The sequence below is a fragment of the Xyrauchen texanus genome, chromosome 49 (assembly GCF_025860055.1).
Source record: "Xyrauchen texanus isolate HMW12.3.18 chromosome 49, RBS_HiC_50CHRs, whole genome shotgun sequence".
In the NCBI taxonomy this organism is placed as follows: Eukaryota; Metazoa; Chordata; class Actinopteri; order Cypriniformes; family Catostomidae; genus Xyrauchen; species Xyrauchen texanus.
In genome coordinates, this window is record NC_068324.1 from 15,320,144 (window position 1) to 15,442,039 (window position 121,896).

General features: G+C 38.8%; 3 protein-coding genes across 4 annotated transcripts; 1 reads left to right on the forward strand and 2 right to left on the reverse strand.

Moving 5' to 3' along the window:
- The first annotated feature begins 13,038 nt into the window (after positions 1 to 13,038).
- On the forward strand, positions 13,039 to 25,737 carry LOC127640711 (uncharacterized). 2 transcript variants are annotated; one of them, XM_052123414.1, is made up of 6 exons: positions 13,039 to 13,177; positions 16,017 to 16,497; positions 17,024 to 17,099; positions 18,136 to 18,214; positions 20,262 to 20,397; positions 24,053 to 25,737. In XM_052123414.1, the coding sequence occupies exons 2-6, from the start codon at positions 16,057 to 16,059 to the stop codon at positions 24,467 to 24,469; spliced, it is 1,149 nt and encodes a 382-aa protein (XP_051979374.1). In that variant the 5' UTR covers positions 13,039 to 13,177; positions 16,017 to 16,056; the 3' UTR covers positions 24,470 to 25,737. The 2 variants fall into 2 exon arrangements, with proteins under 2 accessions (XP_051979374.1, XP_051979373.1); XM_052123413.1 differs by having other exon boundaries at positions 13,049 to 13,371.
- Positions 25,738 to 54,248: 28,511 nt separating this feature from the next.
- On the reverse strand, positions 54,249 to 91,632 carry dapk2b (death-associated protein kinase 2b). Its single transcript, XM_052123419.1, has 12 exons — positions 91,528 to 91,632; positions 90,671 to 90,859; positions 72,298 to 72,519; positions 68,736 to 68,874; positions 65,923 to 66,052; positions 65,696 to 65,744; positions 65,567 to 65,593; positions 63,952 to 64,104; positions 63,439 to 63,484; positions 60,426 to 60,515; positions 58,224 to 58,295; positions 54,249 to 57,725 (listed from the first exon to the last, which is right to left on the reverse strand). Exons 2-12 carry the CDS (start codon positions 90,745 to 90,747, stop codon positions 57,600 to 57,602), a joined length of 1,131 nt encoding a protein of 376 aa, XP_051979379.1. The 5' UTR covers positions 90,748 to 90,859; positions 91,528 to 91,632; the 3' UTR covers positions 54,249 to 57,599.
- A 1,515-nt stretch (positions 91,633 to 93,147) lies between these two features.
- Positions 93,148 to 120,993, reverse strand: LOC127640430 (TBC1 domain family member 2B-like). The gene is made up of 13 exons (XM_052123006.1): positions 120,602 to 120,993; positions 118,075 to 118,219; positions 117,002 to 117,167; positions 115,509 to 115,681; positions 114,811 to 115,034; positions 111,061 to 111,453; positions 108,880 to 108,990; positions 108,415 to 108,611; positions 98,391 to 98,885; positions 97,414 to 97,531; positions 96,769 to 96,954; positions 95,153 to 95,274; positions 93,148 to 94,964 (listed from the first exon to the last, which is right to left on the reverse strand). The coding sequence occupies exons 1-13, from the start codon at positions 120,938 to 120,940 to the stop codon at positions 94,769 to 94,771; spliced, it is 2,865 nt and encodes a 954-aa protein (XP_051978966.1). The 5' UTR covers positions 120,941 to 120,993; the 3' UTR covers positions 93,148 to 94,768.
- Positions 120,994 to 121,896: the final 903 nt, after the last annotated feature.

Consider the following 121,896-nt stretch of genomic DNA (forward strand, 5'->3'; position numbering starts at 1 on the left):
TTCCGGGTTCAATACAAATTGTCAGCATTCGTGACAAAATGTCGATGTAAAGCAGTTCAATGGAAAGGAGGAGGCAAGAACTGGCCTGGCGATATAAACAATATTTTAATGATTAACTTAAACAAAAGACAAACACACACATGACGGACATGTCCGTAAAAGATCTCTCTCTCGCACCACCGTCCGCAATCGGCCTTTATCCCTCTCGGAGGCTTAATTAGCCTGATAAGGAACCGGGTGTGTATAATCACGACCCGGCCCAGCCCTCTGCCCTGCCACAGTTGATTACCACATGACTTTATTTTGAAATGTCCCTCCTTTAAAAAAAAGATGCAAGAATCACGGTTACAGCAAGGCACTTGGAAGTGAATATGGCCGTAAATTCGGTCAATTTTTGATTAAAATGTATAGCCACAAGACTTAAACACAGGTTAACATGATTTTAGTGTTATAAAATCTCTTGCTAACCTTTTCTTAGTAAAGTTAGTAAAGTCTTCAATGTTACATTATTATTATTATATTACCTTTATTATTGAAATGTGATTACTTTGAGCTTGCTCTTTCATAGCTCAGGAGACTTAAAGAAATCAAAATGATGGTTTTAGGGTTTTAGTTTATGGCTATAGCATCTACAGTAGATGCTAGTGTACTACAAGTGTATTCTAGTGTACTCAAAATGAACCTTTAGGGGGTGGTAACTTTTTACTCTATGACATGCGCTACACGGATGCATTTCACTGTTGTGCACACTCTCTGTCTCCTGCCTGAACGCCTTTAGATATGCATCCTACCGCCAACGCCAAGTGGCGGATGCCGCGACTGACCCCCCCGGAGAGTTTATGGCCCCCTGCGGCCGGGGTATTACAGGTAAGCCTGTGCATTAATGCGCCCCTGGGCACAGATAAGACAATTATAAGACAATTGTTGTAATACAGCAGAAGTATAGATAAAAACAATGTACAGCATGTATTTATTATTATTTAATATTGAAATAATTTGATTGGGAATGCTTGAGCCTGTATTGAATCCTCTGACATTTGATTGCAAACTTTGTCATCTTGGCAAATCTGAGCACAGTTTGAGGCATTGTTGAGATCTCTACTGAAAGTACAGAGAAGACATGTGAGATTATTGGGGTCTAAAAAGAAAAATCTGAGAAGCAAGTTTACATGTGCTCTACAATTAATCTGATATGTCTACAAAAACAATTGAGATATTCAAGAGATCGCCAATGATTCATCTTTCCAGCAGGAAACTTCACAGCTATTTCAATACAACTAGCTATTCATAAACGTGTAAAACAGGATCTGAAGATCAAAAGCACTGTGTGTAAAGCATGGCCAGCAAAGGCTGAGAGAATCTTGAGGGTTTTGTAAACAAAGCAGGTTCACATCCCTTTCAGAAATGAAGTTTATCTCACTCAGCAGGACGTATGTTTAAAAGAAAACTCCAGTTTGGCTTCTGCGCCACCAAGTCTCAAGGCTATCCCACAGAACTCAGAACTGGAAGTAAGCCAGGAGATTTTTACTGTCTGAAAATTGGGATGAGATCCAAATAAATGAATTACAGTCCTGCTGTGGGCCCCATCAAGTTATGCAAGCCTATGAGAGTAACAGTCCAATAAAAAGTAGTAGAAAACTTATGTAAAGCTCTCATTACTGTTGCTTTGCCCAGTAAGGAGGGGACTTGGAGTTGCTCACCTGGGGCTGAATGGGAGAACGGACTGTACGTTACCCACAATAACCCTCTCCAGTTAAAACAACATACATCATCACGTATTTCTGTTCAAAACACACTTTTTACAAGTTATATGGAAAGTTTTGTTGTTCCAAACCCTTCGGTCACCACTCACTTTCTAGTCAAGTCATTTTTATTTCTATATGGCTTTTCACAAAACACATCGTTTCTAGCAGTTTTACAGGAAATCATGCATTAACAAAAAAACTGTAATATCTATAAAGTCTTAGAGTGATCATTGTGTAGTTTGATTAAATATGATTGTAAATTGTGAATACAAATTTAATAATTAAATAATAGTTGTATTTAGAACCCCTTTGAGCAAGCTGAAGGTGATCTTGCATCTTTTTTCCATACAATGAAAGTGAATGGTGACTGATGCTCCTTTTGTGTTAGGAACAGGAGGCTACTGGAAGAATGTGGTTCCAGGAATGTAGGGTGCCACCTCATACCAATCCATGAGGGCAACTCTGCTTGCTGGCCATGTCAGATAAACCAGTGCAGCTTGGCTCTGATCCGAGCACCGCAAGGACCAGTGTGATATTTCCTGCACTCATCAAATATCTTGTTTCATAACGGCATTCATAAAAAGGACTGTGCTGTTCAGATCAGATTGTTCCATGCTGGGAACTGTTGACCTGTAGAACGTGAAAACTGATTATTCGACCAGAGAAAGACAAAGCAAATGTAAAAATGAATCAAACATTGACAAACCAATATTTGGTTCACAACTAATCTGAATACATGGGGGGACATATCCCCCTTGTAGGGGAAACCAGAGGACCGAGAGGAAACCCACACAAGCACAGGGAGAACATGCAAACACCACACAGAAAGACTTTTACCAGGACCTTCTTGCTGTGAGGCAACAGTGCTAACCACTGAGCCACTATTCTCAGTGCTCAATGATTTTCATCATCTCAGAAATAAATATTGTTAAATATAATTAAAAAAAAAATAAAAAAAATAAAACACAGATTTTGTTCTTTTTGCAAAAATGAGCTCTGCCAACATCAATGGAGTTCTACTCAATGCTTGAGTATTTCTTCCCCCACAATGGTCACCATTATCAGTTCACCAGGGTTTTGAATGGAGCCTTTGGTTTGGGCTGGTGTTCCTATGATTGAATTACAATGAGTGCAGAAGGATTGTGGGTGATCAGCTTGGTGCTGTGCACTGATAGCGTTGTCATCCTTTCTGCAACATGAGATGCAACCAGTCAGGGTGCAGTCAACCATAAACACCTCTAACTGATCTGGCCTCATTTCACTTGACTCTGCATTTCTCACACAAGAGAAACCGCCCTCCCACCAGAGGACAGGCTTGCCACTGCCTTATAATAATGTGGTGCCAATCTTCGGCAATTTAAAAAAAGAAAATTATAAGTAAAAAATTAAAAAAAGACCCTTTACAGGCGTGATTGGTAAAAAGCAGGTGTGCAGGAGAAAAAAATGCAAAGCAACATTTTAATATTATGACTTTTGTCAGGTAAATAACGTATGACTAAATAACGTAATGACCATTAGTGTTCTGGACCTTATATTTTTTCTTCAAAAAGAAAATTACAAATTCATTTTATTTAGATTTATTATACAGGATGGTCAGTCAGCCAATCATTGTCACTAACAAAACACAACAGGGTGATCTGGACCCCAATGTGAAGCGGAGGGGAATTTTGAATCACTATTTTGTTTTTTGTGACAATGACTGCACATTATCCTGCTTTTTACATAGCTACTTACCAAATAAACAAATAAATGTACATAAAATATTAATTTGAGTTGAAATAATCTCATTATGGGAGATGAAAGTGACCAAAAAGTGGTACGCAAGACATGTAGAAAATCACTTGCCTGGGACATTAGCCAATCATACAGTTTAACAGTAAATATTCAAAAATATCAGATAGCAGAATGCTGTGATTGACCAATCAGAATCAAATATCCCAAAACCCTTGTAATAAGCATATCCAGTATAATGATACACTAGCGGCTAGTGACATTTTACATTTTTAAAAAGTGCATGAATGAAATATTTATATTATATTTATAATTCAAAACACTGAGACATCAAGTTTATTTTAAGTGCATAAAACAATAGTATGATTACGGACATGAATGACCATATAATCAACAGCAATGACGTTGCTATGACAAAGCTTTCACCTAAAAACACTGAAACACTTTTAACCCTTACAACTAACTGATAGTCCATCACCTATTTCAAAGCTGAGGTGCAAGAAATTATCTTTTGAACAGCAAGAATATTCTAAAAGAGCAGAATATTTGAAAACAGCAGAGTTCCACCGAGTCACACAACAAACAACTGTGTATTTTGCAGTTGAACTATAGTGTACACTGAGGGCAGGACCCTTAGAGATGTCATCCACTAGATCCATTGATGCTAGGCGTGTCACGATTATTAAATAACTGTCTGATCGCGATTATTTTGGCTCGGCCAAACTCCTGTGAAAATAATTAACAAGTAAAAACCTTGATAGTGAAAGCAAAGCATTGTGGTTTTACTTTAAAGGATTGTGCAATGGAAAATGTTCCTGGTTAATACATGTTGTGTTAATGACACGCAGTGACACAGAGATTTCTGTGGAGTGATAAAATGAAGAAACAAAATCTCAAAGGGTTTGATCATAAGTTATATTTGATTTAAAACATTATAAAAATATATGAGTTCAAAAAACAAGTGTAAATGTAAAATATACCAAAACAAAAGTTGAAAAAAAAAAGAAAATGTAAGTATTTAGAAATATTTTTATATTAAAAAAAAGTATTTTTCATGTCATTCAGAAGTTTTTAAAGCATTAAAAGGAAATCATCCAAAAACACTTGAAAATTTACCAAACATATATCAGCGTTGTGCTGATTTAGAATGAAAAATGTAAAAGATTGAAAAAAGAGAATGATTAGGATGATCAATAAATTAACAATTTACTGCCATTGCCTTGTTAATATGTAATCTATAAAAGTAACCATAGTCCGATTACAAGTATTTTTTTAAATGTAATGTAATCCAATTACAGGTACTTGGTTTTTGTAATCTGATTACATAACCCAGATTACATATAATCTGTTACTACCCAGCACTGCCTATATCTAATATGTATAGATACATGTTTATGAAATGCTAATTTCTTGCAAACAAAATCATTTCTTCTCTTCAAGTGATTTGCAAACGAGAAAGACCACGTGTTAATTACAAACATTTTTTTAAAAACTCCATAAAACAGATGAATGCATCATAATGTAGGGGTCAAACAAATGGTAAGCACACGTATACCGTAGTATATTTGATCCCACAGCACTGTGCATGAATTACTCAACCTGTTTGAAAGTGAACACTGTGAACACATGCACTGCTTTGACTCATGTATAGCCATCTTCATCTGTGCAGTGTGCATAGACTTGGCAAGAGTGCTTACATAATCCTATTAAAATACACCCTCAGTCACATGTAGCATTCAGCCCTGTGGAGAGATATCCTACTGCCGCTAGGGCTATGCTGGCAGCTGTTCAGACATTTACACACACACACACACACACACACACACACACACACACACACACACACACACACACACACACACACACACAAAGCCATTAAATATTCAGCTGTGATTCGCTGCCAGAGTTTCAGTGCCTTGCCTGCATGTGAACTGTCTGTGGAAAAATGAGCTGAGAGCTCTCCCTCTGAGCACTTCACATGTGACTGTGTGCGGAGTCTTTGCCAAGGAGCAGAGCATGAGATAACACTCACACACACACACACACACACACACACACACACACACACACACACACACACACACACATAGTGAAGGGAAAATGAGGTACAAGAGTGGCAGGATGTCCAACCCTATAAAGGGAAAGTTTACACAAAAAGAAATATAAAAAAGAAGAAGCAGTTAATCATATCCCCTGACCATAATAAGGAATATTAGTACCATCTGAGTAATTAAAGCTTGAAGTATTACCAGTTTTCAGCAGGGGGCAGTAAGCAAAACTCCAGATTCCATTCACATGGAACTCTTGCAGGACCCGATTACATTTCTTGCGGCACAGGATTAGATTTACAAATTGAAGGTGGGGAATGGACTATTAGTAGTAGAAATAGTATTACAGTGAATATTACATAACTTTTTAGTAGTGATGTTTTTCTGTCATAATTCTTTTCCTTATAAATATATCTTTAATTTTGACTGCTATTTTATTTTGAAGTGTTCCTTTGCAGATTTGACCAAGGAGCTCTGACGTTATGATGGCAGATTCCCACTCTGGAAAAGCTGGTCGCTACATGACTCCTATGGACAACATTTATGGGCTTTTTTTTTCTCATTTGGAGCTCATTCACTTTTATTATGGAAAAGAACAGCAAGGTTATTCTTAAAAAATTCCCATTATGAGTACAGGGACAAAGTTATATAAGGATTTAAAAGTAAATGATGATTTTCATTTTTGGGTGTACACTCTCTTTAAAGGCTCAGTTCAGGCTTCCTGAAAGGGTACTGGGTATTGCTTTTTGCCGAGAACTTCTGCCCAACAAACATGACTAAAATAACCAAAACTCCAATTGCATTACTGCCACAAACTGACAAGTTTATTTTGGCTGTGTGTACTTGTGAGGGAGCTAATGAGTGAAAATGATGGGCCATCTCACCATAACTAGAAGGAACTGCGACTGTCAGATCAGTAAAAAGTCAGCCATGAAGGATTTGTTTTAGGATCTGAGCTGACTTGAGAAACCACATAATCACCAGGGTACATCTGGCCAACATGGTTTCAAAAGATGCAATTACACCATCTGGAGTGGCACACAAACAAAAGAATACAATATAAAGAAGCATAATCACCAGTTCAGATGCATTGTAGCAACTGGTGATTCAATGGTCAGACCTGTTAAATTATGCAGGCTTCTTTAATATTTAATAAAGGGTCGTTGATGTGCCCTAATGTTGAGGAGTGAAGACAAGAGAACTGAACATGTAAAAGCTTGTTATGCACAGCTGACATAGTTACATAATCAATAAACACAGCACATGGAGTTCCACTACAAACAATGTCTCCTTCTGGAATAATCTTGTTAGATTGGGAATCAGACTTTTGGTGACAACAAAGTTTTTTGGATTGTCATGCTATTTTACCCTCCAAAAAGCAACAAAATCTGTCATGATTTCGAGTTGAATGTGCTTTATGATTGCTTGTAATGTGGGGCACAGGCTGTATCTGCCATCACACACATTTTCACACACTCACACTTGGATCTCTTATATGGTGTAAAAGACATGGAACACAAAGCAGATAGGGCCAGTAAGGATGAGTCATCTCAGCTGTTCATACAGTACTCAGAGGAGCGTTACAGAGATACACACGTCACTCTTAATTAAGTCATCCACACTCACAATCGATGCAGTTTAAACACAATTTCTTCTGCCATAAAGGGACATTATATTTCCTTCAAATGCACAATTGAGATCAATTCAATATTTAATTATCTTTCAAGTTCACATAGAAGTGTTCATTGGGTGTAGCAGCCATTTTCCAACCTCCATCAATTAAATAAATTAAAGGTCACCAACCATACATGATGCACACCAAACCACCTCCACACATGGGTAAATTCCTTTGCATTGCACCATTGTCATTATTATTAAGCAGATTTCTTCATATACAATAATGACAATGAAAAACATACCTAAAGAAAATACGATTTCTTTTCATTACGGTAATGACAATGAGAAACATGCCAGATGAATATTTAATTTCTTCACAGTACCGTAATAACAATAAGAAACATGCCAAACAAGTATGAGATTTCTTAGCATTGCAGTACTGACAATGAAAAACAAGCCAAATGAAAGTGAGATTTCTCCACATTACGGTAATGACAACGAGAAACATGCTAAATGAAAATTTTATTTCTTCACATTGCCGTTATGACAATAAGAAACATGCCAAACAAGTATGAGATTACCTAGCATTACAGTAACGACAATGAAAAACGTGCCAGATGAAAATTTGATTTCTTTGCATTATGGTAATGATAATGATGAGCAACATGCCTAATGGAAATTTGTTTTCTTCAATTTACAGTAATGAAAATGAGTACCACACCTAATGAAAATGGGATGTCTTTGCATTACGGTAATGATACTGAGAAATATGCATAATTCTCCTTTAAATAATGTCACAATGCAAACAATAGGCTTCATTTGCTTTTTGCAAAACAACATTTCTTGTTTTTACTTTCCTGATGTGTGGTGCAATGTGGCCAGAACATGTTCATGACAGCTTTTGTAAGATTTACACACATACCCCTACACAAAGTCACTCTCCCCTTCATAGCGAGGGTAGTGATTTTTTCCTGGCCACCTGTGGGGATGACATTCAGGGTGAAGGCGATGTGGGAACTCAAGATGTTTTTTTTTTATCTCTTTTTTATGAATGAGAGAAAGGGAGTGAGAAATCCAGCATTACCCTGCAACCCTCCATCCTTCTGAATCATTCGGGCCCATCTGACAGTGTTGTAAATCACTGAGCCAATTTTCACCTGTGACTCATCGTATTCCTGCCACAAGGAAGGAGGAAGGCAGAGCATCACTGTCTTGTGTGAATATGCATGGCAGAAACTAATAATAAAAAACATGCTGGAGCATGTGCGAGTGTGTGAGGAACCTTGTATTTGTAGATTGTGGAAGCAGTCTCCCCTGTGAAGGCATATTGAGGTTCAGTAAGTGAAGAATGTCACTGCCGTCTCCAGCTTTGAATGACAGCTCACACTTTTGAATCCTGGTAATGGAATGTGAGAGGTATAAAAGATAAATATGTTTAGGACCATTAAGGTTTTTGCATCATGACAAACTTCATGGCAATAAGCACATTTTGCACCGAAATTCGCATTACCATAATGCATGCAAATGTTTTGCTTTTGAGTTTTTATTCTCAATGATGATTCACATTACTATAATACAGTATTTTTTATTTAAATTCTGCCTAAATTTAAGGCTGAACAACACACTACCATGATGTATAAATACTTCACAATTTGAAAAAAATTACCCCCCCCCACATTAAAGTAATGGGAGTGAGATTTTAGTTGCTTTAGGGTAATAACTGGGGTTGTGTGCTAAATTGCATTATCATTATTTGTATAATTTTTTTTGCAATGTTACATTATTTTCATGCCAATATTGGCAGTTCACCCAAAATGATCACATTGTGCCAGATAAATGACATTGTGAGAATAGGAATCATCTGTGGTGTTTTGCAAGCCTAAATGTTGTGTCATTTGTTTTGACTGTGATGATTGCTCAGCCTAGGTTGTAATGTTCTCATTGTATTACACATTGCAAAGTAGCCAAGTAATTTGAGAAAAGTCCAGTTGTTTGCTCTTCATCCTTTCATGTGATGTTCTGACTACTGAGCATCTGCAGGTTGTTTTGGACACATAAACTGGTTAGGAATGTCCAGACTTGGTCCAAACCACTGATAGTGATAGTGTGAAAAAGAGTGTGAATAAACTGTCCAACAAGACCTTGATAGTGAAGACTGTGTCGACCAGTAGCGTATTGTGTATGTTATCAATCCCATTGTCTCCCACCTATAAGGGAGTGTCACTTCGGCTGTTTTTAGCAGCAGCACGTCTGTATTTGTGACACACCTTCTTTGCAACTGAGAGAGCTTGGAGATATGGTGGTAAAAATATAGTTCCTTGCCTCTCTCTCTAAACTCAAACTGAATCGGCAAAGCAGAGCCACACCTTTGCCATTACGCGCACCTCCCCCTCGCACTGACATAAAACAAAAGTCTCCATCTGCTAAGCAGTCTATGATCTGTACCGTACTATGCCCTTGGGAAACCCCTCAAGAGGGATGGAAGAGCAGTCACATCAAAGTCTTATAAATTGGCTCGAACATGTCCATTACTAGCCGCATTAGGGCTCATTCCCAGAAGACAGTCCACATTTAAAACCAGACCAGTTAGCTTCCATTTGTTAATCCATCAGGGTGGCGTCTTTGGCTCAGTTCAGAGCCCACAATGTTTTGTTTATGTTCTCCTAGCCATTAAACACATGGCATAGACAGAGAGGGAGAGAAATGGAAGAAACATTGCATTTGCATCAATTATAATTTTCAATTGTGCAGAAAGCAGCGACAGAGGATGGGTGGGTTTTTCTCACATGTGCTCACGTTTTCCGGGGAGGAGGACTATGAGTCATTGGCTCCAGGCTGTGGATCTTTGTCTGGAGTCCAAACAGAGATCCCACCCCCAGAGAGAGCGATGCAGGGATTTTGTGTCCTTATTTGCTCTCTCACAACCACAGTCACCAACTTGCTCACAACACTACAACATGAGCATGAAAATGCCAGTGGACGCAGACAACCTGGCATGTCATTCTCTTCGCTTTCATGCTGTCTGAGAGAAGCAAAGTGCACTGATAAATGTGACACACTCTGCTGTGATGGAATAAAGCCACACACTTCACCTGCTGTGGGGCTTTAAGAGAAGGTGCAGCATTCTTAACACAGCAAGTGAAGTACTTTGGAATGTTTTTCCACCCTGCCCCCCTCACCATGGAAACTCCACAGGCTGTGTAAAAACAGTGCAAGCGTAAAGGCATCACGTGTGCAACTCAACATGAAAGAGAACATGGTGGCCTATCACGTTTAGCCTCATTCATTAATTTGACTAGGTCCACATAGGACCAGCTGTACTGTGCACATTGTAGTCAGTCGGGAGCAGGTAAGGATAAGCCTCGGGATGGGGAGAAATAGAGACTGACTGCAGCACACATTGAATGGCTCCTTAGACACATGTATCGCTGGCTTGTGGTACATGCAAATGTTTCCACATTGGTCTATTTGCAGTTGCAAAATTATCAAATCATGCCATCAGTTGAGCTAAAAGTAGGATAAAGGTCCAGTCCACATATTAATTTTATTCATATTTTCATTTAGGACCAATAAGATATTTGCATTGTGAAATTATTTTCATGGCAGTAAGCATATTTTGCCCCAAAATTCTCATTACTATAATGCATGTGTACATATTGCTTTTGAGGTTTTTTTATATTATTCTTCTTAATGATGATTCTCATTACTGCAAACTGCTTTTTTATAGTACTGTAACTCATTGACTTCTTTTAATTTAAAATCAACATAAATTAATGGCTATATGCAAATACAACCATGATATAGGCTATACTTATATTTACAGTATATATATATAGTTACTATATATATTTTAAACACGTCCATATAATATTTTCACAATTGTTTTTATTAAGGAGCATTATTTTGCAACACATTTCCCCCAAAAGTCTGATTACCATAATATATTATGATGTTTTACTGGTCTAATTTTTTAATTCACATCATTTTATATGGTGGTTCTCATTAGATTCTTATGGATCATACTTTTTTTTTTAATTTTATTACAGTAGAAATTTGCTATAATAAAATGCTATTTAATTAAAATAATCATAAATGAGAGGCAGTGCAACAAATACTACTGTGCCATGACTTACAGTATACTTTTTGATTTAAATAATATAACATAAAATATTTTTCTCATTACAGTAAACAGAACTAGTAATATAAATGTGCTTAATTGTCATGAAAATAGTGTCACAAGGCACACACACACACACACACACACACACACACACACACACACACACACACACACACACACACACACACACACACACAAATGTGAACTTATTCTTGGCAGGTTCACATCCATACACAGTTCAATTACTTTTAAAATTACATACACTGGCAGCCAAAGTTTTGGAATAATGTATAGGTTTTGCTCTTATGGAAAGAAATTGGTAGAAATTGGAAAGTGGCATTCAACTGATCACAATCTATAGACAGGACATTAATAACATGAATAACATTACAATTAGAAAACAAATTCAAAACTACTTCAAAGAGTTCTCATTAAAAAATCCTCCATGTGCAGCAATGACAGCTTTACAGATCCTTGACATTCCAGCTGTCAGATTGTCCAGATACTCAGATGACATTTCACCCCACACTTCCTGTAGCACTTGCAATAGATGTGGCTGTAATGTAGGGCACTTCTCACGCACCTTACAGTCTAGCTGATCCCACAAAATCTCAATGGGGTTAAGATCCATAACACTCTTTTCCAATTATCTGTTGTCCAATGTCTGTGTTTCTTTGCCCACTCTAAACTTTTCTTTTAGTTTTTCTGTTCCAAAGTGTCTTTTTCTTTTAAATTCTTCCCATAAGGCCTTCTGAGTCTTCTCTTTACTGTTGTACATGAAACTGGTGTTGAGTGGGTAGAATTCAATGAAGCTGTCAGCGGAGGACAAGTGAGGCGTCTATTTCTCAAACTAGAGACTCTGATGTACTTATCCTCTTGTTTAGCTGTACATCTGGGCCTTCCACATCTCTTTCTGTCCTTGTTAGAGCCAGTTCTCCTTTGTCTTTGAAGACTGTATTGTACATCTTTGTATGAAATCTTCAGTTTTGGTCGATTTCAAGCATTGTATAGCCTTCATTCCTCAAAACAATGATTGACTGATGAGTTTCTAGAGAAAGCTGTTTCTTTTTTTGCCATTTTTGACCTAATATTGACCTTAAGACATGCCAGTCTATTGCATACTGTAAGTGATTTTCTAGGACCAAATTCACAATTTAGCATGATTACTCTAGGATAAGGTGTTTGAGTGATGGCAACTGGAAATGGGCCCTGTCTAGATTTGATCAAAAATAACTTTTTTCAAATAGTGTTGGTGCTGTTTTTTTTCCATCAGTAATGTCCTGACTATACTTTGACTGATACACTATCAGTTGAATGACACTTTGGTGGATTAAAGTACCAATTTCCTTCCAAAACAGCAAAATCTGTACATCATTCCAAACTTTTGGATGCCAGAGCACATATTGCTAAATAGCTATAACATATACTCTGATCAAATATCTTGTATCCCTATAGAATGCACCCGGACCCTATATATGAGGGATGTTCGTCCCAGAAATCTCTTGCGTCATCCCATCAGAGCTAATGAGGCATAAAAAAGTTATAGCGAGAAAAAAAACGCTCAGAGTTGACATTCAGTCCGCCTGTTGGAATGAAACCGATCCGCGTGTCCACGTGCTTTGGCAATTTGCATTTCATTTTAATATGTAAGCGCATCTCCCCTATCAGCCGAGGCTGGCTTCAAGCGCAAAGTCTATTTGTCAGATTCGATCTGGACGCGCAAATCGGAAAGCCCTGCGTTTTTGTGCCCGCCCCTTCAGACACGTTGCCTTGGGAGAAGTAACACGGGGCCACACAACCGCAGGTCTACATAGAAACCACGTACACCTCTCTGTAGAGACTCGGGCGATTCAGTTGTCTGTGGATATACTGCTGAAACAAAGGAAAGTGAGACCTTTCGTCCCATCCGGCTTGAGGTACGACCAGCGTTTTAAATAATAAGGATCGCTACCCAATACGGGTTTGGAAAAGACAGGCGCGTATAGATTAAGAGATATAAAAGGGTTTATATAAGGCTTTATGTGTATGAATGCAAAAGATGTGGAGTAGTGAGAATGCCGCGTGGTGAAGTTATCCATCCATTTGGGAAAAGGTGAAAATACAAACTTAGGTATGTATTACTTATTGTAATCTAAAAAACACATTTGAAGGTTTGCTGATGTGCTGCGTTTATTAAACACCCAATCTAATAGGGTTTACTCATACGGAGCCTGTACAAATAGTTGTCGGATTTTGTTACTTGTTTTACGCAACAAAATAGATTCGATTTCAAAAATAAATTTCATATAAAATATTTGAAAAGGCCAAAATTGCGGTGGTCTTGTCTTTTAAAGAGTGTGATAAGCTGTTAGTCACCATCAACAGGGCCCCACCCTCAATAGTACGACAGGTACATTAATGATATCCAGTACGTCTTTTTATTTATTTATTTTTTATATTAGGGTTAGTAATAATGCAACAGCGCAAAAAAATGTGCATCGCGACCTCCTATATTTGCTGTTATAGACATTCAAAATGTTGCGCTGTTAAAAAATTGTCACGTGCCCGTTGTCTTTGTTTACTCTGGGTGCCAAGCGCAAACAAAATACAAAACTCTCAAAATACACCTTTCAATGATTGCCTTTGTTTTATCATATTACCGGTTACCACAATCTAATAAAGGGCCTTTTCATGCCCGTCCCCAGCTGTCGACAAAACTTGTACTCGATATGAAAGAAGAGTTTGTTCGTTAAAGCACGGTTTCCTTCGGTGCGTTTTGTTTGATTGTGCTCTTGCCAAAATCCGTATTGAGAGAGAGAAGCTTGTCACTGTTACTTCAGTTTGGGTAGGCTGATCTTTATGACCGTTATAGAGCCAGTTAGTCCCGTGCTTGAGTTACACGTTTTGCCCTGCCAATAAAGAGACAATATGTAAAACATGTGTCCAGAACTTTTTGGCTCAGAGGTTCGTTTGTTTGCAATGACACTGAACAGCTGATGTGCGGATAAAACGTTGGTGTTTTGAATGTGCGTCTGAAAATACTTTGCCAGTAGTGATGTATAGTGGTACATAAACTGTATACTAATATATATATATATATATAAGTTCTTATAGTATAAGCAAAATTGCCTTTAATGCATTTAAACTTCATCTAGTTTTTACACACATTTAAAGTGCATCCAGAAAGATGCCACATGTATTTTTTTTAGAAATCCAGATAGTAACATTTAATTATGACAAATGTAAAAAGTGAAAATGCACTTGTTTCTTTATTGAGCTATTTCAACCTGGTCTGACTCTTCATAATTACTTTCAATGATGTAACCTAATGTAATCAGGTTGATTTAATCATGAATAATACGTTTGACTTGAATACCATACGTTTATTTTATCTTCCCACATTAAGCATATTTCTTTTTACAGTGTAGGGGTAGTTTTCTGGCATGTTTGAAACAATATTTATTCACCGACATGTAATTTTTTTTAAAACATACATCATGTACACCCATTTATTGACACTCCTTATGATTTGTGGGTATCCTTTCATCGTTTTGATGTTTATGAGCACGTTCAACAATTCACCCTTACAGAAAGCGCGAAGCCCTTGTTCCTGTGAAACACTTGCTTATAGCAAATAATCACTGCCTCATTAGACGTAACATTTAAAATGCTCCTATAATGCGTTTTGACATATTCCTCATGGCCTTTCTATTATGAATTACTATGAACTGATGGAATTGATAATGCAAGCGGAAACAATACTGGCTCCTAACTGTGTGGCCTTTAATTATTTTCAAACCCCCTCTTTTAAAAGCAAGCCCACAAAATAATCTATAATTTTTGGATTCAACCACCATTCACTATACCTGTGCATTTAAATTGGGAGCAAGCTATTAATAAAGGGCTGCAGCAGGAATGACACTATTAAAATGGCGTATTTCTATGGCCATTGCTTGTGTTCTATGGTGTCACCATGGTTGCGGCATTCTGTTCTCATTGAATAAAAAAAACAGGGCTTTGAATCTGTGTTTTTTTTTGTCACCTGCTTAATTTTCAAAGTGTTTTTCAATTAATTGCAAACAGAACATTAACAAATGCATGTGCTACAAAGCTGCACATCTATGGAACAGAGACCACAGCTGTAAATATAAAAATGTCTTTAATTTCAATTTTGAATAAATATGTTCACTGATAACTATGTCACTATAACATTATGCTTAAACAAGGCTTGTGTAATAAAAATACATTAGTGGATTATTCTTTTTAGGGTTTGATTTGGAGTTTTATTGAAGTATCAATGCTGAGAGAAGAATTAACAAAAGAATGACATTGATGTCAATATATGGTGGTTACTCATGGTTAAGACAGCACGTTGCTTGAAGGCCTAATAAATGGTTTTTGGCAATATTTTTGAAACTGCAGTTAGTCTTTTTATGGCCGCTGTTTATCTTTAGTCTGAGACTCAGTTGGTGGGACTGGAAAGCTGGCTGGTCTGAATGTAAATTCAGTACCCCACAAGATTTTAAAGATGCATGCTTACATTGGCATGTTTTACCACCCATGTCTGCTTTACTATTAATCTCTCAAATGGTTCTGAAATAGTCCAACACCGCAGAGTCAGTTTTTGTATTTAATGTTTCAGCCAAATCAAAACATTTTTCGAGAGAACATTCCTTTTCCATTATCCAATTTCATGCCAGCTCTTGTTGTAATAATGTTCATTGTTAATGTTTATGGAAATTGGAGTTTAAAATGCTCCATCCTGTCTCCTCGCAGGTCAGTGATGGTCAGTGCTGGTTAGAACCTGCTTCCGAAGATGTCAGCTTCAGATTCTGACTATTCTATCGACTGGCTGGCCAGTGATGATGAGGACAACGATAGTGAGTTAGAGCAGGACTGTACCAAAGCAGAGGGGCAAACCACACTGCCCAAAGCTCCCTGCTCAGCGGTCATCCAGGGAGCCCAGACTTGCCAGCCTCTCCCAAAGTGGAATGGAGTTAAAGAGGAGGTGAAGGACAAAGAGAATATGAGCTCTCTGGGATGTTCTCCTAGCTGTGATAGTTCGGACTTATGCAACGACAGTGGGCTTTCTCACTTTGGCCAAGGGGATCGATCCATTTACAGCCGGTGCGCCGACATTCCTAAAGGCAATAAGAGGCATGTGCTCAAGAGAACACGGAGCTCCATGGTGCTGGAGCACAGGGAGAGGCAGCTCACACCCGAGCAAAAGGAGAAAGACAGGCTGTTTGCATGCAAGGTGAGACGTGCCACTTTTGGCGTACGCATATGTAATTTGCTGGTATGCCAATTGAAGGGATGCAGTGTTCTGAAAACCACCCTTATCACCTACACGATCATTCTCCAACCGAGCAGAATACATTAAAAAAAATAACTGCAGCAGAACCACTTACAGGAAGAGCCCTCCTCCATGTGTTCTTTCTAGGTGAAAAGGGAATGAGTCACGCTCATGAGTCAAAAAAATGTACTGTTATTTCCCTACATAGTACAAATTATCATTGAAATTCTATGTCATTGGCACAAATGTGTAAAAGGCTAGATGAGACATTGTTTTGCATCATACTATGCATAATAAAGAAAAAAAGGTTGAGCTCTATAAAGGAATGTCCTAACATGAGATGACGTTTGTATATGGTAAATGACTAAATGTAATGTCAACATCCTGTACTAAAAATATCAAAACTGAAAAATCTCAATGTAAGCTAAACGATGAATAATGAATAGTAAAAAAAACAATGCTGAATGATGTTCTTTGTGTTTCTCAGTGCTTGGAGCTGCATTGTTACATTCACCCACTGTCCTCGATCCTTAATGGCCTACGGTCAGGCAGATACCGAGAACGTGAGTAATCCCCTATTCATTCCTACTAGTTTTCAGTCATCATTCTACTGCAGTTACCCTGAACACAACTATTTATTGTCTTTTGCCAAAAGCTTGCCTAGTTAGATCATATAAGCTGTTAGTTTGAGAGAACAGTCAAGCCAGAGGCACCATGGTAAAAGAAGTGAGATTTGAGACTCAAATGTGTCATGAATATACATTGTTTGACATGAGGCTACCGAATTGACCACAGTCATTTCCTTTTTGTATATGGGCCTGGCTTAGTCATAACTGAAAATGTATGGTTAGAAGACGTTTAAAGCAATGCAAACCGCCCATCTCTAAAAATACACAAGGGCCTTGATTGAAATACCTAAAGTAAAAAAGTTACATGGTATGACTCTGTGCAACAGTAGAAATGTGTATATTCACAGGGTAATATAAATGATCCAACAGCAAGCAACAAATCATAGATTACTCCGCAAACTTGTGTTGCAGATGGGGTCTTCAATTGGAAAAAGCTTTATTTGATATAAGTGTTATGTAGGTTAATACACATTTTACAATATAGAAAATATTTTGGGCTTGATTCTGGACTTGAAATTACAGCAAAAATAAATACATTGTGATATACTGTTAATTTGATATATGATGGGGAGTGTAGGAGTAATTTTATATGTGAAATTTGTAACCATGTTGCTGCAAATATTGCCTCTCTGTAAAATCTGCACCGTTAGGGAGAGGTTACTGTTAAACTGCAACAGATGATACTAAAAATGTTGGACGCTAAAAGAGAACTTTATTGGCTAGCTTAGAACTCCATGTGCTAGAAGACCGATTGTGCACCAGTTGGACCCACTAGTGGATGCTCTGTCTGGGATCACTGTCAAAACGAGGGCTCTGAGCGATCTTTAGCTTGGCCATAGAGACAGTGAGTCTGCCCTCCCATGTGCTTCACAGGAATCCATCTGCCTCACAGACTTGGCACGGCCTGTCAGAGACAATGAGCTGGCACTTCTCATAAATCGGGTTTAAACTGTGTCTTCTTCTTTCACAGGCCTCAGCACTTTCCAAGAGAGTGTGGCCATGGACCGCATCCAGAGGATAATGGGGGTCCTGCAGAATCCCTGCATGGGGTAAGTGTCTTGCTGTTTGTCTTTGCATCGCTCACTGGCTGCTTGAGGGTGGGCTTTAGTCCTCACAGCACTCCAACGCAGATCGATCAGATAGATGTGTCCATTTACTTAATCTACCTCAATTCACTTTCTACTTGAAGTTTCATTGTTGTCTTTTTTAATTTTATCCCTAGTTTTCCCAATTTGGAATCCCCAATTCCCACTACTTAGTAGGTCCTTGTGGTGGCGTGGTTACTCACCTCAATCGGGGTGGCTGAGGACAAGTCTCAAGTTGCCTCCATTTCTGAGACAGTCAATCTGTGCATTTTATCACGTTGCTCACTGTGCATGACACCATGGAGACTCCGCATGTGGAGGCTCATGCTATTCTCCGTGACCCAAGCGCAACTAACCATGCGCCCCATTGAGAGCGAGATCCACTAATCGTGACCACGGGGAGGTTACCCCATGTGACTGTACCCTTCCTAGCAACCAGGCCGATTTGTTTGCTTAGGAGACCTGGCTGGAGTCACTCAGCACGCCCTGTATTCAAACTTGTGACTCCAGGGGTAGTAGTCAGCATCAAGACTTGCTGAGATACCCAGGCCCCTACATTGTTCTTGTTGCTACATTCTGTTAGTTGTTGAGTACTTTGGGAAAATATTGTTTTGGTGCGTGTATATATTTATGCACCTTAGCAGTAAGCCAAGGTTGAGTTCTCTCTCATTGCTCACAAATGACTACTATGCCCTCAAATGTATCTAAGGACACCTTTGTTCTGAGGGAGTTCAGGAAATGTTAAAACACACGGTTTTGCAGCATGATGCTTGATCCAAAGCGGCAGGAGGGATGCTGGCCAAGTAAAGACCTGCCACCACAGGTCTGAAAATGGCTGACCAAGAATAGAATTCAAACCCGGGTTGTTAAAAATGTCCTGTCTTGCTTGAGGTAATAACTTGTCAGATAATTGATTAGTCCTACTCTGTTTAGACAATGTAATGGCTGTGATATCATCTGTGGGAGGAGTCTGTGCTCCTGTTGCATTGAATGACGTAATAATGGGTCAGGCTGGGTTTAGGTGGGTCATTTACTTTTCCTTTTAACAGCTCCTGGCAAGCGGCCAAAATTTGTTCTCATTGTATTGCATTGCACTCACACGTGAGTATTGGACTTCATGAAGTAGTACAGAGTCTAGAACATCTAGACCATTGGTGTACTTTGGCCTGCATCCAGCAGTATTGCAACTTGCACAGCATAAAAATGTAGCTGCCAGTTTGAAACGTGCATCCACTGGCAACATGGTTGATGGGGTTTTGGGTGGGGTCCTAATTCAGGCCATCTGATCAAGGTACTGAGCCAAAACTGCCTCTGCTCAAACCCAAGCTGATGTAGGCAACCAGGCAGACAAACTGGGTGTGTGGCTTTCTCCCCACCAGCAAGCTCAGAATAGGACCCCCTCACTTCATTATACCAGATGGCAAGCCCCCGGCAAAAAAGGCACATCTGAAGAGGGCGTACAAATGTAACATTTATGGAAGTGGGTGTATACATTTAAAATGCTGATAATGAGGCCATAGCAAATAGACTTTGGTCATGTGACTTGCAGTAATATCAGTTAACCACCTGTCAGGGCCGGTGCGAGTCAATGGGCACCATGTGCCTGTGTGAGAGTGTATCTGCATCACTGTTTTTCAGCAAAACTATTTATTTTCCCTGTGACGTGAATGCCAGTGCTGCAGGCTTATAAGTCTATATTTAGAGGCGAGGGAAACGGTTGCACTCTAGGCCACGTGTGGGTACAAACATGTGTGACTCAACACATGAGCTGTTCTCATTTTGAAGAACACGTTTGTGTGTTGCGTATACGTGCATGCATGCATGATGCCGTTTACTTGTGGTTAAGTGCTCTTTCAACTCGCCTACCACCAAACAAGGTTACATACAGACTGGTAGACTTTTCGATCATGTCAGACATGGCACGCACTAAATCTGAAACCGTATGAGCCAATTTTTTTACTGCATTTTTGGGTTGCCTGACTTAAATATTTTTCTTTCTTGTGCCATGCAGGGAGAGATATGTCAACATTATTTTGAAAATGGAGGAAATGTTGAAGAACTGGTTCCCTCACATAAAACCCCAAAGAAGTGACCAAGCAAACACCGCAGACCTGATGGAGGAGATGACCCTGTCTAAGAAACCCAAGGTAATGCTCTCAAGTCAGACAAGGCTCTCTAAGAGCTGTCACGAACATGTGTAAGTTAAGACTGCAGGATAATACAAAAAGAGGGACTAAAATACCCATTATACTGTAATCACTGGACCGAAGAAGAACAGAACAGACAAGAAGGGATTAAAATCTATTTTTACAGTTGTAGAGGTATTAAATGTGCATCTCATGTTCCCTAAGAACAATGACGGAAAAGAACAGGTAATTTTGGAAAAGCTTCGAGAGGATAAAAAAGGCCTGCAAAGACATCTGAATACAAGAACATTTGCAAGCCTTTTTTTTAATATAATTTACAAAAATGTACAGTGATAATCAAAATTCTTGCCAAGATACAGTAGTTTTTACCAAAAAACTGTGGTTACTTGAAATTTGCAATATATATATATATATATATATATATATATATATATATATATATATATATATATATATATATTTCTCCCAATTTGGAGAGCCCAATTCCCAATGTGCTCTAAATCTTCATGCTGGCATAGTGACTCTCCTCAATCCGGGTGGTGGAGGACGAAGCTCAGTAGCTTCCGCATTTGAGACCATCAACCCGCACATCTTATCACATGGCTTGTTGAGCGTGTTATCGCAGAGATGTAGCATCTGTGGAGGCTTTACGCCATCCACAGCGGCATCCACGCACAACTCTACACACACCCCACCGAGAGCGAAACACATATAGCGATTAGAGGTCGACCGATATTGGTTTTTTCAGGCCGATGCCGATCTTTTGAAATCCGGGTCGGCCGATTTATTTTGGCCGATATGTGCTTGTTTTTAACCTCTTATTTGAACCTTTTATTTGCAAGATAATATGTAACACAAATAATTACTTAAGATAGACCAAATTTCTCAACAAATACATTTATTGAACACTTGACACTTAAATTAAAAATGTATAATGTAAAAACATATTATATAAATAATGTATAACAAATATATTAAATAAACAAAGCAGGTGTTACGAACTGCTCCGAGACACGAAGGTTGAGATCCAAATGCAGCTTTAATTAAGGGGCAATCCAGACATGTAATCCAATATTCAGAGCATCCAAGAGAAGCACAGGCATAACTAGGGATGGGTATCGTTAAGGTTTTAATGGTATTACTATCTTACCGATACTGCTTATCGATCCGGTACTTCAACTGTATTCTTAACGGTTCATTTTAAGATAAACGTTATATAGGCACAGTGATTTAATTTCAGGAAGGTCTACTAACATTACTGTTCAGGTGTGGTCTAAAAAGAAATCTAATAAAGTAATCAATTGTAAAATAACACTGCATAGTTTATCATAGATAGATTAATGCTTATTAATGCAGAAGTTATTCATTCAAGAGCTGTAAGTGATTTTCTCTTTGCCTTTTGTTGTTTGATTCGCAGTAATGGCTCAATCGTCACTTGTTTAATAGACAGCTTCCCCTTTAAGACTGAGTTCAGATCTAATAGACTCCTGATGCAGCATATTTTCTCCCAACTATTTCCATAACTACGTCCATTTAAGACATAAACTGTGTTTAAGTGAATCTCCAAGTCGGTCGTTTAGACATATTTTTGTGTATAGTTGATCGTTTAGATGCGCACATGAAACCCAAAGTAGTCTATACTTTGCGCGCCGCCTTGGGAACGGTATCTCTTGCGCTATTTTATTATTAAATGTGTCCCGCAGTTTAGCAACAGTAGCATTTTACAACAATCACCGATCGTGCTGATTCTGACGTTAAGTTTGAGTTTTAGGGAGAAATGTCAGTGCACCGCTGTGAAGGGTAGGAAGTTGTGCTAGACAGAATGCGGCTTATGTATAAATATTCTTTTTATAATCTTTGGAAGGCGAAATATAAAATAAAATCAGACTAATATCACAGACCTAAACCAGGCTACGTTTGAATGTTTAGTTCTGTCACTCATTTAGCTGGGCTGTGTTGTGCTCGCTGTGCGCGAGATCGATCTCTCTCTCTCTCTCTCTCTCTGACTGCAAATAGCTAAATTGCACCACAGACAAATGGATTCATATAATTATTATACATAGAAATGGCTGGCGAGATAAAATAACTTTCTCTTTATAGCAATAATACATGTATTTTCTTAATTTCTCCAGTACTGACAGCAGAACCGGTAACGTCCGAGCTTACCAAAGCCAGTCCTTCAATAGCATATAGCGCGTTGGTATCTTTTTTTATTACATATTTCTCTGCATTGAGTGACAACCCTCTCAAATATAAGACACACAAACAGAACAAATAAAAGTCTCAGATTCACTGTCTGTAATTGCAAAATTCTTGCTTGCTTATTGTGACATGATAGCAACCCTTCTGCTGTGATAATGCCACTTCAACTATATCCAAATATCCAAAGTAGCCGAACGTCATGTCGCGTTTTTTCTCGAAGTTGGCAGTAAAATATCAAAAGTTTTTAATTAAATATAAATAAGTTATACAAATTTAATCCTTACTGTTTTCTCCAAGGAACTTAGCTCCTTCCTTATAGGCACTGGATGAGGTCTGCTCACTCTGCTGGAAAATGACTCTAGGGGCAGCGTGCGTCAAACACGTGTTCCACAACAACACTAGGCTGCCCACAGATGTGCCTGCCTAATAATCGGCTTGATATACTTGGAAATTGGCCGATGCCGATTATGTAAAAAATGCTAAAAATCGGCCGATTAATCGGTCGACCTCTAATAGCGATCACAAGGAGGTTACCCTGTGTGACTCTACCCTCCCTAGTAACCAGGCCAATTTGATTGCTTGGGAGGCCTGGCTGGAGTCACTCAGCATGCCCTGGGATTCAAACTAGCAAACTTCAGGGGTGGTAGCCAGCATCTTTACCACTGAGCTACTCAGGCCCATCTTTCATCAAACTATGGAATAACATAAATGGAATTATGGGAATTATGTTGTGACTACAAAAATCCAAAATAAATAAAGAATATGTTAAATTTTACCATCTTCAAAGTAGCCACCCTTTGCGTAGTATTTGCAGAATAGGTATCACCCTGGGATGCTTTTAAAACGGTATTGAAGTATTTACATCTATGTTGGGCACTTATTGGCCACTTTTCTTTATTTGATCCAAGTCATCCTATTAAAAAATTTTTTTTTTTAGTTTTGTAATATTAATATGGTGGCGCAATTATATTTTTGACTCCAAATATAATTTCAAACATTTAAGCATACGCCTTCAGATCAAAAGGTTTTAAAGATCACGTGAAACATTTCAGTCAAGTGACGGCAGTGTAAATGTATAATGATTTTAAAGACTAATTTTAGCGATTGTTATTTTGGCTGAAACTATGGTCACCATGGTCAATTTTAGAAAGGGTCAAATCATCTTATTGTTGTGATATTGACAAAAAAATTATTAAAACAAAAAAAAAAAAATATATATATATATATATATATATATATATATATTTAAAATAAATGCATTACTGATGCCTTGTCAATGGATAGAGAAGATTTGTGGTCCGAGGTAATGGCCTATCTAGCTTGATGGCCAATTTATTGGTCTGGCTGATATAATTGGCCTGTAGATTGTTTAGCACAAATGTTTAGTCATGTACTTGACTTAAAATTGTAATAGTTACAAATGTAGATAATTTTCTCTTTTCATAATTTACAGTTGACTCCAGCTGCATCTGCCCTGCTCATCGGCATTGCAAACCCTGCCACCACAAGTGCCCCTTCCATGGGTAGCAAGACAATGAGAGTTCGTGACCTCACCCCACCTGGGCCCTACTCTGCAACCAACCTAAAATGGCTCCACACAACACCCATCTGCTCCCCAACGTCCGATCAGGCTCCGGGGACAGTTCGTAATTTTCTAACAGCCAACAGAGACAAAGACGTGACACAGGACAACTCTGTGTCCTCCAGCACAGACTCTCTGTGTAGTAAGACAGACTCTACTCCCAGTCGACCACTTCCAGGCAAGATTAACGCCCCATGCCTTGAGAGACTGCTTAAATCTACAGAGAGCATTATCACCCAAAAAGGTTCAGTGGGCATGGGTGGAATGGCAGCCGGCAGTTGGTCCTAATCCTGCAAAAGGGCTCTGGGAGTTCAGAGCCTTGCTAGTGCATGACTGCCCCCAACTGGTCTGGAGTCACCTGCTTCCTGCCTCCATTCTAGCCTTGCGGAGAGGCACAAAACACAGTGGAGGGAGTTGAGTGTAGCCCAGCACAACCGAGTGACATGTTTGCTTAAGAACTGAAAAGTGTCAGAGTGTGATCTTTGTGTGCGTGGGGTGTATGTCTTCAATTGTTCCCTTCTTTTGACTGCAGAATAAGTTGTAGCAGTGTGTGTGGTGAGGGTGGTTAGAAGGTTCTGGCTCAACTCTGTAACTCTGATAAGGTTTCCTCTAAAGACAAAGCAAGAGGAAAAACCTCCCATTGCATTAAGATCTGATGAGGCAGCATATTGGTATCTGTGAAAAAGCTAATCACTAGAAAAAACAAAGCAGCCAATTTATCAAGAAAGGGAAGGGAAAAGAGAGAGGAATCCATTCTGGGAACACTTAAGATATTCCAGTGTGTTAGTGATCTCTATTGTAGATGTGGTTGAATGTGAATTTATCTATTTAGTTTGCTCTTTAAATCCACTCTGGAGAGTTGATTGATGTGACTGTTACTTCATAGGTTTAAACTTCTTGCTACATTTTTGGTACAACTGTTCTACCTCAATCTGACACCACATCTCCATTAGTGTATGGATGGATCGCAAGAACATAGACTCAGAGCGAGGAAGCCTCATAAAGCGCATAGAGAGAGCCAAACTTGCCTGTCATGCCGAGGTGCTGGGTGCGAGCTGTTCAGGTCGGACTAACACGGGAGGCTTACTCCATGGGAGGAAACTCTGGAGGTTTGACTGGTGCCATTGTAAAGAATGTGAACTGTAAATCTTCGATATTTTTTTTCTCTCCCTTAAGCCTCCTAGTTCAAGGGCATACAGTGCCTGTTAAATCGATGTCAAACTGTGCCTCTTCACTGGTTTTTAAGGGAGAATGAGACCCTCCGGAATACCTGATACCTCTGAAGGATGTACAAAAAAAGGAAAACCAGGAACCTTCAAAACTCCTGCCATTCATTTTCTGCTATCAAGTAAATTATTGAAACCCTTGCAAACTATTTCTGTGGTCATGTGAGACAATGACATTTCTGTTTGCCACAGCTGGATGATATCCAAGAGGGGAAGGTATTAACTGTGTACATATTTGGAAAAACATTGTTAATTTACCCTTACAAAGTGGCCTTTATAGTGAAATATTTTATACTTTCAGAAATAAATGTGGTTATATTGTTTGCTGTATTCCATTTGTCTTAAAGTATTTTAACTGATCACACACAAATAGGAGAATCTCACAATATGTCCAGGTCACATTTCACAACAACATTTTTAAATATTTTTGTTTGACACAAGCTTATTTTTATGACAATTTCTGTTTATTCACATTATTAAAAAATCTTAATTGGGTCAAATATGGCATGAAAATATGACCTGTTCATGACATGTTTTTTCAATGGCTGATGATGATAAATGGAGAGCAGGGTGGCCGATGGGTAACAATAATGGTGATGCAATTTAATATAAAATACAATCTAATGATAGCACACGATATTGCTGAAATTATACAAATGTTTATTTATTTTTTACTCTATTTACTCAAGATTGAAAAAAATTTAGAGGTCCAGAGGCCAGTTGCAGAAACCCTTTAATGAAAATATCTCTGCTCTGTAGGTCCATATAATGCAAGTCAATAGGAACCAAAGCTTTGAAGCTCAAAAAGCATTTAAGGGTTGCATAAAAATAAGCCATACGACTCCAGTGGGTAAATCCATGTCTTCAGAAGCGTTATAAGTGTGGGTGAGAAACCGATCAGTATTTGTCCTTTTATTACTGTAAAACTTCACTTTCAAATAGCCCTCCTAAGCACTCTTCTCTCTTTATGGTTCTTTTGTTTTTGCTGATTTGCATTCTTTGTGCATATCGCCACCTACTGGGCAGGGCAGACAATTTATAGGAAAAAATATATAGGGAAAAACATTTAAATATTGATCTGTTTCTTACCCACACCTATCATATAATTTCTGAAGACATTGATTTAACCACTGGAGTAGTATGGATACTCCTTTAAGGGGTTTCTTGCAACTGCGACTTCTGTTTATCCGCCAAGCATGCAGTTATTGCCCAATAGTACCACTACCAATGCAGATAATATGAAGAGTGCCAATTGCTTTGCTTGGCTGAAAATTCGGTTGATCCCTAAACACAAATATCAGTAGAACCAACAATGGCATATGCTTTGTGTCATGACAGCCGAATGCCATATGCAAGTCCAAGAAAAATATTTTACTATGATTTACTATGACGTAACAAGGAATAACATTACACCTGTCTAATTTGGCAGCCCATCCATGTACATTGTTTTCAGTATTACTTTGATATTGCACCAAAATATGGCTGCTCTTTGTTTCCTGCATTCATTGACATTCTGATATAAAGAAATCTATTCATATATCAAAGCCACCTTAGCCTTCTTGTCAATCTATAAAAACAACCCCCAAACAAGGCCAAACCATGAGGTTGATCTACGTCTGAAATATAGCCAGTGTTAAATCACAACTTGACCTTAAAAACAGAATTTATTATATGTCAAAGAACATTGAATATTACAGGATTGGTCTCGGATGATTACTCACCCTACAGTTTCTGGGAAGGAGGAGGTTGAACGGGGAAACGTAGGCATGCAAATATTGCCCACATCCTCTGGAGAATAAAAAACATGTTTTTCCTGGACTGTGAGTAATTCAGATGTCCTCCCTCCTTGACCCCTCCTTCCATTTCCCTGCTGTACACAAAATGATAGGACACTTATAAAATCAGTCAAGCGTGGTGCAATGGCACTCATTTCTCAATGCAGTTATTGGGAAGAATGTTTGTTTCGGTCTCAAGCCAAGACATTTGTACCAATGTTCTTTGTCGGAATAACAAATCACAATTCTCTTTTGCTAAAAAGTCTAACCCAGAAAAAAAAAAAAATAAAACCTACAGAATATACCTACAAACGTTTATTCGTAAACAAGATAACTTCAACAAATTATGCTTTTCTTTTGGGGGAAAATAAATTACATAAAAAATATGCATGAACCCTTATGTACTGTTGGGGTCAATTTGACCCCTTTTGAAATTTGTGACTTTAAAAAACAAGGTTTCCTTCAACTCAATGGCATGAAATTTGGTGACTTTTCCTACATTTGCTATGTATCTATACACACACACACCAAATAATTGGGCTGGAATCTGGTGGTGTGACAAAAATACTCACACTCTTACTGTTCAGGGTGAATGGGGGAGATGATAAAACTGAGCATTTTTTTTTATTAATTTTATCTTTGTCAAATAAAATCAATAAATCAGCCACAATGCAGAACACACAGACACACAAGAAGGGGTGATACTATAACATCCACAATGTGGAACACATGCTTTCTCTCTCTCACACACACAATCACACAGAGGAATGAATGGTGACATTATAACAAAGAGCATTTTTTATAGAATTTGTCAAATAAAATCAGCCACAATGCAGAACACACACTGAAATGAAGTGGTGATACCACAACACATCCACAATCGAGAATGCACACACACACACACACACACACACACACACACACACACACAACCATAATAAAGACTTGAGTTTGAGACCTTTTCCACTGTGAGAAAGTTTACACTTAGGGGTGGGAGCTGCACCTTCCAGACAAAACACTGCATCATTCTGTTCTGTAAACAAAGACATTTTCCCACAGCTCAGGTATAATTTATAAAAGGATGTGGAAAAATACATCTGACAGGCTCACACCATTTTCACAATCTTCTACCATGTGTGCGTGGATTCATAAACAAGACTATAGTTTATGACGATACCTAGTATCGTTCTTCACTGTTTTATACTGTTTTTGGCCCTTTATTGGTTGATTTTTTATGAATAATTTATATATTGCTGCTCGTTATTGCTGTTCAGTTCACTGAATTTTCATGCTTGAAAAAAACCCCCAAGTTTGCCATTGCAAAAATTATTGTTTGTACACAATACAAATTAGCACTGTTCACTCCTGTATTTGAGTAGAATTGGGATGTTTGAAATAAATTATAGGTAACAAAAATCTTACTCTAAGTCATCTCTTTGTAACATCATGGTAATCATAATGTGGCATCATTGCAAAAATGGACACTTCAAAACACCTAAAAAGAAGAAGAAGAAAAAAAGCTAAACTTTGATCTATCCAAATGCATAACTTATGATTAGATCTAAAACAAATCTGTTTGCTACAACCATTAGGAGTGGACCTCTGCAGCCATATACTGGATATAGTTGTAATTCATGTCATTTTAATAAAAAAAATATTCATGTCGCCTGTGCCTAAATCTGCCACTGCCTCAGTGGACTCAATTGTAACTGTGAAATTTGGTGAGAGGGGAATACAAGGTAAAAAATAAATATCTGAGACTCTTTGACCACATATTTGAGAGGAAGAAAGGTGCTGGAGAATCCCAAAATGCCAAACAGTTTAAGGCTAGCATATACATAATTGTTCCGCATGCCATTATGTCTCACACATAGTTAAGGGCTCAGCCTTAAAAATTATAGTCTCTTGACTGCTTTGTGATACTCTTTTAGCACAGCCATGGAAGGTGCATGTGCCAACAACACGCAAATACACATACTGTAGAAAAACTAGGCTGCCTGTGGATCGCCCACACGTACTGAGCTAATAATGAAATTTGCATCACTATGGTTACAAACATTACCTATTAGTTAGTGAAGGGTATTGCCTTTGGTTATACTGTATGTCCATACAGACATTATTCAATATGCACCTGTTGTATATCAAGACAATTTGAGTCACATCTGTTAATCAAGCGTAGGCAGATCACGTGAGTCAAGCTCGCAATCAGCTGAAGCTCAGCTGATCCTGACCTCAACCAATACAAATCAGGCACTTATCAATGCGGTCCTATTTAAGTCCTTCATTTATTCATTGAATAGCTGCCTTTCCATTGCATGGATGTAAGCTGCATTTAGGCTGTTATTAATTATAAACAACAGAAATGAATTGAGTGTATTGCTTGTTCATTTTTAAAGCAAGCTAGTTCAAGATTTTTCAGATTTTTATAAGGAAGTTGAATTGAAGTACAAATATGTTAACTCACAAGCTTTATGGGGTGTTTTGTGCAGGCTGGGCACAATCTTTCACCAGGATAGTATTATTTCAAGCATTTTAATTAAACAAAAACTGATAAAGGCTACAGAATTTTCCCTGTTTTTGAGGAATTACCATTTGTACACTGGTACAAATCCTGTATACTGGTATCAAATGCTGGACTAAGGGAATGACAGGACTAGGGTCTCAGCGATTAAAATGCATCAAAACTGTGAAAGGCCACTCCTGTTTGTCTGTTAGCCTCTGTGGTATGACACAGTAGTCACATGCTGTCGAGCTCAGATTAACTGTGGGAGGTGGGAAGGTCTGGCATAGCCCAGATGGATTCAGTTTCTGTCACATGAGAGATTTGTTCTTTTTCTCATTTGCTAATCCTCCCAAATTTATGCCCAAACTATAGAAAAAGAGGAAGTCTATTTAAATGAGCGTAAGAGTGACATACAGAAGTGACATTGCTCTCTATTTTAAAATTTCGAGATTTGAATAAATTTAACACAGTAAATTCGTTATTGCAATGTCACTGAACTTCATGCAGTTATTAGGTAACTAACGAGAAGTGCAAGTGTTCTCTGGCAGATTATTAAATCACACTTCTCTTTCACAAAAACAATGAATGGAAGTTATACAGCTAACAATTTATAATTTTAGGAGCAAAGATGGAGTACACTGCAATGTGGTTGCTAGGTTGTTGCTAGCTGGTTACTTACTGGGCCAAGTCAAAAGAGCCCACCTCCAAGTCATTATCATATGCTGGGCCTTAGATATGGCTTGGGTCCCTTCTTAAATGTGTGTCTAGGGGATTTTGTCAAAAGAATTGTCAGTCCAATCACTGATTTTAGGTACAGTTTTATTCATATCAGGGGTTTGTTTAAATCCTGACCCTAACCCTAAGTAGCCCTAAGCTTTCAATGAGGCTCTTTATATGCATATCTGTGTGTGTGGTTGCACCTTTTAAAGATTGTTCTCCATTGGTGGTAGTTGAGATTGAAGAGCTATTATTATTATTCACTTACCCTGATGCCATTCCAGATGTGTATGACTGCCTTTCTTTAGCAGAACACAAATTAAGATTTAAAAAAATAATAAATAAATAAAAATTCTGTAGGTCCTTATAATGAATGTAAAATGAGTGCCATCAGGCTGCTGGCTATTTGACAGTTCAAAAGGCATACTTAGGCAGCATAAAAGTAATCCACATGACTCCAGTCGATCAATTACGGTCTTCTGAAGCAGGTTAGTGTAAGATAATTAGTAAATTGATAATTACAAATTTATTCACTTTATACAAATCGCTTCCTGCCAGCAGTCGATGCATCAGTGACATAAGCGCAATGTATACAACAGAGGAACGAACGTCACGTGAGAGTTTGTTCATTTCAAACAGCAATACAGTGCTGGGTGGAAGCAAATATTTAAAGTTAAAAACCTCTTAATTATCGATTTGTTTCTTACACAAACCTATCGGTTTGTTTCAGAAGACAGTTATTGACTGAAGTAGTGTGGATTACTTTTATGCTGCCTAAATATGCCTTTTGGACTGTCAAATAGCCTGCAGCCTGATGGCACCCATTTTACTTTCATTATAAGGACCTATAGTGCTTCAACATTTTTTCTAAAAATCTTAATTTGTGTTCTGCTGAAGAAAGGCAGTCATACACATTTGGGATGGCATCAGGGTAAGTGAATGAGAAAATTTTCATTTTTGGGTGAACTATTCCTTTAAGTTCCTATTTTGTGCATATACTGTACTAAATGTATATTTCTCTCTTGCACATTTTCTCAACAATCCAACCTGAAACACAAGACCACTGTGATGGCACAAAACAACACCATTACTTCTGAATCTGAGCTTGAAATGACATGACTTCTGAGCCCATGTGCTGATTGGTGAGAAATTTAAGGCATAAAAGACCATTTTACTTGGGTCTTAAATGCCTTGTGTTTGTTATAAGTCTGAGAATAGATTTTCTCTCCCTATTAACAACAGTGCGGCTCATTGGCTCCGGCCACTCATCCATTTCGGTAACTACAGATGCATTATATTTCAGCAGGGGAGACAGAAAAAGCTCTACTCATTCATAAGGATATGTCAAAGTCACCATTTAACACTGACTTAGAACCAAAAATAACATAAAAATGTATACTCATACTACAGAAAGACCACAGGACCTGAAGCTGAGATGAGAGCATTTCATTGTTGGGGTTTATAAGGTTTATGCCACAAGAGGATAAGTTTAAAGCTCATAAATCAATTCACATCAAAGAAAATTATGAAAAGAAAGCGTCTAGGTTACGTATGTAACCTCCATTCCCCGATGGAGGGAACGAGATGTTGTGTCAGAGAAGCGACACTAGGGGTCTCTCTTGAGTGCCGATATTCACCTCTGAACTATGAAAAAAGGCCAATGAGAGTTGGCAACCAGTCTTTGCATGTCCCGCCCCCGGACATACGGGTATTTAAGCGGCGCAAATACGGGAGTTCATTCAGGTTTTTTCTGAGGAGCCGGAAATGGTCCGGCCACAACAGGGGCTCGGCTCAGCGACGTGGCAGGGGAGACACAACGCCTCGTTCCTCCATCGGGAACGGAGGTTACATACGTAACCTAGACGTTCCCCTTCTGTCGCTCTCTCCACGTTGTGTCAGAGAAGCGACACTAGGGGTCCACTTAAAAAGAGCCATGCGCTGAGCCGTGTACGTGATCTGCTGATACAGGAGCGAGCAGGTATTCCTACGTGCAGAAAGACCAACTGTATCAGGCTGCACGTACCCTTCCCCAATGCCCCACTTAAGCCATCAGGATTCCTTATCGTTACCCTGGAGGGAGGAACAAGGTGATGGCCGCCAACATGGGAACGGGCCAGCCTGGCTGGGCCTCTTTTCTCTCTATGTTTCTCGCATAGAGCAACTATGGCCGGGGCCCTTACACGCATTGAGGGAAGGGGGTCTTAGCCCTTATTAGTGCGGAGAAGACCCTGCGGAGGCCACACCTACCCGGGAGGGGAGGAAAATTTTGAGTGGCAAATACATCGCATGGCCTATACTTAGGTCTTATGCGGAAAAGTAGTGTAGTGGTAGATCCAGCCTTGCAGAGGGGGGAAGCATACAGCACGGCAACCGAGGTAGCTGTAACTGCCTAAGGGAAACACGGAGTCAACTCGTGAGGGGACAGAACCGTGGTTTTACACACAGGGGGAGTCCGAACAGGAGGCCTTACCTGTGGGGCACCTATACCAGTACAGGGTAGCTTGCGGTACCCGCAGTGGTTTGGGTCGGCGAGTTCCTCCGCAGAACTGCGACCCACGAGGGCTAGGGAGGAGTCAACCTCCACGATCTGACCGGGTGCAAGCGATTCACCCGGTCAGATCGTGGACGTGCCACCGAGTTCTATGGGCTCGGTACCTGAGAGAACACGGGACGATACTGACTCAACTCGGAGATTGTAGAATCTCGCAAAAGTGTTAGGTGTTGCCCAGCCCGCTGCTCTACAAATGTCTGCTAGGGCAGTGCCCCTAGGCAGTGCCCACGAGGACGCAACACTCCTGGTGGAGTGGGCTCGGACCCGCAAAGGGGGGGGCACGGCCTGGGTGTGATAAGCCAGGGAAATGGCGTCGACAACCCAGTGGGCGAGTCTCTGCTTGGAGACAGCATTCCCTTTCTGCTGTCCCCCAAAGCAGATGAAGAGCTGCTCAGAGCGTCTGGTGCTCTGTGTGCAGTCCAGATAAATACATAAGGCACGTACTGGACACAGCAGTGAAAGGGCTAGGTCTGCCTCCTCCCGGGGCAGCGCTTGCAGGTTCACCACCTGATCCCTGAAGGGTGTGGTAGGAACCTTGGGCACGTAGCCCGGTCGCGGTCTTAGGATCACGAAAGTGTCCGCTGGACCGAACTCCAGGCAAGCGTCGCTAACAGAGAACGCATGCAGGTCCCCGACCCTCTTGATGGAAGCGAGCGCGATCAGCAGGGCGGTCTTGAGAGAGAGGGCCCTGAGTCCAACTGAGTCAAGCGGCTCGAAGGGGGGTCTCCGGAGTCCCATAAGGATGACCGAGAGATCCCAGGAGGGAAACAGGTTAGGCCGGGAGGGAGTCATCCTCCGGGCACCTTTTAGGAACCTGACGATTAAGTCGTGCTTACCAAGAGACTTGCCGTCTACCGTGTCGTGGTGGGCCGCGATAGCGGCAACATACACCTTGAGGGTGGAGGGGGACAGCCTCCTCTCCAGCCTCTAATGAAGAAACACGAGCACTGACCTAACTGCGCACTTCTGCGGGTCTTCGGCCAGTAGGGGGCCACCAGAGTGACTTGCTCCTTGTCCTCCCTGACCTTGCATAGCACCTGTGCAAGAAGGCTCACTGGGGAAAAGCGTACTTGTGCAGCCCCGCGGGCCAGCTGTGCGCCAGAGCATCTGTCCCAAGGGGAGCCTCTGTGAGGGCATACCAGAGCAGACAGTGGGAGGTTTCCTGGGAGGCAAACAGGTCTACCTGGGCCTTGCCGAACCTGTCCCAAATCAGCTGGACCGATTGGGGGTGGAGCCTCCACTCTCCACCGGGCAAGTTTTGCCTTGACAGCGCGTCCGCTATCACATTGAGGTTGCCGGGGATGTGAGTGGCGTGCAGTGACTCCAGTCGCTGCTGACTCCAAAGGAGGAGACGACGGGCGAGCTGTGACATGTGGAGGGAGCGTACTCCGCCTTGGCGGTTTATGTAGGCCACCACCGTGGTGCTGTCTGTCCTGACTAGGACATGCTTGCCACGAATCAACGGAAGAAATTTCTTCAGGGCAAGAAAATGGCCAGCAGCTCTAGGCAGTTGATGTGTCAGCGCAGCGGGCCTCGGTTCCACCGGCCTGCAGCTGCGCGCCCGTTGCACACGGCGCCCCAACCCAATTTGGAGGCGTCGGTTGTAACCAGAATGCGATGGGACAAATGCTGCAAGGGTACTCCTGCCCGTAAAAAGCAGAGGTCTGTCCAGGGTTTGAAGGTTTGGCGGCAGGCGGGGGTAACTTAAGAGTCTGGAGCCAATGCTGAAGCTGTCTCATATGCATCAACCCCAGTGGCGCGGCCGCCGCGGAGGATGCCATATGCCCCAGGAGCCGTTGGAAACATTTCAAAGGGACCATGGTGCCTGGTTCGAAAGAAGCGAGGCATTCCAGCACTGACTGAGCACACTCGTTGGAGAGACGTGCTGTCATTGAGACTGAGTCTAACTCCAAACCGAGAAAAGAGATGCTCTGGACCGGGGTGAGCTTGCTCTTTTCCCAGTTGACCTGAAACCCTAAACGGCCGAGGTGCTCGAGCACCTGGTCTCTGTGTGCGCATAGTAATTCCTGCGAGGAGGCCAAAATGAGCCAGTCTAATTGAGTATGCGTATGCCCGCTCCTCGTAGCGGGGCAAGAGCCGTCTCTGCGACCTTCGTGAAGACGCGAGGGGACAGAGACAGGCCGAAGGGGAGGACCTTGTACTGATACGCCTGGCCGTCGAACGTGAACCGTAGAAAGGGTCAATGTCGAGGGCGAATTGAGACGTGGAAGTACGCGTCCTTCAGGTCTACCACTGCGAACCAATCTAGATGCCAGACGCCAGATAGAATTTGTTTCTGGGTAAGCATTTTGAACGGGAGTTTGGACAAGGTCCAATTGAAAACTCGCAGGTCCAAGATCGGTTGTATGCCGCCGCCTTTCTTGGGTACAACGAAGTAAGGGCTGTAGAAACCCTTCTTCGTTTCGGTTGGAGGGACAGGCTCTATCGCGTCCTTGATTAGAAGGGAGGCGATTTCCTCGCGCAGGGAGTGGGCATGTTCGCCGTGCACTGCGGAGGAACAAACGCCCACGAAGGGGGGCGGAGACCTGGCAAACTGAATTGCGTAACCGAGTCGGATGGTCCGGTGCAGCCACCGTGAAGAGCTGGGCAGTGAAAGCCATGCCTCTAAGCTCCGTGCTAGGGGCACCAAGGGGACAAGTATTTTGGACGTACCCGGCGGGCTTCGCGAGCGTGCAGAACAGGTAACGCGGCGTCGGGAGGCGCTGTGGCGTCCCGAGGCTCTGGTGCTGAGAATAAACTCAAAGCACTTACCTTGTTCCGCGCACCCGGCAGGGGGCGGGTTCGTGACTGAGGAGGAGGTCTGATGCTGGCGTCCTCTGGACTCGTCTGAACCGGCCGGCTGGGGAACAGTCGTGGGGTTGAGGGCGGAAGCACCGCATCCTGGGCGCCGAGACTGTTGAGGCCTGAAAGCAAAGTGCCGTGAGAACGGCATTTGCGGGCCATGTGACCCAGAGGTAAAGGAAATAGCTCTTTTATTGAGAATTTGGGTACCGCAGCCCCGCCAGGGGTGCGGCAAATGAAAAAACAAAAGATTCTCCTCCCGGCCCTCCACCGGGGGACGGAGCGGTCTTACCACCTCCGGAGCTAACTTCTCGTCCTCTGGGTCCGCTGTCTCAGGGACGCTTGGGAGCCTTCCGGGTCCTTGAAGGGGTCCATGAGGCAGGGGGCGTACGCTTCCTGCGGTTTGCTCGACGCCGGGGCTGAGAGCTGGGCCCAGGTTGGGGCGGAGCAGAAGGTCTTCTGGCCGCGGGAGGACGCCCTCGGCGAGCAGGTGGGGCCTGGGCCGTGGCGGCAAGCTTGCGGCGCGGCATGATGTGCGAAATGGCCTCCGTCTGCTTCTTCACCAGGGAGAACTGCTGGGCAAAGTCCTCAATGGTGTCGCCGAAGAGGCCGAACTGGGAGACAGGGGCGTTGAGGAAGCGAGTCTTGTCAGCTTCACGCATCTCAACCAAGTCCAGCCATTGCTGACGTTCCTGGACCACCAGAGTGGCCATCGCCTGCCCGAGTGCCTGCGCTGTGACCTTCGGCGCTCTCAGGGCGAGGTCGGTCGCTGAGCGCAGTTCCTGCAGCGTGTCGGGATCAGGGCCACCCCCGTGCATGTTGCGAAGTGCCTTGGCTTGGTGGACCTGCAGGAGAGCCATGGCATGCAGGGCGGAAGCGGCGCGTCCGGTAGTGCTGTAGGCCTTCGCGGTGAGCGAGGATGTTGCTCTACAGGACCGGGAAGGGAGTACAGGGCGGCCCCGCCAGGTGGTAGTGCTTCCGGGACATAAGTGGAGCGCAACAGCTCTATCCACCTGGGGGATCTTGGTGTTCCTCGTGGCGCGCTCCGCCGTCGAGGGTGGCGAGGGCGGATGAGCAGGTGGCGGTGCGACGAGTGGAGAGGGGTGCTCTCCACGAAGATGTCAGCTCATCATGCACCTCCGGGAAGAAAGGAACCGGGGAGGCTGTGAGCAGCGCCCCACGCCCAAGAACCAATCGTCCAGCCGTGATGGCTGTGGGGAGGATGGAGGGTTCCAATCCAGGCCCACGCTGTTGGCTGCCCGGGAAAGCATATCGGACATCTGTGCGTCGGCCTCCTCCTGGGTGTGCAAGCCCGAAGGCGGCAGCCCAGAGGAGCCCTCAGCATCAGAGCCCACGCCCTCCGATGTCGCGGCGAACTCATCTGCTTCCATCGCAAGAGCGACGCGGGGGGCGGCTGGAGTGGCTTGCATACGGTTGTAAGCAAGCCTCGACCGCAACGTTGTCATGGTCATGTTCTAGCAATGAGAACATGAACCATCCACAAACGCAGCCTCAGTGTGATCACTGCCCAGACACACGAGACAACGCCTGTGGCCGGCGGAAGCGGAGAGTACTCTACCGCATCCAGGAACAACACAGGGGCAGAAAGGCATCTTTATAAAGACGCGTCCTTAAAAGGACGTTCAACGCCGCTGTGTTTTTGGCTCTTTTAGATGAAATTACTCTTTTAAATAAAATCACTCTTTTATGAATGAAAGAACTCGTGAGAGATCTTTCTTATCTGCAACTGTCGATGCGCTCAGGGGCAGGAAGTGCACAGCCGTGCAAACAGGAGAAAGCCGCTGTTGTGCGCCGTAGAATCCAACAGCATGCAGCAGAGGATAGCAGGAACTCGGTGTGTAGAACGCAGCAGTCTGCAAACACGACCATCGGCTCCGAAGACATTTTCTGAATGAACTCCCGTATTTGCGCCGCTTAAATACCCGTATGTCCGGGGGCGGGACATGCAAATACTGGTTGCCAACTCTCATTGGCCTTTTTTCATAGTTCAGAGGTGAATATCGGCGCTCAAGAGAGACCCCTAGTGTCGCTTCTCTGACACAACTTGGAGAGAGCGACAGAAGGGGAACAGGAGGGATGTGGTGGAAAACAATAAATCTGATTATTGGCAGTGAAAGTGACTTCAATCTGAAAGAAATTCAATCAGTAACTTGTGAAACTCAATTCAGTTCCATTTCATGCTTTGAGACAAATTACATAAAAGCCAAGACTATAAGAAAGGAAAATAGAGGGCCCATTTATTTTTTCTGAACCTCAGCCTTTATTTGCATAATATTGCCTACTTGTTCTCTTATGTATGTGGGCTGAGAGGCATTGTGCCAACGGAGTTAGACAATTGCTAATTAACTTGTTAAGTAATTCAACAGGTAATTCATCCCCACCACAGAGATAATGATCTCATTTGTCACAAAAGACCCTTAAATAACTGAACGATCAGCTTCTTTTCAGAGAAACAAAAATAACCCTCATGGTTGTAATGTTCACAACTTTCCGTAATAACATTTTATCTGCTCCCTTTTTACGGTCATATAATTCCTCTACTGTAAGCTGCACAGTGGTACCCAAAGCTTAAACACCTAAACAAGGCAAAATGGCTGCAGTTGCATGGTCTTTAAAAAGAAAATAAGCTTTCATTTCGAAGTCTTTTCTGTAGGTTTAAACTAAAAAAAAAAAAAAAAAAAAAAAAGTTTGAAGGTTACAGATTGATTTTTTAACATTTGGAGTCTTATGTAAGTAATTTTGGGGATATTTGACCGCCCATCAGTTAAAAAGGTCACATCAACCAGAGTCAGAACAGGCTGAAGGTCTGTGACAAGTTTGTTGGATATGCTTGAAAGCTCTAGGAGCAGTTACAGTCTGAAATGTTGGTCTTGATTTAGGGATTTTTTAAAAATATTGTCTGTAGAATAGCAGTATGTTGACTTTATTGAGATAAATCAATGAGGCAAATTTAAAGTGGTCAGAATAAAAGAGCCAATTGTATATTAAATGAAAATGTGTAAATGTTTATTTAGTCTATGAATTCCTTGTTTATGTTAGTTTTAGTATAATATTAAATACAGCAACATTTTCAAAGAGGTTTTGTAGTCAGACCTCAGTTTCAGCGGTGTCACCTATACCATCCGACGAGTGCATTGTCATCGAACTTTACAAATGGTCATGACACGTCACCGTTCATGCGAATAAGCCGTTTCCATCACTTTAATGCACATTTAAACTAATGCGATACTCTAGAAAATCCACCTCCTACATTTACATTTACATTTATGCATTTCGCAGACGCTTTTATCCAAAGCGACTTACAGTGCAATTATTACAGGGACAAAACCCCCGGAGCAACCTGGAGTTAAATGTCTTGCTCAAGGACACAATGGTGGTGGCTGTGGGGATCGAACCAGCAACCTTCTGATTAATAGTTATGTGCTTTAGCCCACTACACCACCACCACTCTAGCACATTACATTTTATGTGTTCAGTAAAATATGTCACAATGCAAACCACCTTAATGTAGGCTTAATTTTCTTTTTGTAAAATATAATTTCATATTTTTTGTGTGTTGATTTGGAGTTAAATATGACCAGCACATTTTCTAGACAGGTTTAGTGAGAATCACCCAAATTAAGTTCCACATTTAAGTTTGGAAGGAGCTTGTTCATCTATGCATGCCAATCATATCCCAAGTACATACTGTACACTGTAAGCAACTGCTTCCCTCACCTTGGTAACAATTTATTCAGTCTCGCACTGGAGCCCTTCCACTATGGACAGCCAAATATATTTACCTTAATAGACATCAGGACTATTTACCAGTGAACTCATGAATTATTGGGAATTATTTAAACGCTCTCATCATTTATTCTCCCTTACACCATCCCAGATGTGTATGACATTTTGTTTCATCTGCTGAACTGAAATTAAGATTTTTAGAATCCTTTTGATCCATACAATGCAAGTGAATGGGTGCCAAATTTCTGAAGCTCCAAAAATCGAATAAAGGCAGCATTAAAATAATCCATAAGACTCCAGTAGTTAAATCAATGTCCTCATAAGTTTTTTGATAAGTTTTGGTGAGAAGTCCTTTTTTACTATAAATCTCCACTTTAACTTTCACTTTTACATTATTCTTCTTATGTTTTTGGTGATTTACATTCTTCATTCATATCGCCCCCTACTCGGCAGGGAGAAGAATTTCAAGCAAAGGACTTAAATATTGATCAGTTCCTTGTCCACTCTTATCATATCTTTTCCGAAGATATGGATTTAACACTGGAGTCATATGGATTACTTTTTTATACTGCCTTTATGTGCTATTTGGAGCATAACAAATTTGGCACCCCTTCACTTGCATTATGAGGACCTACAGAGATAAAAATCTTCTTCTACAAATCTTAATTTGTGTTCTGCAGAAGAAAGTCATACATATCTGGCATGGCATGAGGGTGAGTGAATGATAAGGGGATTTTCATTTTGGGTGAACTATTCCTTTAAGGTTAGTATTAGTATGTTTTTTTTAAGAATATGATTTTTTTTTTTTTCAATATCAGGTAAAGGTGCTTTTTGCATGCCTGATGAATGTGTTAAAAAAACCGAACGTCACTTGAGACCAATTAAACATACCACACAACCAACAAATCCTGCCCATTGACATCAGCACATCCCATTTCGGTTGTTCAGGTCTTCAGCAAGGGCACGAAGACACAAAGCAATCTCCCAAAACAAGCTTCTTTGAGGACAGGACTGGGTCAAGAAGGATGACTCAGTTTCTACCAATTTAGATCTTCTCCCTCATGGGAATATCCTAATTGGACTGACGTTGTGTGTTTGCAGGGCTGACACTCTTAGAGAAAAAAACAACTGTGTTCGTGGTACTGATTATTTCCCAACGGAGCTGATTATCAAGGGGTTAACTATAGTTATCACGTAACAAAAACATATGTCAGCCATTAGAAAGTATAATCATGTTATAATTCCCTTTTTTTTTTAATAAAGCAAAGTGCTTCTATTAATTCTTTCAGACAGCAATGTGTGTTATTTAAATTGACCTTTTAGTTGTGGAACTACTGTTCTAGGCAAATTAAGTTCTGGTTCAGCATTATCAACATAATTCCTATGAGTAGATTTGTATCTATATGTAAACAGCTCCTTTCTGGTATCCTTGCATCTGTCCTGTGAAAGTTAATGGGATTAACCAACTTAACATGACAAGTGTTGAAAACTTGGATATAACTTTGCACAGACAAGGCTAGTAAGCAATTTTATCACACAAGTCTTGTGTTAACATGTATAAAGTCTAGTGGCTATACTTTCGAAACAGTGTGTATTTGTAATGTTTATTCCACTGTTCTGTTTCATCCAATAGACCCAGTGCATTACTGTAAAGTTTACAGTGTAAACACAATTTGTGCTTGTTTTTACAAAATGGGGGACAAGTCACAGGGTTCCCAAGGTCATTTCAGAGAATTTTAAACTTGTGATGTCCAAGATGTCATGCACATATTTGTAATGCTTGGGTGTCACTGGATACAAGGGGTAGGAACTTTAGATCCTTTATTCACAATCACTGGAGTAGAGCAAACATAACTATACAATTCAAACATCACGATTCAGACATTACTAAAGAGTATATATACACTTAGGATTAAACAAGGGAATGACACACAGGTGGGGATAATGGAGTAATCAGGGCAGTGACTTATGGGAAATGTAGTGAGGGAGAGAACTTCAAAATAAGAGTCCTTGAATAAGGTAAAATATCAACAGACTCCCAATAAAGTATTAAATCAAAGATTAATCTCTCATCAAAACACTCATGTTTTGTTTAGTCATAAACTGACAAAATTAAGTTAGTTTATATAATTGCAAAGGTGAAAAGTCTGGAGTGGGAACATGTGTAACATTTAAGTGCACATTTGTTCTTACTAAGCCCAAGGCCGACGAAGATCATTCTGATCGAAACGTTGTTGTGATTTTTTTAATTAATAAAAGGGATTCATTAAACAGTGTGCAGATCCACTTCAGTTTTATTTCAATGATTTTTGCCTTGATCTAGGACCTGTTGCAGAAGTGTTAGATGTGCGTGCATTCCCCCCTCCCCCTTTAAGATTTGAGGTCATCAAAACCAGTAAAGGTTTGGAGTAACTTCCAAAATGGCCACCTAACAGTGGTAGCCAGGTCTGGACTGATAATCTGGCATACTGGCCATTTTCCCAGTGGGCCGATGCACTTTGGGGCCAGTCAGGGGCGGAATGGCCATCGGGAGAATCGAGCGGGTCGGTGGGTCGGGAAACCTGCCAAATGGGCCGCGATAAGCTAAAATGAGCCGCAGCGAACACGCCCCTAGCCCCCCCCAGATGCCACATCAAATCCCGGGCCGATTTATCTTCCCAATCCAGCCCTGGTAGTAGCACAGGAATGAAACATTTCATTGGCTCCTAATAAAAAGTAAAATAAGAATAAAATGCATTTCTTCTGCAACCATTTTTGGTAAATTTTTGTATTTTTTATATATCAAAATAAAACAGTAAGTGGGCTTATACTGTATGGTACGTAGGCTTAATAGGGTCACATCCCCTATTTCCATCACAAGTGCCTGGAAAGGTGATGAAAAAGGGTGGGATCCCTGGAGTCAAAATAATTTTCAGTGGAAATGCATGCCACAGATGTTGAGACAGCTTAACTTGCATTGAACCCGGAAATTGTGATTCATTATGAACCTAGAAAATGCTTGGACAAAAAGACAATAAATATATCAGGAGATGAATTGGAACAGAATTGGAATGAGAGTTCACATGACTCACTTTTGAAAGTGAACATTATCCACTTCTTTATAGGCTGTGTTATAATGTTTTCACCACTCTGGTCCAAGATTCAGCCATGACTTCAACCCAGATAAAGGCAAAAGGCATAATGGCCCCCACAGATATCAAATGCCTTAGATATTCTTTCCGGCCCATTTCTGCCAGAGCAAAAACACCAAATTAATGTTATTGGGAAACCAATGAATCACCTTTTGGCTGGGTCAATAATGTAATCTTATCTTATATGGAGAAAAAAGGGACAAGTCTCCGGGGGTGGGTATAGTTTTATCAATAAAACCGATTTGTATTGTTTTTATTATGCAGTAGCAAGAGGTAGCTTTTTTGGGGGACTTGTTTTGTTCAGCCTGATCTCACAGTGAAATCGGAAAGAGTAGATAGAATATTCTTTCATCAAAATCGGTATATGTTGACTGAAATACTGTTCCCAGTGACAGGGCATATGGGCACGTGTGAGGTCCATTTATGTCCAGGAGAGATTGCCAAAAGCTAGTAGTGAAGCAAGTTGTTTCGAGCTTTACAGGATATTATACAATGAAGAGAAAACCCAAACCTTAACCATTAGTGGAGTAAATAAGTAATGTTAGAGGTAAAAGTGAAACCTCCGAATCATGCTCATCATTGATTATTCAAACGTGGTTCCTGTGTGTCTTTGAACCCTAGTCTCCCACGAAGCTGATGCAATGTGCCGTCAATCACGCCAGGTGGAAAAGTAAACACATTGGTATTCTGCATGTCAGCATACAGTCACCAATCATAGGGTACCGAAACTATCAGAAACATCATGCTGACTTCACGTGTGATCATGTTGTTTTTAGTTTTTGTTTTTTTTCAGCTTTCGAACCTGCTCATATTCAGACTGATCTCACAGTGAAATCAGAAACAGAAATAGGTTGAGTTGTTTTTAGCAAAAATTGGTCTGTGCCAGGATATCAGTTTTGGATTTGAAACTTAATTTTTATATTCAATCTGTCGTTTCAATTTTTAGTTTAGTTTTCGTTAGTTTTCACAATGTTCTTGTTAGTTTTAGTTTAGTTTTCTTTGTGTTTCAGTATAGTTAGTTTTTATTTTAGTTTTAATATTTTATGACTGCCAAATCTAAAGCATTTACTGATATCATTTAAAATGTCTAACGCCATAAAATTTCTCAGGGCAGTCTTGTGTTACCTCTATCTAGTGCCATTAGGGCTGGACGGTTTTTCCGATTAATTCGAATTTGCATTTTGACACGATCGTTTATTATATATTTGTAAATCGAGAAATAGAGATTTTACTGAAAATATAGTTCATATGTTAGATGTATATAGTAAATCCACCAAATTCTGAATAAGGAAGAGAAAAATAATTCATAGCACTTGTCTTAATGACGCTCCCGATCTGTTTCAAACATCCACCGCTCCTTTTCCCATGATGATTCAGATAGATTGTTAATTATTGCTTTGTTCTGTGATGTGTACTGCATCTATAGCCAACATTTGGCAAGCAAATATTTTGACAAACTTTGCCAGCTGAAATCAGCTCTCAGGTGGAAGCAACCAATGAGCCAAATGTCTGAGACCGAACGCGAAATAATAAAACAAAATCTTGGGTAGGCTTAGCCCTCTATTGTCATTCGGCCTATGCAGCTTACTGAAATGTAATCTGGGACGTTTACCATTCCAAATGAAGGACCTCACAATGCTATCAAATTGCTTGAAATAAAGAGAGGGGGACCTCTATAGGGAGAGACTGTAGCAGGTAGTTGATATTTGGAATACAGTTCAGTTTAATAACATTAACCTTCCCAATCATCGATAAATGTAATGAAGCCCACCTGCACACATCGCTCAAAAACCTTTTTATTAAAGGGTCAGTCTCTAATTAAATCACACAAATTTGCTGGGAATAAAATACCCATACACTTAATGCCCTGTTTGGGCCACAGAAAGGCACCTGGCAGAAAAGCCATTATTGGGGAGTAAGCTGTCAGAGCCAAAGCTTCTGATTTAGACCAATTAACTTTGAAAAGGAATGAATAATTCTGTGGAGGCAAGGCATACTGTAGATCTAGAAGGGTCAGAGACGAATAATAAAATATAATCTGCGTGAAGCAAAAGCTTATGCGCCACACCTCCCGCCATCATACCCCTGGAAAATCATCCTCCTTTCTTATCGTGACTGCTAATGTTTCCAGGGCAAGACAGAACCATGGTGAAAGAGGGCAACCCTGCCGAGGTTAATCGATAGAGTAAAATCTCCTCCCAATATTATATCTTTAGGGGTGCCAGCGGCTTGCAACGTCCCTTCAAGATCTATAAAACAGCCCTGATCATCAGTGTTAGGTGTGGAAATATTAGCCAAAATCAGACTTTGCCCCTGAATTTCTGCTAAAACAATAATGATTTCCTATTTTATATTTAATCTGTTCTAGACATTTTAATTGTAGATACTTACTTATCAATGTAATGACTCCTTTGCTCTTACATGAGCCAGCACTAAAGAAAACATGTCCACCCCATATCTTCCCTAATTTTTCAGCTTCCTGTGGGGAAAGATGTGTTTCTTGAAGAAACACTATCATATTTCTTATGTTTAAGAAGAGAAATAACTTTCCTTCTTTTTATGGGGCGCCCCAACCCATTCACATTACATGTGTAGAGAAACAATCCACTCATACTAACATTTGACATTTTGACATATTAGAAAAAATAGATTGTGTTTCAAAAATAAAATTATAAAGAACACATTCCACATTAATGCAACAATCAAACCCCCGAACTTCCCCACAAACCAAACAAACAGAAAAAAAAAAACGTGCGTATTTACCCAGCGCACGACAGCGCCATCCCTCTAAACTAAAACAGTCCATGTACGACTACGAGAGCCCCTGTAACAACTTTGCCATCGGATTGCTCAAGTCCGGTGTTTCTATACAAATTTTGTAAAACAGAATTACACAACAGAATATAATTGTGACAGGGCAGAGGGTGAGGCCGGGTCGTGATTATGCACACTAGTCCCTTATCAGGCTAATTAAGTCTCCGAGAGGGATAAAGGCCGACTGCGGATGGTGGTGCGACAGAGAGAGATCGTTTACGGCAGCTGACCGTCATGTGTGTGTTTGAGTCTTTCGTTTAAGTTTTTCATTAAACTATTATTTATATTTTCAAGCTGGTTCTCATCTCCTCCTTTCCCTTAAATCCCTTTACACTGGTGAAGAAACCTGGGATGGAGGAGGCGGCGAAGCAGTATCTTCTCTCTATTCTCTCTCTCCACCCCCTGTGTCTTATGTTCCCTCCCCTCCCCTCGTGTGACATGGTGGAGGGCGGTGCCGGGTCGTGATTATACACACCCGGTCCCTTATCAGGCTAAATAAGTCTCAGAGAGGGATAAAGGCCAACTGCGGATGGTGGTGCAACAGAGAGAGATCGTTTATGGTCAGCTGATGGTGGTGGTGGCGTAGTGGCTAAAGCACAGGCCTGTTAATCAGAAGGTCACAGGTTCTAACCCCATGTCCTTGAGCAAGGCACTTAACTCCAGGTTGTTCCGGGGGGATTGTCCCTGTAATAATTGCACTGTAAGTCGCTTTGGATAAAAGCGTCTGCCAAATGCATAAATGTAAATGTATGTGTGTTTGTGTCTGACCGTCACGTGCGTTTAAGTTTTTCATTAAACTATTATTTATATTGTCAAGCCGGTTCTCACCTCCTCCTTTCCCTTAAATCCCTTTACAATAATCTATAAAACAAACTCCATCCAATTAGGCAGAATAAACACAAAGAACATGTAGATTCATCCACATAACTGTCCTGAAGGTGTGTTCCTCCACAAAACAAACTCCAGCCTCTAACGGAACCAGCATACACAAAAAAACAAAAAAACAAAACAATTACTTATAAATATATAAAATAAAAACCGCTAGGAGGAACAAGCACAAAAAGAAACAAAAAAGGCACTCAGCTTCTTTGGACGAATGTTCAGTGAGTCAGGCTGCAACATAAGAACCACAAATAACTTACTCAGTCATGACTTTATGAAGGACATTGCTTGCTGGGTACATGTACTTTACAACCATCCTTAGTATCTATTCTAAATTTGGCCAGGAACATCAGTGCAAAAGCGGCCTTCTGTTGATGTAAGAGTTTCTTATAAACCTTGAATCGATCACGTTTCTCTCTTTTCAAATTCACAAAGTCTGGGAACAAGAAAATGCTGTGGTTCTTCCAATAAAGCCTTCCTTTACTCCTCACCTTGCGTAACACAAGATCTTTATCAGATGATCTCAGAAACCAAAATTGATCGGGGCCTGTCTCCCTCAGCAGATCGCCGAGCAGGAACCCTGTGAACTCACTCAATTTCCAGCTTATGGCCTGTTATGTCAAGCAGATTCAGAAAGAGCCCATCCAGGAATTCCACCATATTTTGACCCTCTGCTCCTTCAGGAATTCCAACAATTCGGACATTATTCCGCCGGTTACGATTTTCCATATCCTCCAACTTTTTCCAGATGCGCTCCAGATCCGCCTTGATCATTAGCGGATTAGCAGCCAATTCATCCTCTGATGACTCCAGATACTTAATCCTTTTCTCGATATCCGCCACTCTTGTAACATCTCAGTGAATTTCGTCTCCATGCCATTGATCAATAAACGTTTTACAGCAAGCTCCTCCAAGTCAGCAATGACCTTCGTATTGCCGATATGTTGCAGAATCTATTTCACCTCTCCGGCCAAATCGACTCCCTGCCTCGAGGCCTCCGGAGGGTCATCAGCTTGAGCATGGAAGTGTATTTTGAAATTGCAGAGCCCGAGGATTTTGAATTCTTTGACATATAGTCTTCCTAGAACCATTATGGATCAGGGTGTATTGAATCAAACTGGTTTATTAAACTAGCAAAACTTGGCCACACTCCAAACCATGTGACCAGAAAGACAAATTAAGCAATTTCCTCTCCCTGGACCATGTGTTGAGTAGATGTTGTTTATGAACCTTGAGGAGGTTAGGCTACAACAGCAGAAGACCACATCGGGCACATTATTAAGAGCATAATGTTCCTAATAATGTGCTCAGAGTGGATAAATATATTTTTTAATTGTATACTGATATCAGCAGATAGACACAAGAGATGCAAATATGCCCAAGAGTACAGCTGAGCGTCTATGTGAATATAGGTGGAGGATCAGCGATGAGCCCATGAGATATCAACAATACTTACAAAGAGAATATAAATATAAGATGAAAGAGGGACAAAGATGTACAAGATTTTACTGAGAGGGAGAAGAGATACACTCATGCAAAATGGAGTGCAAGTCAAAATCAGATACATTGTGATACAAATGTAAAATAAATTTGGAAACTTCATCCAACCCTGAATTTGCACCACTTCTGTAGAATGACACATATACTGTATTTATTAGAATTTTTGTTCTTACTTTTTTGAATTCTCCATAAAAATGTGTATATCCTGATATTATATATCAACCAAAAATGTAAAGGATATCACATTATACATTTTTACACATGTAATACCGATCTCTAGTCTAATCCCTTGAACAAGCCAGAACAAAGCAAACTGATCCCAGACTTGACAAAAAGAGGAACATTTACCCCTACCAATGTGTGACACATTAACAGGTAGGGAACGTAACGACCTGAACAGACACATCCATTAAGCATCAATTCTAAGAACAGGGGACACACAGTCCTAAATGAATAATGGAGAGGGCCCTCCAGAAACTCATCTGGTCACAGTCATCTGATCAGAGCCTGGCCAAAAGATCACAGTCTAAAGGATGTCATACATGATTAAAGATGATCAGCTCGTCATCTTCAGACTAGAGGTTGACCGATAGTGGGTTTTGCCAATACCGATAACTAAGGTGGGAAAACGGATCGATAGCTGATTAATCGGCCGCTAGTTTTTAAAATATATCATCTGAATAAAACCTTTACACTCAATGTACAATAGTGCTGAAATTTAGGATTACTTTCCATGGCAATACTTTAATAAATTTCTCCCACACCTGGTACCTTCTTCAAAGCCTTTGCCATCTGAAATTAATGAAAATAGTAACAGGTCAAATGTGTTTGTTGTTCAGTACAGTAACATAAAACACTGCCTTACAAAGCCAAATAATGATAAATAACAATATTTATTATTTTATTGTCATTTTAAATCTATAAATGATGCACACGAAAGGGATTGAAAAAAATCAACTCAAGCCTTGTCTTTTTAAAGTTAATTTTAGAATGGCATAGTCTATATTATACATCCATGCACCCTCACATGAACACATTGTATTATATAACAATGTGCCCTCACATCAAATTTAATTCAGATGTACATATTTTACCATGCTCTTAAGTTTTTTTGTACATAACTACATAATGAAATTAGGAAGTTTAGACAGAAGTACATTTTTTAAAACAAATTTTATAGTCAAAAACTTATAAGGGAAAATGATCAAACTGTTCCTATGCTTGTGCATTCACACAATGAACTGTGCTTGCGCTTTGTCTTCTGAAGCAAAGAATGACCGAGCAAAAACAAAAACATATGAAAGGTTGCCATTAATGATTGATTAATAACTGATATGTAACTTATAAATAACTTAGAAATAAAATCTCTTCGGGGCGCTCATTTTTATAATCTGACTGGAACAAATTTGATGCACCTCTATCCTGAAAAAATATAAAAATAATCGACGGAAATGCACAGATTCATAAGTGATTTTTTTTTATTCATAACAGCGTATTAAGAATAAAGGTAAGTTTCCATCCTTGAATTTGGAACATTGTTCTAACCATTCGATCAGAATCAGCTTTATTGCCAGATATGCTTAAAGGAATTTGTCTTGGTGACAGGAGCTTCCAGTGCACAACCATAAAACAACAAGATTCAAATTATAAAACTGAAGAGAAAATAAAGTATATATAGAATACACAATAAGATTATATATATATATATATATATATATATATATATATATATATATATATATATATATATATATATATATATATATATATATATATATCAATTGTCACACATTATACATACATTTCTGCATATATATCTAAGCTGGGGTCAGAGTGCAGGGTCAGCCATGATACAGCGCCCCTGGAGCAGATAGGGTTAAGGGCCCAGATACTGGTCAGTAACCCAGAGCCTTAACCGCTGAGCCACCACTGCCCCCTAGAATATATATATATATATAACTGATATATGTATGTGTATATATATATGTATGTGTGGTGCAAATACAAATCTGTTATATACAGATGCAAGGGAATGTAATGGCAGAAGAGGTGTGGTATGTTGGATAAATATAAATAGACAAAGCTGTGTATTGCACATAATTATTGCTCAATGGGGCAGTTTTAACTGTTCATGAAATGGATAGCCTGTGGAAAAACGGTTCTTGTGCCTGACGGTTCTGATGCTCAGAGCTCTGTAGCGTCGGCCAGAAGCCAACAGTTCAAAAAGGTAGTGGGCTGGGTGAGTGGGGTCCAGAGTAATTTTTCCAGACTTTTTCCTCACTCTGGAAGTGTACAGTGCTTGAAGGGAGGGCATATAATAATAATAATAATAGACACATAATAATAATTTTGATTTTCAATAATGTTCTTTCGTCATTGTAAAGCAAATTTCATATGAGTTGAGTGGAGGAGTCAAGTGCCACATCGCCCATATGACAAGATTTGGAGAAAGCATCACAGAGGGGAGATTTTACGAGTTTGCCACATAAAAAAGCGGGAGGTGTTCACAATAAACATTGAAAACATGTATTTGGAAGAGAGAAAAAAGCTTACAGTTTCTTTGATTGCAGAAAGTAATAAAAGGACTCGTTTAGGTCGAAGTGTTTGCTTGGTGAATTTATATTTGTTTATTAACTGGGGTCTCTGATATTCGTAAACGATAAGGTCATATTTAGGTAATGTATTTTCACAAATGTGGACACTTTTTAAATATATCTTGTTGCTTAGTACTCTCAAAAACATTATAGGTGAACAAAAACGTATGTGAAAAACACTTTGGTGTGACGTCACTTCATAGACTTCAATGTATGAGTCATGTGAAACCCTTAACGTGTATAAATATCACTCACTGTTGTACATTAATCATTGCTCTTCACAATCACAAAAGTTATGGTTTCAAAACGGCTAATTTCTCCGAAAGTTGAGGGGTTTGGATCCCTAAAATATATATTTTCTTTTTCTTTATGCATTTATTTATTTAGTGGAATTTCATAATTTTCGACGACACACTAGTTCACAAGCACAGTGGTTGGGAAACACTGCTCTACACCAAACCTTAAACACAGTAGGGAGTCATTGGTCCCTAATACCTAAAGCCTACCCCTAAACATTAGGATACTAGGGAATCACATTTTGGCACAACACCGATAACAAAGGATTAAGGAAAAGGGTTTAGCATTTGTCTGATCTTGCTGTTGGAATATCCATGCTATCCAAATGTAACAATTGTTCACTAGCACACAGCCTACGCCCAGATGGCACTCTGATGCTCCAAAAGAAAGAATGCTCAGGCCCATTTTTTAAATCTAGATCACACATGTATTTCCTAGAGACCCCATTTGCATATGAGCTGCTTCCCAAGTTATTTTTTTACATACCCTCTATTCCATTAGATGTCAATGTTGTCTGAATACATAGCCTGCCAAACAAATAGTAATAATCCCAATTTCTTAAAAATTACAAATTCCAACAGTTCATCATAAATCACAATAATACACTTTCCTGGATTGCATACTGCAAGTGTCAACTACATCTGTGAAATCTTAATGAGCACCTTGAACATTTTCTCTGTGGGCGAGTCTTTAGTCTAAAGAGACAAAAATAATACCCATTACTAGCACAATTTAAACATAAATGGTCGCTTTAGTGCCTTTAACTTTTAACCATTTTCCCATTTAAAATGACCTGTATGATTATACTGAAGCGGGAGTGATGATGAGGAAGTTGCAAAGCTCGGTGAAAAGTTTTGAGTCTACCGTTTGGAAAAATGCTTGTCTCCTGACCTGCAGAAGTTCAGTTCTGACTAGGTAAATATACTGGCCAAATATACTATCATGAATGATTACATATCCAAACACTAGGTGGCACTCTTATTACAGTTATCATGCTGATGTAATTTTGCTGGCGTTTATGATAGTGACTCACTGTATCTAATCTCATCATGAATATAAATCTGACACTTTTACTCACAGAGCTAAAATAAACCAAATATATGAACATATTTAACTACATCAAATGCACAAATCAAATACATGAACATGTTTGAAAATGATGTGCATGTACACATGCATAGTCAGTTTATGGTTTACTCTGCTTCAAATGAATGCTTCCATTTGAAAATGTGTGTTCTTAAAAGCTTCCTAACTTGGACACAAATAGGGAGTTTACCGTACAAGGCTCCCTTCATGTAATTAGAGTGTGTTTGCTTAAGGTAACATAAATGATTGGTGAAACTGTTACAAGCTATTCTGTAAATAATACATCTTGCATATGTTTAGGACTATAGCCTTCTCTAAAGACAATATTTGTTAACTGTTCTGCAGAAGCAATGAATATACAGTATGCAAGTGATCCACCCACAGTTTGATCTTAGGGCTATATTCCAGTCAATGTAATGAATCTTTTCTGTTTCATCATGAATCAGCTAGAGCTCAGTTACACCTATAAATGCTGATCTGAGTTTAATAGTTTAATAGAGGTTTGTATGGTGACTCAGTGTTTAAGAACAGGGTTACTAAACAGAAGGTCATGGGTTCAAACCCCAGCACCTCCAAGATGCCACTGTTGGGCCCTTGAACAAGACCATTGACCCTATCTTCTCTAGGAGTGTTGTATCATGATTGACCCTGCGCTCTGAACCCAGCTAAGCTGGTATATGTGCAATTGTATAATGTGTGACCAAAAAAAAAAAAGGCTTCATTTAGAAGGGTACGGGGATCTGAGGTAGGCCTACGTTTTAATGTGTGGTATTGTTAAATGAGGAACATTAGCAAGTTGCCTAAATTGTAGTAAATCCATAGGAATCTGATCAGCAAAAGGCTAGAAGGCAGGCAGTCTATGGGAAAATAACAACTTTGAGCAATTACACCAAATCATACTGAAGATAGACTTCAGTGGAATACTTCTGTGAATTTGTGAACCAATTCTTATCATTGTTGAAATATCTGAGTAAAAAATTATAATTAATATAAACCCCACAAATGACAGCACAACAGTGTCTGAAATTAACCTTAAGTTGCAATATTGGCTCACTGGATTTGATAATTTGAGGGGCTACCATTTTAAACAAACAGTAAACTTTCTCATCCGGATATGTCAAATACATCGAACCAGTGTAGGCTAATCAATTAACTAAAACAAATTCTTAAGATAGTTTTTAACTCTTACACACCGATGTATATTATAGCATGTTTCTAGGCATTGCTAGCATATAAATTGCTAACATGTTCTAGCATAGCAAGGCTTGCAAGCAAGTTGTTAGTCATTGTTAGCATGTAAATAGGTTTTGCTAGCATGTAGATAGACATTGTTAGCATGTTTTAACATTTTGCTAGGCATTGCTAGCTTGTTGCTAGAGTGTTGTAAGGCATTACTTACATGTTTTAGTATGTAGCTAGCTGTCATTTGCATGTTGTTAGGCATTGCTAGCATGATTTGGAGTGTTGCTAGGTGTTTTTAACATGTTGCTATGCATTTTTAGTATTTTCTATATTGTTGGTAGACATTGTTAGCATGTTGTTAGACGTTGCTAGCATGTTAAGTGTTACAAGCATGTTCTAGCTAGTTGCTTGCATGTATTATCTGGTTGTCAGGGTGTTCTATCTACTTGCAAGGCATTGCTAACATGTTAGTTGCTAGCATGTATTAGCTGGTTGCTTGGGTGTTCTCATCCGGATATGTCAAATACATCGAACCAGTGTAGGCTAATCAATTAACTAAAACAAATTCTTAAGATAGTTTTTAACTCTTACACACTGATGTATATTATAGCATGTTTCGGAGTGGTGGTGGCGTAGTGGCTAAAGCACAGGAGCTATTAATCACCTGTTAATCAGATGGTCGCTGGTTCTAACCCCACAGCCACCACCATTGTGTCCTTGAGCAAGGCACTTAACTCCAGGTTGTTCCAGGGGGATTGTCCCTGTAATAATTGCACTGTAAGTCGCTTTGGATAAAAGCGTCTGCCAGATGCATAAATGTAAATGTTCTGACTAGTTTCTAGGTATCGGTAGCATGTATTAGCTGTTTACTTCAGTGTTTTGTCTAGTTGCCAGGGATTACTTGCATGTTTTAGCTCCTTGGTAGGGTTATCTGGCTAGTTGCAACATATAGTTGAAACAACAAGAAGTAAATCAACATCAAACCACATTTTACGCCATAATATGAAACTAGGACTATAATAATAATAATAATAATAATAACTATATTAGATAGGCTACAAATAAAAAGCAGAATTCATAACAAGCACATTTTCTGCCTCCACAGTTAAAATTTTGGGGGCATTTTTGATGGGATTTTTACCCCAAGTCCCCCTTAATTTCTGACCCTGAAAGATTTGTAACCATGTTGAATTTCAACACCCCTCCATTCTAAATGCTTGGTTTGCGGTCAGGCATTAGGTTTATTTAGGATGTGTCTAAGTAAGTTTTATTGATACTGTGGCAACTACATTTCTGAATTACAGGCTATTATTTTTTCAAGAACACAGTCATTGCATTCAAAGAAACAAATGAGAAACCACCCCAATAATGTGAGTCATTGTTGGTGTTAGTGACATCATGACCTTTAAAACTCCTGCTTTGGTTTCATGGAATACTTTTACAAGGGCTATTTGGAATGGCTAACTTCGTTACAAAAGAAAATAAGTGCTTGAATAGAAGGGTTAATTACCAGGACAAATTGGATGGGATAAGCAAGGATTACTGAAATATGTAGGGCAATGGGCTGGAAAAGAACAAACTACCATGCAAAATACCATGGGCAGCATTGGCAAGTCAGTTAATTAACAAAGGCGTGAAATGCTACAATGCTAGGATGTTGTGGATGGCTGCCATGGCTTTTCAATACAGTTGCTAAGGTGTTCTGTGTGGAGTTGTAGCGCATTTGCTATGTGGTTTTAGTGTATTTGCTAATGGTGTTCTGGATGGTTGCTTATTGTCCCACAAACAGAGGGTAAAGAATCATGGGCTGAATTTTAATACTTAGTATGTTTGAGTATGAGCAATTGTAAAAGTGATGCTTAAAAATATTTTAAATAGATAGCTTTATTTGTTCAGTTTTTATTGACTAAATGTCAAGAGGTTTCTGAGGGCAACAACTGGCAGCCTGATTTAGACAGGGTTAGACACCTCTGGTTCACCTCTTTCACCTTTCACAGAGCCAGCAGACTACATACATCTCTAATGAGACTGTTAGAGACCTAGAGACAGGTCAAATGTTCCTAGAAATTGTATTCAGCTTAATCAAGCCCAAACAACACTGCTGTTGTGACACCATCTGGGCAGGGTTGCAAAAATCTTATTCAGCTGACTGACACAGATCTTTTCACAGACATATTGTGAATGACGCAGGAGCAACCCAGTTACGACTTTCTACTGTATGTACAATTGGCCCTGAAACGTATTTAAGCCACTCAATATAAAATACACAATACTGTATATCAATGTCATTGCATTAAATACAAAACATGAAACCTGACATCTGAAAACAATGTTAGATCCTTTCTCAGAACTATCTTCAGTGAAATATCAGTGAAAGTTTGCAGTCAGTTTCACTCAAGATCACACAGGTGTCCTATGAAAAAAACAATCAATCGCAATGACATTAAAAAAGTGTGGTGTATGTTTCCAAAACTATATTGGGTCATTGCACTTCTAAATAATCTAAAGAAATCAAGTTTACCTGAATAATAAAGCATACCTTTTTAAATGCCAATTCCCTGACCTTATTAGTGGACCATAAACAACCAAACAAGCAGCTAAATAAATATATTAATCATTTATTTATTTTACTATTTGTACACAAGGGGATTTTTTTTAATCGTTTCTTTAGAAAGTATAAAAACTTTCCAAAGTATAAAATAAACACGACATGATAGAGGATTAGTTTTGTGCTTGAGGCACATATTATGAATATTTTCCACTTATAGGACAATCTGGCATATTTATACTTGTAAACAATACTGTGTAGTCCCCTAACACCAACTCTTCACCTTCATTCGTGAGAGAAAACTGATTCTATAGAAAGTGATGTAAACAATATAGGTGGACGTAAACATGCACTGAACAATCATGTTTATACAAAAAAGACAAAAACATATGTTTGATTGCATGTACTGTATGTAACGTTCAAGTATGCACTGCATAACCAGACAGGTTTAATACCTATTAATTTGAGGGTCTTTCAATAAAGAACACTGATTTCCTAATTTCTCTACTTGTCCTGACAAATTCCAGCCCTCACAGGATATTACAGAGATTTATAACTCTACATTCCTAGGAACAATAGCATCTATGACGTGTTATCCTGATGGTGACATCTGTAGAGCACAGGGCATTTAGTGTAGCCTATGATCAGCTTTCTTACAAACACTCAAGCAATTTAGATAACATTGATGTGAAAGGCACTAAAATACAAACAATTGACATATCAGTTACTGTAATCAAGTAACTGTACTGTTACTGTACATAACTTCAGCGCCACTAGCAAAACCAAATGGAATTGAAAAAATAATGACTCTCCCCTCGCCTGCCATTGAACGGAGGGAGTGGAATACAAAAAGAGAAACCTATTTCACTATATCGTTATTACTAAACTGTCTAATGCTGAATTTAATGCAGAACATTTAATAAAGAGGATTAAGGAACAATTAAAATGTATCCAACATGTGACATGAGGTAGCATTATTACTGCCCTATCTCCATAAACTTCTGCCTTACTACTGCCCTCATCTCGGCATACATTTTTTATGTCAAAATGAACAACATCTGATACAGAACATTTTATGTACGTAGACAGGTTTGAACATCACCACCACTACAGTCTAAAGAGCAAATATTACGATTCATTGTCATTGACCTACATTTTAAGACACTTAAGAGAAAATACATTGAGTTTCTCTAAACTGGATTGACAAATCAAGTCTATTTTGACTTCCCAGATGCAGTATTTAAGACCCCGTTTACACCTGATATAAAGATGCATTTCCTGTGATCTGATCACAAGCGGTCGGCATTAAATACAGGTGTAAACGGGTGCAAAACATTTTGTGATTTGTGAATTTTTGCAGTTTGTTATCATGCACTTAAACACTGACATAGTGATTGATATCATCATGAAATCAGAGACACTGCCCTCGAAATCTGAATACAAGTGGTCACAGGAGATGAGTTTGAGTGACCAGGTGTAAACAGCGATCGGCATAACTAACTTATATAATCACAATAATAATAATAATAATAATAAAAGGATAATATCATATATAGAATAAAAATTAAGCTGCTGGCTATATTAGTCACGTATCAGTAGCACAGCTTTACAAAGACAAATGACATTTTAAGAAGTTCCAATATGTGTAATGGCACACTTTAAGACATCAGCGACTGGTCAGGACTGAAAACTGTACAAGCTCAAGGCAAAGTGTGAAATTATACTGTGATACATATTTTAACATTGCAGTTACAGTAATCTCTTTCCCATCCCATTACGTACTTTAATACATTTACATATGGCTTTAAACATGTAAATATCTTTTTCTTTCTATGTTTGCCATAATTGCACTTGTTACATCATGTGTACAGATGCGGTGACCCATGCATAATAATTGCATCTTTATGAAGCCACATACGCATTACTGATGCCTCAATGGCCTTTCAAAAAACAAAACAAAATGTGTGCATTAGAAAAAGGCACACATAACACTGGTTCACCACGAAACCAGCATGCGCCTGTGATGCTCATATTGCGATAAGTAGGCAGAGCAACGCGGAGTTTCAGGAAGTGCTGCTCCTTTTTCTGGTTCTGGGTCTTCTCAGCATTACTTCTTCCTCTTTATCGCTCTCACATTCTCTCTCAAACATTGCCACCGTGCTTCCTACATAGCCCATCTTGGGTTTATCCTGCAACCCACAATAAAGATATACAGATGTTGATGCATTCCAGCAATGCAGTGAAATGGGAGTGAACGGATACCAACATGTCTCTCTCAGCCGAAAAGAAAGTTCTCAGTAGGCTTCACTAGGAATCAACATTCTCTCAGATGTTTGTCCTAAAATTTATGTGGATTAATAAATAGACACAATTGAAACAATTGCTGATATACAGCAAGTATATTGCCAGTTCTGCCTCATATTGGATACTTAGTTCATATTTGAGGCATATTTGGGAAATTGGCTGTTACATTTAATGGAAACGCAACTCCATTGTTTACTGTAAATGGAATATGTGATCACTTGACCTCGCTTGGGTAAGATCTCAGAGGCACTCTCGTAATATAACAGGCAGTCCTCTTTGTTGACATTGCTTGGCCCCTTGCAGAGTATATAGATAGACAGACAATTACCTTTAATGGAAACCATTAACCGAGGCTGGACAGAGTATTGAGTGGGGCCCATTACCTGTTGCTTGGAATGACCTTTCTTCATCATGCGTGTTAAGTGGTTGCAAAGGGTCACGATTCTGAAAGTAAGCTTTTGGAGAGCAGAGAGAAAATTCAGTTTCAAGTTCACTTTTTGGCATAGGGAACAGTAAAATAATTCAATATTTGTGTTATTCTAGAAAACTGCCATTTGTAAATTTCTTGTTTTCTTTTTCTTTTTTGAAAAGGTTACAAATGATCTTTCTAGAAATTATATTTTCCCACCTCAGGCCAAATGTATCAGGGCATTACATTAATGGTTGACAAGTATAGGTTTTTCAGTGGATGATTCCTAAACTATTACTCACAACCCTTAATATGTGGTTAGAGCCTTGCAAAGTATCAGTATTTATCTTCACTAACCCTATAGCACAACATTACTTCAATACCTTCACAGTAGGTTTGAAATTTATAGAATTTGGATACAATAACTGAGTAAATTATTGTAGAATAGGCAGTTTTGGTGTGCCTTGTAATAAATCACACATTATAATTGAAAATGAAAATTAATACTAATAATCTTTGACATTTCTTTATACAAACTTGTATTGCATGAACCATGTTTCATTATATTCTTTAGGTCAAAACTATTTTTATGGAATCAGTTGAGTCAGTAATTTTATTTCATAATATCACTTAACACGAATCATCATTTTAGAAAAAAAAATCATATACACAAGTCATGATTTTATACACATCTATGACACATCTACACATATACACATCTATGATATTAAAAGCACCTGCATAATATTGTGTAGGTCCCCCTCGTTCCGCCAAAGCAGCACCAACACGCATTTCAAAATAGCATTTGCTAATCTTCTCACCACAATTGTACAGTGCAGTTATCTGAGTTACCGTAGACTTTGTCAGTTTGAAACAGTCTGGCCATTCTTTGTTGACCTCTTTCATCAACAAAGCATTTCCATCTACAGAACTGCCACTCACCTGATGTTTTTTGTTTTTGGCACCATTCTGAGTAAATTCTAGAGACTGTTGTGTGTGAAAATCCCAGGAGATCAACAGTTACTGAAATACTCAAACCAACCCATCTGTCACCAACAATAAAAAATTTTCCCCCATTCTGATGGTTGATGTGAACATTAACTGAAGCTCCTGACCCGTATCTGAATGATTTTATGCACTGCACTGCTGCCACAAGATTGGCTGATTAGATAATCTTATGGATGATTGTTAGTGCCAGACAGGCTGGGTTGAGTACCATGTTTTGCTTGTGTATGTGGTTTTTGTAAATGATGATCTCCTGGGATTTTCACACACAACAGTCTCTAGAGTTTACTCAGAATGGTGCCAAAAACAAAAAACATCCAGTGAGCAGATGTTCTGCAGATGGAAATGCCTTTTTGATTAGGGAGGTCAACAGAGAATGGCCAGACTGGTTCGAATAGACAATGTCTATGGTAACTCAGATAACCGCACTGTATTGTGGTGAGAAGAATAGCAAATGCTATTCTGAGATGCGGGTCGGTGCTGCTTTGGTGGCACTAGAGGGACCTACCCAATATTAGGCAGGTGGTTTTAATGTTGTGGCTGATCGGTGTATAATGAAAGCATGATATTTCAATTTCAATGAAAGCAAAAATTAGGTATAATTGTTTTACATTTATTCTATATAACCCATTAAAATGTAATGGCTAAGAACACATAAAATGTAATTTTAAGATTTACATCATTATAATTTTAATTCAACAAATTGAATTGAGTATTCATTTGATTTTGTTCCTCATTTTGTAAGTCATTTTGGGTAAAATGCTAAATGACTAAATGTAAATGAGTTGTCTTTAACAAAATAAAATGAAAAATATACTGTATATATATATTTTTTTATCTAAACTAAATTACATAATTCAATTGGATGTGATTTTGTTATGAAATTGAAATGCATAAATCTTAAAAAATAGGCAGTTTTTGAGTGATTGTGGGCATGCAAATTTCCTGATATTTAGATATAAGGCATGAATAAAAAATAACATGAATACTTTGTGACAAACTAAACATAACAGATGTAAAATAATTAGACTATGTTATCATTTATACAGTAGTTAGTATAAAAGTATCCTATTAATTCAGTAGTAAGTCATGGAGACCCTCATAGTACACATATGGCACCTGAGAATGACCCATTTAGCAACTGATGGTATAGCAGTGTTTACACTCTTACCTGCCATCTTCTTCGAGCGTACTGTCTCCTGAAGTTCTCAATGTTGACCACAGATTGTCTCCTCACCATAGCTTGTCTGGGGTTTATTGGCTAAAGGAAAAATTATCATATTGTCACAACCAGTTCAACTAAAGCCCTGCCAATGAATCAGTGAAAATGATGACCACCTAATTAACCAGTGAGACAAGAGGTTATATCTAGAAAAAAATTACACATAACATACACAATAAAATATTTGAATATTTTCTGAAGAAAATGTGAGAGGGTCTTGTCTGTGTTATGCTATGGAGGGTTTAAGTCCATTGCCATGTGGCTGCTAGGGTGTTCTGGATGGTTGCTAAGGCATTGCTAGATGGTTGCCTACTGGGTCAATTCAATCAAGCCCAATCCCAAGTTTCTATAATATTCTGATCCCTAGATATTGTTTAGGTCCCTCCTTCAATGTACGTCTATATGATATATTATATGTTTTCTAATTCGCCAGGCAAAATTCTTAAAGGTTAATGATAGTTCACCCAAAAATTAAACTTCTCTCATTATTTACTCACCCTCATACCATCCCAGATGTGAATTACTTTCTTTCTTTCTTCAGCAGAAAACAAACAAAGAATTTTAGAATAATAACTCGGCTATGTATGTCCATACAATGCAAGTGAATGGTGATCTGACCTTTGTAGCTCCAAAAACAGTGTTTAAATCCATTTCTCCAGAAGTTATATAATAGGTGTGGGTGAGAAAAAGAACAATATTTAAGACCTTTTTTACTCTAAATCTCCACTTTAACTTTTAGATGTGAAAGTGAAACTAAACTGGCACTAAATTTGACTTTCAGATGTAAAAGTGAAAGTAGAGATTTAGAGTACAAAAGGACTTAAAAGTTGATCTGTTTCTCACCCACACTTATTATATTGCTCCTGAAGATATGGATTTAACCACTGGAGTCATTGCATGAACATACAAAGCTGAGATATTATTCTAAAAATCTTGTCTGAAGAAAGAAAGTCATATATATCTGGGATGGCATGAGGGTGAGTAGATGATGAGACAATTTTCATTTTCAAATGAACTATCTCTTTAAGTCTGATTCCTCAGAAAAGTAATAAGCCACATGAGTTACCTCTAGTCTACCTATATGTTCATGGCATGAGGTGGGATGAGTTACACAATAAAGTTTAATAAGGGGTTGGTTCAAATCCCTAACCCAAGTATGAGCTTGCCTTAGCAAGCACCACTAATCACTGTGAATCACTGTCAGTACAGTTCCACAATTTTCAAGAAATACAGTAGCACCCCGCAAGGATTTTGTATACTTTTTTCTATATCCCAATGCAGCACAGCAAACTGCAGACAGATAAGTGTGAGGTATATAATCATCATTCAGGGGCTTTATTCAGTGAAGAAGGAAATAACATAATTGTTTACGTCAAGCAACATGTTGACTGAGAATTATGAAGAAACAAAGAAAATGTCCAAGTACCGAGGTTCACAAATGACAGCCATATGCATGACAACACATGCATAGACATTTAAATGACATTTTAAAAAAATCTTCAGTATATTTGCGAAAATTACTTTTAAAGTAAATAAATATTGCATTTCATGTTCAAGAAAGGAAGAAATCTCTGAAATATTAATTTTGAAACACTTAAAAAATTATAATTTCAATAATAATAATATATTTACTACACAAAATAAGCGCAAATTTGTTATTGGTCAAATAAAAAAAGAATATGATTTCAAAAGTGTCTCATGACAAATGTCTTAATGCATATATTGACCTTTAATGCAGTATACATCTGGAAAGTTAAAAACCTCTGTACTTGAACTGAAAAAAGTGACTTTATATGGTAACATCGAACTGATTTGAGTCAGAAATATTATTTAGAATCTCCAAATCAACCTAAATACAGAAGGTTACACAAACAAAACAAATATTAATGGTTAGATCAAGTAGAAATAGCTCCTTAAAGGTGGAGTAAGCAATTCCCGAGAAAGACTGTTGATATTGGAACTCAACAACCAAACAAACACACCCTCCCTTCAGTGCTCCTTCAGAAACTCTGCCCCCCAAGTAACCCCACTGTGCTAGCAAACTTGTGTTTTTAGGCCGTCGTGGCTATAAAAACCTTTTCAAACATTGTACGGAAAAATACCATGATATAGAGTGAACAGCAAGCTCCTGTTTGAGAGAGCTCAGAAGGGCTCCTCTCATACTGGTATTGACTGCTGACACTGACTAATTTGGCTTCGGTCAACCTCAAGTGCTCCTAGCGACCTTTCCTCAATGCCTCAGCTTTACTGAATTTATTCCGCACCTGAGAAAGCTCCTGCCATATGCTCTCGCTTTCCTCTTTATACCAGGTTTCCTTCTCTCTATAAATGTAAAGAAGAGATTCAATGTCCTCTTGAAGGGATATGCACTTCTGAGACATGCCCTCAAGACCCATCTCCATTAGTGAGATGTCCTCCAACACATTGGCAAAATGTTCAAAGTTGACATATGTGTTGCTCGTTGTGCCAGCAAAATATGATTTAACAAGAGATTTCTCAACATCATTGAGACTAATGTATGATGCTGGGAGCGATAAAATGACCTGCACTCTTTGATACAAATATAAAAAATAATGAAATTATACAATAAATAATGAAATAATGCAAGATACTAATAGTTCGATGAATTTTCTCAATTCACCCACCATTGGCAGGTGTTGCACAAAGTACATTTTGGACCCTGCTTATTTGGTGTATAAGTTATGTAACTCATAATTTGTAAGTGCACAGTATGCCATGTGATACTGTATGTTTCACTATTTTTTGTAGTTAACCAGTTAATTATGCTTCTAAAATCATTCAGAGGTCAGTTCACGCTGTACACAAGAGGAGAGCAAAGTTCAAAGCTGTGAAGTTTTAGAATTCCAGTAAGAAGCTTGAGCATTTATATTAAACAAGCAGCAAAAGCTTGAATAAACATGCTTTGAATTGTGCAGGTTTCAGACATAATCCAAGTGTTTACCTTTATCCACGGGTGGTTGAGTGCATCTTGTACCTTAAGCCTCTTTCTGAAAAACAAAAACAAATGTATGCAAAATGTAAGTAAATGCATAAGAACAACATGAAGATAAAGTAAAAGAAAGAGAGATTGAGAGACTTCATTTTGACTCAGTTATAGACAGGAAAGCCTTCTCTTGCCTTAATAAGCACTTCATCTGTGAGATGTCAACTTAACCCATAATAGATCTTCTGCAGAAATAGCCTGAGATATCTTTGAACATATTAACTTGACAGTAGTGAACATTACATGCTCAAGCATGCCCAATAAGCTTAATTAAGGATAATTTTTAAATGCTTTCAATACCAAATTCCAATGCACTATTGTTTTCTAATAAAGAATTAAAAAAATTCCATTCAGAACAAAAATTCCATTCAGAACAAAACACAAAAAAAATTGAATTTTACACAAAAGCCTCTAACTTTAGAATTTACTGTTGTTGTCTCTCTTTGGTTGAATTCTGATTTGACCTCTCACCTTGTGTCTTTCACCAACAGCTGTCTGATGAAGCTTTTGGCCAGTTCACTGGTGCTGCCGAAGAATTCCTCATCAAATTCATAGTTCACTGCTGAGATGTTTGCCAGAGTTTCCTGCTTGGAGTCGCCCAGGAATGGCGATGCCCCGCTTAACCTAAAAAAATGAAGACAAATACTTGATCTTCGTTCAAGCACACTGAAAATTCCTGCTAATTTCATGTTTTTAAAATTTCATGCAACTGATCTGAAACTGAAATCTTAACACATGTGCCAGAGCTTATAGTTCAGACAGCTCTTACGTTCCTTAATTATGTTCACAGAGACAATGGATGTAACATTATTGGTGATTCACTATTCAATATTTTGGTTCACTTATCTGTCAGTGAGGCTATTGCTGACACCTCACAATGTCACCTTACACTGAAGGTGAACATATATTGTGGGTAGTTAATCTATTAAATGAGTTCCACATGAAAGTTGGTCAACCAATCCTTTCAATCACAGGGTATATAAACAGCTGATTACATCATATGACTTTCATTTTATATTAACTAGAATTGCATTTCCTGAAGGAAAAATAAGTGATTGTTAGGTACCAAAATAATAGTGTTAATGTTTTAAATAGGTTTAGGTTTTAGGCTTAGGTTATTCATATTGTAGATTAAATGTCACATAACGCAACTTCTGTGACATCTTCGCAGTGTTAAGGAGATAAATAGTTAAAGGAACGTTCTGGGTTCAATACAAGTTAAACTCAATCAAAGAGTATTTGTGGCATAATATTGATTATCATAAAAAATTTTTTTTAAAAACAATACCAGGATAACGGGGTTTGCTGCCATGAAACAAAGTTGTAAAATTAGGTATAACTTTATACAGATAAGGTTAGTAAGCAAACTTTATCACAATGTCATGTTACATGTATAATGTTTAAATCTTGTAGCGATACTTTTGAAACAGTGTGTATTTTAGCATTTATGGACTAGCCTCAGTCACTTCTATTTTAAGTACCTTACTGTAGCTGCAATTAAGTACTTCTTTATATACAGATTTTTTATATACACGTAAATAATGGAAATTAATAAATACAATTTTTTTTTAAGGGGGAATCAACATCGCAATCACAATTCGAAATGCAAAGAAATGCTTGAAAGTAGACCAATTGCTGTGCAGTATGCAAATATTACAGTGACATTAAAGTTCTTGGTTAGATTTTGAATGGTGTCAATAGGATTTTCAAACTTTAATCTTCAGTTTCTTAAAAAGTATACAGTTTCTAAAAAACAAAACTTTATTGCACATCTAAGATTAAAATTATCTACAAAACAAAGTTTAAATGGAGTTTTAAAGTGGTTTGGACTGAATTCATTGCAGAAAATTGTGCAGAAGTTTCAATACATTGCTCTGTAGTTAACTTTCCATTAATTAAGTTTAATTTGGAACATGAGTTGAGTCTCATACTCAAGCCCCTCCACTGCAGACACCAATACCATATACACTTGTAAATTCTATGACTGATTCCATTGAGTTTCTCATTCTAGCAGACTTTGGGATGTCAGTGAATGTCTAGATGTCTATGAATCTATTTTAATCCACAATCTTCTGTTAACACTTACAGGATGTAAGTGATGACTCCGATGCTCCTGAAGGAAACAGAGGGTAGGAAGAGGAGGCACATGGTTAAGCCAAGCACTGATGCTTGCTGCATGTAAAGTACAAAGCATGATGTGATTAAGAGTTCTTACCACATGTCTGCCTCTAATCCCAGCTGCTCATAGTTGACTATCTCTGGAGCTGAAAATAAACCCAGTAAGAAGTATCACTGTACTGCCATTTTATTCAAAACAACAATATAGGATGTACAAAAAAAGAGAATTTCAGCTGCATCTGACACATCAGTGTCCTTCCAGTAATGTGAAAATGAATCACTCACTTGCCTTTTTCATGTACTTTTGTACATTCACAGACTTACCAACGAATTCTGGAGTCCCAAAAATGTTTTTGAACTCAACTCCGTCCTTGATCCTATGTGCTAAACCAAAGTCGATAAGCTTGATCCTTGGCGATTGAACGTTGTTGTCCAACAGCATGATATTCTCAGGCTGAAAAACAAAGAAATGCACATTGACAAAGATGATCTTTATGTCAAAAACAAGTAAACAGTTAAAGCTGTGACCTAGCAGATGTTGAGCTGTGGCACTAATGGGGCAGTTTCCCAATCAACAGTACATAACCCCATATAACACCCAGTGTTCTTTTTACACTTTTTTTTTATCATAATTTTTATCTTTTTACCAAAATGCTCTTTAAAACTATAGACAATATTTTGTCATGTCATATTAATTAATTTAAATCTAAAAAAATAGCACATGGGTTTAGTCTACAAAAAAAAAACATTTTATTTGACAATAATGTGAAAAATGACAAAAGCATCAAACAGTAAAGACCCAATTTTAACCAAATATTCAAACATTGAATCAAACAACCTGAGCTCCTAAAAAGCATATAATATCCTGAAGAATAAGCAACTTTTTAGGAGTTACTACGTTGCGAATTCTTCATGCTTTAGAAGTTTCCTCATGCTTTCATTTACCATTGCATTACATGTTGTGCGTAACAGAAACAGAATTTTTACCACAGAAGTTACTTATTCTGTTCACCTGATCATTCACTATATTGTCTGTGCTGATATAAATTGTAATATTATGTTGACAAATGGGTACATGGCACAAAGTGAAACATACTATGCCCCTGAAAACCAATGTTTGAAATCAGGTCAGGCAACTCAGGAAACACTATTTATTACAGTGTGTATATGACCATGTAACCTCCACCTCAGCAATTTGCATGCTGATGAAGTGGCTAAAGGTTTCATGTAAATCTGAGGAAAAATGCTCAACACCAGTTCTGTTCCCTTTTAATGCCTCTACATACGCAAGAGGTGAAAAGAGGCATCTATCTGTCTTAAAGTGCGGATGAGTAAGTACATTATGTCCCTTTAGGAATTGAGCCTCCAATAAATCTATCTATCTACATTTCTGTCTGTCTGTCTGTCTGTCTATCTATCTATCTGAACAATCTTTTCACCAGTATGACAGATTTTGTCAAACGAGCATGTTTTGACTGAAATGAGAAAGGGTTATATTCAGTTATTTGAGTGTCTCTGGCTGCCCTTGTACTGTTAAAGTTTCTGCTAATGACTGCGGATACGCAGCACTTAGAAAAACAGGATGGAGATTATCCTCAAGAACAGCGTGGGTGACATGTCTCATCATGTGCCGCTGTTAACCTGGTGGTGTTGTATGAGAATGTCTGGACGAGAAACACATTTGAATGGGGTCCAAAGATATAACTGTCAGTCAATGATGGGTAGAAATTCGCTGCAGTGGTTTGCTAGACGAGTTATTAGCAGAGGAAATTATTTTGCAAGGATCTATATAGTGAAAGTTAATATTGCTAATAAAGCTAATATAAAGATTTGTCAATGGGGTAAAAAATAAACTTAACTCAAGACATAGCCTCTGAAAACAAGTCATATTGTCAATTTTGCTTCTCAAATAAATGTACAGTATCTTGTTAAATTAAGGATTTAAAATAAGGATAATCTTTTAAAATATCCTTTTTAAATAAGGATATATATACTGACATTTAAGCAATTAAAAACACTGATTATGAATGTGATGTCACCTATCCATTTCCTAGGAATAGATCAATGGCAGGTCTTAGAAAAGTGAATACAGTTATTTTGCTATGAAAAGTTACAGGTGTTGCCATGCAACAGAGAGGAGTGTTGCTCTGAAAAGGCACATTCATCTCTGTCTGGAAGAGCCAAACTGATGCCATGGCAACCACTGTAGCTGTTTCTCGCTTCCAAAACGAAACTATTTATTGGAACCTTATTCAGCCCACCCTTTTTCTGCGATCCACTATTCAGAATTTTGTCATCAGAAAGTATTTTTCACCAAGAGTTGATGGTGTGAGTCTACAGCAACCCTTTACTATGTCAAAATGCTATTGAGGTGCTTTTTCTGTGTCTCTAAATGTTCGTTTTTACCGACACCCTCAGAGGTAAATTGGACCTGGCAAATCACAATCAAACAGCTATGACACACTGCACTTTTTCATGATACAAACATTTTATTGTTATACATGTAATTCTCCTTAATTCTTAGGTTTTAACTTGTTAATAATTTGTGTTAAAATGTGTAGTTGATATGAAATTTCCAACAGTGATAGCTTATCTTATTACACATGCAAGTTCAACATTAAATAAAATGACAATTGTACTTTTTAAAATTAATCTGTCACACAAAAGTTTTTAGAGGCTTAAATGTGATTAAAGTGGCTGTAAACAGAATACAAAACATACACTTTCAAAGGTGTATGTGTATGTGTGTGTTGTGTGTGTGTGTGTGTGTGTGTGTGTGTGTGTGTGTGTGTGTGTGTTTGTGTCTGTATAAATATACCATAGTTGCACCCTTCCCCCGTCCAAGTTTAATGCTCAAAAATCTGCTGACATTAACTTTAACTCCATGGGTGAATAACATGTGTAGATGTTCAGAGGTGTCATGCAGAGATATTTTGAATGACTTTGTTTTTTGTTTGTTGGACTTTCATGAGCATATGGAGGGATATCATCTTATGGATTTATGAATGAAGTACTTGTTTTAAAATCTCCTGCCTCTGCTTCCAGCTGTTCTGACATCCCCTGAACACTTTAAAATACTCATGATAGCTTTAGACAACTCTAAAACCTGTAAATATATTTATAAGTTGTTTTTGTACCTTCAGGTCAAAATGTGCGATTTTCATGGAGTGCAGGTATTGAACTCCATTAAGTATCTGTTTGATGAATTCAGTGGCTTCCTCTTCACTCAGTGACTCTTTCTGTGCCAGGAAGTCAAAGAGTTCGCCTCCAGATACACTGAAAAAGACAGTTTCAATGAGTTATAAGTGGGTTGCTTGTCTTACATGCAAACATACACATAGTGAAAAATCATCAAAACAAATCCAACAAATGCAACAAGTTAAAGAGTAACTTCTGCACCATAAGCATGACCAAATGGAATTGAAAAAATTGCCATTTACAATTACTGTTTTCAGACAGGTTTCCCAAACACTCCCCCCATCTTCCATTGGTTGAATAGAAATAGAAAGTTCTGCCACAAGCGTAAAAGGTTAGTTCACCCAAAAATGAAAATCCTCTCATGATTTACTTACCTTTAAGCCATCCCAGCAGTGTATGACTTTCCTTCTACAGCAGAACCGAAGTGAAGATTTTTATAAGCACATTTCAGATCTTTTTGTACATACAATGCAAATAAATATGTGCCATCAGCCTGCTGGCTGTTTGATAGGCCAAAATGCATATTTAGGCAGCATAGATTTAATCCTCACGACTCCAGTCGATCAATTAATGTCTTCTGAAACAAATCCATATGTTGTGTAAAAAATATTATCGATAATTAAAATGTTATTAACTGTAAAAAATTGGTTCCTGCCAACAGTCAACGTATCAGTGACATAAGCACAATGGCGTGTTCACCCGAGAAGTCGGAATGCACGCTTCAAATACAACAGGAGAACGAACATCGCACGAGAGTTAGATAATTTCAAACAGCAATACAGTGCTGGGTGGAAGCAATGATTTAAAGCTAAAAACGTTTTAATTATCAATTTGTTTCTTACACCTAACCTATCAGTTTTCTACAGAAAACACTAATTGATCGACTGGAGTTACTTTTATGGTGCCTAAATATGCCTTTTGGACTGATGGCACCCATTTACATGCATTGTATGTACAAATTGAGCTGAAATCTGCTTATAAAAATCTTCACTTAGTTTCTGCTGAAGAAGGAAAGTCATACACATCTGGAATGGCCTAAAAGTAAATCATGAGAGAATTTTTGGGTGAACTAACCCTTAAAGCTATTGACTGAGCCAATTTTGCTATGTTGGGCTGTTTGGGATGTTCGAACAGTGCAATGTTTAGATAGCGCAATAGTGTTTAAACTTTTTGCGGGAATCGACCAATAAACGGCTTACCATTTTCTCTGCATATTGCATTGGGGTATGAGAAAGTATTTTAACATTGAACAAATTACATTGTCTTATGGAAGACATAAGTTATTTATTATTTTTGTAATTCAGAAATTGCACAATTCACCTTTAGTGTTGATGTTTAAACATCCAGCACAGTGACATTAATGTTATGAGATCAGGTCAAAATAAAATAATTTTATTTGATTCTTATTTTTTTAATTTATATATGTGTTATGCTTGGCAGACAACAAGGCAGACGAAGGTTGAGGATCCACAAGCAGTAACTTTATTTAACTAAACAAACACAAAGGAAAACCCACGATGGGGAAATGAACATAAGCAGGGAACTCGGGAAGGAAACACAGAGCAGGCTTAACAAACATACCAACAAACATACTAACATTCAACGATCGACCGGGACTGAACAAACAGGCAGGGTATAAATACAAGACAGGACCAATGAACAACCAGAACTCAAAATGACATGATGAGGTGATGAACAGAAACCAATGGGAAACTAACGAGGACAGGTGAGAACAATGAACAATGAACACAATGGCTAACAAGACTATGGAGGTACAGAAGGTTCAAAAGTGAAAACTATGGAGTGACGAAAGTATCAAAATGGAAGACAAAAGGGAAACAGTAAAACAGGACAAGGTCATACGTTACAATATGCATGTATTTTGGAACTGGCATTTTTGTTATTTTGCATATCTTTTTTCTATATTGTAATTTTATCTGATCTATATAACTAATAACTTTGAGAGAAAAAATCCCCAACACTGAATCTTTATCTTAAAACCAATGTTAAAAACGATTTATTATTTAAACTAAAAAACCCTTTAAGTTTTAACTGAGCCTGATCTCACACATTACATGCTTCTTCACTGCTGTTCATCTCGATAAAATGAGACAAAGTAAACTTCCTGTAAAACAGTTAACCACAGCAGTGCTTAAAAAAGCTGAGTCTAACACTTTTTTATCGCTAACATCAAAACACTTTATTGCAGCAGAAAGCTCCCTAACATTTACTCACATTTCAATACAGTAGCTTATCAGCTTGGCTGAACTTGTACACTATGTCCTCATTATAGTTGCTCCATTTAAATGTTCTTCTCTTAAAATGAACAGCAGCTGACAGACATACACAGTCTTTTCTATTCATCTGCAGTTCTGTTTGGATTCATTCTACAATTAGTCTAATAGAGCCTCTATGCTCTAATGCACACATTATAGGCTAAACCTGAGCTGGGCCTCCGAGAAACTCTAGAGCACTGATATATATTAGTTTCCCACATGCTATACAGGCAGAAACATGGTACACATAGAGCACTACAGATAATGAGGTACATCGACAACAAATATACACACATACACATGGAAACATGTGTGACAAATTGTTCCCTTTTACAAATGACATAAGAGATCAGTCAACAAAGCAACTATGGAAATTGAGCAGCAATGAATCACCTAATGTTTATTTACTGGAATTGTACCTTTGTAATGGGACTCATCATTCTATACAGTTTTTCTCAAGGACTGTGATTTGAAGCAAATATAATTCATGTACACTGAGTACACATAAACTACTCTGTACTTTGGCTTAGCACTGATTAACAGCGTCAGCTAGAGTTCTCAACAGAAGTGCTTACAGAAGGGCTGAATCCAAATTTGCATTCTTCTGCTACACATACACATTTCTACAACCTATCACCAGTACTTTGCTGGTAATGGGAAATCTTATAATTTTAAGTCTGTGGTTTGAGAGATTAGAAGTATTGGTCTGATACAACCCTGAGAGCACATGTATGACACCCAGATGTCTATTTGTTGATTATGGTTTCATCTGAAAAAAGTGTCTTTTTTTCCCCAGAGTGATTATGTGATTGTGATGATTCAAGTCTATTATTGAAAAGCCTCAGAGAGTTCAGTTGAGAAGTAGCTTGGGTCTAAATAGTGGTGAATGAGATAAATGGGAGCTCTTACTCGTTGTTACTCGTTTCATAAACAAAGAGGTTAGACTATTTTAATAGAGATGATATGCATATAGAAGTCTTCAAGGTACAGTAGCAACAGCGGCTTTTTTTCATTTCAAGGGCCACAGAGTGGACAATGATCAGGTGTTAGCTTAGTTTTGGTGCAACAAATCCTGACAAAAATGTTATGTGCAATTCAGGGAAAAAATCAAATGCTACAAAAGTGTAGGATATGACCCTTTAAGAACTATACAGTGAGGCAAGCTGTGTTTGAGTGGGTAATTGTAGCTTTCATAAAGAGCGTGGGAGGTTGCATTGTCACTCACAGTTCCAGGATGAGCACCATGTCTGTGCGGTCCTCGAAAATGTCATGCAGTGTGATGATGTTAGGATGTCGGAGCTCCTGTAGGATGTCCACTTCCCTCTCAATTTCCTCTCGCCTAACACCTCTCCGGCTCACCCGATTCTGACGCTTCTTTATTAACTTTGCTGCATACTCCACACCTGTGCTTTTCTCTATACAACGCTTCACGATAGCGAACTGTCCACTGCGTGAGAGAGAGAAAGAGACAGTCAGACAGAAGCAACAAGCATCAAGATGTCATCATCTACTTTTATGTCGTTTGAACATAAGAGTGGAACACTTATTATCAAAATGTCAAAGTTATTCTTCTGATCCATTAAAATCAGAAGAAATCGCAAGCTAATCACTGGTTGTCAAGTTCAGTTGCATTTGATTTTATATACATTAAATAAAACAAACAAAAAAAACATGAAAAAATATTTAACACGCTGGAATTTGAAAGCGGGGTATTTTTTGGATGCTAAACAAAAAAATTATACTACTAGACTAATGAGTCTTAGACTATACTTTAAGAACTACTGTCGTTAAATGTATTTATTTACTTTGGTTATGTCTTATCTTGCATTCTTGGTGCCCCCTCACAACAAATAGATACATGAGAGAGTTATGGAAGGTGGTTATAGGAACAATTCAGTTCCCCTGCTAATACGGCAGGTAAGTAATGATCTGGGTGATCACAACAATTGCACAATCTAATACTGAATCTGCCACATTGTAAATTCCAATTTTGTAGGATTAAAACATTCCAACAAAGCTAATCTTTTCATTAAATGCATTAGATGTTTCATTTGCTTAATTGTAGTTAGTTATTAACAAAAGAAAATGCTTGAAACAAAGCCCAAATTGTGTCAGTCTAATTGTAGTCTCTATAAGCTCCATTTCACTGTATTAGATGGATCGCAGAAAGTATATAGCACCTCAATTTGAAGTGTAATTACAGACACTTTTTGCAAGGGAGCAATCGGCAAGAAACATCAAGCAACAATGCACTGTGGTGTTTATGGGATTCACACTGAACAATCAGTTATGCGTTTCCTGCATAGCAAGAGCCTGAGAGGAAACCCTGCCGCTGGGAAGCGCAAGCCAGGGTTCATGATGTGGGTGGAAAACACTCTTTCAGAGAGGAGAGAAGCACAGAAGAGGAATGCTGCCCACCCACCACTTCTGTTACAAAGTGGTTGCTTTTGCTTTTGCTTCCTCATACATCTTTGAACATTTCAAACAATATCTCTTGACAGATGAGAATATGTTCAAATCTCATATTTCATCTGCTATTCAGGTTATCTTATGTTTTTTTGTCTGCTGTGAAAAATTATTCTAAGTTCACTTATGAAACTCTACATGGCGTAAGCTGAAAAATCCTTTGACATGTAATCTGTTAGTACCAGTATTGGGGAAGATACTTAGAAACTGATTGCTGAATTCAATTATTTAATTTGTTATATTATTAAATCAGCGTGACATTCCCTTAAAAAATTTACCAATACAGGAAATATTTAGCTTAAAAAAGAAGGCAAAATCCCTTTAAGTCTACGTGGGACTTAAGTGAATAAGTGAATAATTTACATGAACCATCCGAAAGAACTGACTCATTAAATGAACCAGAGTTTCTAACGTGAAATATTAGGGAATCTTTTTTATAACTAGTTCATGAATTTAACCTACAATCAAATGTCCTGTAAAAATAAGCCCTGGATATACTAATCCTGTGTGAATTGACATATTGTTAAAAAAGCCAGTGAATGGAGGAAATTGTGTTGAGGTTTGTATGTTGTTCAGACACTGCAGCCCTGTGTTTTGGACAAACATTTTCAAAGGGACTAATAAAATAACATAATATTGATTGTCCATATTTTTAATTCATGAGTGATTTAAATGATAATATTCAACAGGCAACTAAATCTGAGAAAATCCAAGTAGGAATTAGTAGCAAATTAGGAGACTAACTAACTTACTAATTACTGTTGATGATGTTATTAAGGTGAAAGGTTTATTCATGTTTATTAAGATTTTTACTAAACTGAAATTGTGGATGGCTAAGTGCATTCACTTTTAATAAAGGTATGCGACCATTACGCTCCAACATTGCTCTCGCTCCATACCGTTCACATGCTCTGTCTCCAACATTAGTTAATAATACTCTTATCTAAAATTTAAATTTCCTTAGTTGCTTGCTGGTAAGCCAGTTTCACTGCAGCCACAACAAGAGTTTTCTTTCTGAAACCTCCTCCTCCCCAGCAGCAACTGTCTAAATCTGCTTCAAGGAGATTGTATGTTTGTGTTATTGTGCCACATTAACATTTGGCCTTCCACGTTTACAAACCAATTCAGTATTCAGCAACCTGACAGCGGCATGGTTTCTCATTTCACATGCAAATTCACTAGCAAACCAAAACAGAGTTCATTTACAATTAAATAGTTAGATTCCTTAAAGGAACAGTAGCAAAAACAGTCTGTTTAATTCTAAGGCTCAGAGAGAGTGTGGAAAATGGTTATATGAAATGAAATAATTCCTGTTTTAGATGCAGAAAACTTAACAAACATATACGTGGACTTAAGGGAAAATAAATAAAATGCTGTACAGAATCTGGCCTCAGGTAGCTTTGTCTCGTTGATTAAATTAATACATCACTGATGCACATAGATGGCCAGTGCATGAAGCACACAGATTTAGAAAGTGTCTACGAGTCAGAATTAAATTCACCAGGGTGGTCTATCTAGATCAGGGCTGCAATGACACAATGTCAGGAAACTAATGAAAGTGGAGTCATTTACATTACATATGCATTTGGCAGATGCTTTTATCCAAAGCGACTTGCAGAGTACTTATTACAGGGACAATCCCCCTGGAGCAACCTGGAGTTAAGTGCCTTGCTAAAGGACACAATGGTGGTGGCTGTGGGGATCGAACCGACAACCTTTTGCTTAACAGTTTAGTGCTTTAGCCCACTACACCACCACTCCAGGAGGCAAATTTATCTGAGCTGACTGAGCTGACTGAGTACTTACTGTAGACCACTCTTGACACTATGCCTCATGTCTGCGGATGTACATTTGGCCCACCTCACTATCAGCTGTGACCAGGAGATACTGTCCAACTCCACTGGTGCTCATGCCAAACAGCCAGTACTGACATGGAGGTTGGGAGCAGAGAAGAGGGATTAGGGAAGAACAGATAGCAGATTGACAGGGAAAAGCAGAAGGAGGGTTGATGCCTTCTCTGAGAAATGTGGAGAATGTTTTGTGAGTTTTCAGAGCTTCGTCATCTGGAAGAATGCCATTAGACCAAAGCAGTTAATAGTGGACTTTTTTCTTAGCACTCTTGGTTGCTAAAATCAACATGAAATCAGAATTGACCCTATTTATTTTTATAAAACACATTCTTGGTTTTATTGTGTTAAATTAATCAGTGCATGTTATTCTAAAAAAAAAAAAAATGTTTGTCATTATATTTCATCAAAATGTAATAACTTGCTCTGCCTCTGAAACAACTTTCCTTTTTGGATGACATCACCCATCACCCTTTAATTTATCAACCCCTCCCATCCAACCACCAAGCCAAATTTTGTTATGGATCATACATTTTTTTACAATCAAATACATTTCTTGATGGATAAAGTCAAGTCCCACCCAGTTTTTCTTGTTAAATATTTTTCTCTTCGAAATGTGTCAGATTGAGACAGTGGCAGCGCAAGGGTGGGGCTTGCTGGGGCTACAGCTAGCACAGCCTTAAGAATTTCAGAATTATTGTACATTTTCACTTTCTCTTTGATTTCAAATAAAAATTATAAAATTAGACTGGAATGAAATGGGTTTGCAGCAACATAAGTTTGGGAAAGTAATGACAGAAGTTTAATATTTGGGTGAACTGTACCTTTAACCATAATTTCACAGCTATAGACTACAATGTTATTGTGAACTACTTGAAAAATATGTAATTGATACTTCAAAGTACTTGTTTGGTTTGTACTTGCTGGTTTGTTTATTGGTGATGGGTAGGATGAGGAGATGATGGAGTGCTTAGGGGTCCACAGAATATCTTTGTCTTCTGAAGAAGTCATGCGTTTGTATGCATCTCACAAAACATGTCAATGAAGACAATGAGACAAAGTCAAATGTCTGGGTGCATTATGGTAATAAGAATATATAGGAAATGTTTTTAATTGCTATGAAAATAATGTCAGAATGCAAAAAATATATTGGTCCAAAAGAAGGCTTCATTTTATTATGCAATAAATAAAGAGATAAATTATTATTATTATTTTTATTTATTTTTTAAATGTGACCTGGACATGTTTTTGTGAGATTCAGTTGTTCACTCACAATTTAGTTTGTCTCTATTTCCTTTGCCATAGTAATGGTCCATTATTTTTTGGTTCCAAAGGGCACTTTGCCTCAAGGCCAAAAGGAATTCACCTGACCTTTCTGTTTGTTTTATTGCAAAAACCCAGGCATAATAAAGACAGAGACATGTGTCTGCTTGGACAACGCACACTGATTTAAGAAAAACACCTGTTATGTCACTCAGAGGACAATTTTCTCTTTGTTTTTAATGTTGTTTTCTGTTCACATAACACATAACACAATCAAGAGAAGAATCACATTACTGTTCAGTGCCTTTGGCAAACAGAACCGAATAAGTTTGGTCACTGAATCACTGAGGACTATTGGCCGAATCAATAAATATGTTTGTTTAACAACCTATAACCCAGTAAATGTCACTGCACTGAGATATCGGTATAGCTAATACTAAAAGGTCTCCACCTGGAAAAATGGGGTGGGGCTATTCCTATGGTCTCACTACATCCATAAAGTCTATAGAGAGCTTGGAGAGGGGGTGGGTGAGATATTCTCACACACACACACACACACACACACACACACACACACACACACACACACACACACACACACACACACACACACACACACACACACACACACACACACACACACACACACACACACACAGCACAGACTTGGTAAACCAAGAAAGTCCAGACTTGAATGCGTAGCCTGAAGGTTGGCCATGTCTCTCCCAGAGCCAAGGGAGAACACAAATCTAGAAGACCAAAACAACTCAGAGTCTCATGTGTTCTTTCCAATTATCACCTTAGCGACACATTGAATCACAGCTGTCATAGCTAACTGCTTGACTTTCAATCCACAACATAAGCTGATACATCATTGGCACAGCCAATACATGTAACGTGTGAAGGGAATCAAGAAATTATTGACTCTCAAACAATAATGATAGGCCTAAAATATTGCTCTCAGAAAAGATTATATTATAATACGGACAGTTCGAGTCCTGGGTGTTAATTGGTCAATCCAGCATTCCTGTAATTAGCACAACAAATAAAATCAAGATATGATATGACGTAGTGTGATTATCGAACCGCAAAGGCTGTGATTTAAAAAAAATAAATAAATAGTCTGCACATGCTGCTTGCTGTACCATATTTACACATAGGCTACAGTTGCTGAAAACAATTAAGTCAGTAGGCCAGATCTCTTTATTTTGATTATTTAGTGATTATTTGTATCTATTTTTTTCTGTGAAATTTGTTTGCGAATTTTGAGAATCTTGTGAGAACTAAAAATTACTTTTGTGATGAAGTCTTTTGAGGAACAGATTCTGAAATATAATACTGTAAACACACTGCCCTCAAACCATCAGACTCACAGTGTAGTATTTGAAACAATAATAAAAAATAAAAAAAACGGTATCGATATAGGCATGTAATGAAGAGAAAGTATTGGTACTTGTCTCCAAAAAATGGTATAGGGACATCCCTAGTAACAACTATGATGCAAAACACAGTACCCACAGTACCCATCATATGCATACCCATATGAGGCCAACTATTAAACTAAGTTTAAATGTCAGGGACTATATCTTTGCGCAGCATTTTTCAACGAGTGTGTTGCTCACGGCCCTAAAATTTGTTCCTTTAAATCTGCACAATGTAACATTGTACTCTCTAGCAACATCTGTGGTTGAAACTTAAAATTTCAAGCAATTTGCAGAACAACACATTACATCAGTCGTGTTTTAGCACTGCTCTTCTGTTGGATGAATCTCCCAATTTGAGCTTATCTGGACATCGCCTGTGTTTGATCATGACTGGAGCCGGAGTCATAACGTGCTATTTTCGTGTTGATATTATGTTATAAGATTAAACATTTGAAATGGAAGTATTACTTGCTTTGATGAAGACAATCTACACTCTTATTTACAAAACTGAAGGAATTTTACACTTTTCTGACACTACACTCAAAGCACTTTTAAATAGAGAACAGGGGGCTCTCCTCAGCCACCACCAGTAGATCTTAATATGATTATTCAAGTGTTTTATCTACTACTATTAATGTTTGGATTGTACTACTATTTTCAGTTTAAGAGGTTCAACTCTTGATATGGCTGATACGAGTTCAATAGAAGACTTTATTATTTTTATACTATCTTTATATTGTCCAGCCTCAGTTACAGCATCACTGCAATAGCATGACCATGCAATTCACACATTAAAATGTAAATTAAAAACATAAAAATAGGATTCAATAACGACGGGGATAAAATATACTTCATTAAATTTAAAATAAGTCAATTTCAGAAGTCATACATATTAAACATGTCACAGTAACTTCACTGGACCACATATATACATCGTGTTCAGTTAACACACGAGTAATGTTCGATTCATAAAAGCATGACAAGCAATATAAGTTTCAGCAACCCTACCAGAGAACATATCCAAGCATTATATCAGGTAAAGAACTTTGCCAAACGAATAACAGATAAATATCCATCTAGACGGCAATAATTCTGTCAGTGTTACTGAACTGAGTTAAACAGCGTACTTAGTTTCTCCAACTGGAACATGAGACGGCACTTCTTTCATGTGCGTGCGGACATGACGTAATGACGGAAGGATGACCGTCATAAGCCAGTGATTTCATGACAAATCGAACCTGACATCTCAAAATACAAATAATTTTTATAGGCTTACCTTAGTGAATCGGGGAAAGTAAGGACATTGTTTTGAACACTGATTGTGTATGTACTCTATAAACAATAGCAATTTGTTCATTTTTTTTTCAATAATCTTACATAGTGCAAATTTAAAAACTGAGAAAACACTTAACATACTTTTGTTATTGATGTGACAGGCTGCGCTTCCAATCTAAGATATGTTAGCATAGATTCATCTACTTGATAGAAGCTAACCAAATTATACTAATGCCAACAATCACAGGTTGCATGACATGCCCTAATAAAACAAAAAAATGAACAAAATGTCTTGTTACTGTTGTAACCTCCGTTCCCTGATGGAGGTATTGAGATGTTGTGTCAATGTAGTGACACTAGGGGTCAAACGTGGGAGCCCCAAACACCTCTGATATTTGAGAAAAGGCCAATGAGAATTGGCGAGTGGAATTTGCATGCAACTCCCCCGGACATACGGGTATAAAAGGAGACGGCTTGCAGCCACTCAATCAGGTTTGTGCTGAGGAGCTGAGACAGAGTCCAGGCCATTTCAGCGGGTAGTTCAGTGTTGTGGCAGGGGGGACACAATGTCTTGTTCGTACTTAGATTGGGAATAGGCCGCATCAGCAATTTTGACATTTTCTCTTTTTTTTTTTTTTTAATGAAAAATTCACTTAGCAAAGGTTTGTGCCGGGGAAGATGTTCTTTTTCCCCCAAGGAGAAAATGCTGATTGTGGAGTTATGTATAGGGACCACTAGTGTCACTACATCGACACAACGTTGAGTGAGTGACAGATAGGGGACAACTTGGTTACTGTTGTAACCGCCGTTCCCTGAAGGAGGGAACAAGTGGTTGTGTCCCTCCTGCCACAACATTGAACTACTCGCTGAAATGGCCGGGACTCTGTCTCAGGTCCTCAGCACAAACCTGAACGAGTGGTTGCAAGCCGTCTCCTTTTATACCCGTATACAGCCACTGAGGATGCCATATGCCCCAGGAGCCTCTGAAATTGTTTCAGTGGGACCTCTGTTCCTCCACTGAATGACATCAAGCAATTCAGCACTCCCTGAGCGCGCTCGCTTGTGAGGCGTGCTGTCATAGTGACTGAGTCCCACTCGCGTCCCGGGAAAAGTGATGCTCTGCACCGGGGTGAGCTTGCTCTTTTCCCAATTTACCCGAAGAAATTTACCACTTTGCTTAAAATGTTTTAAAGACTATGTTGTATGTGAAATACTCACAGTTTAGCATGGCTTATCATACCTTATTGTTTAAGTGAAATATGGCAATAACACTTTTAGGCATCAACTAACTTCATAAGGCATCAGATTCTGTCCTCACAAGCTGACCTTGACATTCAAAAAGCCTTGTGTGGAGAAAAAAAGCTTGTTTCATTTTAATGCAGCAGTAGATGCTTTGTTGGAAGTGCGGAAAATTTGAAGTAGGCGAGAGGCATCCCATAGCAGGCGTGCGGCCAGTCTTTGCTCTAAGTCCAATTGTGTTGTTGCGGCTGGTGGTCTCGGTGGACTTTCCACTCCCAACAGCTGCTTGTTATTAGCCAGAGGGCCTCACTGGCTTTGCGTTTGTCCGAATGGCACCAGCCCAGATATTCAAATGCAGGTCCACTGTGCCTGAGGGGGCACTATCACACTGAGTTTCATTGTTTCTGAGTGTTTATATAAGAAAAGGTTGACCTTAACACTGACAAAACGATGGAACAGATGTTAATGCATTCTTTATCAGGGTTATATATCTGAGTTCAACAGAGAGTTTAAAAAACAGATACAGTATGTTTTGCACATATGCCATGTGACAATTGCATTGTGAAAATAGTCATGGTAAAATGCATGTTTAGGCATAACAGACATAGATTTAACTGCTTTGATGTTTCAAACTGATCACACTCTGAATTCAGCGGCAGTTGGTAGAAAGGTCAGCACCTGAAAGGTTCACCAAATTTGAATCACTTTCCCCAAAGGACAGAAATTTTTGTGGTCGTAGCCAAAAGTGAGTTTTTAGTTGTAAATGATGTAATAGTCAACAGCAATGGATATTATATTTACTTTATCCCCAACACTAAATCTACCTGTCAGTGCAGTAAAAATATACATTACATTTTAATTGATTTATGTGAATGCACTTATTTTCTGATTCCCACAGTGTTCAGAGCCTGTGTTTCAGAGGTTGTCAGTAGCACTAAGTAGAGAGTTGAATATGGTTGAATTGATGTAAAAATATCTAACAGCTTAGATAAAAGCTTACTTTTCCCACACAGATATTTAAGTCTATCATAACAGCTTTTCAATTTGACTCTTTCATTTCACAGCTGCCGAATATTTGCTTTTCAACACTTGTGCAGCTGATTTTATGTAGAGAAAACATTAACATACCCTTCATAATAAAGCATCTTGTATTTGCTGCATTGTAACAGATGATAGGCCAAAACGCCAGTGGAGGAAGAACTCAAGGAATGCACGTTAATGTTTCGACAAGCCCCCTCTGTCCAACTCATTTGCTAAAAATAAGCATTTTATTATACAAACATGTTGACACACAAAGAATGACTATAATTGCACGGGGAGATTTGTCGTTATTATGACAGTTAATGGTCTAGATAGCCAAAAATAGCCAACTTTATCCAGATACCCTGTATCAGAATCACGCTCTGTGTGAAAATTAATAGCGTTTACTTCAGCAGTCAAACACCTACATGTTCTGATCAGGGCCGGACTGGTAATCTGGCATACCGAGCATTTGCCCAGTGGGCCAACGCACTTTGCAAATCATGCTTACATAATCACATCAAATACAACAATTAGTGTAAGAATGGTTTCACAAAAATTTGCATGAAAATTTGTAAATCGTTTATTAGACAACTATATATGTAGACGAAATGTACAGAAGAATTTGTTTGTAAAATGTTTACGTAAATGGCTGCAATGTTGAAATTGTCGGTAAAATATTTCTTCCATAATCATAGCAAATACAACAATTAGTGTAAGAATAGTTATAAAATTTGTGTGGAATCTCAATAATTGACATTAAACGCTTCTTTTATAAAAATATACGAAATGTAGAGGTTGTTTGTAAAACTATTCTTACATCAATTGTTGTCATTAGGGATGTCCCAATTCCACTGGTATTGGAATTGGGTCTGATACAGCGCTCATGTACTCGTACTCGTGCTTGTAAAAATGCTCCAATACCAAAAACCGATACCATCTGACATTTGAATGTCATTATGTAAACATTCAGTGCACAAATGAAACGTCTAGGTTACAGATGTAACCTCCGTTCCCTGATGGAGGGAACGAGACGTTGTGTCAAAGAAGCGACACTAGGGGTCTCTCTTTAGAGCCTTTCGCATCTCTGATCTTTGAGAAAAGGCCAATGAGAAATTGGCAGACAGAATTTGCATGTCCCTCCCCCGGACATATGGGTATAAAGGGAGGGTAATGTGTCTGTTTCATTCAGGATTTTTCTGAGGAGCCGACAATGAGGTTTGGCCACAACAGTGGCTCGGTTCAGCGACGTGGCCGGGAGGACACAACGTTCCCCGTCTGTCGCTCACTTCGACGTTGTGTTAAAGAAGCGACAATAGGGGTCCAATTTAAATCATGCCATGCGCTGAGCCGTGTACTGCTGACACAGAAGCGGGCAGGTATTATACGTGCCAAAGCGACCGGCTGTGTCAGACTGCACGTACCCTTCCCCAATGCCCCATAAAGTCGTCAAAGCCTTCTGGTTCTTTACCCCCGACAGAGGGTACAAGGCGATGTGCCAAGCATGGGAGTAGGCTGCGCCAGCCGCGCCTTTTCTCTCTCTATGTTTCTTGCAAAGAGTTAATGCGGCTGGGGCCATCTTAACGCTATCATACACATCGGGGAAGGCAATATTCCCCAGTTCCTATTCTTTCAGGGGGAAAAGACCCTGCTGAGACCACAACTGCCCAGACTGGGGGAGGTAAAGCGTGGTGAATGTGGAGCACCTATTCCAGTACAGGGTAGATTGAGTACCAGCATTGGATTTGGTCGGTGAATTCCTCCGCTGAATTCGTGGACCAGAGGGCTCGAGGGAAAGGGTGCTAGGTGCAAGCAGTCCACCCGGTCAGTTTGTCAGTGTTTATCGATTTCTACCGGCTCGGACCTGAGAAAACACGGGACTCAACCGACTCAACCCTGAGATTGTAAAATCTCGCAAAGGTATTGGGTGTTGCCCAACCCGCTGCTCTGCATATGTCTGCTAGGGAGGTGCCCCTGGACAGTGCCCATGATGATGCGCAAGGGGGCACAGCCTGGATGTGATAGGCCAATGTAATGATGTCCACTACCCAGTGGGAAAGCCTCTGTTTTGTGACAGCGTTCCCTTTCCGCTGTCTACCAAAGCAGAAAAAGAGCTGCTCAGAATGCCTAAAGCTCTGCATGCAGTCCAAGTAGATAAGCAAAGCACGTACCGGACACAGCACTGAAGGGACAGGGCCTGCCTCCTCCCGGGGCAGCGCTTGCAGGTTCAGTACCTGGTCCCTGAAGGGAGTGGTAGGAACCTTGGGCATGTAGCCCGGTCGCAGTCTTAGGATCACATGAGTGCCTGCCGGACCAAACTCCAGGCAGGTGTCGCTGACAAAGAACGCTTGCAGGTCTCCAATGCTTTTGATGGAGGCGAGCGGGATCAGGAGGGCCGTCTTCAGGAAGAGGGCCCTGAGTCTGACTGATTCTAGCGGCTCGAAGGGGGGTCTCTGAAGGCCCGAGAGGACCACTGAGAGATCCCAGGAGGGGAAAAGACTTGGCCGGGAAGGATTTAACCTCCGAGTGCCTCTTAGGAACCTGATAATTAAGTCGCGCTTACCCAAAGACTTGCCGTTTACTGTGTCGTGGTGGGCCGCGATAGCAGCTACAAACACCTTCAAGGTGGAGGGGGACAGCCTCCCCTACAACCTCTCCTGCAGGAATGAAAGCACTGACTTAACTACATACCTCTGTGGGTCTTCAGCCCAGGAAGAACACCAATTTGCGAACAAGAGCCACTTCAGGCATAAAGTTGCCTGGTAGAGGGAGCTCTGGCTTGGTTGATCGTGTCTACGACAGCAGGTGGTAGATCAGCTAGATCTTCCGCATCCTGTCCAGGGACCAGACGTGGAGGTTCCAGAGGTCTGGGTGTGGATGCCAGAGAAAGAAGGTCCTTCCTCAGGGGAATATCCCAAGGAGGGGCTGTCGCGAGGAGTATGAGATCCAAGAACCAATTCCGAGTGGGCCAATAGGGAGCCACTTGTTCCCCGTCCTCACTGACCTTGCCAAGCACCTGTGCAAGCAGGCTCACTGGGGGAAATGCATACTTGTGCAGCCCCATGGGCCAGCTGTGTGTCAGCGCGTCTGCCCCGAGGGGAGCCTCTGTTCGGGCATACCAGAGCGGACAGTGGGAGGTTTCTTGGGAGGCGAACAGGTCTACCTGGGCCTTGCCGAACCATTCCCAAATCAGCTGGACTGACTGGGGGTGAAGCCTCCAATCTCCACTGGGCAAGCATTGTCATGATATTGCGTCCGCTACCACGTTGAGGTTGCCCGGGATGTGAGTGGCATGCAGCGACTTGAGTTGCTGCCGGAGGAGACGATGAGCGAGTTGTGACATGTGGCAGGAGCATATGCCGCCTTGGTGATTTATGTGGTGATACTGTCTGATTGGATCAAGACGTGTTTGCCCTGAATTAGCGGGAGAAACCTCCGCAGGGCAAAAAGTAAAGCCAACAACTCTAGGCAGTTGATGTGCCAGCGCAGTGGGGCCCCTTTCCAACGGCCCCACGGCTGTGTGTCCGTTGCATACGGCACCCCAACCCAGTTTGGAGGCTCTTTTCCCAGTTGACCTGAAGCCCTAAACGGCTGAGGTGCCTGAGCACCTGGTCCCTGTGGGCATATAGTAACTCTCGGGAGTGGGCCAGGATGAGCCAGTCATCAAGGTAGTTGAGTATGCGGACACCTGCTTCCCGGAGCGGGGTAAGGGCTGCCTCTGCGACCTTCATAAAGACACGAGGGGACAGGGACATGCTGAAGGGGAGGACCTTGTACTGATACGCCTGACCGTTGAACACGAACCGTAGAAAGGGTAGGTGTCGATGCAATATTGAGACGTGGAAGTACGCGTCCTTCAGGTCTACCACTGCAAACCAATCTAGATGCCGGACACAAGTTAAAATTTGTTTTTGCATGAGCATTTTGAACGGGAGTTTGTGCAAGTCCAAGATTGGTCGTAAGCCGCCGCCTTTCTTGGGTACGATGAAGTAAGGACTGTACAAACCCTTATTCATCTCGGTTGAAGGGACAGGCTCTATCGCGTCTTTGAGTAAGAGAGTCGCGATTTCCGGGCGCAGGGATTTGGCATCTTCACGGTATACTGTGGTAAAGCGGACGCCCCCGAAGTGGGGGATTGGGAAGTGAGAGCCACGAGTCCAAACTCCGAGGTAGGGGCACTAAGGGGACGATTATTCTTGACTTACCCAGCGGGGTGGAGCAGCGGAGCAGGTAATGAGGCGTCCTGAGGCTCTGGTGCTGAGAGAAGACTCGAAGCACTTACCTTGCTCCGCACACCCGGCAGGGGGCGGGTTAGTGACTAAGGAGGAGGTCCCGTGGAGGCGTCCTCTGGAGTCGTCAGAACCGGCCGGCCGGGGAACAGTCGTGGGGATGAAGGTGAGAGGTCTGCGTCCAGAGTGCCGGGACTGTTGTGGTGTGGCGGCAGAGTGCCGTGAGAATGGCATTTGCGTGCCAGGTGACCCAGAGACAAAGGAAATAGCTCTTTTATTGAGAATGTGGGTACCGCAGCCCAAAAGGGGGTGTGGCAAAGGAAATAAATACAACTGAGAATTCGCCACTGTTGCCTCGAGCCCGGACGGAAGTCAACGAACGTGCCGGGGGGTGGGTGGTTTGTCTAATTGTGTATTCTATATATACTTTATTTTCTTCAATTTTAATTTTCTTCTATTTTAATTGATTTTTTTTAATTATTTGTATTATTATCTCTGTCTTGTTGTTGTATTGTATTGTTGTGCACTGGAAGCTCCTGTCACCAAGACAAATTCCTTGGATGTGTAAGCATACATGGTAATAAAGCTGATTCTGACAATACAGAGAAGTTTGTGGTGAGATTCTCCATTATTGCATATGGTGACTGTGAGTTTTTACAGATAAGCGATCAGCCAATAAAGATGCATCCCACTGCAGAAACATATGGTGGACTGATATGAACAACTCTCACAAACCAACAGCTTAACGCATAATCTGTTGCTATGGGGATCATTTGAATCATCCCCATAGACTGTATCATATCAAGTGCATACAGTACATGCACAGTATAAAACGCACCTATTGTAGCTGGAGACTGCTTCATACCGGACATGACCAAACATAGTTCAAAAATCCTGAATCAAAACTCTCCTCTTGGATGGCTTTCTTTACTTCCTCTTATTGTGTAACCTCAAGACAGTGAAAGGGAAGATGGCATGAGTTGTATTTTTCTCCCTGTCCTCAGAAGCAGACATAAATAAACTGAAAGCTTTAACCAAATATAGATTTGCTTATGAAAGATAGAGAGATTTGTGAGATTTTAAGATAAGGTTTGCCAAGGCCCTCTGACTCAAAAGCACAGAAAAGCAATGTTATAGACATGCTGCGCATACAGTAATGAGTTACATAAGATGCTTTTCACTTCTCTTATTTGTCAAACAACAAACCAGCTGGATCTGGTATCTGTGCCACTACACACTAATACCGTATATATAAGAGACCGTATGAGTTTGTTGATGTCGGGATTACAATAATCCACACCCTCAGGCACCATATTAATTTTGATGTGAACGAAAGTGAGGTTAAGTGAGAAGTAAAATCCGTACAATGTGTTGTTCTTCTATGTTCCTGGAAATAAGTAATTCCAAACAATTTCAAGCAGACATAAAGCATGGGTTGTGAAAGTTAGATGTGACCTTGGACCCTAAACTGGTGTTTAAACATCAAACTGACCAACTGATAAACTGTCATTAAAACGTTGGAGGTCACAGAGTCTCTGCACTGTTGGGATTTTTTAAACCTGTTTAATTGCCAACCTGACAAAAATGGCAAGTCTGATTGCTGAGAAAAGCACACTATTCCTCAACAAGTTGCTTGATGTGACCCCAAAATGGTCACATGAGAAATCAACATGCATCTTCTGAATGTTCATGTACCCTGAAATTGAACCCGTCTTGCCAAATGACCGAAAAGCACCATCCCCATCAGAAAACATTTTCACCTTTCCCCGTGGCACTACTGATAGTGTGTTGCACAAGCATGTCCCTATGAAACTAAATTTGAAGGTTGCATTTTTGCTCTAAAATTAAAATTTTACTCCACTGATGGCTAAGTTTAGGGTTGGGGCTTGGGTTAGGGGCTAAGGTTAATAAAATATGCATTCCTCTTGAATGTATTACATAATTTACAACTAAAAATACAACTTGCTTTTGGCATCACTTTTGGTTCTTTTAAACAACACTTCAATCTTCGATCACCATGGGGCAGTGATTTGAATTTCAGAAAGAACAGACCAATTTCAGCAGCAGACTTTTCAACATCCTGTTGCTGAATTCACAGTGTGACCATTCTTATCCCTAATACCATACCACAAATGGGTTTGCATGTCAAGGTGTATATGTAATGTTTTAGTTTGTTCAAACCACTAAGCCTAAGTACTTGTGAACTGTCATCAGTCCATAATGGACACTAATATCATCTCTGAATAAAGCCTGTGTCAAGAGCGAGCCCCTACCTCCAAGGAACAAAATAGATGTGTAAAAGGTGCTTATTTGTCCCACATCCTCAACCTATGGAGCAGGTGATTAATGCGCTGCTGTAACAGGCAGCCCCCTTCCACCCACACAGAACACGATTGCTGGAGGAGTTTATGGGTGTGAACAACTCTTTACATTTACATGTCTTTATTTTTGGCCTTATGCTTACAGTTGCTGATGTGTTACAGATCATCACACACGGCTCTGTGAAACCACATACAAGCTATTTCCTCTTTCACATGAGAGATGCACAATTGTGTGTGTGAGTATTTCCAACTCAAACACATGTGACCATCCATGACATGTGTCAGTGAGCCTGGAAACATACATTTGGAAGAAGAAATCTAGGGGAAATTATATCGATATCTGGGTCGTGATACAGATATCGATGTTTAGTGCATTGTGATTCAAAATTTTGAACTTTTATGCATTTTGTTCTCATTCATCCTAATTGGGCTTTGGTGTTTTGCACAAGGGCTGAACTTCCTCCTTACTTCATCAAAAACTATTGAAGTAGAGGTCAGTGTTAGTAAAAAATTCAATAGTGCAATAGTGTACTTTGGTTCTAGAGTGTTTATCATTACACGAAAATCTATACAATCTAACTGTACAAAAGATCTGAACAGACATCCTTACAACTGAAATTTGTTATAGAATTAAAGCTATAGACTCTATAGTCGCTATCTAAGTTTGGTCAAATTGAAATATTTGAGCATTTGTTGACTTCGTACCACTGTACAATTTGTCTTCTCACACACTTGCTCTGAGTGGTGCTCTATCTATACATGTTTTCTCTCAAAAATAGAAATGTGAAAAATGTATAGAATATTAATAGAATATCACAGAAGTAAAACATTTAATTAAAAAAAAAATATATACACACATACCCAGTACTTCATTAAGAACACCTGTACACCTTCTTATTCATGTGATTATCTAATCAGCTTAAAATCAGATATGGGCCAGGAGCATCAGAATGGGGAAAAAAAATTATCTCAGTGATTTAGACCATGGCATGATTGTTTGTGTCATACAGGCAGGTTTGAGTATTTCTGTAACTGATCTCCTGGGATTTTCATGCACAACTGAGAGTTTACTCAGAATGGTGCAAAAAAAAAAACATCCAGTGAGCGGCAGTTCTGCAAACAGAAACGGCTTGTTGATGAGAGAGGTCAAGGAGAATGGCCAGACTGGTTCAAGCAGACAGAAAGGCTACTGTAACAAATAACTGCTCTGTATAATTGAAGAGAGCAGAATAGCATCTCAGAATGCACAACGTGTCAAACCTTGAGGTGGATGGGCTACAACAGCAGAAGACAACGTCAGGCACATTATTAGGACCATAGTGTTCCCAATAAAGTGCTTGTGAGTGTATTATATAGAAGGCCAAAACATTGTCAAAGAAACACTAGCAATCCCAATTCACTTTGTATGTTTTGCTGTGGTAATTCTCGCTTGATATAAATTACATTAATGCAATAATGATCAATCTTAAGATTTGAACAAAAGCCGATGATCCCAGATCAATACATAGTAATTGTATTTAAATTCAAATTTACAAAGAAGTCAACCTTGTTCTCAGAGCTCAGTTATCCTATGTGTAATCCAGGGTATGTGAAACATGTATGTGCCATTGAGTGGGACACAAAGCCTGCCAGGCAGATGGTCCAGCCTGTTACACACTCCAAACACTATATTTTTTATACATTTTGCTGCAACCTATAGTCCATAAGCTAGAAGGCCTCTGTGAAGAAAGCGAACAACATTTCCGAATTATTGGAGGAAGCCTTTCAAAGCTGATTTGAGAACAGTTTTACGATCTTTCTAGTACAAATAACATTTTTGACAAGAGAAGTCGATGACAGATATAGGTAACGTTTTTCAAATGTTTAAAAGGATGCCAGCCCGAACAGGGACAGGGCAGTCACCTGGGCATGAGACTACACCTTTCCTGAATGTTCACACAGTTTAACATTTCCTGTCTGGATAGATTTGTTACTTACTTCTGCTGAAAAGGTAGAAACATTGTTATTCTAATAGATTATGTCAGTGTCACGGCATATTCTATTACTACTTGGAAATGACTGTCCTTTTAGACATGATTCTAACACAAAAGGTGAAAGTTGAAGATAACCAGCTAAATTATGACAGAATTTCTTATATATATATATATATATATATATATAGAGAGAGAGAGAGAGAGAGAGAGAGAGAGAGAGAGAGAGAGAGAGAGAGAGAAACTATTCCCTTAATGACATTCTATATGTCTAGAAGGACATATTTTTTTGTTGTTGACATTTTTCATTTAAACTGTATGTAGTGTGTGACTACATAGTGACAGAAAAATCAGAGTGGCAATACAGTTCTCAGCTAAGTCACTTTCATTTCTAGACATAGACTAAACGTCAAAGTTAAACTGTCCCGTATATGCCCCAAGAGGACTGTCCATAAGCTAGTCATTTCTGAAAAACAAACCACAAAGAGTCCAAAAGCTGGATGCAATTATAAAACATCCTCAGGCAATCCATCATCTCACTTACTTTCCAAGTTCTTCTCCGATATCATAGAAATCCTCAACTTTTTGTTGCTTGAACACAGCCATTCCTAATGTCCTCATTGATGATGATTGTGTCTTGATAAGCAGCGGGGACAGTGAGTCAAATCTGTCTTATAGAGTCCCTCAAGAACCACAGACGTCCGGGGAGGTTCTGGTTTTTGTAGGCACAGCGCTGAAACAGGCAGAGTCGAACACATTCACATCATAAGCACATGTTTCAGCATGCTAATCCGCATTCCTTGACATTCAAATAGGAGTAACTGCATGCATCTTCCTTGTTGCATGTTACAGTTTTGGCTATGGCAATGTCACAAATCATTGGACAACTCTATTTCAGCTTACATGGGGAATTAAATGTAAAAGTTGTTGTTATTGTTCACAATGAAGCCTCAAAAAACAAGGTTGGGCACAGAGCCAGAAAAGAGCTGGATTAATTGATCAAATCATTAAAAAATTTATCAGAGAAATTTCTACCTTCAGAGAAAATCAAGTATCAGGTGAAACTGACACTGTTGTCTAGTATATTTTGTTAAGGGAAAAATGTTACATACCATATTTAGCATTAGTTCCATGACACACTGACTACACTTAGCCTGTATCTTAATTTTGACGAAAAATAAACAAAATAATATAACATAAGTAACTTAGGAAAGAATACATTAGAATAAAATACAATAGAATAGAATGACAAAACTTTACCTGACAGGTAACCATTGTTTCACACTGTGACATCTTCCTACATTATAACGCTGCCCTTTAAATTAGTTACTAGAAAAAACTGAACTATAAGGTGTATGTTCTTTTGAGACTCATTTACTAAAAGAATGTGGGTTGTCTTACCTTTTTAAGCAATAGCACGTTTATTGTTGTTTCCAGCTGATTTTGACAACATTCTCCAGGTATGAGCCCGTCTCGAGCGCACTGTTTGACTGCGCGAGCCGCGCTGTTCAACTACAGATATGCTGCTGAGCTGAGCGCACGCGCTCATGTTTTCACTCAAGCGCCACCTGTTGACCACACAGAAGTATGTTCAATTAAAAAAGAACTGTTCATTTCAGTCGGTTCCTTTAAATTAATCGATCTAAACGTTGGTAAATCACTCTAATATCAATTATATGGACATAAACACGATTTAACATGACAAGCTGTGACTTTTAGGGCTTTTAATATCGAAATAAATTACTTAATGTCTCAAGTTTATGGTTGCACGGTCCCTTAAAGTTTAATTGTACTATAGTGATCAGTGATTATATCGCCATCTGCCGGGAAAAGAAGGAATGTAAATAACAAAGAACATGGACATAATATTTTTTGAGATTTAAAAAAATATATACTTAAATTATATTTAAATATATGTATAATATATTCAAATAAATATGTGTAAATGGAAAGGGTATAGATGGGTTAGCTGTTTTCCTTTTCTTTAAGTTAATATTTAAACATTTTAATACTAATTAATTACTTTCTCTGTTATGATTTTTTTATGTATTTATTTACGTAGGCTATATTTAGTGTAGTCCTTCACTTAATAAAAAATAATATAAACTGCATACTGTACAAAACTATACAATAAATAATTACAAGTATTTTTCACAGCTTTACATGTCATGTCAACTGCCCAGTTACACTAGTCAGTAAGACGTATGCCACAAATACAATACTATGCAAACGTTTTAAGCACTTGTGGAAAATAAGCCATAAATATTTTCATTTACCACTTAATGTCATACAAAGTTCAGTAAACATAAAAAAGCTACATTTTCGGTTTGACCAAATTTGCCTTCAAAACAGCACCAATTATCATAGGTACACCTGGACAGTGTTCTTGGTTGTTGGCAGATAGCATGTTTCAAGCTTCTTGGAAAATTTACCACAGTTATTCTATCTATTTCGGCTGTCTCAACTGCTTCTGTCTCTTTATGTAATCTCAGACTGACACACTGTTCAGTGGGAGGCTTTGTGGGGCCATGACATCTGCTGCCGAGCTCCCCGTTCTTATATTCTAATCTTTTCTATTAGCAAAAGTAATGCGTGGGGGTCGAACATTTATATTTCCTTTTGAAACACTAAAGCTGATGATATAAATAACCTGAAGACAAATGCTTTTGTGAAACATCTTATGTGCCTAAGACTTTTGCACAGTACTGTACGCTACAGTTGAATGTATGTCAGAATATGAAAAAGGATAATTTACAGCAATATGATGCAACATTATTATTATATAACATTCACACACAAAAAAAAAAAAAAAAAATGGAGGAAGGAAGAATACAGTTTACCCCTCTGTATTGTTCCTGTTAAACAATTTATGATGTAGAAAAAAAATCAGAAAGACCTATTCTTTGCAACTTCGATATTGACCATATAGAAGCAGACACTGGCTATAAAGATTTTTTTATAAAAAAAAAGTAAACAAAATTAAAGACAGTAAAAAAATTAAAGACAGTGCTGAATGCAGTAGCAATTTATTAGATAATCATGCATAAGTAAAACACAAGATATTTATCATGTGATAAAAGAATAAAACATTTCAGTAACTTCAACACAAAAAAAAGAAAATTGTTTAGCATAATTTGCTTAACAGATAAATGTTTGAAATCGTAGCTCTCTCATTAAGAAATTAAACAATTCTTTGCTATCAGACAAACATAGTCGATGGGTAAAATGTATGTACTATGAAAAAAGATTGTAAGATTTGGCAAGAACAATGAATAAGGAAACACGTTTGTACCAACAAGCCTCAAATTTGTCAAAATTATGTTGGTTTTGGCTTAGCTCAGCAATAAGCCAAAATGCAATATATCTAGAAATCATTTGGACAGGAGAAAAAAAATACATCTTGCAAAAAACTATTTCTAAATATCAAAGTAATGCAAAAGGATTCGCTAAACATTTTCTTACAAGGCCAGTGAGGGTGATCAAATGTATATCCTACATGGAAAGCACAGTTATTGTGAGAAACCAGCTCTCACAGAAATTCCAAAGTCTAACAAGTCTCAATTTGGCATTCAATGGGCATTCATGCAAAGGTAGCCTCTATGAATAAGAAAGCATAAATGAGAATTAATGGCAATAAACGAGACTGTGAAGCAGATGTGGATGCACATTATTATGTTGATTGTGAGCAGCTTCAGTGTAATGGTGTTTTCTTGTGTTTTTTAGACAATTATAAAAAATAAAAAAAAGAAGTTGTTTGTTGGTATAATATTCAAACTTGAAGCAGAGAGTAGAAACAGAGGAACTATACCTGCAATACAAAAATGCATTTAAAAACAAAGAGGTACCAAATAAGGCATCTGAAAAGACAGCAAATTGTGCTTGTAAAACCTCAATAAAAAAGAACTGCTGCTTGTGAAATCTGTTGAAGTGTGATTCTCTGAAATGATTGAGAGATCTGTCTAGTGTAATGTCCATGACTGTGCTTGCATGCAACATTTGTTAGGTTTTGCCTAAGCATGCTTTACAATAATACACATTCCCTCATAGGAGAATTTGCATCTAGAAATTGCTAATAAAGTGATTTATGTGATACAAAATGTGGACAAATGTACCGAATGTATAAAAAACGAGGGCAGGCCTCGTAAACCTGAAATGTAAAACATGTACATGTTTAAAGTCATCTTATTCTATTAAACAAGTTAATGATGTTTAATACAGATGTCTGGATATGACGATTACCGAAAGTACGTGAACAAGTTTTAATAAGCGCAAGAGAAATTGTTGGTGTCCAGGACTGTGCATCCCTGTACTATGTCCAGCTTAATGCAAGTGTATAACATTTTGAATACTTGTCCAGTCCACACCAGAACAATCTTCCTTAATGCAAAGTACTTGAGTTACTTCAATACTGATTTTGGTGAACATAAATGTACAAATGGATGGAATATTGGTCAAGCAATACAAGAAATGAAAAGCAACAGGAATACTCTTCTTTAGTCCCCGAAATTCACAGTTCTGTTTGTTCCTTGATTCCCAAAAGCTGATTTCAACAAAATCAGAAATACAAAAGAACATTGAAATATTTAAGCCACTTTCTGATTGGTTAACCGCTGTGCTGTTCTGGTCTCTTATTGGTTGTGCTTCAGCTGTCCTCCTCATCGTCACTGATGAGCGTGCGGCCGTCCAGGGTGGTGTCTCTCTCCCGCAGGAAGGTTTGGCGGATGGCTTCCAGTTCGGAGAGCTCCAGACGGACCTTCTCCAGGTGGAATGTACGGCGATTCTGGATCTGTCTCATTGGGAATGGGTTCATGTCCACAAAGGCCATGCTCATCAACTTCCTGTGTGGGAAGAAAACTAAATGCATCAACATTTTATCACTAAACAAGGTTTATAATGTTGCTTCAATGTATCTCAGCTTCTGTTCAATTGCGGTGTTAGTAAACTGTTGACTGAAACTTGCTTATCTTGGATTTATAGATTTAGATTGCTTTAATTAATATAATAAAATCCCATTAAATGCGAACACCTTGCATCCAAGATTGTATGTGTGAAGTAGCGAAGGTATTTGAAAATGGTCATGGGATCCTGAAGCTTAAGAAACTCCTCTTCTTTGTATTTGAAAAGTGAGAGAGCAAATCTGAATATTATCTGCCAAAATAAACAGACAGAGGGGTTAAAACATCAACACAAGTCAGCATACAAGGAACAATATCATTATGAAACAACAATCCTATGATTCATAATAAAAATAATATTAAGTATGTGGTAACTTGGCCAATAATTATTACTAGGGCTGTGAATTTAACATATCCATTGAGTACAATTTATACAAAATAACTAATTGATGCAAAGTTCATACCAAATCTAACAACAAATGGGTGTGACATCATTTAGAACACAATCTGGCCAAAACAAAGGTGTTTTTGTCTTTGTTTCTGAGGTTTTAGAAAACATGTCATTGGTAAGAGTGACCTAGAGCTCCACATACTTTGAGACCAACGACTAATTACCATTCAGTCAGTTAAGATCAGTCAACATGAACAAACCAGCGTGCAGTTATAAGTGAGCTGGTGCAATCTTAACCACATCTGTACAATCATTCACGCGGAGATATTTTAAAGAACATGTCATGCAATATTTTGTTTGTTTAATTAGTCTACAAAAGGAAATACTCTGTGTGCCCATTCATTCTTTTGTCTGTATTCATTCCATTAACACTCTTTTATATACCCATCTTTGCAGTAGTATCAGTGTCATCATAAAATTACAATAACAGAGTGAAAGTCTTTTTAGCAAGTCAGTTCACTCATTGGCCATCTTTGGAATGCTCTTGGGCAGCTATTTTACTATGTAAACAAGTGGCATACAAGTGCAGTTCATATCTACTGAATGGGGAAAAAACGAAATCTCCAAAGCTGTTGGTCAAAGAACATATTTAAAGTCAGCGGTAAAATTAGACTACACTGGTACCATATATTGTGCTTCTTTAGCTCAGATTACACTAAAAACAAAAATGTCCAGGGTTGTATAGCTAATGCGCATGCACGTTCTCGAGTTGATTGACAGGCAATGTCTGTCTCTAAAAGGTGATTTGCTCTTTTACTTGAAAGGCGGGACTTCCTTTTATACATCCATTGACCATAAGGCATTCCAATTTCTCCCATTAATTTTAGTAGAAGTGGCCCATCTCTGCTAAATATTTTGATATTATTGCCTCATATAGCATGTTAGCGAAATTTATTGTAGAATGTAAAAAAAAACTTTTTTTTTTTGGCTCTGAGCGAGAGTATGCCGGGGCCTAAAAGCAATTTTTTGTATGATTATTTAATGCTACACAATGATTTATCTTTATTTGGAGCTTTTCTCAGCATATGTTGTTGTATGTGATTAATTTGATTAATAAGAGTATCATGCAATTTTATTTTCATCGAATTACTGCCCATGTATCTTACTTTTATTTTAGAACTTTTTTATTATTTAAATGGATTTGAGGAATTAATTATTAATGGATCACTTTATATTTGTCATCCGTTTTTATGGCCATTAAATATAATCATGATTATTAATTAGATATAAATTAGGCATATTATTATGCTGTCAGTGCACAGTTAAAATGATTTGTTTCCATTTAATTCCTCATACCTTAGGTCCCTCATAGAGAAAAGCATCCCAGATCTTGAAGAGGATTTCGCTGACCACGCTGTCAACAAACACAACCAGGAACCAGTTGAAGGTGATGAGAGAGAAATCCACTTTATAGTGTTCAAAATGAGCGTGAAGTCTGGGCAGCTTCTCGTACATCAGGTCCTTAAACACACGCTGATCTACCTGCACCACAACAACATTAACATGAGTCAAAAACAATGTTCTCAAATTTGCTTTTGTGAGAACTTCACTGTTGACTGCAGTCACATGACAACAATGAATAAGCCATAAATAGCAGCCTACCAAAAATATGGTCCTAACTAAAAAGTACTTCCGGGAAGTCTCTCTGCAAGTTAACATGTGGTTAGCAACCAAAACTTAATGTAAAATGTTGCATAAGTCCAAAACTGTGATAATGTATGTTTAACATGTCCGTTATATTAATGTCTTGGCATCAGAAAGAACAAAAAAAAAAAACCTGAGTTGCAGTGTGAGATGAAAGAACAGAAAAAAAAGATGTGCTGTTAGCCTGCTGCAAGTGAGTCATACCAAGTAAACAATGACATGCAAAAAGTTCCTGTCTCTGCTCCAGTGTTAAAAGCCTGGCAGTTTTTAGGGGATTTTTCACGTTTAGAACAGTACCTGTGACCCAAGCAGTGTTTTAGTGTAATAGTCACGTGGCATGAAAACCTCCACAATGGCCACAAGACACCAGAAAGCGTCCTCTTGATCCAAATACAGAAGAGCGATAGCTGCCAGCCTGAAAGAATGAAAAACAACCTGATGCTGCTAAATCCTCAGATCTAGACATTTTAATAAATCGATGATACATTTCTGTTTTGCTAGAACTGTATCAGAACTGACTTTTGTATTACTCTAAACTCTGCATTGTATTTTAGCACAAAAACACTTAATCGTCTTCACATACCATTAACAGTCTATCTTGTAAGAATAGTTCCCCCCAAAATGAAACTTTTATCATTATTTACTTACTCGCTCCAATCCCCTATTACTTTTTTTCTTCCGTGGGAAACAAAAGATGGATTTTTAAAAAGTCTTCACAGGGTTTATTAATTTACCATAATGTAAATTAATAGTTAGTCCGGTCTTTCAAACTCAAAAAAATGACACAAAACACCATAATACCACAGTAAATGTAATTGATAGAGTCTTGTACTATATTCCAAGTCTTCAAAAGCGATATGATCACTTTTTGCAATGAACCCAATGTAATTTATGTCGTTATTCACTCTTTTCACGTTGCGCGTTTGGTCACAAGACTCAATAACCAATGAGGTTTGATGTTATCGATGTAGCCACCAAATTTGATTTAAGCACTTTACTAATTAGTTGATTTGAGAGGATAACAACTTAAAAATAAATTCTGTTCATCACACAAAATGATCAAATGGCTTCAATAGTACACTGGTTTTATTGATTACTTTAACTGAGTTTTTTGTTTGTTTTTTGTTTCAAGCTTAACAGCCTGGAGTTCCTATTCACGTGCATAATGTCAAATAAACCCTGTGAAATAACCAATACTACCAGCAGTTGTAATTAATTCCTAACGGATATCTCCTTATATGCTTTCACCACATGGAGTTGTTTGGATCGGTTACCTGTTCAAGCCTTGGCAGTATCCGATATCTGGATTCCTCCAGGAGAAAGCCAGCAGCACATTCCTGAGTTTCTGGATGCCTTCAGAGTCAGAGGAGGCATAGTGCTTGTTGTTGGGGAGTGTCCGTAGGAGATCCAGCTCTATCTGTTTGCAGGCTGGGTTGGGTTTATCACTTGCCATGCACAGAAGGTTCTGATAATAGTCTTTCGGCTGGCTGTCACGGATCTTCTTCACATGGAAGTTCACACACCAGCTCCACACCTTGGAGCGGTGGTTATGGGGCACCCCATTTCGCATCAGTGCCTTCAACTCTGGAGATCGAACCATCTCTCTGTTCATGGTGATGGCCAGGTAGTTGTCCCATTTCACTCTGATTGATGTCTCCTGGTCTGTAAGAGAAAGGGACTTCAGGTCCAGCGCTCTCTTTTTGGCTTCAAGTTTTTCCTCCTCATCCTCCTCTTCTGGGACCGTCTTGAAGCCATACACGTCATACTCGCTAAACGAAATCAAAGAAAACATTAGCTTTGGTTGTATGCGTTCCAGTTGGAATAGGTCGTATGAGGTGAAAAAGTTTCTAGACAGTTTATTTACCATTGTACACACTGAGCATTTTATTATGAACACCTGTACACCTACTTATTTATGCCATTATCTGATCAGCCAGATGCAGAATGCAATGCATACAATCAAGCAGATACGGGTCAGGAGCTTCAGTTAATGTTCACATCAACCATCAGAATGGGTAAAAAAAATGGATCTTAGCGATTTAGGCAGTGGCATGATTGTTGGTGCCAGAAGGGCTGGTATGAGTATTTCTGTAACTGCTGAACTCCTGGGATTTTCATGTGCAACAGTCTCTAGAGTTTACTCAGAATGGTGCCAAAAACAAAAACATCCAGTGAGTGGCAGTTCTGTGGACGGAAATGCCTTGTTGATGAGATGTCAACAGAGAAGGTCAGACTGGTTTAAGCAGACAGAAAGGCTACAGTAACTCAGATAACCACTCTGTACAATTGAAGAGAGCAGACTAGCATCTCAGAATGCACAACACGTCGAACCTTGAGGCAGATGGGCTACAACAGCAGAAGACCTTATCGGGTTCCACTTCTGTCAACCAAGAACTGAAAGCTGAGGCTGCAGTGGGCATAGGCTCAGCAAAACTGGACAGATGAAGTCTGTAAAAAACTCAATTTGTGCTATATATGGTAGGATCAGAATTTGGCACTGTTAAGTACATGTGTACGTGTATATCTTCATACCATTGCTGCATAGTTTTCTTTTGTATTCTGCTCTCTCTCTTTCTTTCTTTCTTTTTCTGGTTTTGAGTTGTGATTAAACGGCTACATTGTTAAACCTCTGATGTCATTAGTTCCATGATGGGAGAGGAGTGCTGACGCATAACTGGACTGCCGGTGGCATTAAAAAGAGAGGCGAGGCAGCATGTGGTGGCAGTGTTTGTTAGACATATAGCATGTCTTGGTTAACTGAGTGTTTTGTTTTACTCTGAACCTGTGCTGAGACCAGACTTTATGATTATTACTCGGGTGACGTTTTCTGTGTATCTATATGCCTTCAAAGCTACATGTTTATTAATGACTGTATGTACGAACTTTGTTTGCTAATCTATCCCATCTCTCGTTGCAGCTTTGTTGTAAATGCAGTAACTTTGTTAAATATCGGTTTAAGTAACTACAATTAAGGGAGAAACGGATACTTAGAATGTAATGTGACATACATGGAACTCAGGTAGTTTCTGAAGTGTTGCATTAGATACACTATTTATGGAGCATGTGCCACTCATTGTATTTTTGTTTGGTTAGTAAGTGTAATTTATTTATGATGTCTTGCACATTGAAGATGTTTTGTTTTGTTTATTTCTTTGTAGGTAGTGTAGCATGAGAACACTCATTAGTTAGAATAGTTTTGTTTTATTTTTATTGCTTGGCACTGCTTAATTTCTGATATCTCCTTCCCTGTGTACTGAGCACTGTAAATATTCTTATATAAGTAATCACTTTCTTGTTGTAATTTTTATTAAAGCTGCTGGTAGTGTTCAGTATAGTGGTGTTTTACATGCTATACGGTATTAGGTTTCAATCAAAAGGAATTTAAATAATCAATTTCTCTCAAAGTGTTACCCACTCGTCCAGGATATTCCTGTATTTTCTGGGACACAATAATATTTTTTTCTTTGGAGTGAAATGTTTTGCTTATGGCAGGGTTGATGTTGGATAGTTGCAACTAATTACAAGACATGGGGAGGGTAGTCTACTGGTATGTTGTTTATTCTCTGATAGTTGTCATAGTGTTAATCATGTTCGACAAGCTTTCAGTCATTGTCCGACATTTGAGCAATTTGATAAACGTTGAAAGGATGATTTGTTATAGATTGCTGAACATTTAAATGTACGGGTGTTCAAGTAGTCATTGAATAGACAATTAAAGAGTGTTTTGATGGAAAGACTAGTGACATTGCAAGTTTTAGTTCTGCCTAAGGGCAGATGTTATCGCATCTTGGATGATCAAGGGCACATGCGACCCTAGGCACCATGCTCATCTGTTCGTTTTTTTTGTTCATCTATTTTTGTCACTATAACAAAGTGCGTACCTGGCGATCATGTTAGGGAATATGATCGGCCAGTTTGTAGGGGTGATATGGGTTCTGACGATTCTATGTGACAGTGTAAATGGGCTTGGAGCAAAACCATGGAATGCATGGAACAATGGATTACCTGTGCTTCCTGTTTACACCCAGGAATTCCTGCTAAGCTTCCAACAGATGAAACTCAGCCGAAACTTCTTTTTAGTTGTCTCGAAATCACCTGCTCAAACTTCCCATCTCACAACAAAGAAGAAAAAGCGTGGATCTAGATGAGAGATACGGAACCGACTCAAAAGGAGAGGTAGCCACTTCCCTATCCCTGCAATTACCCAATCCAAGGTGCGTTCACTACTTAACAAGATGACTAAACTTTCCGCACTTGTACAGTATGACAGGGATTTTAGGAAAGCCAACCTGATCTGTCTCATGGAGACTTGGCTTTCAGGGGATGCAAGCAACATCGATCTGGAGGGATATTTGCTCGTTCGATTCAGAGACGTTAGATGAACAGCGAAAAGCATCATTGGTGGATTCTGCATGTTCAGAAACACCAGCTGGGGAACTAACATGAAACTGACTGTTCTACTCATTATGAGATTATAACTGTTATGAATGCATGGATCGTATAGTAAGTAACTCATATCGCAAACAGCAAAGCTCATGGATCCCATGCAGTTTGCCTACTGAGCCAGCCGAGGTGTGGAGGACACTACTCTTACTCTTCTGGAAAAAGTACATGGTCACCTAGGCAAAGCAAATACATATGTCCATGTACTTTTTATGGATTTCTCCTCTGCTTTTAATATGGTCCAGCCCCATCTTCTCCCGAGACACCTGTGTGACACGAACGTCAGTAGCAGCCTTGTCCTGTGGATCAGGGTGTTTCTAAGAGAGTCCTCAAAAAGTCTGTATTAATAACACCTTCTCGGACTGCCTTGTCCTGAATACTGGCATTCCTCAGGGGTGTGTTTAATCTCCTCTTTTATTCTCTATATACATAAATGAGGTAAAATACAATAGTAAAGACCTCACACTTATAAAGTATGCTGATGACATGGCCCTGGTTGCCTGCCTGCAGGATGTCACCAGCACATCGATCACCTTGCCACCTGTTTTGATGGCAGGTCAAACCTAACCTGTGTTTGATAGCATGGTGCCTGTCTTTAAGCCAGTCACTATGAAGGGGCAGGAATTTGAGCATGTCATATATTTTATATATTTGGGAACAATAATTGACAATAAACTTTCCTTTCAGCCTAATGCAGATAAAAAAAGGAAAGGCAGCGGCTTTCTCTCCTCAGGAAACTGAGGAGATTTAATGCCAGCAAACACACTCTAACTATGGTCTACAGGTCACTCACCGAAAGTGTTCTCACCTTTAACATTGTTTCCTGGTATGGGAACCTCTCAGTTAGACACAGGAATAAGCTGACCCAGGTGGTCAATCAGGCCAATAAGATAACTGGAGACAAACAACTGCAACTCCAGAACCTCTACACTTGGTCCCTTACTAAGAAGGCAACCCAGGTGACAATGTATGTAACCTACAATGACCCTACTAACCCCCTTCATTCATCATTTCAGCTGTTACCATCTGGCAGGAGACTTAAGGTCCCGTTAGCCTGGAAGAATTGGTACAAAAAATAATTTGTGCCCCCTTCAGCCCATGAGCACTGCTGCTGTAAATTGAAATGGACAATAAAGTTTTCTAATTCTTAAGTTAGCTGAGGAGTTTGTGCTTAAACAATCATTTTTTAAGCTGGGTGCTCAGAGAAGGGTGGTCATCCTCACAGTCTCAGTTGTATCGACCAAAACCTAAAGCAGCACAGACAAAAGAGGTAAAAGTGTTTTTATTGCCATACACCAAGCTACATCATTGCTAAATGTTTAATACTGAAGCATAAATCCCAACAGCAACAGTCAATGAAAGGTGTTGGTATTGTCAAAGCTGTAGGTGGCGAACTCTCTGATAGAAATCCTGATGAAAGTTACAAGCCATTCTTGATGAAAGGCTTCATTTCTTTAACTGGATCACAAAAAGATTAAGTAGAGGTTACAATGATTTGAGATGCAGGTGCTGCTCAGTCTTTTCTTTTGGCTGATTTATTACCATTGACTGAGACGTCTTGTGGTGAGAATGTAATAGTGCAAGGAATTGAAATGGGACATTGTGATCTTGTGAAAGTTGGAGTCAGATCTTTACTACCAGTCCAGAGAATATCATTGATTCTTGGAAATGACTTGGCAGGAGGTAATGTTATGCCTGTTTTAAAGCTGCTTGACAAACCTGACCTTTGCTCTTCATCAGATGAGCTGGCAAGAACTCATCCTGAAGGGTTTACAGCTTGTGCTGGAAATCATGCTCAGTCACATAAAATGAGTGATGATGTTGAGTTGAAAGATTTATATATTGCTCCAATTATAAGGGAGGAGCAATGTTTTTCACAATCTGAAAGTGAGAATTTAATTGAACAATGTAGTGAAACTAGGGAGCTCCTTTGAATCTACCTATATCTCAGGAACAGATTGTGCATGCTGAGAAAACAGGAAACATTTTTCCTTGATAAGCGGTTGCTAATTCGAACCGATATACAGTATATGCTGTTTTTTATGCATTCATATACAGATGCTGACTCAGACTGGGCTGAGGTATTTCAGACTGCAGTCCCTTGTAAGTACAGACAGCATGTCTTGTCTTGTCTTGTCTTTAGCTCATAACCATGTGTGTTCGGGACATTTAGGCATTACAAAAACATATAATCGCATTCTTCTTCTAGCCTGGCTTACGGAAAGATGTGTCTCAATATTGTCATACATGTCATATTTGCCAATAAACTGGTAAGCCAAACAAGAAAATTCCCCCCGCTCCACTCTCTCCTATTCCAGCAGTAGGAGAACCTTTTGAGCAAGTAATTGTAGATTGTGTGGGACCCTTGCCAAAGTCAAAAGAAGGAAACCAATTTTTGCTCACAATTATGTGTGTGTCAAAGCCCTTCCGAGAAGCAGTTCCATTAAGGAAGGTGACAGCTCCAGTCATTGTTAAAGCACTGACAATGTTATTTTCTACTTTTGGATTTGCGAAAGTCATACAGACGGATCAAGGAAGAAACTTCATGTCCAAACTTTTCAAACAGGTTCAGCAGATCTTAGCTATATCCCAAAGCGTTTCCTCTGCTTATCATCCTGAAAGTCAGGAAGCATTGGAAAGGTTTCATCAAACCTTAAAATCAATGTTTCATAAATATTTCTTGGAGACAGGTAAAGAATGGGATGAGGGTGTTCTAATAAATGTTATTTGCTGTACACAAGAATCCCTTGGATTCAGTCCTGCTGAACTGGATTTTGGACACTCGGTTTGAGGACCATTCAAAATTCTTAAGGAACAAATGATAGCGATTGCTGCCACTCCTCAAAGTAACGTGTTGGATTATGTCATTAAGTTTCGAAAACATTTACATGCAGTATGTTCTCTTGCTAAAGATTCCCCCAGGGATGCGCAGATATCTATGAAAAACAGACATAACAGGAACGCTGTTGTGTGATCATTTGTGTCAGGTGACTTAGTCTTGGTGTTGTTACCTATTTCAGGTTCAAAACTATCTGCCTTATTGTCCTTATGTTGTTGTGAGAAAATTGAGTGATACTGACTATATGTTGTTCCATCCATGGTGGATGTGAGTAGTTCCTCATCATCTGGTGGTAGTATTGAGGAAGGTGAAGAAGTTGTGCTGAGTAATACTCAACAACAGTGTGCTAAGTTGTTAAACTCTGAAATGTTGAAATATTTGTCACCTTGTTTAAGTCATTTAACTGCTGAACAAGAACAGGACATTACTGAATTGATTCATGGTTTTTCTTCTCTTTTTCAAGATGTACTTACACAAACCACAGTTCTTCAATGTGATAATAAGGTTGTTGGTTCTCCAATTAGACAGCATGCATACTGTCAACCTTGTGAAGAGAAAGGTAATGGAAGTAGTAGTTATGTATTTGTTTGATAATGGTCTTGCGAAACCCAGCAGAAGCTCATCTCCCTGTCTGCTTGTTCCAAAGCCAGATGGAACATTCAGATTCTGTACTGATAATTGGAAATTGAATGTAGTCACTGTTCCAGATTGTTACCCATTACCTTAAATGGAGGACTGCATAGATTATGTTGGTATAGCTCGATTCGTCAGTAAACCTGACTTGCTAAAAGGGCACTGGCAAGTTCCATTAGCTCCAGAAGCAACGCATTTCTGCTTTTGAAACTTCTGACAGTTTTGCACAGTATACCGTCATGGATTTTGGGTTTCGTAATGCACCAGCCACCTTTCAGTGGTTGATAAATGTAGTGATGGCTGATGTTCCTAACTGTAGTGCATATTTAGATGACTTGGTGGTGTATTCGTCAGATTGGTCTGAACATCTGTCTCTGCTTAGAATTGTTTTACACGTCTTGAGAATGCCTCACTTACGCTCAACCTAATAAAATGTTATTTTGGGCAGGCTATAATTACCTATCTGTGTAAACAGGTGGACCAGGGACAAGTAAAACCTTTGGATGCTAATGTGTCAGCTATTATTGAGTTCCCAGTCCCAACTACAAGTCGGGAATTATGTCATTTTTTAGGTATGGTTGAATACTATCGGAACTTTTGTAATAATATTCCCACTGTGGTCCATTCCAAGACCAGTCTGCTTAGTCTTTCGAAAATGTTTGTGTGGTCTGCTTCTTGTAAAATGTAAGTTTACCTTGGGCCTAGTAATTCTCCCATTACTGTTTACACTTACCACAATTTTTTTGACTCTGATGTATAATCGTAATGCATGGTTAATGTGGTGGTCTCTTATGGTGCAAAACTATGACTTGGAGATCAAACTTAAGAAAGGCTCTTAGAATGTAATGGCAGATGCTCTTTCGCGGAGTTTAATGGAATAAGTTAGTTTGGAGTTTTTGGTGCAATTTGATAGTTTTGTTCTTATGAGTTACGTACGTATGTACGTGTATAACTTCATACCATAGCTGCGTAGTTTTCTTTTGTATTCGGCTCTCTTTTTCTGGTTTCGTCGTGTTTGGACGACTACATTGTTAAACATCTGACATCACAGGTTTCGTGGTGGGAGAGGAGCCAGAAACATAATTGGACTGCCGGCGGCATTAAAAAGAGAGACAATGGAGAGACAACCGCGAGGCAGCTTGTGGCTGCAGCGTTTGTTAGACATATAATATGTCTTCATTAACTGAGCATTTTGTTTTACTCTGAATTATCACTCAGGTGACGTGTTCTGTGTATCTATATGCCTTCAAAGCTACTTGTTTATGAATGACTGTATGTACATACTTTGTTAATCTATTCCATCTCTCGTTGCAGCTTTGTTGTGTATGCTGTAACTCGGATAAATATTGGGTAACCATATTTAAGGGAGAAATGGATAGTTATAATGTCACGAGACATACATGGAACTCATGTAGTTTTTGAAGCATAGTATTTGATTATTTAGGGGGGCCTGGGTAGCTCAGTGAGTATTGATGCTGACTACCAACCCAGGAGTCATGAGTTTGAATCCCTAGTGTGCTGAGTGACTCCAGCCTGGTCTCCTAAGCAACCAAATTTGCCCGGTTGCTATGGAGGGTAGAGTCAAATGGACTAACCTCCTCGTGGTCGCTATAAGGTGGTTCTCGCTCTCGGTGGGGCACGTGGAGTGTTGTGCATGGATGCCATGGAGAATAGTGTGGTCCTTCACACGCGCTACATCTCCACGGTAACACGCTCAACAAGCCATGTGATAAGATGCGCGGATTGATGGTCTCAGACGCGGAGGCAACTGAGATGTTTTGTTTTTGCTTATTTCTTTGTAGGCAGTGTAGCACGAGAACACTCATTAGTTAGAATTATTTAGTTTTATTTTTATTGTTTGGCACCGCTTTATTTCCGCTTTTCTCCTTCCCTGTGTAAACAGCAATACTGAGCACTGTAAATATTCTTATATATGTAATAATTTTTCTAGTTTTTATAATTAAAGCTGTTGGTGGTGTTCGGTATAGTGGTGTTTGAGTGGTTTCTTACCTGCCATACAGCATTATGTTTCACTCAAAAGGAATAAAATAATCACTTTATCTCAAATTTATCTCCAAGTGTTACTAACCCACTCCCCGGGTTGTAACGGTGACCAACAGCATGAATCCACGGACCCAACCTGTCATGTGCCAAATGACCAGGCTGGTGGCGGTGGTGTAATGGTGTGGGGATTGATTTCTTGGCACACTTTGGGCCCGTTACTACCAATCAATAATTGTTTGAATGCCACAGTCTATTTGAGTACTGTTGCTCCTGACCATGTGCATCCCTTCAAGGCCACAATTTACCCATATTCTAATAGCTAATTTCAGCATGATAATGCACCATGTAACAAAGCAAAATTCATCTCAAACTGGTTTCATGTACAAGACATTAAATTCACTGTTCTTCAGTGGCCTTCCCAGTCACCGGATCTGAATCCAATAGAACACATTTGGTATGTGGCAGAACGGGAGATTCACAGAATGAATGTGCAGCTGACAAATCTGCAGAAATTGCGTGACGCAATCATGTCAACATGGACCAGAATCTCAAAGGAATGTTGAGGCTGTTTTAAGAGCTAAGGGAGGTCCTAACCAGTATTAGTATGGTGTTCCTAAAAAGTGCTCAGTGAGTGTATTTTAACAAGGAATAGGAGGATGTTTGCTTCCACACTGTTTTTTGGAACATAAAAAACTTCCTGTTCATTTCGAGTGGTGTTTTTCAAGACCAGTAGCATGACTGAACATGTTTGAAGATAAGATATTTGGATAGGTTGGCATTACAAAGACAAAAGTTAACACAAGTAAATGCAAATGTTATGGTGACAGGGCTGGTTTTAATATTTGTTTTGTAGGCTGGGCTAGATGGATGGGCTATTTTATAACAAAAAAAATTTCTCCTGAAGTCGACAGAAGATATGTTATTCAAGGTTTCTTGAACCTGATATCAATACCATGATATCTTCAGAATAACCCACTTTTAGCAGCTCAGTTTGTAAAAATTGCCTGGTTGTACTAGCAAGAAAGCTTTGTGCTCTAAATTGTAGACTATATCTACAAACACTGTTAGAAAAAAAACAGCTCATCGCTGAGCCAGTACCTTCAAAGAAACACCCACTCATCTTTCCACCTAAAGGTACTAATATGTACCCTTTGGAGACAGATAAGGCATAACTAGATAGTGATTGACATGTAAAGGGTACAATGGGTGTATATTTTAAGGCACAGCCCCAGTGACAAGCTGTTGTACCCCTAAAGGTAACGTTTTTGCACATTTGTTCTGACAGTGTAGTAGACTGAATAATTTTTTTGTTTGTAGGAAAATTATGTTTCTAAGCATGAGATTTTGTCTTACTGATGGGTTTAGGTTGACTGTGATACCTGACAGCGTTTGGTTTGAGTATTGGATGCTCCAGCTGGTCTGTGCTCTCCACCTGTAGTGCATCTTCTAGTAGACGAGTGATGACCTCTCCGCTATGGTTTTGCTCTAAGGAGGAACATACGGGAGTCTTTACCTCCTGAAGTAGGACCAGGTACTTACTCTCAACCTGACACAGCTTGGCCTCCAAACTGGTATTCTGTAGATTCAGAATGGACACAAAAAGGGACCGAAAGAGAAGGGGTGAGCAAAATGTATTCCTCAGCAAACAGAAACATGCACACACAACATTCAAAGGTTAATGGAATGCTAGGAAAAAGGAAAAGGAAATGCTAACATGGCACACAAGCAGAAATAATCTGCGGACAAAACAGCCAGGGTCGTTTAAGTGCAACAAGTTGTTGAAGTCACTGCTGTAATTTCACTGGAAGTACAATTGGAAGATTAATAAAGACAAGAGCAAAGACCTTTGTCTCCAGTGCCTTCTCTCTAGCTTCCGCATTTCTTCGCAAGACGGTCAGCTCCAGAATTTCTTTGTTTAAGAAGTTATTTTGGGATTTGTAGCCCTGAAGACTGTCCTGGAACAAAGTAAAAACCAAACAAGTTGAACATAAGACACTAAAAAGCATGTACAGAGACAAAACAGAACTTCTATGTATTGTTATCAAGAGACAATCACTAACATTTGATACATCTCTAAACATTTCAAGTGTGGAAGGCAAGCAACTGAAGCACTACAATAAATCTGTATATTAATAAGCATTTCTGCACAGGTCATGTGTTTACACCCCTGTGCTCAAGCCTTAATAATTAGTATGAGATAGTGAAATCACGAAATCGTTTGACTTATTCACATAGAGAAAAAAACGAACTAACCAAGAATACTACAAATCTTTTTCCTAACTTTAACACCTAACCTAAACCAAGCCATGATTTTAGTAGGAAAATCACTGTTTTGTACAACAAAAGAAAGAGAAATATTGAGTTTGGTACAAGACACAGGAAGCATATTACAGGTTATTTACATACATCAGTAATTTGTAGGAATGTCATAAATTATCAATACATCGATTATTGATCGCCACATTATTTTCTCGATATGTTTTTGACACATTGATATATTAGCTGACATTTAAATTAGAAGCCTAAATTGTGTACTTTCCAATTCACTGTCAGTTAGCCTTCCGTTTAATGTGGTCTGGCATAATAGATTTGTGAGATCACAAGGGGGTGATGCTGGTCGCCGGTAAAGCAAAAGCACAGGTATCACACATGGCATGTTGTTGAACATGAGGCAGTCCAAAGTTGAAAATCTAGTCATCATACACACAATACGAAGTAACAAAGGTTTTGTAATTCCTGCAAGAATGAACAAAGTTACCTTGATGAATTGCAGGTTAGTGTATGAAACTGGTGTTACTGTGCAAACTAAACTATTAGAAATTGCAACTTTTAATATGCAATTTTTCTGTATGTAGACTTGAATAGGTTTAACTCAAGCTGTAAAACCACAAAAGACATACTTTATAAACAAAAACATTGTATAGGCTATATGAAAGAGAAATATATGCAATGTCTCATGCAGTGATGGCTGGAGTAAATAATCTATGCCTTTTGATAATGAGAATTTAATGGAAAACTATGCAATTTGCACTCCATGGCGTTACAGAATTTTGAGTGGCGTTGTGTCTAGCTTCAAAGAAAATATTTGATTCTTATTTAAGAAAGCGCCATCTGCCAGACGCGTCTGGTGCGCGACCCTCTTTAAGTTACCCTGTCGCTCATTTTACCAAAGTTGTGTTGAAATTATATATGAAAGGACAAAAACGATTGTGTAACCAGTAGCCTTATTTATATCTGCATTTTTTCAGATATAAATAATGCTACTGGTTACACAATAGTTTTTGTCCTTTCATATATAATTTCAACACAACTTTGATTGTGGTTTTTGCCCTTTCCTGATAATCATAAGGAAAATTTTCTGATTATTGACGCATGAAAAAGGCATTAATACCAAGCCTAGTAATTTTTATTGCATAAATATGGATTGAGTGACCAAATTTGTTCAATTACATTTCTTTTCTTATTATAAAATGCTGGATTGGAGGCTAAGTAAAATTTTATGTCTGTATTGTATGGATTTGAAATTCAGTTTGGGAATTGAAGTCGTCCTTTTTTTGTACGAGACAAATCTTACATTATCTTAAAAATTCACCATCACGCATGATTTATAATGAGTTATCACGAGGCTATGTTGAACGTAAAATAGAGCTGACCTTGAAAGACTAAAGATTTGACTGTCAGTGACATGTGAACATGTCAGAGTCTTGTACATTTATGGTTGCCATTGTCAGTTGTATAACACCTTGCTGGAAAAAGAAAGAAACAGCTAAAACCATCCTAAGTCTGGTCAAGTTGGTCTACCAGCAAGAACAGCTTGCCCAAAGTCCAAAATCCCTCTAAAACAAGCCAACTGATCAGTCTGGGAGACCAGCTAAAACCAGCTTAGGCTGGTATTAGCCATTTTTTGAGCAGGGACATTTGACCCTAAACTCCCTCCCACACAAACTCATTCATGTTTTCGATCATATAGATCGACTGATTGGGAAGTACACATTGATGTAGGTTAGGTCTGGTTCTTATAATACCTTCAGAGTATCCAGCTCTTGCTGCTCCCTGCTAGTAGTAGGTGAGCTGCATTCAGCCGATTGGGTTCCTTCTTCACCGCTTTGCTGGGAGAGTTTCATGATGACTTCGTCCTTGGCCTGAATGGTTTCCATTAGCATTCCCAGCTGCTCATTTATCTCCCCAACTTTGATCTTCAAACCCTTCAACTCCTGCTGAAGACTCTCTTTCTCCAAAGCCAGCCTCTCCATGTGGCTACAAAGTTCCTTAATCTGGGTGTCTCGTTCTGCCAGGGCTTTGGCTGCTTCGGTCTCATCCTGGTTCGGATTGCTGGGCCTCATGCTCCCCGGAGGTCCTATGGAGCTCCAGTCGCATTGGGAGCTACGTAGTGTTTGCTGAAGAAGACGAACCAACTCCTGGTAGAGGAGGACACAATGGTGCATAAAACACAAGCATTCATGACAGTTCAGCAGACAGGAGCGACCAATCAATCACTTGCATAAACTACTCAAACACACAGAGACTGATATGGCAAAAAAAAAAAAAAAAGGTTCTTCTATAGTCATTGATCATCCTTCAAAGTCTATTGATGAGGTCAAAGTTTTTTGTAATCTATTAGAACCAGTTAGGAAAATGTAGACCTCTATTTCAGTTGGTGGGCTTCTGTCTTTGTATCTGGCTAAATTACTCATTCATTGTTTCTCAGGATTTTTTGGGACAATAAACACCAATGAAACTGAAAAAATAGGGTGGATCAATAAACTGGAGTCCAAACAGAAATTGGAGGCACATCCAGGATCTGTTAAAAAATGTGATTTATGTTACAGCCAATAATTGGGTTTCGTAACAATGACATTATTTTATTCGTATTAGCACTTTGGTGAAAACATGGTTCCTAACCCCAAAGTATCAAAGGGCATTTATCTTCATGGACTGGTGAATTATCACAAAAATGTATCTACCAAAAACAGAAGCCTTTCTCTACGGTTTCTGCAGATAATATTAATCACAACTTTGTCCAAATATCCAACTTACTTTGTCAAATGTACATTGACATTGTTACAAATTTCTGTGGGCATTTTGAAGTAATGCTCAATGAATGATGTCTGAACTACTGAAAGAAATGGGACTTCAATACAGGCTAATACAGGCGTATAAGATATTTAGACTTGCTTTAGGAGAATGTATCTTAAATACACAGTAAGTGTATTTTGTATACAAGTGTATTTTTTCACTTGGTTATAATTATGTGAGTGCAGTAAAGACAAAATATACTTATATTCAATATCTATTCTCTAAAAGCAAGTCTAAATATCTTATATGCTGTTTCTCAGTTGAATGCTTCTTTTTTTAAAGGATTTTTAGATATTATAAAAATTTATATTTTTACATTATATTCAACATTTTCAGATAACTTTTAAACGTAAAAAAAAAAAGGTCCCCGCGACAGAGTGTGCATCAGCCGGGTGTAGTTTTAATCTCCCCCCTTTAGATCGGGACATCCATGCAACTCATAGAGGAGGCGCTGTTTGCACATAGAAATGCCCGTTTCAGAGTTTGTAGTTATTTGCATGATCTGCTTCCGTATTATTTATACTTTAATAAAGCTAAACGCATTAAATCTAACTGCATTAAAGATGTAACGACGCTCGACAAGCAAGTTTTGCTTCAGTGGAGTGGCAGCTCCAGCTCCACTTATTCCACAACGACAGTGCTACTTTATTGACTTATTTTGTATTTTTGCATTAAAATTCCCTCATACTTTATGATCTACATCACCTAAAGCTGTTTGGAAAGTTTAGAGTGCATCTGGACATGTTTTCTTCCTCTCCTCAGTCTTGCGAGAACTGCAGTGCTGCTCTTGCACATCATCATTAGAGTTAAATGTGATCTCATGTTACATTAAATGAGATCAAATGACTATTCGACAATCTTTTATTTTCAACGTTGTCGATAACGTTGAAGAAACGTTTCAGCCCTACTCGAAACAGGCAATACATTGCCCAGTAGTGCCTTCTTGTTTGATAAAAGTATCAACATGTTATTCATGTTGCTAATAAAACAACATTTTCAGTCATTAGTTGATCAGTCTTATCACACCTTTAGTCATTAAAACAAAGTATTTGTACAAATCCTTATGAGTACGTGTTAATAACATGAAAATAATGAGGCTTGAAGTCTGTGGTGAGATTAAATAAAACACTGTTGTTGATTACTATATTTTTTAGAGTTGTTAAGGTGTCTGGGTAAAAAGCACAGCCATGGGCCAGAGTTTTTTTTTTACCTGCACACAAATTGCAAACACAATACCCATTTTGTGGTTCTCAAGGCCCCTGCTTTAGATGTGATGACACCTTTACAGAAAAGCACACAAAGCAGAACAATTAAAGAAATATTTTGGGTTCAATACAAGTTGAGCTCAATCGACTATAAAATTTAATTTATGGCATAATGTTGATTATCTGGGATACAGTGATGCACTTACAATGTAATGGGGGCCAATTTTTTTTACATTAAAATAGTCCCTTTTTCAAAAGTATAACCACAAAACAAACAATATGCATGTTAACATGGTATTAGTATGATAAATTCGCTTACTAACCTTTTCTGTGTAAAGTTATAGCCAATTTTACAACTTCGTTGCTATGACGACATAACGTCAACAAACCTTAAAACAACTTAAAAAATTACAATTCAATCTTTACAGCAAAATAACAAACAAAAAATTGTTTTAACAGAAGAATGCAAGTACTTTTATAAAATGATAAGCTTCATATTTCTGCCTTTAAATCCTCCAAAAATTGGCCACATTCACTCCCATTGTAAGTGCCTCACTGTAACCTTGATTTTTGCTTTTTTAAGAAAAGGGACAAGTCAAAATTTATTTTTGTGGTAATCAACATTATGACACAAATGCTGTCGATTGAGATTAACTTGTATTCAACTTTGAGTATTCCTATAAATTCAAAACTGGACTGGCAGGAGATGCTGCATCAAAGCTTGCTGCCATTTCGATAAAGGACAGTTCATTGAACTATAAATACTGACGCTCTCAGAGTAATCAGAGATTGTGTCAACATTCACATGCACAATTTGTGCATTCACCAACATGTTTGAGAAATCCCCAAATATAAGAATTACAGCAATGAATGAAGAACTATAAACAAACAGCTCTGACAACCCTGTGAAAACTATTTATATGCCAACAGTTTTGTATTTCTGCCAGCAAAGTTTGACCACTAGTTTTACAACATGTGAAATATGTAACCAGAAATAAAATAATTGTAAGCCCAGATATAAAGTCTAAACACCAAGCAAATACTTCTGTTATTATGGCTGGACGGTATATAACGTATATACTGTGCAAAAGCAAAAAGATTCTAAAACCACTAAAAATCTTAATTAGGTTGACTTGAAAAGTCTTTATCTATCCATCTATCCATCTATCTGTCCATCCATCCACTTACAGCAAAAATAACTTTGACAATATTTTGATATATATAACAAAACATAAAATTAATCATACCTTGATCACATAATATTTTGGTCATACCGCCCATCATACTTGGAAATACATGGTAGACTTTTTCGCTAGAAACATCACCAGACAGCATACTAATATTAACTGACTCTGGCCGCAAACCCATAATCAAAATGAAATTTATTGCGTAATAATCTAGAAGGATGAAGGATGGCCATTGCAAGTTTGAGATACGACTTTGCACTAATTTTCAAAAAAGTGTCCCTTCCTATTTCATTCATTCATATTGTACCTTCTGACTGGCAAGCTCCTCCCGGAGGTGGTTCTCCTGCTCCTGCAAGCGGTTGATCTCCTCCTGCTGGCTCTGAATGCAGAGCTGCATTTCGGAGGTCTTGGATCCGTCGCATTCCACCAGCGAGCACTCCGTGCTGCGGCTTGCTTTCCCAGATCCCATGTGAAAGGGCCGCTTCATTCGTGAGGGGCGGATATCAAACGTGAACGCAGAGCCAATGGAGTCTGTAGACAGATGCCGTGAAAAAAGAGAGCTACAGATGGATATTCAAGGCCTAGACCTTAAGTGTCTGAATCTTGAAAAAGAAATCGCAACATGTTAATTTGAGTTTTTGTCCTAACCAGCTGCAACTATTATCATTTAATTAGTTTATATTTCTGTTGCATAGTGCTGCATAGTCCATAGCTGTACAATACAGTAAAAAACAGATTTTTACTGCTTTTGTGCTTTGCACAGCATTTTGGCTTTCAATGTGGGGACAGAAAAATTGCTTGGCACTGAAAACTTGTCGCATTACAACAGGTTAGGACATAGTGTTATGGTATTGAAAATCCCACACATTTTTTCCATTAAAAGTACATCATTCATAAAAATAAATGACCCCACAGAACATCCAGTCTATTACATTTTCAATATGTCTTACAACTACACATTTCTCTGAATGGCAGTAAGGGGAAATGTTTGAATAATGATCTTACGTCTCTGAGAGTGTGATGGGCTCTCTCTGCGCTGGCCCTCAGGAGGGGGTTTGTACTCTGAAATATCTCTGGTTAGAGGGTCCACCATCTCCCAGTCCTCATTGCTGGATGTGTAAAACACACTTCGTCGGTTTTCTCCTAATCGGCCAGGCCGCAAATGGGACATACTATTTCTGATTGAAGGCGGGAGAAATGGAGAAAGGCTTTGACATCACATAATATAATCATATACTGTCCTTTAGAAGGTAAAAGTGCTTGATGTTAATAAGAATAACAACTCTATACCAGTGTTTGACCAAAGGTTAAACTTGCTATCGCTATGACTATTTCAGTTGAGGAAGTATATTTCTGATTGAATCTATTACTAGGCCTAGATGGGAAAAAAAAATATTTTGCAATGGTTGTTGTGAAATTTGCATGAAAATACTACACTTATTGGAAGGGGATAGCATATTAAAATGATCTGATGAAATCTTTAATGGGGGAAAACAATAACTGAGTGCACCTTTAAAATAAAATAAAGCATTTAACAAAATGTATTATTTTATTATTTCTTTCTAATTATCTTTTGAATTCTAATGGTTTCATGCTCTCACACCAAGGCCACATCCAGACTAATAGGTTTTTGATTGAAAACACATTAATTTCACATTTACGTGTCTAATGGCAGACTTTCAGACGTAACTCAATTGTCCCCTTCAGTACTGAAATTTGCACCATGGTAATACAATAACGCACATTAAGCATGTCCAATCGGACTGCGAGATGGCAATATGGTGGCCAAGTACTTGATCTGTTTTCACATACTTGTGTAGAGTATATTTTGGCCTTTATTATGAAAATTATCCATAAAAAAAATACTGGCAAAATAATTATAGCGTAATTGAGAGCAAAATAATAGACAAATCAATCATAACATAAGGCATAATGTACAGTCAGCCGGTTGTTTTCGCAAAATAATCTCAGATAGGGTGATCAGGACTTGTATCACCATAAAGGGCTTTATTTTGCGATAACAACCGGCTGACTGTACAATATCCCGCTTATTACACGGCTACTAACCAAATAACTAAATAAATGGACATAAAATATAGATTTGAGGTTAAATTATTGTATTAGCTTACTTGTGGAGATCAAATAGTGATTAAAAAGAAGAAATGATGACTCGCAATACCCTAATGAGTGGTCTGATATGTGGATAAGCGGTTGTTACTCAGAAATATCAGACTGCTAGATGGCGCCATTGTTACTCAGAGATATCAGAACGCTAGATGTAGCCATTGTTACTCAAGAGATATCAGAACGCTAGATGGTGCAGTTGTTACTAAGAAATATCAGACCGCTAGGTGTAACCATTGTTACTCAGAAATATCAGACCGCTAGGTGGCGCCAATCAGAATCAAGTATTCTAGAGACCCGTGAAATTTAAATAAATATCAACTATGTACATGTTTCCATCAGTCCATCCCAATATCTTTGTCCCAGGCTATTACCTGATCTCAGAGCCCCAGTGTCTGAGGGAGTTGAGTGCTGCAGTGGGCTGTACAACAGGGCTACGTACAGTCTGAACACCAACCAGTCCATCACTGTCCATCTCAACAGCAAAGTCACTCCGGACACTTTCCATGCTTTCACTGGGCTTCTCAAAGAGCGTTGCTTCTAAAAACCCAATGCACATATAGTTTGAGTTACAGACTGTGACAGTCTGGTGTTTTTTCTCATACAGAAACAACACCATTGGTCAGTTGAATTAAATGAATAATGCACAAAGAGATACACAGGCACATTTGTTTTATGTAAATTAAACAGAGCCAATGACTTGCAAAGTGCTGGTAAAAAGGAAGAAGCACACTCTTTTTGTTTTGGTTCTGCCTTTTTGACTTCTAAAAAAATGCTTAAATGCAACAGCTATTCTCTAACAGCACAAATCATTGCCTGAGGGTTTTGAGGACTGTAAAACCATTTCAGTACCTCATAGAAAGGAAGAGAAATCAAGAGCATGTTTGCTTAAATGATATGTGAAGTATCCAAAATTAACTTTTGTAACATCTACCAATGACAAGATAACTGAGAAAATGTATCCGTTATAAACATTTCTTACCAGACATGAAACTGTATTTTGCATTATTGTTTATTACAAATTTATATTTTTGTTCACATGACAATTAAATTACTTTTTGCATGAAACACTGCGATTTTGTTCCACATATTTTTATATTGGTTGCTCATTGTGGGTTTTTGAAAGGAAACAAAAAACATTAGCACTCCCAGATATGTCTCTAAATACTGTAGGTTTGTTTGAAGGCAGATGAAGGCATGTGTTACATGACCAGTGGAATCATGTGCATTTATGACCTTTGACTCATCTCACATAATTTGAAGCCAATCACTACAGGTTTAAAGTCTGATTTGACTTTTCCTGTCCTGTCATGTCCAACAAACAGCATTGCAATTTCCACAGATGAATGGAGGACAGGAACAGCAGCTGATTTCTCTCTTTCTTTTTCTCTGTTCTCTTTTCTTCAGTGCATTCATCACAGTCTGCTGCTTGTTTGCTATGCCTCACCTGCATCTTTGGCCACCAGACCCATATGTGGATAAAATAGGGTGGGAGAGCACCAGTTGTCTCGATGGCCAGGCATGTTACAGAACTCCCAGCGTTTCTGCTGCAACTGCCGCAGCCAGTAATGCATCATCTGTCTGTTGGGCGCCTGCACATTGAAAAGGAAATAAAAGCAGTGTGCTAACCATCCATTTTTTGCCCTGCTGTTTTGTGATATAACAGTATAACAGGAGGAACAGGGTCACAGGTGCGAATGTGACTTTCTCCTTTGAGAAGTCATGCCTGTTTCATTCTCAGTTCCAGTTTACGGCTAAGTGAGTCTAGCCGATTACCCTTGCTGCACTTTAAGTTTGAAAATCAAGAAATTTAGAAAGAAAAAAGCTGTAAAAAAAATACATTCTTGCATGAAAGGTTTATTCGGTTTGCTTGCACTCTATAGCAACAAAAACAAATAAATACCACCAAAGCTTTAAACTAAAGATTGGCCGATATTGTTTTTTTACAACCGATAATGTTAAAGTTTACGATAGCCGTTACACAGAAAAGTTATTTTTTCCTTTTTGACACAATGCTAACTAATTAATCATTAGACTACAACAACATCATGTGCATTTCTAAGTTTATTGCTTAAAATGCTACTGGTGGAAACTGATAAAAATGTCAAGACAATGTCCTGGTCATATTTTACACCAAAGTAATAAAAATACATTTGAAATTATCTTTTGCATTGTGACATTGTTTTCAGGACACTTAAGCACATTTTAACCACCAATTCTTATTCTGGAATACATCTAACTGTTTTTATACTATACTATAAAAAAGATGCTGTTGTACAATAATTTTTACCATTAAAATTAGCAAAAATGACAGGCAGTGCCAAGGGGGTCCTACTATGATGATGAATATATACTATATAATTTAAATAACATACATTTACTTTTATGTGAAGAATAATTTAGGCCTATGAAAACAACACATTAAAATTGAAAATAATGTAGCTGTGAAAACCAACATTTTCTGTTGAATTTAAAGCCATTGCTGGGTGCTATTCTTTGGGGACCCAAATTGTGCCATTTATTGGTAGATGCTATTACACACACACACACACACACGTTGTGTTTCCATGTTTTATGGGGACTTTCCATAGACATAATGGTTTTTATACTGTACAAACTTTATATTCTATCCCCTAAACCTAACCCTACCCCTAAACCTAACCCTCACAGAAAACTTTCTGCATTTTTACATTTTCAAAAAACATAATTTAGTATGATTTATAAGCTGTTTTCCTCATGGGGACCAACAAAATGTCCCCACAAGGTCAAAAATGTCGGGTTTTACTATCCTTATGGGGACATTTGGTCCCCACAAAGTGATAAATACACGCTCACACACACACACACACACACACACACACACACATATATAATAGAGAGAGAAAGAGAGAGATTGAGAGAGTAGTAATAAATAATAATAATAATAATAATAATCTTTATTTGAACTATCCTTATATTGATATAAATAGCAACTGAACTGAATAGTTTGGGCTGTTGTTAATTTTTCAATGTTTTAAATGTAAAAGGTTCCCTGTACAATTTACAGCATTAGCTCATAGTGAATTGCTTTCAAACATAATCAAAATGGACATTAGAACTGAAATATACCCAAATGAATCAGAATCAAAATCAAATACTTTTAAAATCAGAATAGAATTGAATCAAGAGCTTCGGAATGGAATCAAATTGGGAGATCGGTACAGCTACCCAACCCCTATAAATAACATCAATCAATGTGTAATGTGTGCACAATGTGGAATACATTTTCTAGAAATGATGTTGGGGAAACTGACATCCTGTTGCATTACTGAAAATATTTGAATCTGTCCAGCTGTTTCTCTTGTCCGGCAAGTGGTCCAATCCAAGTTTGCAAAGACAGCACAGTGCTTCATTACAACAAGAATCTCGTGTTATCGTCCTACATTCTCTAGCCATGAGACAAGATGTTTAGAGCACTGTCCAGCATGTTTTATTGTATCTTGACAACAGTGGAATGACTGAGCCAGTGTTTAACCTTTAATGTGCTGTGCTTAAGATGCATTTCTACACATGTACTTATGTATACTGTACATGTGTCCTTTAAATCAAATGTACTTTAAGCAAACACTCAAGTTCAAAATGGAGAGTCTTTGTAGTGTATCTGTAAAATAATAGTTTATTATGTTTATTATTATTATTATTATTATTATTATACACTTTAAAACTACATAGCCTTGAAAAGTAAAATAAATTATGATTGTATGATTTTGGTGAAAATGAATGACAAGATGGTCACTGATCACTTGTTGCATTGAACACTTTTTCATAGGGAGATAATTTTATATTGCAAGATTTAAAAGAAAGTAATCTCCCATAAATGAAGCTAACAAGTCCAGTGCAATGAACGTAAGACTATATATATTGGAAACAGGTTAATGCATTGCATCCTCGTTGACACAGAGATTTAATTTTTGAGATGCATTTAGCATTTGTACCTTCAGCAGGAACTCCTTGCCGTCGGTGTGAATCTCAAAGAGCCCCTCTTCTGCCTCCACGTCATAGCTGAAACATGCGTCCGCTATCTCAATGTGTCCCAGCGGCAGAGCGTCTTGGGGAGTCTTAAAAAAATACAAGTAACATTTCCTCGGGTCGTACACAAACCAGCGCGCTTTGAACCCTCTCAGGGGCCCTTTCCCGTGCAGTTTATTCAGGTAGCCGCATAATTTGGGAGCCTGCTCTTTCGTGCCATCACAGTCGGCCACATCTGGAGACTTGGCCGGCAGGATCCGAGAATTCCTGCTGGGATTGGTAGTGCTGTCATCCTCTTCGTACATCTTTCTGTGGACTTTTTCCTCTATCTGCGGCTAAGAAGTTTCCATCCGCATGACGTCACATGACTTCCATTCTCGTGCCGCAGCCGAGGAGGATGGGAGATGTAGTTTTGTCGCCTGTAGCTGCTTCCTTTTAAATTTTAGCCACTTCCGTGTGTGGGAAAGAGCATTTGACACAACTCTAAAAAGATCAGGGAAAAACACTTTGTATTTATTGGATTACAGAAAATAACAAGTAAAAATAAAACAATGTCAAGAGGTAGTTGCAACACTCCCTTTCCCTCACGACTCAGTAAACTTGACATTGCGTAGCTACGCATATGGGGAGTGCCTTCATACACAGCCTAATCTCTCTACAATAACGGTAATATTCTAATATTGGCTATGGTGTTTGATCCCACCTTTTTTGGAGCGAAACACTCCTCTATAAAAACAGGTGTACAGACACCATTTCCTCATAATTTCTTCCTTCAAGACAGCGATCATCTCTTGTCTAGAAGCCCTCTACCTTCGCCGTCGATATGCACGAGTCAGCGGGCAGAATTTTAGTGGGAAAAATTTTCGCTCCCTGCAGTATTCTGCCGAAAATAACACCCACTGGTGTAAAGGGCCTCAGCATCCTGATTCCCAGCAGCTCTTCGGCAGGGTTTGTGTATCCTTACAAAGCAATTGTATATTGTGTATTGTATACTGTGTGATATATATATATATATATATATATATATATATATATATATATATATATATATATATAAAAGATATAATCTCTAAAAGAGTCACTTACGCGTTTGCGTCTTTTTAAAGATGTCGTTCTGTAAGTGTTCCTTGTGCGAGAGGCATATCTCGCCGTCAGATCAGCATGAGAACTGCATTTACTGTCTGGGCCGCGCCCACACAGTGTCAACTCTCATGGAGACAGACTGCCCTCACTGTGACAGCATGAGTCTCAAGACGCATCG

Excerpts from the sequence above, each read along its gene's own strand:
- LOC127640430 (XM_052123006.1), bottom strand. The coding sequence starts at position 120,940 with ATGTACGAAGAGGATGACAGCACTACCAATCCCAGCAGGAATTCTCGG. Across the intron at positions 115,682-117,001 it reads CACTGGGGCTCTGAGATCAG|AAATAGTATGTCCCATTTGC; the intron begins GTAATAGCCTGG and ends GCCTTCAATCAG. Across the intron at positions 95,275-96,768 it reads TTCTCTATGAGGGACCTAAG|ATAATATTCAGATTTGCTCT; the intron begins GTATGAGGAATT and ends TTATTTTGGCAG.
- LOC127640711 (XM_052123414.1), top strand. The coding sequence starts at position 16,057 with ATGTCAGCTTCAGATTCTGACTATTCTATCGACTGGCTGGCCAGTGAT. Across the intron at positions 17,100-18,135 it reads GTCAGGCAGATACCGAGAAC|GCCTCAGCACTTTCCAAGAG; the intron begins GTGAGTAATCCC and ends CTTCTTTCACAG. Across the intron at positions 18,215-20,261 it reads CTGCAGAATCCCTGCATGGG|GGAGAGATATGTCAACATTA; the intron begins GTAAGTGTCTTG and ends TGTGCCATGCAG.
- dapk2b (XM_052123419.1), bottom strand. The coding sequence starts at position 90,747 with ATGAGGACATTAGGAATGGCTGTGTTCAAGCAACAAAAAGTTGAGGAT. Across the intron at positions 66,053-68,735 it reads TCGCACATTTTGACCTGAAG|CCTGAGAATATCATGCTGTT; the intron begins GTACAAAAACAA and ends TTTGTTTTTCAG. Across the intron at positions 58,296-60,425 it reads ACGCTCGAAGAAGATGGCAG|CTTACTTTCAGAATCGTGAC; the intron begins GTAAGAGTGTAA and ends GCTCTCCAAAAG.